Source organism: Diadema antillarum, unplaced genomic scaffold (assembly GCF_040938485.1).
Source record: "Diadema antillarum isolate AM-2024a unplaced genomic scaffold, OU_Dant_1.0 scf00000003, whole genome shotgun sequence".
Classification (NCBI taxonomy): Eukaryota; Metazoa; Echinodermata; class Echinoidea; order Diadematoida; family Diadematidae; genus Diadema; species Diadema antillarum.
Genome location: NW_027270892.1, coordinates 3,721,588 through 3,835,546, shown reverse-complemented (window position 1 = coordinate 3,835,546; position 113,959 = coordinate 3,721,588). Strand labels below are relative to the sequence as shown.

Here is a 113,959-nt window from a genome sequence, read left to right as displayed (position 1 = left end):
GAGTAGTGGCAGTCAGGTATTAGTTTGATACCCTGAATTGTCATACTAAAAAGATCATGACATTTCTAGGTTTTAATACTGTATCTCATTAGCATAACAGAGGAAATGCAAAGATATTTATTTTCAAGGCTTTCCATACTTGATCCCTACTCGGACGTTTGAAGTAAGTCATCATTTAATATAGATCACAAGCCATTTGCATTTAACAACAGTGTTTAGTGCACTAGATTTCACCGTGTTCCTGGTGAAAATTCTCACATTCCTAGAAAGTAATCAAACAATTAAGGCCAGCTGAAAAGACAGACATCTCAATGTTTCCATTGTTATGCAAATGATGTTAAACCGAAATTTACTTTAATTGGTAGATGACAACTAAACACATAAAATTCACAATGAGGTATCATCATTTCATCGTTTACTTGCTAGGAAAAACGCTAGAAATGGTCAAGGGTATGAATAGTCATGCTGTCAACTGTAAATATATAGATAGTCCATTTGAATGATTGGCAGATGATGACTGACGGAATTGAAGCATAAGAATTTATATAATATTATTAACCATATCAGACATCTAGAGCAGTGTAATTTTTACATTCTATTGCCCACTCACTGTGATAGGCAAACAAAGTTCTGGGCGGAAAGTCATTAATGCCCTCTCTCGAAAATCAACAAATTTTGCTCATAAAGTAGCAGGCGATAGAATGAAGTATTTCGTCTTGTCTGTTCAGTGAATGCTTGCAATTACATTACCCTGTAGTGGATTTGTTTTTCCCCTTTGGAATGCACTTTAAGATGTGATTACATTGATTGTTAATATTTTCAACTTTGCTCTAGATATCTGATTTTGTTAGTAATCATGGTATGGACTTCTACTTCGAGGAGATATGACATTAATCGTTCTCATGAGATATATATATTGTTCAGGCAGTACAATTCTACTTCAGACAGTAATTGGTGTATCCTCCTTAAGGCCAGCCTATATTATGTTATAATTTGTGGCACCAAAGCATATAAGTTATAGTAGAAACAAATCAAAGTCATTGCATTTATGTTTCATATTGAACTGACTGTTTCTACTTGTGATTACACTACTTCTTCTTTGTGTGTTTGTGTGAAATCAGGATGAAGACAGAACTGTGTATAAACAGGGTCCAAAATTTAAATTCATTATATCAGGTCTCAATATGAAAGATCTCACCAAAATCGCAGTATTATAAGGAAACCTGCATGGCAATGCAGTTGTTATGTCACATCCTAGCTGTAGCACAGTTAATCTTGGATATAAACAGTGTATATCATAGAAGAAGACTGCGGGTAATGAATTCTCCTTTGTATTATAGATGATGTGCTCCTTCACGTATGTCATATGTCTTTTTCACATGAAACTGTTGAACTGCCCCTAACAGCACTGTGTGGAAGATACAGTATGCACAAATATGCACAGATGGGACTGAGCGAGTGTACATTGTACAAAGCTGACATAACCTACCTCCTTTGGCAAAACAGTCACATAATCTTCCATCTCTTTTCTTTCTGTAGCTCTGTATTCTGCAAATCATGTTTTAACCCGTTGAAGACAAGTCCAGGGCCCTGTTGCATAAAGCCCTTACCGCTGGACTTACTGGTCCTTTCTAGCGGTAAGTCTTCAAATTAGCGGTAAATTTTATAATCCTTGGTGCTGATTGGCTGTGATGCCTAATTTTGACGGTAGTTACCTTTGAAATTCAATGGTAAGTTTTATGCAACGGGCCTCTGAGTATATTCGGACAGGTGTCTATGGGAAAGGCATGTTGTAGCAAAATCAGCTCGTCCTCAACGGGTTTTAACAGAAAGTGCTTGGAATAATGGTGTTTTATTCTGATGCATCCATTGAGCAAGCAATGCATATTTTCTGTAGTATAATAAACACTGGTGATAACATTGATCTACATTGTAGTGTCAATATTTGTTCTGGGCAGATAAATGGCCTCAGTTATGTTATTTTGTTTGTTTTTGTTTTTGTTTTTTGTTCTTAATACTCTGTTGCCTTACATTGATGTACTGACATGGCATGTATTTTACTTGTAAAATTGGCATGTATTCATATCACACGCCATGTAGACTGAAATGTTGAGTATTTCCAACTGTACAAAAGGGTAAAAATATGTACAGCCACCACACTTGTGAATAATGCCCTGTCCGTCAATAAGTGTTCTGCCAGAAATTTGTTTTTACATTATTACATGTATCTTTATGAGTTCTCTCCCTCCAGCAATTTGCACATTACACAAAGTTTCAAGTTTTATATATGTATTTGGTGTAAAATGTGTATGGTTCGACCGCCATCCTGTCTTATCCAAGCGGTCAATTAAAAGAAATAATAAATTAATTTTAAAAAGAAATCAATTTTTGGAAATCATGCAGTAGTCTTGTTCCATGAAGGTGTTTCCACTTACCAGAGTCTTAAACAGTAGTGGCTATACATGTATTCCCTGATTAGTGATTGGTTTTTGTACGAAGATTAGAAGAACAAAACCAATGAACTGTGTGTAATTGTCGTTCAATTGTAAATGGTATATGTAATATTAAAAGGAAAGAGTGATATGCAATCTATAATTAATGTCACCTCAATTTTGTGCTTCTTACAATTGTTTGAATACTGTATTAATTGTCCCTCTTGGATTTTTTTTTTTTTTTTCATGAAGAGTGATTGGCCTTTGGTCCTTTGAAAGAATGTACAACATAAACGCGGTCAAGCTTGCCTGAGTTGAAACTACATTATATCCAAAGTCAAAGCCTTTTGGTACCATTTACATGTATGGGTCTGTCCTTGTGGGTGGAAGAAGTTTGGAATATGGATAGATTGACACAGGGTTGAGGTCAATGTACTTTGTTCAGTCTTCATGGGATGTTGATGTTAAAGGCTGACTGCATACTTTCCATTGGTTTAATGTATGGATGTGTGTGTGCATGTGTTTGTATATGTTCATGCTGGTAAGTTTTGGTACCACAATACACTGCATAAACTTGTAAAGTTTGACAGAACATCATGAACATGAATCTGATTTACAGATGTTGGAGCAGTGTGTTGTTATTCTGAGGCCATGCCTGATATGTGTACCTGTGCGCAAGTTTTTTCTTAAACCTATACATTTTAATAGTCACACAAACAGTGCACCTACCTGTATCATACACCCCCCCCCCCCCAACACACACACACACACACACACACAGACACAAGAAGTCAACATCTGAAAATAAATTTTCCTGGGTCAACCAACAGACGAGAATGTCAAGGCATATTCAAGCATTTATTGAACCATCATCACACTATATTGACCATGCTCCGTCGAGTCGGCAGGGCAATATTTCTCCTCCCCCACATACAACATCATGACAAAAGAAAGAAGCAAGCGAAGTACAAAGACAGAGAAGAAGAATTTCGAGTATCAAAAAGTGATAAATGTCAACTCACATTGGCCCGCAAATGTCTAAAATTATTTTGTAGATCACTAATAATGATATCTGTTTAAATATACATGCCTATGAATCTCATCCAGCTGACGTAAGAATCAGTACAGACGCATTTGCACATAATTTCTTGCTCTACTTTACAAATTAAAAACTCTATGATTAAAAGATATACAAGATATCACCATATACTAAGCTGCCGTTTCCTGCAAAACTTTAAATGCAGGATGTTTCAGAAAGATCTAAATACACTGTACGTTGCAAAGCGGAAATCTAAAGTTCTCTCTCCTTTTAATTACTGAAAAAAAAAAATCCAATGTACAGGATTTGTTATCCACAAAATGACATTCCCTTCCAATCACAAGTTCCAGAAGATGAGCAAAATTCAACAATCACTCATATCTCTTACAAATGATGAGATACAGCTACACTGAAACCATTCAGGTTTAACCCTCTGCTACTCAGTATGTCAGCATGTCACTGACATAGTATACAGGCAAGTCACCAATGGTAGTGACCAAAATAACGCATGCTGCCGTTATATACGTCTGCTATCCAAATGGACCAGAAATCAGCTGCTTGCAAGAGGTTTCCTCTTGTTTAACCTTGCATCTTTTCCACGCCCTGCATGAATGGTGTTAACCATAGCATGGAGTGCAAAGTCAATGTAAACTTCCTATCAAAGTCATGCAATTTTACTGTTGAACACCAATTTTATCAAACTGTATGAACTAATCCACTTTATATTGTTACTTGTAAGCCCCTTTCCAATTCAGGCAGCTCTCAAAAGAGGTCCACACACACACACACACACACACACACATGCATGCACCCACACTGAATGGTTAAATATATCAGTACTAATTATTTTGAAGATGTCATGTTGTGCTGAAGGACACATGTAAGTGTCTCAAGCTTTGAAAACCATTGGGCAGATCAAGCATTAAATTGCCTGAATTGGTCATAACATTTTCCATTGCACTTTAAAATTGAAACAATGTACTCAACATGAAGTATGACATGCTTACCATTAACAAAGACTATTTGATGGTGTGGAAATTGTCTACTAGTGCAAAAATAAAAAATAATGAAATCTCTAGCTGCATACAATTTGCCTATGCGAATTAGCACTACAATCCTACTTATATGCGTTTAAAGTCAGCAAAATTACAAAGACAGGAAATATGTGTCACTTGTCCGAGGGCAAAATCTTCCATCAAGCAAAACTTCCCACCTTCACAGTAATGCATGCACACGGTTATGTACCGTACATGCACAAGGAATGACTCCACTGACGTGAATATATTGTACTTGTGTGACAATCAATTTACGTGTTCTACATTCTCTACATAGTCTCCAAAAATTTTTGAGAAAAATACTAGCTTTCACAGCTTCATTTGTACACATACACAGCATGTACATGTAGGAAAACCGCAATATAGCAGGATACTTGATGCCACTGAAATTTCCTCGTTATATCATGTATCTGGGACAAACACAAAAGAATACCAACGGAATGGGACCTGCAAAATTATCTCGTTATATCAGGTACACCAGTGTATCTTGTTTTAACAAGGTTCCACCGTACAACTAATGACCTTGTAGTAATGCACATCCGACTCTTTTGAAAGGAGATGCTGGGATGTACATGTACATTAACCTTTTGTAGACTACAGGCTCGATATGGCACGGACATTGTGTATAATAGGTTGTCAATGGTGACATGAGAGTTAATCTCCCTTGGTGCATACACCTTTGGACAAGATAATTTACCCCCCAAAAAAATATTCCTCTTGACACACAAATTCAAACAAGGTACTGAACCTAGCAATGCCGAGTAATAGTAGCAGCAGTGGCTGTTGACAACGTCGTCAGGAAGAGCAGTCCATGTTAACCCTACAGATGCTACAATACATCGACTCACTAGTCCATGTCATTCACTACACTGTATGTGTACATAAAGTTTGCCCACATAGTTTACTAGTATCTCACAATCTAAAGCAACATATGTATATATACATTCATATCATATGGCCACCAAATAAATACAACTGAGGTTGGATGAAATTGTGATACTATTTTACTGAATTACATGACGCGCATGAGGTTTCCATGAATTTGCCACACTTTGACAGTGGGTACCAATGGTAATGATAAACATTGCACAAGAGGAAAAAAAAGATGTATGAATATCCTATGGTCCTTTCTTTGTTTGTTGCAAACCTGAAGTGACGACACTGCATCAGTCCACTCACTTATGGGTGTGGGAAGAACTGATGATATAGAGGAGTGTTTGTAAGAAAAGTACCACAAATATGATCACATTAATTGATTTTGACATGATAGCCACATCACATTTAGCTTTGACGCACTTGCTTTTTTGTGTTACGGGTACAGAAACCATTTAGAAAAAAAAAAATTGTAACCTTACACTTCGTAAGTTACCCTCATGGATACAGACACATGGTGCAATCCACTGTGGAGATGATTACATGTACTTTTTAACATAATTGTTAATCTCAAGTTACCAAACAAACAGATTTTGTTGTTCCATGATATCATTTTTTAAATGAAAACCTTCTCAAATACACTGTATGTCATGTAAAGTTTCCTTTGGAACCTCAGGTACATTTTGTGGAAACCATAAAAAAGGTCAAATCTGCCATTATTCCACACTTCTTATGACACTGCATATCAAATATACGCGGATCAAACCAGAAAATGGTCTTGAATTTTGATAAATAAATACACAATTTTTCATTATACATGACTGAATCTTTGTTTTTCACATCTATCCATTATGAAATTGCATTTGTCTAAAGTATCACAATTTGTCAGAGTATCACTGAAACACAGTTTTTTATTCTTCTATTTCAATCATATATGTGCCAGAATGCCAATATCTTTTTTTTTTCTTTGTAAATATACATTTCCAAAAGGGCTGAATTCTTATGATGTAGAAATATGTAATTTTGTGATTTCAGTAACAAAAAATATAATTTTTTTTTTCTTGATACCATTCTACCACTGTGACATAACTAGTTATTTGATTAATTTTCTTTTAATGAGGACCTTTGATTAATTCTCTTTTAATGAGGACCGCACATTCCTCGTTTTTCATTTGCATTCACTAAATCCCCACACATGTATGAATTCAGGGAAATTTTTTTCACCTTGAAGCTATTGACGTCAGGGTCACATATGTCCAATAACCAAATATCTTGTGATACACATGACAGAGAAACATAGCAGAAAGGACTGCTATTTTTGTGGCATGAATTCATTGCACTCTTTCGAACGAAATAAGATTGAAAGTTCACTGACTACTGGCAGCGTTCAGAGGCTAAAGACAAGCACAGCTGCTGCTACAATGATACTTAAATTGATGTTATCAAGTTCGGTGGTTTTTCTTCTTTTCATTTGGCACTATGTGTGCCTGGCTGATACAGTTGCTGACCATTGCTGGGGGTATTTCATAAAGCTGTTCTTAAAGTTACGAACAACTTAAGAACGACTGGTGATCAGTTCTGATGTGCTATACTTATCACAATTTCAATAATTCAGCACAAGAACTGATCACCAGTAGTTCTTAAGTCGTTCATAACTTCAAGAACAGCTTTATGAAACATCCCCCTGGTCACCTGGGGTGGAAGCCACAAGGGGTCAGCATCTACCCACTTTCCCTGTGTGTGTGTTTGGGGACGGACAACGGTGATGAATGGACGATTCTGGTTTGTACGTGATCATCATGCCGGGTAGCATAGTGCACTTCGTATACAGTAAATGATTTCTGTCAATGATTAATGCCTCGTATAATTATTACAAGTTCACAATCAATACTACAGAATTATGATATATCATCAAAATGGAGAGAGAGATAGAGAGAAAGAGAAAAAAACAACAACAAATGAGAGCATGAGAGGAGATACAATATTAAGATATAATTCTAAGCTCCAAGATTACAACTGTAATTTACACCTACCGATAGTACTGCTAAGGGCATATTTGGATGACATCACACTGGATATTTCACACTTCTGACCTACACTGTACATCTTCATACACTTATCACCACGGTACCCCCAAAGTGTTAGTAGCACATATGAAAATGCATGCATGGTTACAAATACTTGTATCATATATTTCTGGTGTAACTGAGATGCACACACACACACACAAACAAAACTTCTTTCGAGCTAACATGACACCGTTGTTGCTACAACACAAACATGTCCTGATGATATAACAACTGGTGTTACAACACAAAATCTGCATACTATGAAACTAATTAGGATGACAAAAGAGACTTACACATGACATGTGCATCCTGGGAGAAAAAGAGATTAAAAACAGCTAAATATCAGAAACATATCACTGAGAAAGCAGAAAAATCAGATGCATATGAAAGATATGGAGTTTGGCAATGTATGGGGGATCTCTACACACAGAACATGAAATATCAATGTGCTGATCTTTTTTCCCATTGCCTCTAAACAGAATGCAAGCACATTACTTTGCACAAAGCTGATAGCAGATTAGAACAGTATCAGGTGCACAGACGGAACCACACAGAACAATTGAAGTGACGATATCTACTTCTTTTCTGGCCTTCCTGCATTTCACACATTTCATTGTACCTCTGACACAATGTTGTCTCTCACTACTACTGAACATCACTAATAGTATCACGTGAAAGTTTTCAAAGCCAGGGCGACAATATGCAAAGGCAGCTCAAATTCATACAATAGCTCATAAATAAATACAATTTTGAAGCCAGCATTGGCGTAACGTCCAGCTTTGCGCATCTTACCATCTGATCAAATGGACATCCACATAGTTATGATGACAATTTTACTGACCAGTGCACTCGAGCACGCCGTGACATGGAACTTTGTATTACTTTGACCATGTGTAACACCATCCTGTTTTTAAAACCTGCCATTCTCTTGGGACATCAACCGCCAATAATCTAATTGCAAAATCAGAACACACTTTTAATACCACAATTCATCGATCGGCCGCCAATTGGGAATGCGGCTTTTGTGACCTTAACCTTTGACATTTCACCGTCTATCCACAGCAAATGCAGGCTTGAGACTTACTCTGAAAATCTGACTTCCCTCTCGCATTTCTTCTCATCTCTGCAGCTAAAAATGACTTTAACATTCTCCTACTCCCTTCTTAAATAACATGCTGTACAGGTAAGGATAATCACGATGAAGGGAACAGCTACCAGTTAGTATGACTTTCATGATGGGCGATAGTCCAGGAGGTAAAAACAAATAGGTTCACATACGTTCGTATTGTACTTTGGACCAAATGGCCGCAGTACACATGGTAAGACTCTTAGAAAGAAAGTTCACTGGTTTTAAATACCGTACATACAACTTTGTAATCTTTGATGCAGCACTTCAACCAGTACTGTACCATGAATAAGAAGTCTCCTTTGGTCTACACCATTCTACCATTGCTCCTCTATACACCCTCTCTGATACTGAGATGTACACATTGCTGGTATGATACAAGTTGAGACAATCTGAGGTATTTTCCTGTCCGTTTGACTGTCCAAATGCTATGTGCAATGTGGAATGCTTAAACATTTGCGTAATGCCCAAAGGACACCACCCCACCCTCCCCTGCCTACCCCCCCCCCCTCAAAAAAAAGAAAAAAAAAAAGAGAGAGATATACTAGGTGATCCCATCTTTTCTCCCGTTCAAGGACAACACTATCTGCAAATCATTCACATCCCTTGAAGTGGCAAATATTGATAAAATATGAGATTAAAATCTTACATTCTTTCAAGGAGTAAGCATCGCAGTCACGACTGGAATGGAAAGCTGTGAAAGAGGTTTGAGCGATGGAACCATTCTTTGGTCAGTTTTTTTTTTCTCCCTTATAAATTGATGTGGCAGGATTCACTTCAAGGATTACTCTCTAGTGCGCAATATTCAATAAATACAAGGATATACTTGAGGTTAAACAGCTTCTACGTTTATTCCATAATGACACAGACTATCTCTGAGTACGTTGTACCTCATAGCGGACGTTTCCTTCAGTTTTACTTGGCAGTCGCTTAAGTAGTATCCTTTCTTGGTAAAGTCCATTTTGAAACTCGTTTCATTCGCTTCTCATTCAGTTCGGAGAAATACACTTGAAAACAATAGCTGTCCACAGTCATAAAGTTTTCTCTCACGAGATTTCAGCACTGGGATATATCAATCTCCTCCATTTGGAGACCGCCCTCGCCACCGAACGAGTTGGCGGACGCGAAAGGCGCAGATGTCCCCACGCTGCTTTCGTACAGCGGATTGTTGTAGCCCGCGTACTGTGTCATGATCGTGTTTGTATTCTGGGGACGGGCCACCGCTACGGGCGACGACGTCGCAAGAGGTGGGGCGGCTGGTGCGGGCTGCTGCCCTGCCCCCGGGGGAGGGGTCGTGAAAAGAGAGTTGACGGTGACTTTATCCAGCTGGCCACTGCGTTGCCGCTGGTGACGGATGTTGGTATTCTTTGGCTGGAGGGGTACATCATTGCTATTTATGCTTGTCAGCTCGTGTGGTGTTGGGATGTACCTTGCTGATGCTCCATCTAGACATTTCAGGTTCAAAACAGAAAAAGACAAAGGCACATGTGAAATTTTCCTCACATTTTCATTTCAATGTTTCACCACTTTGATATCGTCAACAATGTAATCTTCTTTTCCAGCAATGATGACACAAAAACTTGAAAAATTCACACCTTCTTAATGGATTGTCCAACTTCCTAAAACTTCACTGATGTATTCTATCAATATTGCCACATTCACTGAACTCATTTATATATTTGGGGCAAAATTTGCCTTTAAGTAGAAGCTGAACCAAGGATACTGCTGCAAACTTTCCACTGCAACGATGAAAGTGTACATTTTGCCCTGATGATTAACTCACCTGGTGAGAGTGCTATCCTGTTGTTAGCTTGTATATTGTTGGGTTCAGGCGGGTATAGGGTGAGCTCCACCATGGTCTCATCTCCTGTCCTCTGCTGGTTGGCAAAGTTGATGAATACCTGGAGGAAAAGGAGGATGGAGCAAATAGAAGTCAATAAAAGGATGCGGTTGCCATGGTGATTATGTTTGGTTGAAAGCTGTGCACTGATATACTGACGGGAACACAGACATTCCCATGACAAAACCAGAATGTATGTGCCATGGGGAAAGAAGAGTTAAATAAAGATATCATGGGCCATATAATGAATTGTTACTAGACATATCAAAAGGTTACTGTACAAGAAAAACAAACACAAGACTCTGAAGCTATCCACAATGATCCATGAACTGGATCTAAACATATCAAAGTAGTGTGTTTCTATAGCAAAGCCAATCCTAGGTGGGTACTTCTGGATTATATATAATTATACTCCTAGCTTAATTCTCTCGTATTTCACAGGTATTGTAAAGACTTTGCATTGATCAGGGGATGATTCCCATTATTGCAGTGTGAATTTTTTTTTTCATCCAAGTGAAATACTCTGTGTAACACTGTCCTAAATGTGTGGACTGATTACCCTGCACTTTGAGCAGATTCCAAAACGAGCTTCAATTATGATCAATTCGATCATGCTTTAACCATTTGTGTGCTATGAATGCTGAATGGCAGAGGTAACCACATAGGACTGTACACACTGTCCAGAGTCCCTGGCAAAAAAAGGGTTAAAGGGGCGTAGTCCCGGTGGTGTAGAGGGCGCTGTTGATGATACCGCCGATCACCGTGAGCATTGATACGAAGATTACCGAAGTTGAGCTGTCATCAAGAGTAAAGTGCGTAGTTGTTGCTAAGTAACGTTGCCTGCGTCGTCTTCTCTGCACATCGCGCAGTCTGTAGTAATGCCATGGTGCGTGCATATGCGCTTGTTATTATGACATCACAAGAGAACTTTGCTAAAGCTGTCTTCCCCCCACCCGAATCATGAGCGGAACTGTGATCCGACCACTGACTACAGTAAATCAGACTTCTTCGGACTCGGGGAAGTGGGCCAAAGCGTAAGTGCTAGAGAGGAGTCGATAGCGTAGGTCTCTATATGAAACTTGCGCCGTGCGCCCGCATACGCATTTGACTAAAACACCGGGACCATGCACCTTTAATGAAAGGGTTTATTGCCACTTGATCTACCATTGGATGGTCTACTTCCCAGTTCGTCTAACACCACTACGGCTAAACTCACTTGGTCTACTATCAATTTCCTCTAATGCCTGTTTGGTCTACTTCTCACTTGGTCTAATGCCCAGTTTGGCTACTTATCGTTTCGTCTAGTGACCAGATGGTCTCATTGCAGTTTTGTCTCCTTGGACTTTCTCCCATTTTGTTGAAGAAACTGTGGGTATTATGCACTTGTCAATGTAATGACTCACCCCACTACCCCCGGACATGGGTGCGTCATTTCCTCGTTTGGTCCGTCAAATTTGTGACCCAGGTGTTCGTCATTTTACCAGCTTTGTCCGTCAAATTTTTGACCGAGGGGTGCGTCAAAATCCCATCATTGTCGGTCAAAATTTTGACCGAGGGGTGCATCATGGTACGTCACTTGGCTATGGAAAATAACACGCATTTTTGCACGCTACCGGTCCCGGATACACGTACCGCGAGTGAAATTACAGTGAGCGCTTTCCCGCGGCAAGTGAAAATCAAAGTCGGGAAGCGTTTTGGAATAAGAGGAAAAAATGCTTGCCAGAATCTGGCAAGCAAAGAATTTAAAAGCCACCCTTTCTCCTTACATTTTCCCTCCAACAAACCCATGAAATCATGCATACTCAATCTCAAACCAGGGACTGTTCAGCCATGTAACAACTTAGTTCAATCTTTCCTGTCGAAACGGCAGCAGCTTGCCGCATGCCATTTTCTGCTCGCGGGATAGCCCGACCAGCTGGCCAGACGCGCGCGCGACGCTGTTAGCTGTGCGAATCTCTACGTACCGCGATCTCTACGTACCGCGACTTGGCTGTAGTTACGCAGTACTCGAGCGGGAATATGAATGCCGTAGCGTGGTGTGTACCTACCATACCTGCGCTGCAGCAGTATGCATCCACGGCACTAGCAATGGCCGCGCACACACAGCGCATTCTGCACACATGTGATTGTCATGTATGGATTGCATGCACAGAATACATACTACTGTACGGAATATCGTAGCTAGCAGCAGCGTGATGTACGGTGAATGACAATACGGTGCTTACATGGTAAGGGAAACTTGCCGAAACTTTTACAAATTATGTGTACGAACCAAAAGAAAATGAAATTGCTTGAATAAAACGTATGCAAAAATCGTTTCAGTATTTACGGGGGTGCGTCAAATGTACCGAGGATGTCCGTCAAAAAAGTGACCGAGGTGTGCGTCACTTTCATCGTGTTGTCCGTCAAAAAAGTGACTGTGGTGTTCGTCACTTGCAGCGTTATGTCCGTCAAAAAAGTGACTGTGGTGTCCGTCAAAAACCCCGTGTGGTCAGTCAAAAAATGACCATGACGCACCCATGTCCGGGGGTAGTGGGGTGCGTCATTACATTGACAAGTGCATTAGACGAAGTGGGCATAACCCATCTGGAAGTAGACCAAGTGGTAATGAGGCTAAGTGGCAATTGGACTAAATGGTCATTAGACGAACTGGTTGCTGCAGATGAAACAGGACTAGACCTGTGGGTTGAGACTAAATGGCTATTAGAAAAAGTGGGAGTAGACCATGTGATAGATCACCAGTGAAAGGCCCTACCTGGTCCAGCGTGGTCTGGCTGACGGAGTAGTCCTCGATGAGGAAGCGGGAGCGGTTCTCCTCCAGCTGGTGGAAGAGCTTGGAGAGGACCGCGTCCGCTGAGCTCAGCTGGAACTCCAGCATGTTGAAGTGCTGCTCCCTCAGCATGGCGTAGGGGAACTCCAGGGACATGAAGTCGATGAGGGCCGCCGTGCAGGGGATTTCCCCGCCAAGCCTTATGGTCAGCGTGTACCCGTCGCCAAATCTGTTGACGAGCCGGAAGAAGGGGGGGGGAATATAAGGGGGCGGAGGGAGGGAAGGAGGGACAGAGAGAGGTACATGTACACTTGTAAAGATATCATGCAATCCAAAAATTACAGAGAGAATAATTCCTCCAAAACATTGAAAATAAAGATGCAGGTGCATTCCAGTCACCAAGTTAAAGTACAAATAGCTGCATTTGAATGATCTAGGAACTGAAGTACAGTTAAGTAGTGCGTATGTCTGTGTGTGTGTGTGTGTTCACAACAGGCCAGACTTCAAAGGAAACTGCAATTGTCACTGATAGGCATGGCAACTACAGGCGACTCCCATGATAAGAAAGTCCTTGTGACTGGGAGTTTTCATTTATCAATATTTCATTATAACCAAAGAAATAAAATATATGTGTACAAGTAATAAGATTGGGGCCTGAATTTTTGCTTCGTTATATTAAAGACTTCGTTTTAAGCATGTTCATTGTAACAGGCACACCCTGCATCAACAGTGATACATAAATTCTTTAACATGAACCCTGAACTTTGTCACACATTCATGGACTGAGTCAGACGCAGGTACAATGAATGGCATGGAAATTAACTCGCTGCCTTCACGGCAATAGTAATTCACCATAGAGTTTCTACACAACACATTCTGTTCCAGTGTGCAATGGGTTAAGAAAGGTCTCCTGTGAAATCACACATAAAGAGAAGGAGGGGGGCGTGTCACTCACTTATTCTTGAGGTGCTGTGTACTGCCAAGGCACTTGAACTTTCCGTTGACCATGATGGCAAGGCGTGTGCACAGAGCTTCACATTCCTCCATGCTAAAGGATGTAATCAGAAGGACATTATAAAAAGTTAAGTTGTGACTACTGTACAAGCTGAAATGTAGTGTACAGGTGTTTTTTTAAAACAAATTGCTACTTGTCGGACATTTTTATGTGTTGCAAGGATCTAGTAATTGTTAGTTCATCTTCACCCTAAACATAATACATGTACATGTATGAGTCCATGCGGTCAGAACTAATTTTGATCCAGTCAGGTCTTATACTGTAAAAGTGTATATTTTTGTGCAACTAATTTTTCGCACTCGGTTGGGTAAGAAGAGTTTTGCATGTTTTTAATTCCGCGCAATCCAGACATCAAATACTGGAAAATGTGGCAAGCAAAATATTCGCGTGCTTTTATTTTTGCGCTGGTTTCGGATTGCGCGAAATGCGCGAAAATTTCAACACCGCGAAAATTTCCATTTTTACAGTAAGTACCATGATCACTCGATATACATGTAACTAATGTCACCCATTAACCCTTAGTGTGTTTTGAGTGCTGATTGGCTAGAAAAACCCAAAACCCTTGTACACACTTCATCTTAAGTCCCTGGCACAGAAAGGGTTAATAAGCCACTGACCTGTGAGATGTGAGAACCACCGACCTCCCCTCCTTTACTATGCTGGTGATACAGTTCCACAGGAAGCGCCGCGATTTCGGGTCCATGCCCGTCGTTGGCTCGTCCTGAAAATTTAACCAAAGAGAAATGATGACAACAAAAAATTTGTTTTTTTCATTTTACCAGTGCAGCATGATGTTGAGGTTAAATAATGTTGAGCAGAGAAATCACATTGGGGGACACCGTACTATCAGAACTTCAGCTCAGAAGTTCAAGCAAGTTAAGGGAGATGGAGATTCAGTTTCTATTTCTATATTCCTTTTCCTCAACCCTGAGAGAGGTGCTTACCAAATTAGAAAAACACATGGTACCTTTTTCTTGTTGTTGTTCATCATCAATATTAGCAAAAACTTTGACTCTATGACTGATTTCATTTTTTTTTTCTCTACAGCTATATAATCGAAGGATGCACTCAATGGAAGGATAAACTTAAGCCCGCTGCATACACTATACGACTCACGACCTTACGACTGACAGACTTTGGATCTGAAATATATCACGATAGCCTCAGAATAAACACACTTGTTTATTTCAGATCCAAAGTCTGTCAGTCGTATAGTCGTGAGTCATATAGTGTGTGGCGGGCTTTACACTTACAAGCATTGCTTTTAGTTAGTTCCATCATATTTCATACTCCTATTTGTCACATATAAGTCTTTAGTTTCATCATTTATATTAACATAACCATGCCCAATTTATTTGCTCATACAATTGTACATCATTGCATTCAATTCTGCAATTAATTTTTGTGTTTCGCATTGCATTTTGATGATTCTGATATTGTTTTTTCAAGTGATATCCAAAAAAAAAATTATAAAATGCAATTCAAATGTTTACCCCGAAGGTAATCAGTGCATCCCAACTCACCAGGAAGATGACAGCTGGGTTGCCGATGAGCGCTATTGCTGTTGACAGCTTCCTCTTATTGCCTCCACTGTACGTCCCCGCTGACCGGTCCCGGTACTCTGTCAGACCCAGCTTGCGGATCCCCCAATTTGCCACCTGCACCGGCAGACAGTTCAAATGGTGATTGAGATAGGTTGTTAATACAAGATGACGTACAGATATCAAACAAAAGGTGAAACTTTCCCTTGGCTCATGTATCTATGAGTGTAATACGAAAGATGTGAAAGGTCAACAGACCACAAGACAGATTGCAACAAATGCCACATTTCCTAGACTAATTTATCAGTTGGAAAAAAAGAAGAAGTCAACAGCACTTTCATTCTCATTGAAAATGAAAACTTTAATGACAAAGTTAAACAAGTTAGTATACTTTTTATAGGTAGTGTGTGTCCCCTGGGTATGGACTTCATGGATACCCAGGGTTTGAGTCCAAGGGAGGAGTACTGAATTCACATTTTGTGAGCAAGTATGCCATATGTACACATATATTCTGTGAAAGCAACAAAAAAGATACAGCATATATCTGCCAGGAGATGACATAGAATTTCCAGTAAGAGAAAGTCAGAACCTATGAAGATCACACTTCATGCACAGGGCTGCAGCATAATGGTCTTAAAAAAGAACAAACCAAGCAAAAACTTTTAAAAAAAATGCATGCTCAGTCTGGTAACAGACAAATTCATCGGCTGAGAATGAGAAGGGAGTTAAGTTGCCTCGAACACTATGGGTTTAGTGGCAACTAAACGCCCTTATCATTCCCTCCCGACAAATAGAGGCACTCGATAAACAGTGTTGACAGTGTCCACTCTGCCAAACGTAAGGAACAGTCACAAGCAGGATGGAGTTACTATGATAAACCTAGCAACTGGAGTCAGGGAGGGATAGCAAGAGTACAGAATCCATCTTACCTTAGTGACCTCCTCTTCGACCACGCCCCGGAGACGGGCGTAGAACTCCAGGTGCTCCTGCCCTGTCAGGAGGTCGTCCAGGGCGTCGAACTGGGGGCAGTAGCCCATGCTGCGGTTCACGTCCTGCATGCCCTCCAGGATGCTGAAGGAGTTGACGTAGGCCGTCCCGCTTGTCACGTTCGTGTCACCCGTCAGCATCTTGAAGGTCGTCGTCTTGCCCGCCCCGTTCACACCGAGCAGACCAAAGCACTGTAGATCGGCACCAGACAGAGACAGAGGGTTCAGCGGCTTATCTTTGTCATGTGAAGGATGATTTTTGTCCCACAAGTATAACAGACAAATGCTAAATTGACACTGCCTAATCATTGGACACTCTTGCAAAACTGAACTACAAGGCTTTACATTTTGAAGCAGAGAACAAATATAGGAAGTATGACACATAACACGCACACCCTCCTAAATGTGACAGAGTTTAGTACATGCAGAAGATGACAAATTTGCCAAATTTTACTCTTCATTACATCAGAAACATTTGAAGTACAGGCAAACAATCACACATGTATAACGTGTGTGAATTGGACACTAATGTCAAGAAACACATGACTGAATTATGAGTTATCAGATGGAAATGTCTGTAAGAGAGAAAAAAATCTATGACATCAGCACACAGACAGGCAGGCAATACCATGAAAGGGACAAGAAAGGGGGGGGGGGGGAAGGGAAATGAATTTTGGCTCCAATAGGCCTTAGATTATGTATCTCAACTCACCTCCCCGTTGGAGATTCCAACACACATTCGGTCCACAGCCGTCATGGGTCCCCTGCTGGTGCTATACACCTGTTGAGGATAAATTTGACTTTAATACTGGGCATAAATGAGACAATTCTAATGGTTTCATGACACATGTATTCGTTAATGCTGCAATGTATTTGCTATAGAAACATGTGAACAAAGAAAGTTTACACACTGTTCGATGATTTTGCTTTTAGTAGAGATATTCCTCTCTCTCTATCTTTCTATCAATCTAAGTATCATTAATTTATCTATATCTATCAATCTACATGTTTCTATCTATTTATCTATGCATTTATCTATCTATCCTATCTATGTATCTATCTCTCATCTATCCATCCATCCATCCATTCATCCATCCATCCATCCATCCATCCATCCATCCATCCATCCATCCATCCATCCATCTATCTATCTATCTATCTATATATTGCTAGACCACTGTCACAATGGCAGGAATTTTATGCATACATTGTATACTTCAATAATGCAGGACTCCCAAGTGCGCATCTCACGGCCCGTCAAACATACGCCGGAGCTTGCCTCATACAGCAACAACCAAACTATGCACACACAAGCTAGAGAAAAGGAAGGAGCAAGGAGAAAAGTCATTTTACCTTGGTGAGGTTTTCGATGCAAATGACATCGTTCCTCGCCCTGCCCGACAACACTCGGTGCTTCTCCCTCACCACGTCGTCGTCCTCTTGCTCGGCGGACGTCGGCGGTGGATTGATGTGCCTACAGAGGGCGACAGAGCAAAATGTTGCGCACTCATGTGAATATCAGCATTTTTTTGCCTCTATCTTCTTTTTTTACAAACTTCTCAAATTCCTTCAACTAAATCGGCAGGAGAAACTTTATGGTGCCAACAAAAGGATCTGGCAAATATCAGGATCCAAAGCCTGCAAGCCTGGGAACATTAAAGAATGAAAAGTAATCAAACTTTAAGGCCTCTTTACAGTTAGGAACTAGTTTCTGTTTTTCCAACAAAGATTATGAGATTCTCCATTATTTCAGAGAATATGTCTAAGCTTTAAAGCAGGGCCATAAAGAAAAAGCTTTTTGTTGAGGAAAAATCTAAATCACTGCAATATCAACAACAACAATGACAAAAGATTACTATATGGTTTTTACTGCAGAGATTTTTCTGATATTAGATACTGAAGGAGCAATAGATGGTGACAAGAATTAATCGCTTGAGGCTGGCCTTTAATAGACTGCATGAGGCTGCCAAAAGTACATCACAGAAACCAATGCCTTACCTGGGCTTGATGAAGAACCTGTACTCTATGAGGAGAGTGATGAAGAAGAAGGCAAAGCCCTCGATGAACATGGCAAAGAGACTTTTGCCCACCTGGTCCCAGTGGAGTGGGTCTGGGGTCTCGTAGCCTGGATGAGGTGGGGGTGAAGATAAGAGGAAGAAGGTACAAATAAGCACAAGAAGAGTGAACAATTATTGTTAATAGTACACACTTTCATAAACACATACTGTATACATACATTGTATGTACATACAAGCATGCAACATGCATACACTTATACTCTTTGTTTTTGTCAATCTTTCATTTTTCTTTCTTTTATTTTTCTAACACATAAACATACACATAAATACTAACATACATATACACATACATACAGTCTGTATACATATTGTACAGACAAACAATTGAACACGCACACAAACATACATACAAACAGATTGACATACAACCAGCATACACACATACAGAGAGACAGATATAAATGTACAACAACATACAGTATACATGCACACATTACAAACACACATACAATTTGTAGATACAAATACAGTAGCTGGGATTAATTCAGACTACAATTGTACATATAATACAAACTAAACTAATGACTCAAATGAAAGAAAATATCAACTCACACGGTACTAACAACTTAAGTTTTTAGCCCCGACATACCATAAACACTCAAGTACAAGATCATCTGCTGTTTTACCCAATCAAAACACTGTATCTGCATGTAATTGTGCGGTAGGTTTCTTACATGAGGACCCAAAACATGGTAAACTGTACGTACCTATAACACTGAGGACATCTGCCATGAGTTGATTGGTTGCCATGTCCATCAGGCCTCGTCCCAGGCAGTACGGCGGGAAGAGAAGAAAGGCCTTCTTTAGGATCACATTCACGTCTTGGAGATGCTGTGGAATGAACGAAATGGAAGAGGTACTCATTCCATCCCTCTAACAAATAAACTAAACTATGCACGAAACATACGTTAGTTCCGCTCTTTCCCCTTAATTACAACCAACCTTGAACTTTCGTGTCTGGTTTTGTTTGAAATCTTTTCATGCAATACTCTCTACATTTTTAGGCAACATGCATAGTGATGAAAAATAATATTGATAAGATCTTCGTTATCCAGAGTAGTAGCTGAGTATTTTCACTGCTCTACTGGAATGCCCTGTCATTATCATTACCCTTCTGTTGCCAGGTGCCGATTTATACACCAGGGCAGACAAAAAGATAGATAGATAGATAGATAGATAGATAGATAGATAGATAGATAGATAGATAGATAGATAGATAGATAGATAGATAGACAGATAGATAGACAGATAGATAAACAGAGAAAAACAGGTATAGACAAATATATAAATAGATAGATAGAGAGAGAAATAGAAATAGACAAATAGACATATAGAAAATAGATAGATAGAGAAAAAAGATAGACAAAAAGATGACTAGATAGGTAAACACAGAAACAGAGATACAAGTGTAGACAAATTGATAAATAGAGAGAAATAGACAAATAGATAAGTAGAGAGAGGTAGAGAGAGAGAGAGAGAGAGAGAGAGAAACAGAAATAGACAAATAGACCAATAGATAGATAGAGATGCAGTAGATGGATAGTGAGAGAGAGAGATGAAGAGATAAACATACCGGATTATCGTTGCCAAGGTAATCAAGGATGTAGGTGGAGAGTACTGTGGTGATCCCAACAAGCATGTTGCCACATGCCATGGACAGATAGGCAGTGCTTGGTACCTTGAAGATGAAAGCTGCTGGGTACGTCATTGGGATGATGGCCCACCTGAATGTCGACATCAGAGACGGAAGAAAATCATAGACCCTGTTTAGCCCACTCTTGGATAGGGAATTTACCTCAAGCATATGAGGACTTAGAGAGTGCAGAATTATGACTTAAAAACACATTTGGGAAGTTTAAGAGAAATCTGACAATGCATTAAAAAGTTACGAATCATGAAATATTATTGGTGAAATCCATTTAATGGAAGTATATTTGGAGTCAATTCTCCTTTAACTTTCCTCAGTGTACAGGATATCTTCGTAACTTAAATTATTAGTCTTTCACGCATTTCCCAAAGGGACGTTCTGATACCAAAACACAAGTATAACAGATAAGTGTTTAGATGCATTATGAAGATGCTGAGTTGTTACTTGTGCCATTTTCAGCCACTGCCTTTTGCATAATAAAAAATTCCTCATCACGCCTCTGTTAAAAACTATTTTTTACAAAATCATGTCATGACCTTTGACCTACCCATAGAGCACGAGAAGGAGGACCACACAGGGCAAACTGTCTCCAGACGTGAAGGCGGTCATCTTGAATGCCAGGAAGATAATGATGGTCAGCATGGCAGGCAGAAGATAGTTGACCTGAGGGAAATCAAAGACATAAAATGACCTTTGACCCTTTTTTGAGCCAGGGACTTTGGACAGTGTGTACAACACTATGGGGTTTTGTCTGCCAGTCGGCCCTTAAAGCACACAAGGGATTAAGACTATATTGATTTTGTTTTTCATTTTGTAGGTTTAGCTGTGGCAGTTCATTGCAATCTTGAGAAGATCTGTGATTAAAGAACAATAATAATTAAAGGAAGATGCAAAGACAGTGATATTTCAAGCTCAAAATAAAACATGAAGAATTCAACAGTTCCAACACACTACTCACACATTTGATTTGTATTGCAATGTAATGAAATATATTGTAGTTGATAACATCATGAAACCCTCACAAATTGGCAAAAACTTTTTAAAACAATGTTTAGATTAAATTACATATTTAATCAGTTGCCCTCTATTATACAAGCCAATCTGACAGCCTACACACATTTGGACATGTTTACTACATCCTTGAACATAGATACACTCTACATTTAAATGCACATGACATTTTACTCAGACACAATGACTACACTTCAACAGGATCACACACACCACACTAATCATATATTGTTACACATCACTTACCATATCCCAGCAGAAGTTACTGATCCAGTACACCGTGGGGTTTACACCGCTGACGATCTGCAGGTGTTTTGCCTTTGACGTCCGCTCGCTGATGATGAAGACGACGAAGCTCGCCGGCACAAAAGCCAGAGCGAAGAGGACAAACATGGCCACGGCTAGATTTACAGACGACTGAGACCTTGTGAGACAAAATGAGCAATGCAAACAACATCAGAGAAGGAAAATATGACGCCAACATTGTTGGCAACTTTATTTCCTCAATGTCATAAATTACATTTAGTTTACAGGTCTTTTTTTTTCCAATTTCAAGAATTGGTAATAGATGCATGCAACCTCTTCAAAACACAATCCCTATCACGCTTTGGAGAGAATTGCTTGCTATCTATTTAAATCTAATGCTGAGCACTGTACACAATGACTACAACCAACAGGATTAGAATTTACACCTTCCCTTTTGTCTTTCACTCATGGACCAGAAAACCTCTATGGTGGCAATTGCAACTGCATTAACTGCCTTTAAGAATTGAACACACAGCAAAGTTATTGATTGACGCTTATAAGGACATTTATGTCATTATGTAGGAGCGGGCCCGAACATAAAATCCCACATATCTAGAAATGAAAAATGTGATTTGACGTTTAGTCTTACTGGATCTTTTCGTCCAGCTGGGTGTCAGTGAAGTTGATGGGGTGGGACGTGATGGAGATGCCGTGGTAACGGCTGCTGTTGGCCGAGTCGATGTGTGCCCTCAGCAGCAGGTTGTTCATCACGTTCATGAAGATGGGAAGGGCGTGCCAGCCGTTGTTATCCCACCACACCTGAAAAAAAAAAAGATTACCATGGAGAAACTAAGTCAACATTGGAAGATGTTTGTCAGTTATCATCCATTTCATCCGACTCTTTATGATAAATTTATCACTTCTTGGAATAGTACAATGACATTTGCTACATTTCAGAACTTAAATCACACTCAAAGAAACCACTAATCTGTTTATTTGACATTTATCGTCAGATGACTGATTTCTTTCATACCAGAAAACTGAATGAAATTGGAATACTATACAAGAGACATTGCATAACAAAATATCAAGAGTTGTTTAAAAGCTTACAATGCAATATGACTTATCATTTTGTCATCTTTGAAGCTAATTCAGATTTCCGACATGCAAAAACATACCAACAGTTAAATCAATTGTTTTGACAACTTGCATAACTGCTTGATTGATAGCACTGTAATGAATGTTCAAACGCTACTAGCTGAGGAAACACACCATCATCACATCATTTTTGCTGTGGCTGAAGAGATAGTTAAACAAAGAAGACAGAAGGTACACAACATTTTCTTTTTAAGGATCATCACAGTCTGCACAGAAGGACATGTACACTGTAGGCCTATAGGATACACACCTTCACATTTGAGGGTGTTGTCAATGAGGCCAGAACTTCGTACAGCTCTTGAATAGTGTTTTTTGAGGGCAGGAATTCCTGAAATACAAAAAAAGAAAGATGAAAGAATTGGGAAAAAAAAGAGGGATATTCTACAATAGTGACACTTAATCCATTACCATTAACAGTCTCCAATGCAAATGATGCTTTTCAAATCTTAATCTCTCATCCTAAAACATTAGAACATGGTTATTTTCTCTTTTTATAGGTTGTTGTCATTGCTTTGACACAGTTGCTTAATGCTTAAGCATTGCACAAAAAATAATATATACATCCATTAGATATTAACAATTTCTGAAACACTGCCCCAAAACACATTTTCATGCCAGCTGAGTGCGCAATGAGAATTACATAGAAACGATAGATGAGGAATATGTATGGAAAAATCAAATGACAACATTGTCCCCTTCACCTTTTTCCTTGTTTCAACCTTCACATCTGTTTGAAAATCAACAAAAACATATTGAACATCAATGATGCTCCCACAAGTAAAAGTATCACAGAAAATAAGACTTAGAGGGTACAAATACAGAGCCATGGTACTCTGCCACAAAGTCCCAGGGACAGAAGAAGAAGGGACTAGGACTTACCGAGTTGCCTCCAGAGTTCTGGGACTGGTTGATCCTGATCCACTCTCGGATGAGAGCACGACTCTCGTTGAAACTGATCAGAGCATCTTCATTGTCCTCGATGAAACTCAGTCCACCATACCTGCACGCAATCACCATAGCAACGACAACATCAAGACCACAGCATAATGGTGCTCTCTACTCTCTGTATTCAGTGCTAACTTCTATCTGCGGTGATCACATGCAGGAAAACACACATATAAGTAAGAGCGACTCTGGCTAATTCTATACCTCTTGCTGACTAATTTCATACGACTACGCCCACATTTCATTTTCCTTTTGTATGCAACTACATATTCCATTCAATTCCAATGATTTTATTTCCATACAAAGTAATACAAAGCAATATACATAATGCTTACATGAGAACATAATATTTTACGGAACTTTGAATCACGTAAGTTTCAACAAAACATGGATACAATATAATAATAGTATCAATTTTGGTTTTTAGATAAATAAACAAGTAAGCAATGCAATCTTGTTTTGTAACTCTATATGGAAAAGAGGAAATTCACAAGAAAAGCATAGCGTGTAAAATCTGTGAATTACTCTTGGAGATGAGGGCATTTCAAGATCTGTCAAGGACTCCATGTATGAAAATTTTGATATCCTGATGTCCTGGGTCCCGTTGAATAAAACCTTTTTAGCAACCCTAAAAAATTCAGGTTGGGATTTGCCCAACCTGAATTTTTTAAGGTTGCTAACCTAAGGATGTAAAATCCGTTGCATAAAAACTCTGGTTGGGAGCTTCCAACCGGAATTTTGTGATTTCAACCGGAAAAAAATCCGGTTGGAGTTTTATGCAATGGGCCCGATATCCTGATATTGATCAACAATAGCAAATATAAACATTATTCACTCTTGCCAGACTGTGCCATGTTCGACCATTTACGTCACCAGTAGAATGTAACAGCAAGTGCATGGAAAACTTGCCAATAATGTTCAATTCTTGTTAAGACTTGATTCAACCACAAATAATGACTTAAAACTTTCCTCATGTTTCCACTTTCAACTCCAGATGGTTCATTCTCTCATAGTCGAAGAACTGAATGCAGTCAAGGAATGGTGAGCAATCTTCATACCAATCTATCCGCACGTAAACCAAAAGAATTATGAATAAACAAGACGACTATTGACAGTGGTCAAAGTCGGTTGACCAATGATTTCTATGCTTCATACAAATTTGAATGTCCTGCACACAAAGACATGGAATCCTAACGAGCACTGAAAGAGCTGTGGGAGGCAAGACATTACAATAACTTTCTCCATCTTTCAGTGAATGGAAATTGACTGGGCAGGAGCCCAATACTTGTCACTGTAAAAGTGCTCATATGATTTTTCAACTGCCCACCAAGAGTTTTTAATAGCAATAGGCAAGTGGCCAAGGGGGTTGGTTGTTGCAAGAGGGGGGGGGGGGGGGGGGGGGGGAATAGAGGAGGGGGATTCACTCATCTTGTTAGGATAAGCACCATCCCAGAGGATGTCTGTACCTGTTGAGGATGAAATCTTCCATAGTTTTGACTATGTAGGAGCTGATGTTGGTGCTGCTCATGTTCTGCAGGTAGTCGGTGGTGGGCTCCACCCTGGTAGGTGGGGGCAACCCCTCCGCCCCTACGTCACAGCTCTGGAAGCCCAGTTCACAGGTGCAGCTGAGGTTCCGCTGGTTGAAGTCTTCGTACAGGTAGTCAGGGAAGTACGGCTTGGGTGGCTTGGACCAGTTGGTGGCGATGTCCGGCTCACAAGGATATCTGTACGAAGCATCACATGAGACCCTCATTAAGTATTGTATTAATTACACATCAGTCCCTGAGTTTGGGAGGAGTAGGTCTACATTGTATCACTGGTATTTTGAAGTTAAGCCCTTGAAGCACTGTAGGATCGTAGCAGCAGTGAAATTAACTCTTACAGGATTTTTTACTCACTCATATAAAGACAGCACAGACACATCACAGCACTCTTGTGCATATGATTACAATAATGAGAAATAGATATCCTATAAGTAAAGTGGCCAGAGACAAGCCACCATTGAAATTATTCTCAGTGAATGCTATGTCATTCCCTAGTTTGCCAGTACAATAAAATAGGAAATAATGTGACATTTGCTGGACTTTTGTAGCAACACTACGCAATTACCAAGTATCGGATGTACATCATGTTACGATAATACCACAAGAAATCGTCAGACTAAAATTGTAAAGCAATATTTAAGGCCTCACACATATCAGTACTAACACAGATGCAGAGTTGATTTCAAGGATCTGCAATCAAACAAGATACTCCAAAAAATGGCAGACATAACAACTGAAGAAAGGTAATGAATATGATACCAGCATGCCACTGCAAGGCAGCATATAAGAAAGAAACTCACGGGCTGTCGGAGTTCGGCATGCACCTGACGCCGAGGCCTGGTCCGTTGAGGAGCGCATCCTCCATGGCAACAGAGACAGGGTTGCTAGGGCTGTCCTGGCTGTAGAAGACGTAGTTGTCTGGTCCGTAGAGACCCGGCACCAGCTTGAGGGCGGAAGGTTGTTGGATCGGCGGGATGAGGGTGGCAAACAGCATGGAGAAGCATACGAAGATCACTGGCAGAATCACCTGGAGTGGGACCAAAGAGATCAAGAAATGATTAAACCCTCAAATTAATCAAGGACACTGCAACAAAATTCCACCAACATCATGATTTGACTCTGCATCAACACAACCAACTCAAAGTTTTCATCGGGTTGATTTTCAGGTAGGTCCAATGAAAATATTTGTTTGGGATCGATTCAGCAGGTGTAGGATCTTGGGTATTTTCTGACAGCATTACCCCCCTTTCCTATTAGAATCTGAAGTTTGTAAATCATGCAATGTGAAGAATAAATACTGTTTTCAGAATTTTCACCTCAAATATTTTACCTAGCAACTTTTGTTGCTTTTTTACTGCAAGATCACATACAACATGTATGCAGTAAAGGTGACAACAGATTCAAACAAAGCAAATACATGTACATCTTCTTCAGAGGCATAAAAAATAATTGCCCCTCACTTTTAGAGAAATTAAGAGGGCACGAGGGCAGACTGACCCATTTGCCACAGAAGCAGATGACTTGCTATACATGTATCTTGCTACTTTGTGCTGTCCAACGACACACATTCCGGGCTGTCGGTCGAGAGAAATGATTCCAGAAGGATGCAAATGTGTAATGAGTCACTCAATAGTGTTTCAACACGTCATGATCTCGATGCTTTTTCCTTAACAGTACTTGCGTTACAGGAGGCAATATATCAGATAATGAGTGATATTTGTGTAGAAACAGAAATGCTGCGAAATAGAACATTTATACAGGATGCTGCTCTGCAATGACACGAGTAATACTGTATACACCATATATTTTGCAAGTCTAATTTTTTCGCAAATCGGGACTTCCCGACAATTCCGCCAGTGGTTAAATTCGCGATCGTGGAGTACAGTACTGAATGGAAAAATGTATGCGTGCACGCCGTCACATACATGATGAGATTAGAGTCAATATTTCCATGTGTCTTTACATTTGCAAATAGCACTCGATTTGGGAAGTACGTGAAAATAAAAAACCTCACAAAATATTTGGCATATAGAGTCTGCAACTTGTCTAATGCGTGTACGAACCTGGGCAAGGAAGCCCTTCTTGCTCCGGCGGGCGTGGTGGAATCGTTTGAAGAAGAGGGCGGCAAACTGGCGCCTGATCAGCTTCAGTCCCGTCACTCGCTTGTTGCTCAAGTCCAGCACTTCTTGTGCGTGGGCTGGGGGAGTCAGCACGGTTACTATGGTAACGTACGAAAACAGTGTGAGGTTTGGTCAGGTTGGCATAAGGAGGAGAAAAAAATAATGATAAAAAAAAATACAAACAAGTTAAAAAAATCTCTGGGGCAACTTCTCAAACCCTTTCTGTTCAAAAATGACACTCAACGCACAACAATAACAAAAGGAATTAACTACAGAATTGATATTTAGAATGGAGCAGTGTTTGCTGATCAATGGATACTCATGATAGCTTCTTCTAACGTTCTACAATTCTGCACAGTGTTTTGTAGTATAAAAAGTATAAAAAAATTCAAATTCATCAAGACTAACCCTAACTCTACTACCAAAGCCACTTGCAGACACAGGTACAATGTGGGCACATATTTGAGGCCCTTGATTGGGTTGAATAAGATACACTTTGATAATTAATTTTATCATCAAAGTTGCCTTCATCTGTTTGTCATTCTAATTAAATAATTTCCTTTCTAGATCAAAGGAATTGATTCAAATCTTCTTCAAATGATAATATATCATTTTTTAAAGCACAGCAGTAACAAAGAATGGTGCAAATTCAACACATCACAATTGTTGACAAACAAGTATGGCCCAGTAAACTCAGTTTGACTGCAAAGAATTCACTTTGATAATGATGGATTAGATATCTTTTTAGCTTGTTAGTGATGATCTTTACATACATGACACACTTTATCTCCTGTCACACTCATGCACTGTATCTACAAATGAAAGTGTTTAAATGCAAAAACTGATGTATACATTTTTATCAATCTACAGAAAACAAATAAAATAATGAAAATATATGTGACATTTTTAAGAATATCTTTAAAAACAATTTTCATGTAAAAGACGCAATATCACTGAAAAAAAATAGTGACAATCTTAATAATATATTTAAACATATTTTTTAGGTAAAAGATGCAGTATCACAGAAAAAATACTCTATTTGATCATAACATTACTTTAAAAAACCTTAAATCTTCCTTTGCATTAAAATTCTTGAATAAAGACAACTCCTAAACAAAAACTCCAAAAATCTCTGAACAAACAAGACATGATCTGTCAATTAAATCTAACATTCTCCAAATTCATCACATACTTTATGACTCTTCTTATAAACTAAACAAAGATAGCCCAAAATCTCTACTGCACACAAGGTGTGCCAAGTGTATGGGCACACCTACAAATGTATGTACTCATGTACACGTATATGCCTGGTCATTCATTCCTCATTCACATTTTCTACTCAATTATCATAAAAGATGGATCCATCATGTAGATGGTAGAGAACTAAAGAAAAACGGTCACCAGTATTCAGAAGGGATTTTTTTTTTCATTTTGTTTTTTGCTCTTTTTTTTCTTTATATGCAAACATATAGTTTTATTGTTGTTGTTATTTTGACCCACATATACACAGGATGATTACCACACTTCAAGAACATAAGTGCGGTATGGATTGGTTAGTGGATTATTTTCAAGACATCGTAGGGTAAAGAAAATGTTGCTGAATGCTATGATTCAGCTGATGTGTGTGACACAAGACAAGTACAAGTTCAAGGCTAGGTGAATTAATCTGGCTAGACAGACAAAGAGGAAAACATGCAGGTTGTCTCTACGATACGTCAACACAGCATGCAGTGATTACGGGACGCCACCAAGGCAGAACAGATCACGAAATGCTCCCAAAGGAAAAGCATAACGGGTTGAGAAAGACCAGTGGAACGAGGAAGAAGAGAAAGCTAACCTCCCGATCACAATAACAACGTCCACTACTTCAAATCACATCTCAAGATTCCACGTAAGTACTACGCTTCATCATTTAGCACCAGGCGCAATTGCATGGTGGCGCAAGTACATGTAAATGACTACGTACAAGCTGCTGCAGTAAGATGTGCTGGATTTGGCGGCCGAATGATTGCTTCAGCTTGTCACACATTGCATTTTTTTTGGTCAAAATAAAGCCCTTGAATATTTACACTACGAGGGAAAGCACCATCAAATGCGAAGCATCGAGAAATGCTTTTATCTTTATATCTTTAATAGCCAATGCGCAAAATTTATGGTGCTGATTTGTGCAGAATACATGTAATTTATAATAAGTAAACACAAACATTGCTGACTATTCCACAATAGCAGCTTCTATGGTCAAAATTGAACTCTGTTTATCTCTGCTGATTGGAATCAAATACAAATTTTCCTAAATCAATGAGTGATTATTTTTACATTCATTGTTGAATAATGAAGTATTTATGTGTAGCACCTATTTCAAGAGATATGTAAAGAGCTAAAGAATGATTGTATATATGTCACTCCATCACAACACACAAAAGCTGGCAGCATTTGAATTTTGTCGCCCTCTATATCACTTTCCAGAAGATGAAAATATACTATTAGGAAGAACAAGAGATGAAACGACAGTGGGTCAGAGATTATGCGCACTCATACATAGATCGATGGCTCTGTTTAGACTTGACAAAACATACCATGAACATCACGACAGACGTGCTTATTCCAACAAACAACAAATAAACCTTTACATCGTGCCGCAGTGTTATAGTTATATCACAACAAAATTAAACTTCCACCAACTTGAATATGAAACTTTCTGTATCTGCAGAGTTTAGTTTGTTTGTTAGAATCAACTTGTCTACTGTTAGAAATTTCTCATTCATGCGGTGAGTTTCACAAGAATTCACATTTCGTTTTCTTTTCGGTTGAGTTAGTTTGTCACTCGGCAACCTACCCTCCTGCTGGCTAAAGCTGACCTGACGCGCATGACCTTTGACCCTTTTATGACCTTTCATTGCCGGCCTGAAACCACCAGATGCACCTTGAGCTTCCGTGCTCCCTACCCCCATTTCGGCTGCACTCAGGAAAAAGTTCAGTATGCAATAAATTAAAAAATATACATATGAATATGGAACAAACTTCTTTTCTATATTTGAACTTATACATGTATCTCCTGATCTCAACGATGGTCTTTCTTTTCGATCAAAAAAAAAAAAAAATTCACGTCAAGTAAAAGAGAACATTGGTCGCAGTGGTAGAGGAAGCAAGAAACGAAACTGTAAAAAGGTAGATGACATTGCCCCACATTGAAAAGAGCCACCAAGCAGACAGCCTTTGCTGAAATACCATTTTGAATACACCACTCACTCAATGATGACAGAATTTTTTAGAGTAAACAGTATTCATTTATGTACTCACAAATGTATTTTCTAATGTGCCCCCTCCAAAAAGAAAACGTGTTTACTGGTTGCACTATAACATGCAAATCTTCTTCCACACAACTTTGCTTGTTTTCATCCAGAAAATTAATCTGTTTTTCTTGACATCACTTGTCCTCCTTTTTCAAAATAGGGCAAAGTCATCTCTGTTTATTACTTGCAACATACAAATAGAACCAAAAAAAAAAAATCATCTTGGTCTTTAATGAATGGAAAAAAAAAACCCACAAAAAACCAAACACCAAATTATTAGTTGCCCTTTCCCCAATATCAACATGTTAGAATGTTTTGCAATTTTTCCAAAAGAAAAACAAAAATCTTTCACCCACTCTGACATACAACTGTAGCAATATCTGCACATGCAAATTGCAAATTAACTTTCAGTGAGCTAAAACTTAATTTTGGTTGGCATATTTGGAGGGTTCACTCAGGTAAACTATAATTTGTCTCTACTTCATTTCACCACTATCATTTCACATTCAAAGATATAAATTGTTCACATTTGTACTCACCATATGAATAGATGGGCGGCATTAAAGCAAGAAGTCAATAAATTAATCAATCCCAAATGACGATATTGTGTTATTGCCGATGAACAGGTGATCACTATTAATAAACTTTTCGGCATTCCTCCAAAATTTACAGCCAGAGGAGCATACCAAACGTTTCTACTAGGCACTCTATTGTACAAATTTACACTAATTAATTGAACTTGAATACCTATGGATTTCTTGTAAGATATTATGAGAATATTTGCATGATTGTTTTTCTGCCCTAAAAAATAGAAAGCTACATGAGATATCCCAACAAGGAACATCTAAAATATACGTTCTGTTCCATGACACTTGTATTTCAATGACACATTTGATACATTCAAGATGTTTATTCTAGCTGTCAGCGGATCAAACATCTTCAATTCTGATACAGCTATACTAAGTGCATCTTCAAGTAGAGCTACAAGTGGTAGTGATAAATCTAAAAGTGCTTCCACAAAATAAGAGTAACAAATCAACAATTTACAGAAAGAAAGCCCTATTTTGGGTCACTCAATAAGACCAGACATGTGGGTCCTGTGGTGCAGAAAAGAAACCATGCAATCTATGCTAGACATGAATTTTAAAGTGACAATTTTCTACTGACAGGGTGACTGTTCCAACATAACACAACTAGGAATAATTTGCTTGTTCGGCTGAAACATCCATATTTTCCACATGCACCCTATGAAAGACAATCTCAATAGCAATTTTGTGGTGTCTTTTAAAAGTCATATAATCATACCAAACCAAACCGGGTCTCATCTTGAAGATCGATTTTGTAAAGACGAAATGAAATCAGATGGAATCGAAGCAAAAAGATTCAATGCAAAGACTTCCAACCCACTTTCGAAGTGGAGATGATGAAGCAGGAAGAAACCTTACCATCTTGTCTCTGTAAGGGTTCTCTCTGTAGGGCAGCCATGGGTGTGGCATCTCCCGCGCTATCTACATTGTTGTCACCTTCCCCGTCACCAGTCGGAGGGGGTGGAGGAGGTCGAGAAGCAACCTGCTGGTGTACGGCATCCACGACTAGAGGGAGGAGAAAAGTTGTGATAATGAAAACCCTTACAAATCAAATGTGTCATCAGATAGGTGGTAAACTTATCTATTACTGAGTCCATCGTAGTATCCTTATCACATTCTCTGTTACCTTCTTCCATCAACATCACATACATTCATGACTGTTTTCTACTTATCAATTGCTCCCTTACACAATAAAAACCATCAAAGCTAGTTAACATACACTGTACCCGCTTTACCATAACAACAGAGAAGATCACATCCTCCTCCTCTTCTCTTTATTGCATGCTAAGATTCGATACCACTACTATCAGTCCCTCCATTCTGCCTGTTAATCATTTTCATTGTTAACCACTCTTCTTTACATGACTGACTTATACCAATACCCTACCTCCCATTTTCTCTACACCTGTAGTACATTTGTACATCTCATTGTTCTTCTTCTTCTTCATCATCATCATCGTCATCATCGTCATCATCGTTGTCACCATCATGATCATGATCATCGTCATCGTCGTCATCATCATCACCACACCATCACCACCATCACCACCATCATCACCACCATCATCACCATCATCATCACCATCATCACCACCATCATCACCACCATCACCACCATCATCACTGAGATGATTCTTCACATCTTCTAAACCAGAAGACCGCACCCATTGCCAACGTTAAACTCACCGTCATTGGACAGCAGACCCTCGGTCTCCTCATTGATGCTGAGGTTGATGGAGGAGGCGGAGGGCATCCGGTAGTGCCTGCGCCTCATGCTGCCCCGCCCCATGAAGGGCCTGGGCAGGCGGCCGCCGTCTGTGGCGATGTCTGTGGTTCCCGGCTGCATGTCCACCATCTCGTTCTCCTCGGTCACCGCCAGGAAGACCTATCGACACAAAATGTTGAAGAGAAGCACCGTCCAGTTGAACAGAGATTGACAACAGGCTACATCAAATCGGCACTTACACCGTGTATGAACTTCATTCTACTTATTACACTTTGGAGAGAGATTATATGGAATTTTCAGAAATATTTATCATGATTGAAATCTACACAAATTTGCCACTTTGTGAGGAAAAGAGAAATTTCCATCATCCCAAGTGAGTTGCCAACTTAAGAACCAGTATCAAATTTAGCAATAAGGAGCTTAAAGGAATTCTCCCATCAAAACAAGCAATCATATATGAATGACAATGGGCTCAAATTAAAAAGTGTTTTTTTTTACTCTGCTTCATATTGAAACACAATAATGAATAATAAACAATTTTCACAAAAAATATGCCACTGAGAAACAGAAATAAGCCTTATTGGGACTTGATGGCTTAAAGTTGTACCTCTTCCAAAGAAGTGTCCGAGAGGCCGTAGCTGCTGACGTACAGCTTGCTCATGTTCATCTCCAGCTCGCAGAAGAGCTTCGACAGGTCCCGGTTGCGGCCGGGGCTCAGGGGCAGCTGGTAGGAGAGCTCCGTGCCAATGTTCTCTGCCACCACCGCCTTGGGAACAAACTTTTTGATGAAGGCTGTGATGACAGCCTCGCTGCAGTATCCAAGGTCTGTTATGTGGTGGAGGAGGGGGGAGGGGGTGGACAGGAGGGGCAGTGACAAATATATGTATGTGATTGATATTTTTATACTTATATACACTATTGAAATTGAAAATTCAATTTGCCAGCCCTCAGGGTGAGGATAATGCACGTACGTACAACAAAAGATAAACTCTGTATCACTCGGTTGCTATTAAGAGCAATGTCATCCCAGAGAATACTAGCATGACTGCACTGTGTCTCTAATCCTTCAAAACTATACTTGCACCATTCTGGATGATTCTGCCATTAAGCCAGTATACTGCTACATGAGAACACGTTACTCCTCTTCAAGATCAACGCTGACACTGATTTCAAGATGCTGGGAAATAGGTATGGTAACTTGCTATCTCTGCTTTGATTCAACTACAAATTTTGTGCCAGCCTGTTATCTCACTTTATACTCTGAATTTCAGTATAGACCAAGCTAACCATGCTATGGTACTATTGAACTTCTACATAATATAAGTCAGGCATCTATCATAATTACCTCCGCCAAGGGAGGAGGTTATGTTTTCGTTACCGTTGGTTTGTTTGTTTGTGTGCAAAATAACTCAAAAAGTAGTTAACGGATTTGGATTGAACTTGCAGGAAAGGTTTAGAATGATATACAAGTAACAGATGATTAAATTTTGGTAGTGATCCTATAATTTGGGGGGAATTTATGAAGGATTTTTGATATTTTGGCAGGTAGGGTCAATGAACTTGGGAGTTCGGGCTGCACGTATTTGAGGTTTGCATGCACGCACTAAAGTGCGTGCTCTAGTTTCTGCTATCTGCTAGGGCGAGGCGCGCCGTGCAGCTGAGGGTTTGTGACGTAACAAAGGCTTCTACATTGGGAAATTGGGCGACTTTCAGCACACAATGCTATAAGTACGTATGGGTGGAAATCACTGATATCTCCATGGAAGAACAAGATCAGTGGTGGAAATGAGCTGCATGCTTGGGGGAGGTCTGCGCTCTCAAAGTGCTCCTCTAGTTCATAATGTTTCTTATTAGTAACATGATACTATCCATACCCCACAGCATAGAACCCTAACTAGAAGCATGCAACTGTATGATATATCACATGTTTTGTATCATATTGTACTGGTCAGTACAAACCTGGGATGTCTCCAGCTTCACTCGCTTTCTCTGAACTGACCACTCCACCGTCTGTCTGGTCATCTGGATTGAGGTCCAGCTGCAAAGACAACAAATAGCCCATGGGCAAGATATAATCAAAAATGCATAAACCTTACAGGCAATTTTCGGAGATACATATAAATTCTATCAAATCCCCATGAGCTGAGCAAACAAAGAATAATGATCAACTTATGACCACAAGTCATCACTTGTGGTTCCTACATTTTCAACACGCAAAAATGAGGGTCATTTAAGTAGAGGGGATTGCAATTATTCAGCATTTGTAATCATTGCAGTTACAATAAGAATGCAAAAAGCAGATCTAGCAGATGCTTTCTAGTTGTTACCATAGCACCAGACTTGTTGAATGGGTTATTTTCTTTCGGAAATGCTGTGTAAAGCAGGGACTAGAATATGATGTGAGGGCATCATGAAACAAGACTAACAAAGAGAGAGAGACGAAATTAAAAATCAAAATCAAAATTCCTAACTAGATTTTACATAATCACTTTCAAAATCATGGAGTAATGCTTGAAGAACAGTTGCTGCATGGTACCATTTTGGGTCAGTGAACCACTACTTTTCTACTGATCTACACCACAGCCCATGTTTTCCATTTCCCGTCAACTGCAGTGTATTCACACAACATATACATGTAGATATAATTTCTATCAAATATTTCTCTTTCATTACAAACATCTCCTGACAAGACCTCCACATACAATCTGTAGGAGCAAAACCGAACTCACAGGTGCGACATCGTCGTCGTCGTCGTCCCTGTGACTGCCGTAGATGTTGCCGCTGCTGAGGCTCGGCGTCCTCTTGGTCAGCACGAGGTAGTAGCCGGAGCCGAAGCGGCTCTTGAGGAAGAGGGATGTGCCACAGCAGCGCAGACGTCCGTGGCCGATGATGGCGATGCGGTCGCCGAGGATGTCCGCCTCATCCATGTGGTGGGTGGACATGATTACGGTGCGACCTATACGCAGAGCAAAGGAGACGGAAAGGTTGGCTTGGTTTGTATTTCATCTTAGGTTATTTTCCTTTTTTCCATTTACAATAATCACTAGACATACATGTATCATGTAAAAGCAGGAATGTTTGTGCATGCCATTTTCACGTTTTGCCAGGTAAGACAAATTTTGCATATTTTTTATTTCATGGACAGTCATGACAATTCAGCAATCACTTCAAACAGCTCAAATGGGCGGTTAAAAGGGCCTTTACAGCACACACTTTGGTAAAAGGTAACTGGTCCACATTATGACGGCAAATTCACTTGCACTACAGGACCAGCAAACATGAAGAAAACTACAAATAACATGCCAGTTACATATCTACAATACACACATCTTGAGATCAAAGATATAAAATAATATAACAAGCAAACAAATTGTGCGCTTTTACTTCTGTGCTCGCTTCATTGTGAGTAAAAATTCCACACTGTGAATATGTACACTCTTACAGTAGTCTGCAAACTAATTTCAAAGTTCATGATATGAATAACACTTTTACCTGTCTTGTATTTGCTCAAGAGGTCCCAGATTTCTCTGCGGGCGTAAGGGTCCACCCCAGCAGTGGGCTCATCCAGAATCACCGTCTTGGAGCCTGCCATGAAGGCAATGGCAATGGAGAGCTTTCGCTTCATGCCACCTGAGGTATAACAAAGAATCAGATATATTGAGGTACATATTGATATATGAGAGAACAACGCAGGGTATAGTCACAGTCAAATCAATGCTTTAATGCCAGTCCACTTACTAAAACAAATGCCAAATCAGCCTACCTTGCACTGTGACAACCGTACGCATGTGCATGCATCATTGGGCATCTGTTGGCTGTGCAACATGTCACATGCATTTATGCAGCCAAATTTTACCCAGTAATCCATAGAATGGCAGTAATGACACATACAAGTGTCTGGTTGGCAAGTTAACACTGAAATAATGTCTGGTGATTACACTGTACATAAATTCAATGGTATGTAAGGATGAGGGTCCAGGAGGGTTATGGATAATTTTTGCATGGATTTTAATCAATTTTAGAGGAGTGTGCTTGTATGCCTGATGCAGTAATCACAGTGAAGTAGATAGGAAGAGGGAGTACCCGGTATTTAATTAAAGTGTGCACTCTAATTGTACAACTATGGGTTTACAGAATGCAAAAATCCTACGCAGACTGCAATGACATCAGGGCCACATTTTATAAAAAAGTTGCAGTGATCATACATTTGTAACTCTTCCACCAATGACAATTGTCATTGTAATGACAAGAATCCTGCTTCCTAATTGGCTGTTGCTAAGTTGCTATTCTAGCAAGAGACGCTATCCTATCATCTTTTATGAAATGGGACCCAGGTCTTGCAACACAAGAGGAGGCACCTAAAAGTCCACTTAAATCTTACCAGAGAGATTCATCGAGTATTCGTCCCTCTTGTGTGGGAGGGCCAAGTCCTTCAGCATCTGTTCCATCTCTATGGCAACGTCCGTGGAGGTGCCGCCCTTCAGACGGGCATAGAACCACAGGTGCTCGGCCACCGTAAGCCTGGTGAAGAGGCAATCGGTAACACAATTTCAATACCCCATCATCATGATCCTACTTTTTGTTAACCCATTGAGGATAGGATTAAATTGCTACAACACGCATTTCCCATAGACACCTGCCTGAGTATACTCTGGCCTCGTCTTCAACGGGTTAATCTTAGGCACAATAACTGACGGATTTGTATGTGTTCATATATGGGGGTAAGTCTCATGCAAATTCAAATAAACAGAAATAATAGCACAAACAAAAGAATATGTCTCTCATTATCAAATAGATCTTCACTAAATCTATTTGAAAATACTCAACCACAGGACCTTATAGTGAATGTGGTTTGAGCCATTAGCATACTTGGTAATCACCTCAAACTTTTTCACATTTTTTTTTTCTGTCACTGCATAGTGTATGTCATTGTTAATCATCATCTTACATAGATATAGGTGGTTTATTATTGTTTTTTTTTTTTTGAATACCATGAAAAATGGGCTGAAATTGAAATTGCGTAATTTCAAGCAAAGGGACTAACTTGTCAAAGAGGACGTTGTGCTGGGGACACATTCCAAGACTCTTTCGGATCTCATCGATGCTGGTCCGGATATCTCGGCCGTAGATGTATGCAGTGCCCTCGGTTGGTGGGAAAAGACCAGTCAGTATTGACCTAGATGAGAGAGCATCATCATAATATATTTCAACAGCATGAATAACACAGGCATTCATCATATCACATACATAATGTGTCCAAATATTGCACTCATTAGGACAAAAGATTCTTGGTTGAAACGCTTGCCAACATCTCATCAATTTCAACCAAAAAGCTCTCGGAAAACTTGACAGAAACTCATCACACACAAAATACTGAAAATGCAATTGTCACATTGACTTTTATGTCTGCTTAAATTCAACAATATGCTCAGTGTATTGAAGAATTCCATCTTCAGGGAAGGAGCCTGTGATATATCCCTACTCATTTAAACAAGAGTCCAACAACAATGTCGATAAAAGAGAACTTGCGACATCTCAAATATTACATAAGATGTCCGAAGCCATTCTGCTCTAAGAGTATTCTCTACACCTGACAATGCAGTTTGGGCCAAACAAAGCCTTAAAATGAGAGGTGTAACATTGACCTCATCTCAAACTGGAAATTTAGGCTCACACAGTCTTACTGTGAGCAAAATGTCACTGAAAACAATGTTTTCACTGAATAAATGGTGAAGCCGGAGAGGAGGGCACATTTCTACCCCTTCTCTCCTCCTCTCTATAACTCTAGTATGAGATTGGACTCACATGGTTGTGGTTTTGCCGGCGCCGTTGTGACCCAGGAAGGATGTGATCTGCCCCTCGTAGAAGTTGACGCTGAGGTTGTCTACGGCCAGCTTGCGTCCGTTGGAGTACACCTTGACCAGGTGGCGAATGGACACGCCCAGCGGTAGGTGGGTTGGGTCAGACTCGTAGTCGGACTGCGGACCTACAGTTTGGGATAAGGGATGGTTACTTTGATATTCCTCTCCTTATGGATGCCACATTGATATCATACAAAGGGCATCATCTTGTTTTTCTGAAAAATGCATTAAACAATCAAAACTTCATTTGTTCTAATTATCACAGAGCCAGCAGAGTTTGTTTTCTTCCAATTCATATGTAACTATTTTCTACTCTCTCTTCTCTTTAGGTCTCAGTTCAGTTGCAGTATTCTTTGATGTGCTCTCAATTCATATCTAACAACAAAGTATAAAAAAGTGACTCACCCACACAAAAATTGCCTCTGAATAAACTACATACTCCTATATGTCCATAAATTATCCACCCATGCTGCAGCTGCAATTTGTAATTCGATGGTGTTCACTAACATGCCTAAAAGCTTGAGACTTTTCTATAAAAGTTTCCTGAGTTTCAAAAAAAAAAATTTGTATGTAGCTCTGGAGATAGCCATTATACAACACACAGAAAACAAATTCAATGATAAAGTGAGCTTGATCGTTAATTTCGTCAAGGAGGGCTGTTTGCTGAGGAAGGAATTCATGTCATGTCTTATGTAAATGAAGGCGCTGCATAAGGACAGAAAGTTGTACGGATAAGCGTAATAACTTGACCCAAGAAGTCTCGGGTGAAATGTGAACAAACTTGCAACTCTTATGCACGTACGTAAATGAGAAATGATGGATTAAAAAAAAAAATGTCGCCGTACCTCCTTGGAATCTGACACCGCTCACGTCGATGTTGCTGTCGGGGTCGGATGTCCGTGGCCGGCTGTGCCCAAACCAGTAGCTCTTGGTGAAGGGAAAGTGCAGGGGACGTGGCATGCCATAGGTACCTAGAAAAGGTTGTCACAGGATGTCAAGTGAGAACCTTGGGATGTACCATCATGTGATAGCAGCCATTTTGGATTCCTACAAAATGACTCCAGAAAGAAGCAACTACACGTACTAATCATTTTCTGGATTCACTTGTGGTTGCCAAAATTCTATTAGTCTTGCTCCATGTCACACTTCCATACACTACACATGACTTACAATGTATTCCATCATATCACTGAACTTGTTATCAAGCATACCCCTTGGGACCAGAGTTACAATGTTGTTTTGTTATTACAATTTAGTCACATCAGGGTTTGAAATACAATAACATAAGATAGAAAAGTTTTGGGAAAGAAAGATTACTATGTTATAACTAGATTTTGTTGCATCAAAGATCTCTCTAACAAGACTCCACTGTACCTAGGCATCACAAATGTCACTGGTTGGCCAGTCAATGGAGTACTGTAAATGTCAATATTTTCATGTGATTAGTTTTCCGTGCTGAGCCATTCAAAAACATATTCACTGGTTCTTGAATTCGCGGTGCACAATTGTCGACCCATTCAGAATGTGCAGAGAAGATTGTGAAGATATTTTGCGGGATTTAAAATGCGCACTAGCCAGATGTGGCGCGATGAACACAAGAATTAATGTACCACGAAATTTCTGCATTTACAGTATTTAATCGGACTCTGTTTATGGCTTACATTTCTCTAAAGTCTCCAACAAACCTTACACCACAGGATTTGGCACTGACTTTTACAACTCCAGTGAGCACATTAAAAAAGTGATTTCTGATGATTTCAGTGATGAGCTCACCTGGGTGGATGGCCTCGATGTACCAGGTGAGGACGGCGTAGAGGAATGCGTCCATCCACATGGTGGCCAGAGCCTGGAGGAAGGTGAAGCCAGTGTCACCCTTCAAGGGGCTGGTGTTGATGTTGCTCCACTGTACCCCGGTGCCCTGCACCTCGTACAGGGCCAGGTACATGGCACCGTAGCCAAAGGCTATGGTGTTCAGCACCGACTGAAGATGGAAAGATGGAGTGTGAGATAGGAATGAGGAGAAAGATGAATATTAACCCGTTCCATACTAAATTCTGAAATCTCCATAGACTTTATACACAGGCCACCAGGTTCCCATGTGGAACAGATTAAAAAGAAAGATAAATCACTTCAGAGAGACAATTTTCTCAATACCATCAACTAAGTAAAATGACATCCCTATCTCGTCTTTTCAAACAGAGCGATTAATACTCTCAATTTCTTATTGGGTAAGGGGCAAAAATAGGGAATTCATCTGCTACCACTGACATAAAACAGAATGTCTAAAATACACACATACATACAGAGTGACTGAAATTACCACAGTGTATATATGACTCATATTCAACCACTGGGACAACCTAAATTACTTTTTCAAAAAGTTCTTACAAGTTGAATAATGACAATCACTTATTCCAACTGATGTGGCTGAATAAATGCTGACTGCATTATCTATGTAAGTGTAGAATTTAGATGCCATGTATTGCTGCTGAAAAACTATCAACAAGAATTAATTATATAATTAGTGGTAAAACATTCAGTGACGACAGACAAATTACAGGCTCTCAAAAACAATTGGCACAGAAACTCCCATAGCACTGTACACACTGTCCAAAGTCCCTGGTACAGTAAGGGTTAATCACACAGATCAACTCTCAGATCCCCTCTTCTCGTGGCTACACGAGAGAGGGTGCGCGCACGGAGAAAAATTCCATGCCGATTGGGGTCACGGCGACGACGACACTCACCACGCCGAGCTTGGCGCCGCGGGTCATGTAGCTGTCCCAGGCCACCACCAGCGTGAAGGGGACGTAGGTGAGGAAGAAGATGACCGCCCCGCACGCCGCCGAGAGGTTGGCCTTGGAGAAGAAGACGCTGATGAGGAAGCAGAGCATGATGGTGGAGACGCAGAAGGAGACGAGGTAGAGGAGGAGGATGCTGGAGTTGGTGAAGGTGATCAGGTTCCCGTACTGGAGAGAGAAGGAAGAGGAAATGGAGTGAAGGAGGAACAGATTGACAGAAGGTTTAGATGCACTCATCATACATACAATCTCATTTGGAATTATGGGCAGATTCCTGCTTAGATCATCAACTCATGGGTGAGGTATACGTGCCATTACATCCGATGCTGCTCTGCATTTACCTGTATTTCAAGCACCATTATTGATATGAGCTAATAGATTTGTGGTGACCAGTTCCAGCATTTCTGAGGAATCTAATATCATCTTCTGCTAATGTGAGACATGTAGACAACAATTAAATCCAAATCAAACACACATTCCAATCAATATTTCCCTGACTACTATCACCATCATCATCATCATCAACATCGTCATCACCATCATCATCACAAGCAGCACCATCACAAGCAGCATCATCTCCACATATACCAGCTCCTTCTGCAGCATTCTTTTACCTTCTTCATGCAAGTACTCCTCATCATTGTCACCATATCATCTTCCCCATTGCAAGAAACTTGCCATAACCCCCACTGTCATCATCATCATCATCATCATCATCACCAACACCAGTATCATTATCATCACCATTATCATCATCAACATCATCATCAGCATCATCCCTGCCATCATATCTTGCATTTTGAGGATGAGCATGAGGACAAAGCTGTTGATCTTTACTAGGAAACTGTCCACAAAACCCGGCCAGCCAGTGCAAGAAACCATAACCTTCACCATCACTGACACCAGTACCCGCATCAGCATCATCATCATCATCATCATCATCATCATCACCATCATCACCATCATTTAATCATCATCACTGTCATTACTCCTCCCACCTTGAGGACAAGCACTAGGAGGACGCAGCTTGTGAACATTACCAGGAAGCTGTCAATGAACCAGGCCAGCCAGTGCTAGAAACTTGCTTTAACCCTACAATCACAACCATCACCATCATCCTCATCATTATCATCATCGTCATCATCATCATCCTAATCATCCCTATCATCATCCCTCGCACCTTGAGGACAAGCACGAGAAGAACACAGCTTGTGAACATGACCAGGAAGCTGTCGATGAACCAGGCCAGCCAGTGGACGCCGTTGCTCAGCCCCATCACCTTCATCACCTCCTTCAGCCGGCGCTCCTTCTCGTAGACGATGCCCTTGATGATCATCGCGACGGAGAAGATCCAGGATATGATCATGAAGAGGGGCAGGACGCCTGACAGCGACTGTACAAACCTGTAGTAAAGAGATGCACATATATGTAAATACACACACATACACGCACAAACAAGTCCAAAATGGATGAATACAACTTTCCTCTTTCAATCTATTTCAAGAAGTATTGACTCATTTCTTACTTTTTAAATTAAATGTTATGTCATGAGCAAGTGTATGCATACTTTTCTCAGCTGCCTGAATATTCTGGAGTCCTTGATGAGTAAAACAAATTTCAGCAGAGAATTCAGATCATTTCACGTACACTGTAATTTGAAGCATAATGATTTGCAAAAAGTATCATGTATGTACATGTACATGTATATATGCAAGCTTACCTCCTTTTTTAATGCAGAGTTTTCCCCCACTCTCGAAATGTTAGCCTGACCACACATAAGTAGAGTTTAGGAATTGGCACAAAAACAGTCCTAACAGTACTTAATAGCGGATCACGAATCCAATCTTTATACAATATTGACGCTATTGGAAGAAGGCAAAGGATGATATAAAAAAAACAACAACACTAGACTCACAGGTCATTGATGTAGCAGGGGTAAGGGAACTGCTTGATGTACATCCCTGCCCCAAGGTCATCTTTTCCCGTCAGCACCTTGATGATGGCCTGCTCCATGATGTCCTGGATGAAGATGAAGCCGCTCTCAAAGTACTTCCGGTCCCGGATGTTCCCCCTAGGCCCTGGAAACCAGTACCTGAGTGGATGAGTGAGAGAAGCAGATGGAAGGGGGTGGGGTGATGTTCCTTGGTGAGATATTCTTCGGATCTTGAGGATGTCTGGCTCATTGCTAAGCAGTTCACAAATGTTCTCCATGAAAATGTCTACAGATGACACAGTTCATCTATATTATTTGACATCCTTATCCCCTAAATTTGAGATACCCCCACAAAAAAAAATTCCTAGGTACACATGTACACAAATATGATTTTCTGAATAGTTTGTAGGTTCTTAGCTGTTATAATTAAGATACAGACACAGAAATTTAATGGAGGATTATGGAATCTTAGCATAATGTCATGTTAACATGAGATGGACAGTGTGGCCTTGTTACATAGACCAAAATGCTTGCTTCTTTTCAATAAGACATGTGACTGTTTGTGTACAGATCAAAATAAGTATCTGTGTTATTCTGAGGGTTTCAAGCAAGGTGAGTTGACAAAGCATAGCATGGTACAGTGTACACAACCTTTGAATTACGACTTTGTCATCCCGTTAATACAGGACATTTAGAGTGCTCCATGAGCACCCCTGTAGCACTCCAAACTCTATATGAGCAGACAATCAGGCCCTGAATGTATGTATGCCCCTCTCAAGGCTAGGTTTAGAAGGGCTCTTGAAGCTCTCTAAACTCTGTAAAATGGTCATGAATGTTTAGAGTACTCTGAAAGCGGAGACCCCATTGGGTTGAAGATATGAGTAGTAGTATTGGACTGCCTTGATCACAAGCATGACATTATTGGTCAAGAAAACACCCTACAGTATAGACACAAAATATGCACAGCAAGCTGCAGCTTGTACTTTGCGTATTTGTATGTTCAAAGTTATCATTTGCGCAAAGGTTACATCACAGTCATGACTCTCTACTCTGCCACTTTGTGCGCTGTCTTGGCAGGTGGTGACTCTGTATATGGACAGACTCAAAGGGGCATATGTTGAAGTGCTCCAGGAGTGATGGTGTGCCCGACTTTGTGTAGAAATGGGGTATGTATCAAACTTCGTTACTACTATTGCTTGATAATGAAAATGCTCACTGGTCTATAATTTTGGTGGTGCTCTCACTGACGGACGAGTCCATTCTGATCTTGTAGTCCACGAGTGGGGGGATGTAAGTGCTGTTTGGATCCGAGTCCATGTTGGTGAAGACAAGGCCTACACAAAGTATAAAATCCAGAGCACACATGATAAATACACAACCTCCCTAGATACCCTGCACTTTAAGACATACACGAATGCAAAGTAAATCTTGCCACAGTGCCAGCATAACAGCTTCATGTCTTGAAAAGGGGGATAATTGTATAGACTTTCATCGACAAGGCATCTTACCTCGTTACGACATGGAGATGAAAAAAAAGTATTTCCGTTCTTGGATGTGAAAAGATACACATTTACTTGGTTGAATGAATTAGTGATTGGGAAGGACAGGGTAAGGTCCACATCACATAAACTTGACTTTTGTTGATTAAAGTGCTGAAATTTAAAAACTGTTGGGATCGAGATTTTCCTCTCCGCCAAATTTGATCCGTGTCGGATGAGACAAGAAATTCTTGCCATTCCTCCCTAGTAATAAACACTACACACTTACCAGCCCAGAAGGTGTAATTGTCAATGTGCAGCCTGGCATCAGCAACCAGCTGTTCTTCAGTGCTGTAACCATGGAACCTGTTCAGTTCGAAGCACTGGAGAAAAAAAAATAGAGAACCCATGATGAGTGATAAATGCATTTAACCCATTGTGTGCTTTGAGTAGAAAGGCACAAAAAGCCTGATAGCATACTGTAAACTGTCCATAGACCCTGGCATAGCAAGAGTTAAAGCACTATCAGCTACAACTGCAGGACTCAATTTGTGTGGTAGTGCTTTGTGAGTTTGAAACTTTAAGGTGAAAGGTCAACTCATGTTACATTTATGACCCGCAGCACAGTATTAAACCTGTAATGACAGTAACATCTAATCAACATTCAAAGCTTGCTCATACAAACTGTGATAGCTAGATTTGAGGTACAATGTAAATAGTACATGTAACATTATCACATTGTGTGCATAAGTGAAGCAGTGAGAATTTGACTGAAAACTGCATGTAGTTTTATCCGCAGTTCTTCTGAAAAAAGAAAACCCAAATCAGTTGGCAACATTATGATCAGTACTTGCACAATGCTTAATTATCTTTTATCATCACATCTAAAGAGCAAAATCACTCACTTCCAGAGCTATGAGGGTGGTGTTGGCCAACGCATCGATGGTATCCAGAAGCTGGAGGATGTTCTCCGTGTTGTTGCCAAAGAGGTTGGGGTAGGTGAAGTTCCCCAGGCCGGTCTGGTTCCTCAACCAGGGGGGCAGGGTGGGCACGCCCGGAAAGTCCGGGGGCAGGGTGAATCCTTCCGGAAGGGGCACCCGGGTCGGGACCAGGTCTTGCGGGTCGTCGGGGAATGGGGGAAGCCCCTGCCTGGTGCGGTTCAGGCAGGACGCCATGGCTCGCGGGTCGTCCTCCTCCACAAACACCTGCACAGAGATTGAAGTTTTCAGAATCTGAACCATGAGCACATACCCTCCCCATCATCATTGATAGTCACTTGGCGATGGTCATCAAAGCATGAACACACACACACACACACACACATGCATACACACATACACACGTGCAAGAATGCATTCCACCACATCATCTTCAGTAAACTAGTACACAACAATACATTCAGAGAAACTTACAGGTTAGATAAATGGATGGTTAAATGCATATGTACAGGTCCCTTAACACAACAGGGAATATGCCCTAATTCTTTAGGCAAAAAAGAAAAAAAAAAAAGAAAAGAAAAAAGTGAATACCCTGCTTAGATGCATTGACATCCATACAGTCTCTTTCACTTCTATTTTAGTAACCTGCACAAGTATGTGACAGACAGGACAGAGCTTGCTAAGTTTCAACTGTAGAACATTGAACCGTATGGTTAAGATCCAAGAATTTCATTGTTTCAAATTACCAGACAAAAAGAACAAGAAAACAAAACAACATAGTAACTTTTCCCACAATATAATGTCACAACGCAATAATAAAACATTGCTATATATGACATATCAGGACAGTATGACGTGTGAAACAAGATATTTGAGGATTTCAGAGAAAGCTGCTACATCTCTGAAAATGTGGCAGAACGACTAATCATTCGTTTTTCTTTTTTCTTTTTCTTTTTTGAGAAGGGTGGGGGAGGAGGCAGTTTATCTTTTTATACCCGGCTTTCAAGTATCACTGCATTCATCTGAATATCTGAAAATCTTACCCTAACACAGGGAGAAACCACGAGCCATTTCTCTGCAAGATCCTTCATGTCACGAAGACTGTTGAACACAGCATCAGCCTGTTGAGAGAGCAGGGGGAAAGAGATAGAACAAGGAAAGATACATTTTTTAAAGACAGAAGCTCTCATATTTCTATCCCACATTAAAGAAAAATTACTAAAAAAATCCCCCAAAACACCATACCTTTCAAGGTGCATGCAATAACTACAACAGCATAGTGGTAAGGGATTGATGGAATTTTGTGGTGCATGTTTTAAACAGCTTATTGCATAGTAATTACTCAAGGTACAAACCACATGTCAAATACAGTAGTCATTCAACTATGACACATTGGTCTACAATTATACCGTCAAGATGAACATCCTTGAAACTTGATTGAAACTGTCTTATATACTTCATTTGATGAATCCTTCATTCCAATTTGTTGAAATTGGAGGCAAAAATTCAACAGTTGCCTTCAGCCCAACGGTACCAAAAGTGCCCCACAGTATTATACCGCCCTGATGTGGTTCTCAGCAGTTATTGCATATAAGTGCTGTAAATGCTTGGCTTCCATAGCACGAGAGGCGACCTTTGCCAAATGCGATTTAAATGAAAACATTGATGGCAGCGTAGAAGGGTGAATTGGTTAGCGTGATCGAAAGCAACTACATGTAAGTACAATTGATTTGAATTTATTCCACATACATATGACAGATATGGACAGCATTTATTCGGGCCATTGTTAATATTATTGCCCCATGGGATCTCAACTAAATGCTGTAAATGCTATGTTCCATAGCATGGAGTTGAGATTACCAGAGGCAATATGTAAAAAAATGCCCCGAAAAGCAGTTCATATCTGTATAATATTGACAGAAATGGCAGCAGCAACATACAATATGTATGTTAAATTTCCTGATGCTAAAAAGTAGGGTATATCCACCACAATCAGACTCAAGTGTCATGGAAAACACATCAGACACTTTTTTTGAAGGCTCCGGGTTCAGCACCCACCCCACGCTTTTCACATCTCACCCCCCTGGCTGGTGGGGTGCCCCAAACTGACCTCCTGTATGATCTGCCTTGTGGCGTTGGTGTCAGGGGTGTAGAAGATGTACCCCTGGAGGAGGGGCAGGAAGAGGGAGAGGATGTAGTCTGTCTGCTTCTCGTTCTTGGATCCCTTCAGAAGGAATTGGGTTAGCCAGGGGCAGCGGTCACTCGTGGGGAGGGTACCTGGGTGTCAAAATGACCAGTCGACAGAACAAGTGACAAATGTCCAGCAGAGTCATAGAAGCCCTGAAAATCAATGCCCACTCAATAAAATCCTCACTCTCGAACAACTACCTCATAATGAAATTAAGTCCAAATGGCAGCTAGCACAAAGTCTAAATGGCTGCTAGAACAAATGCCTGATGTGGGGAAACGGTCTCAATACCTAGAAACATCCAGTGTCTAGCACCAAATATCCATGAACATGTGCATGCATCTAACTGCATCACCATCTTTAAAACTGATTGGCAGAGAATCCTAGTTCAGAATCAATGTCATTCTAGTTTTCAGCTCTCTTTAAGTTCATATACTCATCTCTATTTAAATGAAATTGAGCTCTAGCTTTGACAATCTACTTGTGCTATATGAGGCAACATATGAGACACTGAAAGGTTCTCGCTTAATAATGGGCAATTACCCCCTGGACAATTACCTGGAGCCTTCCACTGACCCTAACCCTGACCCTAACCCTGACCCTTACCCTAATCCTGAAACTAATCCTAACCCTAATAAAACCCAAACTCTATCCCTAAAACTAACCCTAATCGTAATCATTACCTTACCTTACCTTATCACTACTAAACCAGTATTTAGCCAGGGGTAATTGCCCTGATATGCACTAAAATATGTTTCTGCACATGAAAAGGCACAATTTTGAAAGTCAATTAAAGGACAAGTTCACCTTCATAGACATAAGGATTGAGAGAATGCAGCAATATTAGTACAACACATCATTGAAAGTTTGAGGAAAATTGGACAATCGATGCAAAAGTTATGAATTTTTAAAATTTTTGTGTAAGAACTGCTGGATTAGGAGATTATTAAGCTTGTGATGTCATATGCGTACAACAGTATAAAGAAAATATAAAGAAAATTTAACATATTTTCACTTTTTTCGCATAATAAAAGAGGACTTGACTTGCCTCTTTCTAAAGGCAGGGGGAATAATATTACCCATAACATATGTCAGTAACGAGTCAAGGGAATGTGTACTTTTTTCAAAAGATGAAATTTTGTGGAATTCTCCTTATATTTTCCTTATATTGTTGTACGCATGTGACATCATACACTGCAGTAGTCTTCTCATCCAGCAGTGACTGCAAAAAAACTTCAAAAATTCATAACTTTTGAACGGATTGTCCGATTTTCCTCAAACTTTCAATGATGTGTTCTACTAATATCGCTACATTCTCTCAATCCTCATGTTTATGAAGGTGAACTTGTCCTTTAACTCCCATTTGATAGCAAAGGAGAAAACATGCATACTAATAGTGAATGAGGCCTCAGGGACAAGAAGTATGAAGAAATCTGTAGTCTCACCGTTATCTGAAGGCCCTTTCACTTTCTCGCTGGAGCTGACGGCCACGTCTTCCGTACCGATCTCTTCTTTCACCAGCTCCTCGCGTTCCATCTCCTCCTCCTCCTGCTCCTCCCCTTCATCCCCCGAGGGACCGAAGGGGAGGCCCCCGTCCAGGCTGATGTCCGTCAGGAACGGCAGGTCTCCGCAGATCATCTCCCCGGTGTTGTTGGTCTTCATGATCTCCTGGATCTCTTCCACTACGCTTTGAAAGCTCTCAAGTTCTCGAATCTACAACAAAGAAACATTTGTTTTTGTTTTTGTTTTGTTTGTTCAGTCATTACCAATATTTCTACACAAATAATTGACAATCTATTCCATCACATCCTAGAAGCTCTCAGGTTCTTGGATCTCACGTAGAGAAAACAATTGTTTTTCTTTCTAGTCATTACGAACATTTCCTCACAAATGTTTTTAGGATAATCTCTTTCACCATTCTTCAGATGCTCTTATCAGATCTGGGGGGCATTTCATGAAGCGTTTTGTCAGATATTTCGTCTGACAAAATGTTAAAAGCTACTGAAATCCTTGCATCTGATTGGCTGGGAGCAAATTTGTCCGACAAGTTGTCGGACAAAAATGCTTCATGAAATGCCCCCCTGAAGTCAATAATTTTTTTTCCCCCAGTGATTACCAGCAATCTTGTTTCCTATCTAAATCATTGCTCAAGACAGATTCTCTTGATTTTTTTTTCTGATTTTTTTCTTAAAATGCAACAGTTATTTCCACGCTTCCTATGATAACAGAATAAAACACTATTTTGACAAATGCATGACAGCTTCAAATCCTACAACAAAACAAGAAATATTCAGCTGTTTTTGTCTGTTTCTTTTCTGTTTAGACACAAGAGAAAATGATAAACACAGTGTGAAAAAAAAACCCTGCTGATTTATACTGTGACATTTTTATTTTGAAACATGAGCATGAATAAACTACAATATAACAGAAAGTGGAAACATTGTGAACTGAGACATCACAAAGTCCATCACAAATTAACACTGAGTGCCCACAAACATACACACATACTGACTATCACAAATTTTCATTTGAGTGCCCACACACGCTGACTCCCACCTCTTTCATGATGTCCTGTATCTCGTCATAGATATTTGGCGGGACATCTCCGGTGGTATTTCTGAGCTGGATAACAGAATGAGAAAATGAGAGAGAGAGAAAAAGGAAACATATTAAAGATCCCCCAAAAAGCTAAAGAATAAAGTATCACTCTAGTGAGAGAGAGAAAGAAAAAAAAAAGAAGGAAACTTATTTAAGACTCCAAACAAGTTGAGTCATGTACACTGTATCACTTTACACCTTCTCCCTCTTCCTGCATTACAAGTTTCCATAAATTTGACAAAAAATAGGACAGTACAGAGAAAGTATCACTTTCAGTGTGCTCATAACTCATGAGTAAGATTAGTATCTAATATTTCATTCAACACTTACGAAAGTAAAAGAGGTTGAGTGGACTAAAATGTTGCCACCATGAAGATCCAAAATTATCTTATGAAGTTTACTCCAGTTAATTCAAGTTTTCTACAGAGCCTAACTGCTATTTGCTTGTCCATAGTGACTAAATAGGTTCAAATATCCCACTACCAAGCTTTCAGTTTCAAGTTGAGTGTTAGATCTGTGTTGCTTGCTCAAATTGATTACTCCATGAGGGATTAATAAAGCACACACTGGCATCAAAGCTGTATGCCCGCACCATATTTAGGTGACCACATATAATTTGATTACCTCATCACAGCTCTCAGTAAACCTTCCGCAATCTGTGGTATATTTCCCTTGATCAAAAATGTCCAAGTGTGGATCTTACAATGTACTTGCCTACGTGGGTATAAGTTGTAGAAATCAACTGTAAAATTTGAAAAGCTTCATAAAATAGACTCATCTGCGAGTTGCCAATTTGGGGAAGACTTTGATTGAGCTTTGCAATGATTATGAAAGTACTATCACAAATACAGGATTTATCCTCACAAATGTTGTTGTTTCTCCTATATGATGCAGGGCAATGCATGATTACATTCAACTTTTTAAATTTTTTTTTTTTCAGACGTCAAAATACTTCTTTTGAGACCCAGCTGAGAGAAGAGAAGAAAGAATTACCCAGTCAATGAATTTTTGTTTATCCAGAGAGTTCCACAGGTCTCGGGAGAGCTCGTCCAGCTGTGCGTCGGTTAGGTTGCACAGCGTCCAGCTGATCTCCTGGAGATCGTCGGGGTCTGAGGGCTGGATGATCCTCCCGAGCGCCGTCTCGTTGCAGACGATGTCGTGCATCCCGCTCCCCTGGAGGAGCAGTTGTAGCTGAGGAGTCAAAAAGGAAACAAAACTCAAATTTTATTTCACATTCAAACAACACCATGAGCAGCATTTTGATTCTTGACTGCTGAAACAGAAAGTGCAATGATTACAGCTGTAATCTCTGCTGAATCACCAACAAAGGCCAGTCCTGTCACACTGGTTACACTTTAACCAAGTTCACTGATGCTTTTATATTTTTTCTTCATTCATCAGGTAATGGTTTCAAGACACTTACTCCACATTAGAAAAGAAGGATTAATGGAAAGAGATCCAATAGTGCTAGATGGTAACTATAAGTTACATCTTCAACTATATACACCAAATATTTAGCAAGTCTAATTAGTTGTGAATCGGGACTTCCGGACAAATTCGCGAGAGGTTGAATTTGCGATTGTGGTATACAGTAATCTGGGGTGGATCCAGGAATTCCGGAAAGGGGGCGCAAAATAAAAAAATAAAGGGCCGCCTTTTCATTCTTTTTTTTTTTGACAAAAAAATAAAGGGGGGTGCATGCCCGGTGCACCCCCCTGGATCCGCCACTGGTAATGAACAGAGAATTGTATGTGTGCATGTCACATTCATGTCGGGATCAGTGTTCATATGTGCACATGTTTTTAAATTCGCATATAGCAACCAACTCGCAAAATTCGTGAAAATAAAAACCTCAAAAAAATTCTCGCCGTATAGGCCCTACAATATTTTTGCTCCCACGTTCCATTCTGATACCTTCAGGACTGCGACATTCAAAATGACATTAACATCATACTCAGTCGGGATGCTGAAGGTAGCGACAGGGTTACAGTGGTTTATCAACTCACCTCCTGAGGGTTGATGGGTGTGTGGAGGAGATCCTCAGTGACATTAGGGTCGATGCCAAGGTCCGACTGTAGCAACTCCTCAAAGGCAGCGGGATCCTTGAGTATGTCCGCCAGTGTGAAGGTTCCTTGGGTCAAAGAAAAAAATAACACGAAGCATAAAAACCAGAACCCCCACTCCAAGTTACACCATAATTAATGCATGCCTTCCTTCAACTTCTTAGTCCACTGAACACAAGATTTTATTAGATTTTTACCTATTTTTTTCTATTTTAAGACAACACCAGAATTTGAAATATACAGCAAATTTACCAAAATTGTGAGTGTAAGTTTTTGAACTATTAAGGATCAAAAGAGGGAAATGTTTTTGTAACACCTAGTATATGCTACTAGCAAACTCACATTAATCATACTGCCGATAGAGAAATCTTAGATTAAACAAAAAACAAACAACTTGAGTGTTTTGGCATATTCTTCCACAAATGCTATACCCGGTACAGTCTCTTTTCAGAGTTTACAGTAGTATTCATTACCTGATGCCAGCGAACTGTCTGATGTAGATGCATCTGGATTCACCTGAAAAAAAAAAAATACAACCATACAGACATTTGTATTACAGAAAATTAAATGCAACATCAACTTAACATATTTCTTCTTTTTGTCCTACATTCATGATCAGGCTTGCTCTACAGCCGCAGTCACATTACGCAAAACCACAGGGAGTTTGCTTCCTGATAACTTCTGAAAGTTTGAAATGAAAATAAAAATTCACAAATTTGCCGATTTGAGGGAAAAACATTAACATTATTCTTTCTTTAATAAATGTGTTGCCATTCTATGGATCAGTTTACATTTGCCTTAAACATTTCACATTCCATATATCGTCGCTGGGGTGACAAGACCTTGTATCTGACATTTTGGTGAAAATCACTTTTTTTGGATTAATGGTCAAATAAGGGGTTAAGTGATGTCCTGGCCAAATCCCGACTGTCTTACTCCAAAAATGAAGCCACCAGAGCATGTCAAAGGAAAGGCTATCTCATTCGCTATTAGTGCATTGGCTGCCATGTTTTTTGGCTCTCCTGAAAATTTGACATTTTGTAGATACAAGCGACAATATAGTCCTGTCTTTTTGCTATTGTAGTTTTTGTTTTGGTCAATATGGCAAAGCATACCTGAGCTATAGGCCTACAGAATTGCAAGATGTGAAATACGAAGGAATCACAAAAGCAAAGCTTGTAACTGCAAGTTCCAGGAAAAGAATGGCTGCTAGCTGTTTGAGATGCATACTGTACCCCGTAGAGGATGGTTTGATTTTGCTACAACACGCATTTCCCATAGACACTTGCCCGAGTATACTCGGGACTTGTCCTCAATGGGTTAATAGGCAGCGGACAAAATATCTATTGGCATTTGCTCTCAAATATGAGCAATATAATAGAGCTCAAGAACACTTTTATGATTTTGTGAAACAAAAAGCGAGAGAGAGAGAGAGAGAGAAAAAAAAAAGACAACTCGCTGTGAATGGATTTAAAGAGCAACTACCAGGAAACATATCACGCAACTGCACATAAACATAGTCACTCTAGAGGTACACTGTATTGTAGCTTCCCAAGTGTATTCTGAAAACATCTCTAGTTTCATTTTGATTGCAAACTTTTTGGCAAGCCATCATGAAATTTCATCTCATCTCCTAGCTTCTCTGCTTTATTCCTTCAAGGAGAGCATTGTTGTTTTTACTCGACTTTTTCCCCCTTTTGGGCAAGTACCATATCAACTGTGCGTAACCTGACCAAGCTGTTGATTTATGACTTATGCACTTCTGAACTGCTGCATTATATACCGGGATCTACTTTGATTTCAATTCATTTTAAGGTCATGTTACAATTGGCAACATAGGGAAATTTATTTTCAAAGATCGAAACATGCTGATTTTTGTTTGTACAATGTAATAGAAAATGCATGTAATTTTGAAAATTTCAACTTGTAAGGTGTAGATAAACCGCACCTACAAAAGCATGTTATCGGAAGAGACCACTAAAATGTCACCTAACAAATGTACATGGGTGTAGGTATGTGGGACTGGTGCATATATGGTACCTTTCATGAACAGTAGAGATTACCTCTTACTTTTAAAGGCATAATTTACCATTTGCAGATGAAACAAAAATCCAGCATTAGTGCTTTAAAATAAGTCTAAATGTGAGTCAGGGATAGAAACAACCGCTGTAAAAATTTGAATCCGTATAATCGATGTTAAGTGTTGTTATAAATACACAAAATGTCAACAATAGCTATAATAAGAATGTTTCCAGACTAAACCGTCTACAGTTACGGTTTATTGCGAAAAACACTGATATCTCCTTATATTTTAGGCTTTATTGCAAACATTTTATATGGTAGGATGTTTTGTGACACAACAGACCTAAACATATGCATCAAATGTGATATCTCGAACATTTTTGAAAGCACTGTTCCCAAAGGTACACTGTAAATCACAGTCACTTTTCTGTCTATTCATTAATTTCATGCATGTCATGCATGCTGCCTGTGGCATGAATAAACAAGAAAAGACAGATTTGCAGGTGACTTTCTTCAATCACATTTGAATTTTGAGTCTATATATGCCTTGGCAATATTTTTGTTTGGTTGAGATTCACAGTGCTATACAATTGTGTAAATCTTCATTGGGACTTAACATTTCCATAAGATGTCTTTTTGTACGTGGTGTCAAGTATGCGGTGACATTCATAAACAGGAGTTGCACCACCACCTATAAAAAATTATATTGTTCATTGCAATCTTATCAGAGAGAACACTGTGTTAACATTTAACAGTTACTAATCTCTGATCGGGCAATATAAGCTGAGGCATAATCTTGACCTTGAGACAAACTTCATACACTCCACCAAGACAAATTTTTGAGATAACAGGTTTCATGCTTAGTCTCTGTACCAGGCATTTAATGTGATTGTCTTAAATTACCAACCAACGGAGGATTACATTATAGGTAGAGTGTTTTTGCCCCTATTTACTGGACAGACATGTTGCAAAAATACAACATGTATGTTCATATGTTATATCCTAACTTTGACATCCTATAGAAAGAAATTATGATTTCTCATAGAATCTACTGAATTTATGAGAAATTTGTTACACTACGGGTGCCTTGTACTCATATGGGAGCATGAACAACAAGAAAATGTCTACTTTGAAATATCTTTAAGCCACACTAAGATGTATAGATTTAAGTACTTTAGCATTACAGAATTGAGTATTTTTTTAATTTCTCCAACAAGCAAGTCTCTGCAAACCAAAATGGGTGCATGGTCAGATTTTTAACAAAACTTTTCAGATCTGAAATAAAGCTTTCTTTTTAATGGGAGCTCCAGTGTAGAGCTCACATATGGAAGATGAATGTACTCTTTCATCAAGAGTTAGGTGACAGAGCTCTAACCAATCTACCACATACAATAGTTGTACGGCTTTTCTGGTTGGAAGATGATTCTGCAAAACAGGCAATAATAATATACAAGCAGAAATTCAAGACATAGTTTCACTGCTCAATGCCAAACGTGAATGTGCACAGCTTGATCTGACATGTATGACCCATGCCGTCTGTGTAACATGATGCCACACTGAAAAAAAAAATGGCTGTCGTCAGCATAAGAGCCTGCAAATGTGGGAATCACAGAGACTTACTGTAAATGCTGACATTTTTGTATGATTAATTTTTCGCCCTGAGCAGCTCAAAAACATACTTGCCGGTTCTTAAATTCGCACTGCACAAATTCAGTACTTTTTATGTTTTCATCCAATTCACAAAACAAAAAGAATTTGATTTGGCATTTTTTTTCTTTTTCTTTTTTGCATGATAATTGATGTGCAGACCAATCATTTGAGTTTGCGGCCTATACAGAAATTAGTATCATACATACACATACTCTCAAATGAATACTACCAATAGTACTTTAGGGCACATGTACACACACTTCATCACACACTTGCATCAGGCAGGCAGGCATCATTGGCAAAGTGCAATATTCAACCTGTTCAAACTGAGCAGACAAAAATCATGAAAATATTTTTGCTAGGTTATAGAATTCACACTAGGTAAAAGTACCACAAAATACATGAAAATTTAAGGTACCATAAATTGATATTTCCTCTCTAAGACTCTCAACTCCAAAATGGGAGAATCTGAGTTAGATTTTCCTGCCTTATCCTTGGATACTAAGAGAATTTTTTATCCAAAATGTCCGTCGCTGACTACAGCATGGAAATGGTTACCTGGATGTTCGATGCTCGGGTAATGAAGATAACCAAAACAGGGTGCTATTGGAAGGGAAGAGCAGTGCCGACACTGACAGGGATCTCCGCGGTAAATAAGACTGAAAGTGTTTTCATGAGAGGGCTGCTACCACCATATCCCTACGTGATGCTATCTGTCTATGAAATGTTACAGAAGCTGAGAGAGCTTGGAAACACACATTGGCCATTACTTATATAGAATCATATCTTTCGAGGCGGAGGAGGAGGAAGAGGAGGGGGAGAAGATTGAAGGAGGAGGAGGACAGGAAAGGAAGAGGAAGAAAGGTGGAGGTGAAAGAGAAGAGGAGGAAGAGGATAAAGGAAGAAAGAGGCAGAGGAAGATGAAGGGAAGAAACTACTAATGGAAGAGAAGTGAGAGGAAGAAGAGTTGGAAGAACAGGAGAAGGAAAGAAAATAGAGGAAGAGGGGATGAGAAGGAGTAGGTGAAGAGAGAAGATAGAGGGGGAGGGGAGGAAGAACAGGGGGAACGGAAGATAGGAAAGAAGATAGATAAAGAAATGAAGAAAGCAAGGAGAAATGAAAAGAGGACAAGAGAGAAAGAGAAGGAAGAGGAAGAAGAGGAGGAGGAGAAAGAAGAAGAGGAGGAGGAAGAGGATGAGAAAGAAGAGGAGGAAGAGGAGGAGAAGGGAGAGAAGGAAGAAGATGAAGAGGAGGAGGAGGAGGAAGAGGAGGAGGAGGAGGAGGAAGAGGAGGAGGAGGAGGAAGAGAAGGAAGAGGAGGAGGAGGAGGAGGAAGAGGAGGAGGAGGGGGAGAAGGAAGAGGAGGAGGGGGAAGAGGAGGAGGAAGAGGAAGAGGAGGAGGAAGAGGAGGAGGAAGAGGAGGAGGAAGAATAGAATGAGGTGAAGGAGAGAGAAAGAAAATGGAGCAGAAGAGCAGAAGAACTCACCAGAGCAGCAACAGCACTTGGGTTGACGTGAGTGAGGAGCTCCGTGGCGATCTCCCCATACTGCTTTTCGGTCAGCGAGCACAGCTCCCGGTTGGTTTCCCATAGCAACAGGGGGTCCTCTATGCCAAAGATGAGGCCCAGGGTGCCCGTCGCACAGGCCGCTTGGAGGTAGGTTGGGTCCGTTAGCACCACAAACTATATGAGACACAAGGGAAAATGGTGCAAGAGACTTACATTACACATTCTCGGCACAAGGATTGTAAAAATAATAATAACAAGGATTGTAAAAATAAAAATCTGTGTCAAGTTATTGCAGGACAACTGATCAGGACCAGAATGAGAAGCAGATCATATCATAGAAGTCTGCATGATTTTCTGCAATGACCCGCTTGAAGCAGAAGTATTTTGAATTCACCTCTCTGATCCGACCAATTCGTTCATTCATCTTTCAGTTTCCTCTGTCACCTTGGATAGAGTCATGGGCAAGGTAATTAATGTGTTTGGTGTTGTGAATATTCGTTGTCACAAAGAAAAGGTAGCAAAGAAAAGCAATTTGGTTTCTTGAGAGATTAAACACAAATAATACCTACCTTGCTATTGATTTGATTTATTACAGAGCACTGTTTTTGAAACAAAACCTCGCTCTGTAATTGCTTGTAATACAATGCTTACGTACAGGTTCAATTTACACAGTATATCTATGCTGAAATATATCCCCTTTGATTTGCACCTCCAAATTGTGTAAAACCAAATTAGCTGTCTCTTAATTTGGGAAACCATATTGAAATTTGAAGAAAAAAAAAAGAAATCCCTTGTCCCCTGACTATTCTCTACTTTTTTTTTTCACAAAAATATTTTCATACACACAGTAATTGAGAAAGAGAGATTATAGGACAAAGGTTAATTTTTGCAATAACTGTTCACTGTTATCTGATCGTTCAGGCCAATTGTTGGTTGGCCTTTCATATTTCCATGCACCTTATCTAGTGTCACAGGCTCTGATAAGCTGGCATTAATTTTCCCCCTCCATCAAAATCTGGAGGGTCAACCACCAGCAACTAAATACAAGGTAGACAAACTCTTTGTCTTCATTTTAAAGGTAACCTTCAAACAAGCATATAAATTGAAAATTAAATCTCTCTATAGTGGTCACCTGCTTTCAAAGGTCACTGTTCTTTTTTCTTTTCTTAACCACAGTTTCTTCATTTCACTATGGCCATTTCTGAGGGTAACTACATTCATTACAAAAACAGAAAAGGAATTGAAACAAAAAATGCAGCCTTTTTGCACTCTATCAATTCTCACATTTGGAAATTACTTTCATCTTGCAACCTTTGACACCAGTATAGCAGAAATGCCCGATGTGACATTTTACTGAGTATAAAACATTGGCCACCAACCTGTTTTCAGTGGTCACTTGTCAATACAGGCCACCTTTTGAGTTAAGTGCTCGCTTTATACAGGTGGACTGTATATCACAGTGAGACAGACTACTGGGCAAACATACAATACAGATTTACATGACATTAACAAATCACAATATATCCTGCCCCAGAATGTAGACTTCGGCCTCATTAAACCAACTTGGACTGGTGCACGAAGGTACACAGAGGCCATGTACAAACACACAGTGGATTCATCATTCCAAGCATGCCATTTTGCCATACATGTAGCTGGTGCTGGTTATTTTTTATCTTTGTTTTTTATCCATTTTTTTTTTTTTTTTTTTTTTTGGGGGGGGATGGTTGGTAAATGAATAATGCATACATGTACTTCAAATCTAAATCTTCCAACCCATGCTCTATAGGCTATGGCATTTATGATGCAGACATACAATTAAAGCACATCACAAATCATTCCCATTAATCTGACTGGTTTCCAGCTAGAACTGAATGAGGCCAGCACAAGTTTGCCATCTTTAATCTTTGCTACCGTCTGTCCAGTCTCTCGAGGCTATTTCCGCCGTAAATCACGCCGCAGCTAAAGACAATAAATATGACAGCTAGCATGCGCGGTACACAGAAGTCTTTCTCCCTATATCTCTTTATGCTGTCTGCAGGCTTGTCCCCAATGCAGAACTTTTCCTTGACATCTGAACATGCAGACATTCAACGTACAGTTTACCATTGGGAGCAGAGATTTAAAGGGTGTGTACAGTTCTGGTCGAGGTGAAGATTTAGCTTTTAACGTTTTGTGAGATATTCAGAAACCACTCTATGAGATGTGAAAGAGCATGCAGTTCTAAGGGGTATCAAAAGTTTATTCGATGAAAATCGGTTTTGACATGGCTGAGATATCCAAAAACAAGGTGAAACAAAGAGATACTAATAAAGTTGGGGCATGTCGCCTTTTATTATTAGCACTTTTTTGGATATCTCAGCCATTTGAAAACCAATTTTCATCAAATAAACGTTGAATCCTTCTTAAAATTACATGCTCTTTCATATTTCATAAGAAGATTTTCATTACCTCACTTAGAAATGTTCAAAACATGAATCCTTACCTCAACCAGTACTGTACAGTCCCTTTAAAAAATGTTTGAGATACACATTTGATGCATATATGTGTAGGTCAGTTGTATCACAAAACATCCCATCATATAAAAATTTCGCAATTTATGAAGAGATATCAGTATTTTTCTCAATAAACCATAACGGTAAACGGTTCACTCTGAAACATTTTTATTATAATTATTCTTCACATTTTGTATATTTAACAATACTTAACATTAATTATATACTGATTCAAATTTTTACATTGCTTGTTTCTATCCCTAACTCACATTTAACTATTTTTTTGTTTCATCTGCAAATGGTAAATTGTGCCTTTAATGCATACAGCAGCACTTGACATTGCATGCTCTTTATGCTGTATAACAATGTATTCCACATGGATTCCAAGTCCCCCATATCAATCAACAGGCTGCTGGAACGAATGGTCATGATGAGCATTCGTTGTGACTACCACATCCTTGCCTGAATATCTCTCTTTCTCCTCTCATCTTGGTTTCCATCATTCCTCTCAGAAAATCAAGAGACCATTAAACAGGATGGACTCCTTCCTCCAAAATTGTCTAGCGATCCAATCTACAGAATTGCCAATTCACCACTTCTCCGAAAAGTGCAGCTAGACTATCTCTCCAAAAGACAAAGCACATGACAGGAAAGAAAAAGAAAAATATTTCCGTACACCTTTCTGCTTTTTTCTTCCGCTTTTATTTGTATGTGAATTGTCAGGAAGCTTGCTGATGTGCAAACATCCTGTAAAACTCATTTTCTTATTTTATTGTTACAGTGTTTGAGGTGACCTTGACTACAAGCATTTGAAGGAACGCCTCTTGCTCCATGGTAAAAAACCGAAGAGCTATTTTTCAGCTAGAAATTTAAGCTATGGTGCACTTGGCAGCCATCTGATATTTATATTGATAACATGAATACACTATGATCATGAGGGAAAGTCAAAGAGATCTAGATAATTGCAGGTTACGTCATCAAGTTTACTAGACTTGCATTGCTTTGTTTCAATTTAGTAACAAGCATACTGTAAAATCAGAAATATTTGCGTGCATTGAACTTTTGCAAATTTTGCGAGGAGCCACAAATCATGAAAGTTTTTGCCCACACAATGCACCGAATGCCAGTGGCAATTTGCGAAGGTTTCATGCTGCAAAAAAGGCTGTTGGCTCCAATTCGTGAAAGTTTAATGCTGCAAATATTTCTGGTTTTACAGTAATTATGGTAACTCTACAAACACAAAATTTTTAGGTGTACATTTTGTCAAAGTACAGAGACTGCTGAGGGCAGTGTAACAACACTGATGTCAAATTTACTGTCTTGCATCATCTCTGCAGTGGTCATTTTCATTCAATTTTTTTTTTTAAATTAATGAATCTTAAACTTCTACATGAGACAAAGGGACACTTATCTATTTATTTTTTTTGATAACCTTTTCCCCGTTCAGATTTGTGAATTTTGCGAGTGAAATGTTCCCCGTATATTAAACACAGATGCTTTGCTGGAATAATATACCCATTCAAACATACATGTGAGCATGAAGTAGTTGTACATTATGATTGCTTCCAAGACAGAAATTATGAATTTATGAGTTTATTGCTTCTAAGTAAAAATTAAAAAAAAACAAAAAAAAAAACACATATACTGACTACGAATTCTCCGTCTTCCTATCATCAACCTTCTTCTCCTTCTCCTATATCAGATAAACCTCTTTTCTTCCAATCCTGAAGATTGTACATACTGCGTTCTTGCCGGAATAGAGTGAACAAGGTTCAAATGCATGCCTCACTGAACATAAAAAGAGCATTCCTGCATCGTGACTGATTTTGAACTTTGGTTCCACAAATCAACCTCCCTCTCTGTTGACAGAGCTAGCATGTACCTCCTGCCATCTACACATGAAGCCTGGTCAAGTACATAGTGTACATTCTAAAAATTTAATGCATCGGAGGTGCTGCTAGGGATGTACAATTTGTACAGTCTGTAATCTCACACATAAATTCCTTTTATTACACTTCCTGTCTAAACCCAAGTCATACTAAGCGTTTATTACAACCTGTCATAACATATAAATACCAAATATTGATTCTATGTCGTCACTGCATGTTTCTTTAAAGGGATTGTACAGTTATGGTTGAGACCTAATTTCAGGTTTCTAACATTTTCTGGTGAGATAATGAGAAATCTCTTATAAAATGTGAAAGAGCATGTAATTCTATGAGGAATTCAATGTTTATTTGATGAAAATTGGTTTTGAAATGGCTGAGATATCAAAAAAGAGCGATTCTAATAAAGTGTGGGACCCACACTTTGTTACGATCGCTTTGTTTTACTTTGTTTTTTTGATGTTTCAGTCATTCCAAACCCGATCTTTGTCAAATAAACTTTGAATTCCTCTTAAAATGGTATGTTCTGTACTATATCATAAGTGTTTTCTTGGTATCTCGCAAAAAGTTAAAAACCCAATTCTCATCTCCACCAAAACTGTACTCTCCCTTTAAAAAGAAAATTTATCTCAAATATACATGGATTCAGTTAACACAGCTAGTATTAGTGGCACACATAGGTGATATTTCAGATTTAACTCAGAAAGTCCATTCAAAAGTTGCACATCTTCAAGTTTTGGTCAAATCCATGGGCACTCATCACTGGATGAGAAGACTGCAGCAATATGCCAATGAAGGAAAATGAAAGAACAAAGGAAACACCAAAGACAATGAAGATGAAAGCACGACTTCAGGACAAGTTCATCTTCATATACATGTGGAATGAGTGAATGCAGCAATATCATTAGAACACATCAGTGAAAGTTTGGGGAAAATAGGACAATGCATTCAAAAGTTACGAATTTTTTAAGTGTTTGCGCAGTCACTGCTGGATGAGAAGACTACTACAGTGTATGATGTCACATGCGTACAACGATATAAGGAAAACAAAGAGAATTTCACAAATTGTTATTTTTTGAAAAAAGTGCACATTTCCTCGACTTGTCGCTGACGTATGTTCAGGGTAATAATTCCCCCTGCCTTCTGAAAGAGGCAAGTCAGGCGTTCTTTTATTATGCAAGAAAAGTGAAAATATGTTGAATTTTTTTGTTTTCTTTATATTGTTGCACACATGTGACATCACAAGCTGTAGTAGTCTTCTCATCCAGCAGTGACTGAGCAAAAACTTCAAAAATTCGCAACTTTTGAACGGGTTGTCCAATTTTCCTCAAACCCTCACTGATGTGTTCTACTATGGTAAATATTGATGCATTCACTCAATCCACATGTCTATAAAGGTAGACTTGTCCTTTAACTTTCGATGAAGATGAAAGCATGAAAATGTACTGGAAGTGGAACGGAAAAGGAAGGTGAGAAACAAGGAGAAAAAGGAAAGAAGGAAAGGGGAGAACATGAAGGTAAAGGAAAAGAAAGGAAAGAATGACAAATACATAGAACATAAGGACAGAAAAACTGCCATCAACCAAGATAACTGATGTACATTCCTTTTGGCACTGAGTGAAGTCATGCAGGTAACATCTGATCACAATAATCATCATAACAGCCTAACCCGACAGCGGTGTCAGGGTCCCACCATTGCTTTCGCAGGTCACAAGTACAACCATCACCCTCATCCTGACACCAGCTGGGTGACAAAAACAGCCCTGCCCCAGCAGAATGCAGACACTTTTCAAGGAACAGTCACAACAAACATGAACACGAAGAAATGAAGGTGTGTGCTACTGCTATCATGACACAGACTAACATCCACTGAAAGTCAGAAAAACTCTTCTTGATACAGTCTCAACAAGTTGACATACTTTTGGCAGAGCTACAGTGATCATGTCATCACCGAGAAAGCTGCAGGGTGTGAAATCACTGTTATTTTGTGCGTCATAACATTACTGCCCACCTGTTTAATAATGAATCTAAGGCATCAAAGTTGCCAGAAGTGTATCAACAAACTCAAAACATTCTTCTAAGCCTCAACCCTAAAATGTAGACCTCATTTCTGCCACAGAGTTGTGCACTTTCTCTTCATTTTAAAAAAAAAATGCTGTACAACAACAAATTTTGACCAGGATTTGCCTGATAATAACATATTTGCACATTCATATTCATCCTATCAGGGCAATTACCCCCTCCCTGGTACTGGTTAGTGATAAGGTTAGAGCAAAGATTAGGGTTAGGGTTAGAGTTAGGATTTGGTTCAAGATTAGGATAAGGGTTAGGGTCAGGAGAAGGGTCTGGGGTACAAATGTAACTGCCTAGGGGGTAATTGCCTTTGACTCCATATTCATATACATGTATATTGAAAACAAGAAAAGATTTGGCATGTTTTCATTTTTTTAATGTGCTTGATCTGAAGCTGCCCATATACGTATGCCTGCACAACAGGTGTTCTGCACACGTCAGAGAGACCAGGCTAGTGTAGAGACGAGAGTAGGTAAATTGTGACAGATCAATACTTTCCATTGTGTGGAAGTCCATGGCCGCAACAAGGGCACGGTCAACCTGTGTCAGTCCAGTTTTACAGACCTCTTTTCTTATTCCATTTTTTTCCCTTCTCTCGCAATCAATAGCTCTGTTTATAGCAGCATTCCTCTGCGCCCGCCAATGAAAGAGAGCAGTTTTTTTATGGCCAGCCCTGGAGTGTTGCATCATTCAGATGTCTTGTGTGTGATGCAAGTGTCAAGCGGGAAAAAAAGGTACATATAAGCCCTGGGGTCATCACAAAAGCTGCTCTAGAAACATGCCTTACGATATCTATACCTAATGATATCTATACCTAATGATATCTATACCTAAAAAGAAAACAAAACCCCACATATGTCAATATTACAAGTACTACAGTAAATAATAAGAAGAAAAGTACTCCCAGAAGTAGTAGTAGTAGTAGTAGTAGTAGTAGTAGTAGTAGTAGTAGTAGTAGTGATGATAATGTAATAATAACATACTATTATCAAAAATAAGAAAGAAAAAAGAGAGTGTGAGAGAACAAAATATGTCTGAATACAACAATGACTTTATTCCAGTTCATCTTCCAGTATTACCGTACTGTAAAAGTGGATATTTTCACGTGACTAATTTTTCACGCTAGGCCGGGTATGAAAGAAGAGTTTCACGTGTTTTTAATTCCACGGGATCAAGACATCAACTAGTGGAACATATAGCAAGCAAAAAATATTCGCGCGCTTTTATTTTCATGCTAGTTTCTGGTTTCTGTGCGAAAATTTCCACTTTTACAGTAGATTCTGCTTCATTCACATAACTGGGAATTGTCTCCCAAAAAAATTTTAAGATCCCTGTTGCACCAGGTAAACCGGTTACCAAATTATGCTTTCAAATATTTAATTCCATTTTATGAATATATCAAAAAAGCATTGTCAGTTAAAAGATTTTATTTCTGACTTGAAAATTCCTTACCACCAATATTTAGTGGCAATAAAAGTCATATCATCAGATCAAACAAGAATCTCTTTACTGCGAACATATCGTCGGTTGAGAATGATAAGGGCGTTAAGTTGCCACAAAACCCATAGTGTTCAAGACCACTTAACGCCCTTCTCATTCTCAACAGACCATATTTTGTGAGATAACTTTATATCTCACGAGTGTTTATAGCACCAACTGCGTTTGTGGCACGTTGGCATGCCACATCCACGTACCACGCATAAACAGCGATACATAGAACGAGCAATAACAAAGCCAGATTTTAGATAGCTCCCTCTATTATTTAATGAGCATTGACCTTTACGCTCACAAACATAACAATGTACATAAACTTTCCATGGTTGCCACTCTGGTTCAAAGACTAAAAAAAGGTTTGCAAGTACGGCAGTTTGTTTTAGGGTTTTGTGTCACATCCACACAAGTGAAGAAATCGATTTAAAAAAATGTATTTTAATTACCAGTATCTTTGTTTTGAACACCAATACTGACAATAAATATACATGAATACAAAATACACAGTTGTGTGTTGTGTGTATTTTGATAACACACATGCACACAGAAAGATACATCTATCACAGATATAAATATACCTTGGTTGGACATGTTTATTCAATAATCTGAAAAATATTCTCCTCAACTATGTAACACTCTCTAGCTCTACTGCATCTTCAAAATGTCAGACAGCATAAATCTTATCTCAAACTATGTGCACACAGCTCAGCTATTCATATGAAAGCTGTATCATACTGATTGAATAATCCACTACGCACACACGCTTTTTTGTTAACATTTACATCATGGCTATAAATAGATGTAAGGTAATCCAATCATAACATGTGCAACTCTCCCTTGTGAAATTGCCATGTGTACTGTAGAGTATACTGGTACTAGGGAAGGTGTGTATGAGAGTATGGAGGTGAGATAATGGGATAGGATACACGCAAGTGTGCATTTGATTACCATGATATGCATGACTACTTCTTTAAAGAATTGGTTTCATAAGGCCATGATCTTGTTCCAATTGCTAAGAAATGCATAAACTCCATATTGCCCTTTCTATGTTTATTCACGGATATCCCAAAAACGACATTTAAAGGAATCATATAGTTTTGGTTGAGACCTAATTTCAGGTTTCTAATTTTTTTTCGGGGAGATAATGAGAAACCTCTTCTGAAATATGAAAGAGCATGTAATTCTATGAGGAATTCAACATTTGATGAAAATTGGTTTTGAAATGGCTGAGATATCCAAATAAGAGGGATTCTAATAAAGTATGGGACCCACACTTTATGACGATCGCTTTGTTTTACTTTGTTTTTGGATGTTTTAGTAATTCCAAACCTGATTATCATCAAATAAACTTTGAATTCCTTTTAAAATGATGCTCTGTACCATATCATAAGTGTTTTCTTGGTATCTTGCAAAAAGTCAAAAGCCCAATTCTCATCTCCACCAATACTCCATCCATTTAAACGAAATGATTACATTTGAGTTGTCTGAAGTATATTGATAAAAATGCCATAGGGGAAGTTAACTTGTGAAACATGACATTCATTTGCAGACTTCAAATAAAACTGTAGGCTATTAATCAGATATCTATGCCTACGTAGTAATCTTGTGACTTACTGAACAAGGCTGGAGTGAAAGTTGCGTCATTGGAATATGACATCTGCATTTTGAGTTACCGGTAATCTATGACGTATCGGAAGTGTACATTTCCTTTGAGCCTTTCACTGCTGGTGAAAAATTATCAAAGGAATTCAAAGCTGCTCCATTTTTTTTTTCCTGTTTAAGGTATACTCACTCTTGGTTGCACAATGATACGAAATATATTGATGTATGGGCAGAATATCAACCTTGCTCTACAAATGAATAATTCTCACATTAAGCTTCCTATAAATATGAAAAAGAATAAGAACAAAAAATTAAAAAAATAATATATATTCAGCTGGAAAATAAAAATGCATGCCATCAAAGCACACTGTGTACACAAAATATTTTTTTTTTTTGCTTTTGCAAATTTTGTGAGCTGACTCAACTTTGTAAAAATATTGCCACCTGTAACACTTTACATATGTTGCATACACTGTATCATATTGAAGCTTGGAACGGTTATATCTATAATTTTCTAAATAGTATATGAAGAATAGATGTATTTCTCATTCAGTCAGTGGTTTTCTATCCAGAATTCACCCACTCGCAAAATCTTCTGACAAGTCCAAATATTTTATGCAGACAATACATGGCTCATTGATACCGTACCTCAATACTGTAGTACACTGCACATTGGTCTGCTCAAGAAATATCATGGCTTTTATCCTCTCACTTTAATTTCCATTCCATGAGCAACATCTCAAAAAAATTAACCAAACTAGAAAAGCACTCTATGAGCGCAGATCTCCACCAAGCAGCTACTTTCCACCGATTATCTTGCTCTTTTTAAAGAGATTTTTCTCCTCTCCACCACTGGGGAAAAGCTCTTTGGGCTCTTCCAAAGAGATCAGAGACTTTCACCCATAGGTATACATGCCGAAAAATCGCCCGATTTCCCAATATACAAGCCTTTGTTACGTCATAGACCCTCAGCTGTGCGGCGAGCGTCACCCTAGCAGAAAGTGGAGCACGCACTTAAATGCACGTATGAAAACCTCAAAAATGCGCAGCTTGAACTCCAAAGTTCATTGACCCTACCTGCCAAAATATCAAAAATCCTTCATAAATTCCCCCAAGATTATCGGATCACTACCAAAATTTATTCATCTGTTACTTGTGTCATTCTCAACCTTTCCTGTAAGTTTCATCCAAATCCGTTCACTACTTTTTGAGTTATTTTGCACACGGACAAACAAACAAACAAACCAACGGTAACGAAAACGTAACCTCCTCGGGACCTTTAGCGGAGGTAAAAAGAGACGCTCCTTTCCAACATTCAATTCATTCAATTCAAATCAATGTTTGAGGATAATGGATCATGAGAATTACAGCACTGCACACTGTCTTGGTTTCTGCCGCAATTTTTTTTTTTCCAGCTTTGAGTAAGTGCATACTTTAAGGCATAATTTACCATTTGCAGACAAAACAAAAACTCAGCTTTAGTGCTTCAAAATAATTCTAAAATGTGAGGGATAGAAGCAACCAGTGTAAAAAAGTTAATCAGTACAATCAATGTTAAGTATTGTTTAATGTAAACAAAAAAAGTGAACAATAGTTATGTATAATAAAATTGTGTCTAAACCATCTATGAGACAGTTATGGTTTAGTGAGAAAAATAGTGATATCTCCTCATATTTTAGGCTTTATTGCAATATTTTTATATGGTAGGATGTTTTGTGATAAAACTGACCTACACATATGCATCAAATGTGACAACTCAAACATTTTGAAATCACTGTTTCCGATGGTAAACAGTACCTTTAACTAGGTTTAACTCTACAGCCTGAATTCCCAAAGGTTGTTTAAATCAAATTTATGGTTTAAATTTAGTCCATGGATTGGAGTACTTTGCGCAAGTACGTGATCATGCATGTTCATTATTGCATGCTTGCTGGCGTCCGCAATATATTGCGGCTTCACATGATCAAAATTTGCATAATCAATGGCCTAAAATCTACTTTTGTGAAACCATGCCATAGAGAATGTTTTAACCCCATGGGAGCTTCATCTAAAAAATAATTGAAATTTAGTATAACAGCACAGGTCTGAAAACTTTATTTCTCATAGGGGAAATCAAATTTATGTCAGAGCTATTAAAACATAGAAAAGACTAAATGGACAGAATTAGTTATGGTCGAAGCATTCTATTACATTAATTACTCAAACAATTACTGAAACTTCGTATAACGCTTGGGGGCCTACAGGTCTGAAAATTTTAAATCAAATTTACATCAGAGCTATTATCACATAGAAAAGACCACAATGGACAGAATTAGTTACAGTCGAAGCATTTTTACACTGGAAATATTCCTAGATGTTGCCAGGACAATATTTCACACAAAAACAGAAAATGGGGGGGGGGGGGGGGGGGGTAGGAAGATCTATCAATGTCAGGAAAACATGTCTGCTCACATTTAACATTTAGTTGCATGTCTTCCAATAAAGCATCTATCTCAAATTTGAAACTAGGTGAAGAGACAGAGATGTCAAGAAACTTTTTAATCTTTCCCTCACCAGCTGTTGGTTTTCTCAGGTTCTGCAGATTTGCCATAACCATGTGACACAAACACAATAGACCTTACGGTATGGTTGAACAAACAGTTAGACACGCACTCACATAGACTACTGCGGCTCAGATCTCCTTTAAAAAAAAAGAAAATCCCACTCCAATGAAACACTCAAAAGGGAGACCTACCTAATTTTCCAAGCTGACTTTGATGATACTAATTCTGACAAGCGTTTCCTTTAAAACTCGTTTTAATAGAAACCAGACAATAGAACGGAAAAAGGTACAGTAAATTGCTGTACGTTTCTGCAAAAGTGATACCACCAATGCTTTTATTCCATCATCTCAAATGTCACCAAGTTTCATGAAATTTAAACAAATATTTTTAGTGTATTGTATGGCCATTTTTCACTAAAAACCTATTGACAATAAACAGTGACATTAGTCAAAACTAATATGCCCTCACAGGTCTCTGGAAAAGTGCTTGCACACAGACCTTTATTGTTGTTTTTTCTTTTTTGGTGTTGAATAAAAAAGACATATACCTGTGCACCAAATAACCAGAGTTGTAATTGAGATTTTTTTTCCCCTAAAAAGCAGTGGATAGAGTTAGGTTAAAATGACAAAACTGGCATTCATAAATTCTTTTTTTTTTATGCACAAAAAGATGGGGGAAATTGAGAGTGGATTCATTATTACTTATCTAGTAATTTTCCATCTAATAGAAAGTATGACATATATCACTGGTGTGAAAAAGATTAGAACCTTTTAATTCTTCTACTTTTTCAGTTTTTTGTTCAACTGTCACTGATCTGTTTATTCTTGATATTCCTTTTATTGTGGTTGACTAAGACATTAAATGTGGAGCTTTCCTTTATTGAGGCAGCTGAAATCCTTTACTAGTCAGTCATATTGCACATAATATTCCCAGTAAAGACACTTTTATCATATCTATCAACACGACACGTGTCAAAATTTAACAGCCAATACCCCCTGCACATTTTGCAAACAGAAGTAGAATTGGATATATATGTTTTAAACATATCCTACCACATGCTCTGACTGTCTGAAAACATTTTCTCACCGTTAGAAGACAGAAGAGTCAAGTTATAAAACAAGGTGACATCAGCATACAGGTTCAAACCCATCGCAGTATACAATTTTGTAGTTCCTCTGCACGGGATCTAGAACCTTAAGGCTACTCTTTAAACATGGATACATGATGCAAGTAAGTAGAGCAATATCACTTTTCACAAAAAGAACCTTACTTCCTCTTTTTTTCCACAATTTAGTCTTAGCTGCTGATTTGATGCAATAAAAAGACATTAGATTATAGTAACTTCAGAAAATTATATATTATGACTCTATTGCATCTCTACAGATGTATAAGCTCTTAACGTAGGCATGGGAAACTACTTGATATAACATTATGAGACCTCATGTATCTTGCAAGATTTTAATATTTATGACATATATTGCACACAGCATGAGGGAGTACAGCCTGGATACGTCTAGTATCTGTTTTGTAGTGTTCTATGCAAATACTCAGCATCTATCAATGTTGGTACTTTTACGGCAAATGGTCAGTCACCAGTCATTTCTTTTTATACACTATATAACCTTGATTCTGCCAGGTAACCTGTTTAAGAGCATGTGGCAATGATCAATTTAGCAATATGTTACAAGTCTATGTTGAAAACTAACACAGTGTGTGTGTGTGTGTGTTTCTATAAGCTGTAGAAGCATTTGACCCTGTTACCTAAGGTAACTTTCTCTTGATCCTTCCTTCCACGGTTCAGCACACGCTAAAGGTTTATTGATCACCATGCCACAAGAGACCCACAGTCATGCCAATCTCTCGGTCGCGAGATGATGTAACACGGAAGCCATCCCCCGATGTGCGATGAACACGTGCACACACACACACACACACATAAAAAAAAACCACACACACATCCACACATACAAAAAACACATTCTCACACAAACACACACACACATGCAACACAATACAATACATTCTATCGTGAATGCCTTGTACACTTGCACAAGGAGTATCTGCATCACATCCTTCTATAAGCATATTATAGAAGAAAGTGCAAGCTGCTCTGAATATCATTGCAGTGTCAAAACAGCCAATATTGAGAAACAAAATGCACACCCATTAGTGATCATTTCTTCATAAAGGCAATGAAAGATCAGAGCATACAATTACGAAACAATAATTGGTATGTGCAGTACTCTTCAAGAAAGATTAAAATTCAACAATAATCTAGAATTGTAAGGTACAAAGTGTATATCATCTCCAACTTTTTTTTCCTGCTTGGCTTGTAAAAGGCAGATTGCAGTTTCTTTGCTACATGCTCTGTCTTAATCATTTGCCAATTGCTAAGTTGTTACTGAAGGTTTTCTTTTTTGTTTTTGTTTTGTTTTTATTGAAGCAAGTCGCTGTTATTTTTTTTCATCTCTTTTTATTGTTACATTTCATTTTATTAATTTTAACTCAATTTCATTTTATTCTATTTCTTGAACTAACTTAATTCCTGCATTTGTCAAACATACAGTATCATCAATCTAATGAAAGCATACATGATATGATCTTGAGTGGATGTATAATAACAGAAGCACTATAATCCCTAAATTTTTGGAACTTCTAGAATTGTGTCTCAATCTTGAATTTGAGGAATAATCACTCCAGTCTCAGCTCTGTGAGAGGAGATGGCCCTGGCTTGTATTCTAAACACATTACCACGAAGTAAATTCACTCGATGTGAATCATATTTATGCATACTGCCAGACTATGAGTATGATATGACCTTGGTAACAATGTTGCAGTCATGCATTCTTGGAATATGCCATGTATTTTTGGGGGTTTTATTTTTGTGAATTTCACAAGTCAGTTGCTATTCTCAGACTTTAAAACATGCCAAAGTATTCACTTTGATCCTGATATGAATGTGACCTGCATATGAACATTTCTCTGCCCACTGCTGCACTCCACTATTGTTAATTTAATGACTCATGAAATTGTTAGCATGTCCCTATTTCCAAAAGAAAAAAAAAACAAAAACCAGACTGACTATAATATGGCACATACAGGATACTGTTATACAATGCTTTATTGTTGTCATTTCATCTGCTTCGCCACGTTTTACCTTGTTTTCTTTAATATAATACAATAATTTGTCAGTTTTACAATGCTCTCACTCTTTCATCCCAAAGGTTTCAATACCATCAAAATGTTCCTAATTTCACTTTGTGCAAACGTCGAGTATGATGAGGTCACCATCTAGCTTTGAATATGTTCGTTCACCCTACCCATGAATAAGCACATATGTGACCGTGCACCTCAAAACGAACATAAAGTCGCACACACTGATTTTGCGTGAGGACTGAAAATAAGTGAAATGGGTCAACCTAGCCGAACTTGACTTTTTCATATTTTCTGAAAGAACGGGTCTTCATTTACATTATGCTCAAATTTGGTATCATAAAACAGGCAGGAAAGTGTGTTTTTTAGCAGTTTATCTCGAACATTTTTGGTAGAATAGTGTGATTAGGTGTGTCTTTAGAATCCCTTTTTCATTTCTGAAAAACCTTGTCCACACTCTTCACTTTCAACTCTAATAACTTTTGAAAAGATAGTGCTACTGCTTTGAAAGTTGGCATTAATTATGGACAGAATGTGTTAATGAGGCATGCTTAATTTCAGTTTAATCTGATAATCCCTTCATTGTTGTTACTCTGGTGTTTTACTTCCTGTCTTTTGTCCCATTCATCGCACAGCCAGCACGGTTTGGTAAAGATTAAGCGCTTAAATAGACACTGTACTTCAGAGCCTCTTTTCTCAGTTCCCACTTTTCCTGAGTTTGTGCTTTCTTTCCAATATTTAGATAGGTTAGGAGAGTCCATTTGATTTGAGTTATACATCACTTTAAAGCTTAAAGTCTGCTCTTTCAGAATATGGTCTTAACTAGAATTTCATGTCTGGCGACTTTTTGTTTGTTTTGAGATGCAGGGTCACATATGGGACATTGCCACCCTTTAAAGGGATTTCAGTCACCCTACTGCCCACACAAAGCGATGGCTGGCTGCACAAGGAATCAGATTAAAGGGGAAATCCGGCAATGCAATCAGTACATGTCAGTACCAGCACCCATAGACCGGAATGACAAAAACAGGATGAATGCAACTTTCGCAGAAACATATCAGGCATGTCTGTCATTCGGACTGCTCTCCCAAAATTCCCGTGCCTGCAGTGTGACCTCATGGCTTTCCAATTTGCCTCTGATTTTTCTCTCTCTCCTCATGGTATTTCATCATTGTCATTTTTTCCTGTCTGTCTGTCTGTCTATCTGTTTCTCTCTTTTTCTATTCATGAGCATTCAGTGATTGTGCAAGGTCTATTCCATACACCTAATTGCAAAACCAAAGCATACATCATGTACACTGTAGTTGTGCAGCTGGTGCCCTCAAAATCAAGAGATTCTCTCCGCATGTCTTTAAAAAAAAAAAATGGATCTCATATAACACAAGACCATTCCCTGGAGGACCAAAATATCCTCCCACACAAATACAAAACAAAATATGTTCCTCAAACACCTAGACTCTAGTTAACACTGGTCTTTAAATAACTCACACTAAATAAATTTCTTCAGTGCCACTGATGTTGTCTTTTTTAAAAATAGGAATGCATCATCAGGAAGAAAAAATAAAAGGCAGAATGAAAAATGTACATACAATGTATGATTACTGTACGAGCTGAAATTTTCGCGTACAGATATTTTCACGAATTGCTACATGAAGGACATTTTCATATATGTTGTTAATTTCACGGTTGCAAGGGTCTAACTGAACTTAGCTATTTGCACATTGTTACTTTTGCGTGTTGTTATTGTCGCGGTTCAAAGGTAATTCGCGAAAATTCGTGAAAATAAAACCGCTAAAATTTCAGCTCACACAGTATATCTACAGAGAAGCCATACCAACATCAACCTAGGCTGAGCTGAAATTATGATACTGACATATTACTGGAAACTGATAGTCATTCTTCTAAAAAGTTCAGACTATTTGATGCCTGATGGAATTGCAATTACCAATTCAATTCATTGCTGGCTGGTAAAAGAAAAGAAAAAAAGTAAGAATGAACAAAAACAAGCAGTATCAACACAGTTGTCATTGTAAGTTGAGCAGTTTGGGCCATCATATTCATTTGTTCTTTTTTTGTTTGTTTCTGTTTAGACAGAGAGAGAGAGGGGGGGGGGGAGAAATTCATGAATGATTTATTGTGCAGATTCCCATAAATCATCGGCAGGCAAAAGCACATTAAATTCAGGAGTGGACAATAGGATGGTATAGACCTACTTGTCAAGATTTTTTTTCCTTGGAACATTACATCCAAATTCGTATAAATCATTCCACAAACTGTACTGCAGTAAGTCAAACTGGGTCTCTAACATGCTTCTCATACTATTCATTTCCTGTATTCACAATAGGAATACCATGAATTCTTTTTCTTTCATGCATACATGGTCTATGTGACATGATAGGGAACCTTTTCCATATTCTCTTCTTCACACACAGTTGGTTTTCAACAAAGAAAGTCATACACATAATACTTGGACTAAATTTGGACTTGGATTTGAAATGTGACACATCTTGGAAAATCCTCAGAGAGAAAAGTGCCATCCACAGCCGCTCTTGCCGTAGACAGATAAGGCTGGGTTAATTGGAGGAAGATTTGCTCCTAACTGAAATCATTGGCCGCGATTACCCTCTCTTCAGGTGAGCAGTGACTGGCCGAGATGACAAGTGGAATGGGCAGGTGTAGAAAAATACATCACTGTGAATCATGGGATGAGAGTCTAATACCCCTTTCATACTAAAAAGATATTCTACAGCTAAAGTTGCACAACCATTTGCACTACATTCTCTTTTTTCCTTTAGCCTAGAATCTCTTTCCGATGAACATTTCAGTAAACGGATATGATTTTTTTTTCTTCTTTTTTTTTTCTTTTTTTTTTGTAAAGTAACTTTCCCACCTACCCCCTGGGGTAATCCTGATAGTCACCAGAGTTATTTTTACCATGGAGAGTCCAGTGTGAAAAACTCTCATGTCAAAAAACATCAAGAAATTGTGAAGCGCTATCTGGCAACGAGTAAAATTACTACAGCATTACCCTTGCTGTGGAGTTAAATGATGCACACGCACCACATACTGACATCTATGGGGCGATTCACATGTTTGCAGCTTTTTACCACCTTCTAATCTGAAAGGTTCATGTACATTAATGTTGTACATCTGTATGTGGAGAAATTTCGACCTCAGATTAAACATAATTCCTCACACTGATTCATCTGGAGGTTTTAACAGTGAAGTCCGTCTGAAAGGGACCATCACACAGTGGCTTACAATGTGACTGACTCTCACTTAGTCACGATAGGAAGATGTTAAGATTCATCAAGGTGTCGAAGAGAGTCATTCTCTTCGAAATTTGATTTTGCCTCCATGACAAAGATTCTGCTGGGATCAAAAGCTCAGGCTCCTTCTGACTCCTCTTTATAAACTTATTCTTGAAATCTATTTAAGGTCAGTTCCACTCAGCAACTCATAAAACTACTTTGACTTCCAAAATTTCCCTTCACTATATTCTGTACACAAATAAAAATAAACAAAAACAAATGGATTTTTTCTTTCTTTCCCCTTCTCTTACAAAAGAGCAAAACAAGCTGGAGTAAATATTAAACGATGCAATAGTGTATACATACATGCATTCTCGGATAGGAGTGCATGTACTGTACATATAAACTTCATAATTATAGTGTGCTCACGATAAACAACATATGTTATGCAACATTGCTTGCCACTTCTTTCATCTTTAATACTAGCATGCATAGGTAATCACAACGTCCATAGCATATGAACATGTGCATGCACAGGCAAACACACATCCATCCATACATTGTACACCTTGAAGATGTAACTTGCATTATATCTCTGAGCACCATACTGCACTGTTTCTCTCCCGACAGTTTGAAATGAAATTGAAAATCAGCCCTGACGATCGGGTTTGGCACAATAGGTATCAGCTGCTTTCTGCTATACATATCTCACCTTATCATCATAATTTGGTCTGGAATTGAGGCTAGTTTTCCATACAACCACAATCCTGTGGTTCTATGGAAGGACATAGAAAACGGAAGCTCCATTATTGAAATTTAACCAGAGGATGGTTTTTAATCTTTCCTGCTTATTGAAAACTAGCAGCTAAAATCTCTACACACGATCTATTTTTTTTTCTGTCCTACTTTGCTTTGATCTACAAATATGTTGGGCTTCAAACAATTGAGGCAGCATATCAAAGCAATACGGATTACCAAGGGTACACTGGAAACGTAGATAGCATTGACTCTTGACCACAAACTTTTTTGTTTTCACTTTAATTGAAGCAGGAAAGAGGGTTTCAACAGAATGCGGTTCCAGATAATTTGGTCAAATCAATGCAATTGGTCAGCAAAGATTGAGCAAAATCTGACAAATATTGGAAAGAGAGCAGAATTTGAATGTCAAGTGGTCATCTTCAGTAATATTTTTGGATGACTTTAATGTTACCATCTATGTCATATGACCATGACATAATTTCCACATACATTGTAATGTTCTTAATACTTTTTACTTGATCAAGAGGATATAACTATGATTATCCCTTCAATCAATATGGAAAAAAAAAATCAACCTCCTTTGACTATAACTATGTATTACTCAGATGGTAAGGCACCTTACTTTGTTTACTTGGTAACCAGTTGTATGTGATTTATGTAGCAATCCATGGTAAAAGTAATGGTGGATGTTTTTATACAGAATACACCATGTTGTGTTTAATACTGCAAGAAACTGCATGCCTACCTGTTGAATCTTTACTTGCTTGGCATGATTCAACACAATCACCATGCATGTTTGTATTTCCCTATTTGTTTTTATCATGTTGAATAGAATGTCAATGATTTATAATGTTAAAATAAGATAGAAAAGTCATCTGGTGATGTTCATAGTCTAGGTTTTGAGGGGGAAATGTATCACTGCCATCTTGCATCTTGAAATAGATGAATAACAAGACACTCGGCATGGTGGCCAGGTATCTTTTCTTGGGTTCTCCACCAACACTGATGTCTGGCGTTTGTATGCTAAACTTTACAGTTAAATGCATGACACACATAAGCTAACAAGCAAATGACAAACAGATGAAAGGCCGGGATAGATGAAAAAATATGAGCAAAAGGATGAAAAGTTTCTCATTTTAGTAAGATTTAATCTGGTTTCCAGACCCTTTGCCAACTTTAGACCCTTTGCCAACTTCAGTCCCTTCTACAAATGCACCCTCCACGGCGATGAAGTCCCCGCCCGCGATGGAGTCACTGTCTTTGCCAAAGGTGGAGGACCATCCGGCTAAACCTGCTGCTTCATTCATTGTTAAAGGGTGATAAATATTCTTGGACGCAAGCTAGTACAGGCAGACAGTCTGGAAACCAGACTATTAAAGTAAGACTAGACTTGAGAGACAGAGCCTGCGGTCAACTCACCTCGGCAGGATTTGGCTCAGAGTTCAGAATCGCCTTGATGACCGGTTGCGAGAGGCCGATTTCTTCCCTGAGGTAGTCGCTGACCGCCTGGGGGTCGTCAACGATGTTGCTCAGAGAGGAGAGGTCTGGATTGAAAGACACAGAGATGGGAGTATTCAAAAAATAAATTGTATGACTAGCACTAAATTTTGAGCATTTGACCTTGAGCATGTGCACCCAAAATTTGATATGCACAACTTAGCCCACTCATACATATGTATACAGTTGTAGCCTACATGCCAAGTTTCAATAGGATACCACGTTTTTTAGCTACGCTGTCCACAAAATTGATTATGGAAGGAAGGACGGCCGGACGGACAGAAGAACAGGCGGAAGAACGGACGGAAGGACAGGAGGACGGATGGACAACCCAAACACATAATGCCTCTGGCGACACTTCGTGGTGGAGGCATAAAAGTGTAAGCAAATATAAAGTTGCAAGCAAAGAACTTTGTTAAGTCAGTCATTGATATATGATAAAAAAAAGAGAAAATCAAATCAGAATATCTAATGATCAAAATAAATGCAAAAACTTCCCTTATATGATATCTAAATGAATTGCGCTGTACAATAACTGGTGTGATTCTTATGGTTAATTTATCTAAACTGACACATAGTATTGTCAACATCATCATTGATCATCATTTGAAGAGTTTGTTTGCAAAAACCGATAAGTCCATATTTGCCAAATGGCGATATTTGCGATTAAAGGTCACGAAAAATAAAGAGAATAAGAAAATTTTTGCTTCTTTTGACCATAACTTCAAAAATGTATGTTTATATGTAGTGAACAATATATCGTTTAAAAGGTATTATTTTGTACTTTATGACAAAGACCGTACTTCAAGATCTTCAAAAATGGACTTATCGGTTTTTGCGAACAAACTCCTCATTTATTCTGACATGCATGCATACATACAATGTGAATGACAAAAATTCATGATCATTATCCTTGCCTATCAAATTGAATATGATATCAACAGCTAGCAGTGATGATGATGACAACGATGATGAAATGATAAAGGCAACAAAACAAAAACATGACAGCCATTATGATAATCAATATGCTGCATACAGTAATGCCCCGTCAATCATCATCTCAATGCGGTCATTGGAGCCAGACAATTATAATGGCTGAAGGCCGCTTGTAATATGCTTGGTAACACACGATACCGAATAGACGTCAATGGCCATGATTAGGAGGATGGTATTACTGTAAACTAGAAACTACACAAGGCCTCCACACACCACACAGAGTTCCGGAAGTATGGCAGACCAATGATATACTTTTATGAATATCAACTCATCTGTAGCGAACCACTTGGAAATAATCTATGAAAGGGATGTGTACAGTAGATGTATGTCCCATGGAGTACGATATGTCATATTGATGAGTCGTATCATGTGGTACCACCTGTTCATATCACAGTAGGATTACAGCAGTATGAAGCGTACATGAACACTTGCTCTTGTTCCTCATGTCATTATGTGCGCTGTCATTTTCGTCTCCGAAGTATCACTCGTAAAGGCCAACCACCATAACGATATGCAGCAATGATGATTAATTAAAATTAGCAATTATCGAGGCCTTACACTGACACTCAAGTACCCAGTTGCTCTAAAGATACAACCAACACAATATGTGTATTGGCACATCCTTATTGTGAGGAAAATCATACCAGATAATTATTTTTTTTTTCAAATATTGAATCTTTTTCATTCATACAACAATTAGAGTCAAAATGTCACCATCCTTGACAAAAACAAAAAGTTGCATAAAAAGTGTACGCAAAGTCTGCACACAGCTTTTGTATGCAATTTAACACTAAATTTCTGGTGGTCACAATTCACACATTTCTGTAGAACTGGTGGAAATAATTGGTATATCGGATAGCATACAAGTCACATGACAGAATCTTGACTTTCCATGGTGATCGTTTCGGCACAGATCAAACTGGTAAATTTCACGATGAAGGAAATAAAGTCTATTACTCTAATCTATTGTACGTAATTTTTATGGCAACATATTTTGCTGTAGTAAAATCATACAGTCATAGAGACACACAGCATGACAATCAACATGCATGATTCAATATCCTAATGCAGTGGATCAGTTAAATAATGCACTTGAAAAATCAACCAGAATTTAAAAGGGTCTATAAGATATATTGCACTTCTCTTTTTTTCCCAACCTGCTGCTTTTGTCTGCATTATAGAATAGAATTTGAGTATCATATTTCCCAGTGTAGGCCTGATCATCATACTGATATTGATATTTCCCTGGGCGCCAAGTCCTGGCAATTGTGGGTTCATTGGCAAGGTTCTGCCGCATTCTGGGAATAGTTTCTCCTTTTAAAACGTCCCGGGTCTCTTGTGTTCGGATATATCACATGAGTGCATTTTCAAAGCTGATGTGATATATCATTCAGCACACTCGTGAAGTGATGCGTAACAGCAGCGGCTGCATTTTGTGTGCATGAATACGATTTGCTAGAGATCACTGGTAAACAGCTAAGCTGCGATTGTTGACAAAGAAATGGCTGGTGGTTGTCCTGTGTATGGGGCATAGAAATTCTAATCCAAGGACCACAAGTTCTTACCCTGATAGTATGTTGGCTCCACAAAAGAAAAAGAAAAAAACCTTTAGAGGTGCTGTTGAATATAGTCCTTTTTTTGTGTTGTTATACATCAAAATTGTCATCTCACATCTTCCGCATCCCCTAATCCTTTTTTTCTTTCTGTTTTATAATTGGGACCATTTTTTAAAAGTCTCTATGCATTGCTGCTTGTCCAATTCCGTACATGACATGACCAACTCGCGACTCTGATAAGCCTGACAGTTCCCAGGTCTATGCTAGGAAATGGCAAACAAGAGGATCAAACATTGAGGTACATGTACCACAGCTGTTATCATAAGATACATACACACAGCCTGGCTGTAAATCTCTGCCCCTACCTATAAAGCTGTAATCACAGGGCACAACATGGTACCTGCATGCATGCAACTGTACATACAATAGAAATCATTCTTCCCACCACCCCACCCTCCTATCCACATCTGCTCTCCCAATCCACATCGTCCCCCCTCCCCCCCCCCCCCCCCACATATGCTACATGTACACTTCCAGCATCATAAAACAACATACCAGTAGCTCACATTGCAAAGCCATGTGAGTATATACATAGTAAATCAAGACTTTAAACATGGCACCAAGAGCTGGACTGGGTTGAAAGTCTAAGTAGCATTTTTACTGTATAGCAAAACTTTACTAACAGCATGCATTTCTAGTGAGTCACTGTTACGTGTATGATTATACTACATGCTGTATATGATAAGAATAATGCTCGCTCTTTCTTACCAGGAGTATATTATTCACGAATGCTGTAAACATTTTATCAAAATCAGCTTCACCAAACAGAGGTCTGTGAATAGTCGTTATTTTCTATATTCCCAGGTTCTTCTTTTACCCCAACTGTCAACAACATCTGTTGCTCGACAATACGAGAGAAAATGCTATTTCATGGTTGCCAGTGCTGTATTTTTTTTCTTTTTGCTTTGCCTGGTTGCATTCCAGATAACCCAGTGAGATCTGATCAGCCATTTGGAGTGTAATGCAAATAAAAGTCCCACAAACTAGACTGTACACACTTTGTATGCCACATGAAGTATAACACTGGTGACCACAATGCTCCTCTACAGGCCCCACTGAAAAGTTTCTGCATGTTAACGGCATTATTTGGCATTTGTAGATGTAACAAAAACCCATTTTAGTGCTTCAGAATAGTTCTAAAATGTGAATTAGGGATAGAAACAACCAATGTAAAAATGTTCATCAGTATAATCAATGTTAAGTATTGTTAAATACACAAAATGTGAACAATAGTTATAATAAACTGTTTCTAGAATAAACCATCTATAGTTAAGGTTTATTGAGAAAAATAGTGATATCTTCTTAATTTTAGGCTTTATTGGGAAAGGTTTATATGGTAGGATGTTCTGTGATACAACTGACCTACACATAAGCATCAAATGTGACAAAACAAACATTTTTTAAATCACTGCTCCCAATCGTAAACAGTTTGAGTCTTCCAGGTCGGTGTTGAATACAACTTGTTTTAGATGAGTTGTTTTAACTCCATTAACCCGTTGAGGACAAGTCCCGAGTATACTCGGGCAGGTGTCTATGGGAAATGTGTGTTGTAGCAAAATCAGTCCATCCTCAACAGGTTAAAGATAATAAAAAGTTTTGGTACCTCAAAAGTGTCCTTGAATTTCCTTGTCTTAGTTTGTGTTTCAGGTTAAAGTACCTTTCATATAACTAACACTGTGAGACTTACTCGCCCCAAAGTGCTCTCATGTCTTAGTAATCATGCAATTAACTGCGACCAGCAGCCCCATACGCATAGCGACCAGCAGTCCCATACGCATAGCGTAAATGGGCTTCGCATTGTAGCATTCAGGATCATGACAGATTTAGTATCGCAGGGTAAATGTCAACTTAAAATCCCATAAATTCTTCAATTTGAAGACTTACCAATTAAGTTGAAGTATTGAAAACAGGCTTCGGGCAATGTTTGGTTCTGCCTATAGTCCCTTTCTGTTCGAAGTGATGACTGAACGTGACTCGGTCGACAGGACCTTAGAGAGCTACATACAGTACACTGAATACTACAGCCAGTGCATGCGAACACATCACATGCAGCCCGCACACAAATTTCAAATTCATGAATGGATAAGATGTTTGTGTGCGCATGCGCTGGCCATGGTATCCAGTGTATGTAGCTCTCCCAAGGTCCTCTCGACCGAGTCACATTCAGTCATCAATTCGAACAGAAAGGGACTATTGACAGAACCAAACGTTGTTCGAAGCCTGTTTTCAATACTTCAACTTAGTTGGTAAGTCTTCAAATCGAAGAAATTTTTGGATTTTAAGTTGACATTTACCCGCGATACTAATTCTGTCATGATCCTGAATGCTACAATGCGAAGCCCCATTACGCTATGCGTATGGGGCTGCTGGTCGCAGTTAGCTATGCGTACAATGGGCTGCACGCTGCTGGTCGCAGTCAGTGGTTTCGTACAATACAAATGTATTTATCGACGCTGTACAGCGTTGGCTCTGGTACGAAACCATTATTGCATGATTACTAAGACATGAGAGCACTTTGGGGCGAGTAATTCTCACAGACAACGTACTTTAACCTGAAACACAAACCAAGACAAGGAAATTCAGGGAAGCTTTTGAGGTACCAAAACTTTTTATTATCTTTAACTGTTTCAAAGCATTAAAACTGTATTCTTCTCCTACAGCCTAGCAACAAACCATTTTTTCACCTACTACCTCCAATCGAGTTTCTTTGATAGGAATTCACTTAGCATTCATCTGTTGTCGCTAGGTGGGGCAAGCCTCCTGGCACGCTTTGGTGGTTGATATGGCAATCTTTTGTAAATGTAGCATGCATTCAATTTGAATACATTTAATGCAGAAATGTTCTACTGCAGATGAGAGCGCTATATCATCTGATTTCAGAAAAGTCTGTCACTGCTGAGAAGGTTTTTGATGACATATTTCATCCCTTGCATTTTGCCACCGTAGACACCACCTGGTCTCACGGTATCCAAGGAAACCGGCATGGCGAGGACATCTTGTCCTCTCTATTCATACGCACTCTGAATGTCTGGTTTGCAGTCATACACGACAACTGCACAAATGTCAATACAGGTTCAATATACATAAAAATGGCCATGATTCCTGGGACAAGAATATCATACATACTAAATGTATATTAAACATGTCAACAACAACAACAACAACAAAATCTCATCTTTCAAAACAATTACATGCAAGTCTTCGATGTTGGGTTCAAACAAGATTAATTCACATAAATGTTTCATTTTTAATCAAATTAGATTCGTACTGCAATTTGTAAATCTCTCTGTCTCTCTGTGTGTTGTTGTGATATAGACATTTGCAAAAGTTTCATACATACAAAAATTTCTTGCTTTACAGTATTTAAAGGACAGGTTCACCTTAATAGACATGTGGATTGAGTGAATGCAGCAATATTAATAGAACACATCAGCAAGAGTTTAAGGAAAATCAGACAATCCGTTTAAAAGTTATCAATTTTTGAAGTTTCTGCTTAGTCACTGCTGGATGAGAAGACTACTACAGCTTGTGATGTCACATGAGTACAACGATATAAAGAAAATATAAGGAGAAATCAAGATATTTTCACTGTTCTCGCATAATAAAAGAACACGTGACTTCTCTCTTTCAGAAGGCAAGGGGAATAATATTACCCTTAACATACGTCAATGACGAGTCGAGGAAATGTGCACTTTTTTCAAAAAGTAAAATTTTGAGAAATTCTCTTTATATTTTCCTTATATCGTTGTACGCATGTGACATCATACACTCTAGTAGTCTTCTCGTCCAGCAGTGACTATGCAGATACTGTAAAAATTCATAACTATTGAAGGCATTGTCCGATTTTCCCCAAACTTTCACTGATGTGTTCCAATAACATTGCTGCATTCACTCAATCCACATGTATATGATGGTGGACTTGTCCTTTAATAGCATGAGGCATGCTTTAATGAAGTCTTACAGCAACAATCCTAAACTCTATAACCATCGCAAATCTCACAGCAGTTTGCCAATGATGCCAAACACTGCATGGAAAGACAGTGTCTAGTATAAAAGGCATTATTTACCATAAATTACACATGAAACAAAACCTAAACTTAGTGCTTCAAGATAGTTCTAATATGTGAATTAAGGATAGAAACAACCACAGCAAAAATTTTAATCAGCATATAATCAATGTTAAGTATTGTTTTATACAAAATGTGAACAATAAAAAAATTGTAGCTATAATAAAATTGTTTCTAGAATAAACCCTCTACAGTTATGGTTTATTGAGAAAATCTCCATATATTTTAGGCTTTAATTTTTCTAAATCACTGCTCCAAATGGTAATCAATACCTTTAAAGGCTGTGGGGATTACTGAACTGTGTAAACCAAGCCATAAATTCCTTGAAGAGCATCTATATCAGTTTACTCACCTTTGCAAGCAGTGTACAAATACAATAAAACTCCAAAGGATAAGACTGTGGATTTCATGTCCAACCAAAATAAACAGAATAAACTACACATGCAAGTTCATGTTCTTTTGTAAAGATATCTGGAAAGATGCCATGGCAGGAGATTACTTGGTTTTCAGGGAAAACCGCTCTTCTGGCACCGTAATTGATATTTCAGATAAGTTTATATTCAATACTGCCAACCTCAGCACATTAAAGATGCACACTCTTGCAGAGCAGGGAAAAAAGAAACATCTTGAAAAAAAAAATTATAATTTCGCTCAAACATTGAAAAATTACAGAAACTTTTCATGTTAGATTGAATTTCATTTAAAACAAAAACTTCGTCATTCAAACATATTTTCTCTTTTTTTTTAAAAAGGGATGGTATATCAGAAGCGGATCTAGAGGGGGAGTTGCAACCCCCCCCCCCCAAAAAAAAAAAAAAAAAAAAAAAAAAAAAAATCCGGGGACCATTTTTTTCAAATCTTATCTTTTTTTTTTAACTTGTTATTTTATTTTTTTCTATTTATGTATTTTGACCTCTATACCAAAAATAGTGGTGTTTTAGATGCAAGAAAACGCCATTTTCACACACAGATTTTCAAAAATTCTCCCTACTGTGGGAGGGGGGACACCCCCCTCCCACACCCTCCCCCCCTTTATAAAAAGCTAGATCCGCCCCTGTATATTTTTGGTTGGATGGGGATTCAGATTTTAAATTTTTGTGAGGTAATCAGAATCAGAAACTACTTATAAAACTAGAAATATCACTTAAGGTGATTAATACCCCCACCCCGTGACGACAGTCTTACCCAAGGAATGATCTTTCCTTGATCTTCTGCCATTTAAATGCCGTTACCATGGCAACGCAGCTTCCGACACGTCCGAAAAATATGTCTTGCACATCTTCCCACCAAGACTATTGTGTGTGCCACATTTCATAAGCTTTTGTCAAAAACTGAGGAAGTAGTTCAATCCACAAGATCATTCCTTGATCTTCCACCATTAATATGCCGTTACCATGGCAACGCAGCTTCCGACATGTCCAAAAAATATGTCTTGCACATCTTCCCACCAAGACCAATGTGTGTGCCACATTTCATGAGCTTCAGTCGAATACAGAGGAAGTAGTTCAATCCGCAAGATCTTTCCTTGATCTTCTGCCATCTATATGCCGTTACCATGGCAATGCAGCTTCCGACACGTCCGAAAAATATGTCTTCCACATCTTCCCACCAAGATCAAGGTGTGTGCCACATTTCATAAGCTTTGGTCAAAAAACTGAGGAAGTAGTTAAATCCGCAAGATCTTTCCTTGATCTTCTGCCATTAATATGCCGTTACCATGGCAGCGTACTTTTGGGTACTGTCAAAAAATGCATCTTGCACATCTACAACCAAAGGCACACATCTGTACCAAGTTTCATGGAAATTGGGCAAAAACTGAGGAATTAGTTTGCAACACAAAATTTTCCATCATTTTGGCTCATAATATGTGAGCTGTTACCATGGCAACATACTTTTTGTCACTGTCAAGAAATGTATCATGCTGACCTATATCCTAAGACAAACATTCAATATGAATTCCATGAGAATTGGAAGAACACTGATGAAGCAGTTTTGCCATGAAGCATTTTGCCCTATATTTTACCAATAATATGCCATTACCATGGCAACGCACTTTTTGCCACTGCGGAAATATGTGTCTTGCACATTAACAAATTCAGATGAACATCTGTACCTAATTTCATAAAAATTAATCAAAAACTGTGGGAGGAGTTCGCGACGCAAGATTTGTACCCATTTTTGCCCATAATATGCCGTTACTATGGCAACGTACTTTTGGGTACTGTCAAAAAATACGTCTTGCACATCTACAACCCAAGGCACACATCTGTGCCAAGTTTTATGGGAATCGGTTGAAAACTGAGGAAGTAGTTCGCGACGCAAGATTTGCAACGGACCGACCGCCCGACCGCCCGACCGACCGCCCGACCGCCCGACCGCCCGACCGCCCGACCGCCCGACCGCCCGACCGTCCGCTGATTCCTATATACCCCCTTCAAACTTCGTTTGGCGGGGGTATAAAAAGAAAGAACTAAAGAGCATACAATTCTAAGTGGTATTTAAAGTTTATTTAATGAAAATTGGTTTTGAAATGACTGAGATATTAAAAAACAAAGTGAAACAAAGTGGTCCTCATAAAAGGTGGGTCCTACCTTTTAATCGGACCACTTTGTTTTTGGCTATCCCAGTCATTTCAAAACCAGTTTTCATCAAATAAACTTTGAATTCCTCATAGCATTGTGTTGTATGTTCTTTAATACTTGAAAGTTGGAAACCTGAAATTCCATCTAAATTAAAACTATATCATCTCTTTAACGATAAAAACATATATTAAAAATTTGTAAAATCATGCTAATGGGCATGTCTGGATAGAAAGATTATGTACATTACACCAATGCTTTATTGCTAACCACACAGAGCACATGGCGGCCATTATTACACTCAATCAATACAGTATACATACTACGAATTCATAAAGACAGCAAAAAAAAATGTGTGCACCCTTTTTCTCTACCCCTTTAAACTACCACCGTCTTTTCAGATACGGTGGCATCTGATTCTAGAGCTTAAACTCGCTTAAAATCCTTCTGTCTTCTTGGAGCTTTGCCAGTGTAAATCTGGTGGCATGAAACGCAGCAAAGTTTGGAATACTCAAATGACATCCTCTGGCTCGCATGGCTCTGTTTATAAGCACACTTTATTAGAAGTCGCCGATCAACGTCTTGCTCTCACGTTTCTATGCACTGTGAAAATATGCAGCAGGCAAGCTGGGAACATTCAAGCACAGTACATGCCCAAAATACTGTGAGATTTGGTTGGGGGAATCGCTGTACTTTTGCTGCCCTTTGATCAAGTGTGGATAGAGGAATCAAAATCAGGCAACCTGTCCTCATTTTTCTCTACGAAACTGGCCTTGCAAACACAATTCCGAGTGATGATTTCCGGAAAGTCAAATACAAGGAAATTCTGTTTTACTTTAACAAGGTCGCTGGGACTGCCAATTTTAACTTCATTAAAAGCGATACCTCGTAAGCAAGTTCCTCGTAAACGGGTTTCCCTGGAGCAATATTTCACTAGTTTGGAAGCAGATTTAAATGTCAGAACATCTCTAGGCTTACCTGGTACAGAAGGCCCACTGGCAACAGTCTGCTGTGTTAGTCTCTTCCACCAGCCTGTTTGTTGATTCCACCAGTCCCCTTGCTGCTCCAAGTCACCGAGTTGAGCAAGGAGTTTCTCCAGGTCATCGACAAAGGTCTTGTTGCCGAGGATCTTCTGGATGTCTTCTATCAGAATGGATAATCTATCACGGCAAAGATGAAAGGAGTAAAAAGAATAAACACGTTCAAATGGAGGTACCAGTAAATGGTATAAAGAAGAATGCACATGGACGTAAGAGTCTTTTGGCACTGCAGAGAGAAAAAAAAATGCCATTTTTTTTACTATCATGAACCAGACGAAGATGCTTCTATGGTAATCACGATGGATATTTTCAAATGGTGAAGGCAGAAAATATAAATGCAAATATACAAATACAGATATCACACATACCAATGCAATTGATCTATATTTGTGCAACACAATCTACAAAATAAAAATCTTTTAATTATGATCAATCATTAGTTAACAATAGGCATCACAGTGAATCATCAGAAAGTTTGCAGCAGGAAAACGATTTAGCAGTTTTTCTTAAAATTTCCCTGGAAGCATGCCAGTTGAGTTTGTATTTATAAAAGTTGGCAAAAGTGGATCATGGGATACTTTTGATTCACATCACGTGACTTCAGCATTTCACGCAAAAACAACTTTGCTGCAATTTACTGCCAAGACGTCACAAGTCTTCCTATGTTTCGGTCATGATGCCCACTTTCTTTCCTAACACTGACAACTTAGAAGAGCTGTTTAGCAACAGCCATGGGTTTTCGATCATTTACAAATAGTGGATTTTCTTTGCACAATCATGGGACTGCAGTTCTAGCTAAACTTTGCACTTTCACATTTCAGTGCATCTGCAATTCAGTTTAGTCTTGTTTTGTTTTATTGTTGGGCTAAATCATGGTTGTCATCTACTGTACGTACATTTCTGAATGTTCCGTGTTTCAAAGATGGTTTGAAACAACCATCCTCATAGCCGAAAAAATAGTTTACTCTTCTACGGGTTTTGTGGCTGAAACTGTCCAATACATTCCTGTAGTCATGCTATGAATTAGATTTTTTTCAAAAGAAATGAAAAAAGGTCTGTTACTTGAGACTAGTCCAGCAACATGTCAATTACCACATAAATCTAGAGTAGCAGCATCTTGGCTGTGCACAACGAACATTTGGTAATCACTTTCACCAAACTGCGACCCACGATACGGTACTGGGAACTCCATCCGTGCTGCACTTTGTACGATTCTAGGGCAGAGGCCATGATCGAATCTGCACAGGGAGAACCCTGCTTCCGGTTGCTATGCAGTTGCCATGGTGGGGGCGTGGCACTAATGGCCAATACATCGTGTATCGATCAAGCGCATTATCTTGTAAACGATAAATGTCACAACATAATTGCCTGCATCCTTCCATTTCTTCCATCTCCCACCCCTTTTTCTCTATCTCCTCCGCATTTAAAATCTTCATGCTCATGACTGCGGTGCATGTGCAGCTCTTCTATAATACACTGTACTTGTCCAACACAAATTCAGGCACATAAAATTCATAAATGTCACACACAGTACATATTCTAACAGTACGCCCCCTCCCTCACCACTCACACACACACAAAAAAAAAAACTGAATAAAATTGGAGCATTATAAAATACCAAGGCTCAAACATGTATGAACAACCAAGCATCTTTCACACTAGTAAAAGTCTCTGTATACAAGGAATATAAGTCCTACTAGTACTTTGATTTGACTTTATTGCTATCTACAAGAAAACACACACTCTCTCTTCCTCTCTCTCTCTCCTTCCCTCTTCCCTTTCCTTTCCCTCTGTCTTTCCTCTCATCTCTCTCTCCCTCTACATCTGTCTCTCTCTCTTTCTATTTCTCTCTGTCTATTTATCTCTCTCTCTATCTCTCTGTCTATCTATCTATCTATCTCTTTTTCTTTCTCTCTCTCTCTCTCTATCTATCTCTCTCTCTATCTGTCTATCTGTCTATCTCTTTTTCTTTCTATCTCTCTATCTCTCTCTCTCTCTATCTTTCTTTCTATCTATCTATCTATCTATCTATCTATGTGTTTGTTTCCATAGTATTAATTGTCTTTTGTATTCATGTTGAAAGGAAAATTAACTTGAACTGAATTGAACTTACTTGGCTTGAGAGAAGTCGTTGACCTTTCCCGCTGTATCGCTCTCCAGGTCGGTCTTGCTGCACTTGTTGAGGGAGTCGCAGACCAGCGACTGGAAGAAAGGAACCATTCCAGCTGACGGCATGGCCTTGGAAGAGAAATGACCTAGATGAGAAAGAAACCAGCAGATCGAACATAATGTTTCAAAAGGAAATTCAGTGACAAATTTAAATACACAGGTCAATGAGAGACTTGTATTAGTTGGAGACATAATCAATCGTCTGATTTCATTTGCAGAGATAGATAAATGTAAATATAATATCTACAGAAACTGGTTTACTATAAAGCAAGATATTTTCATGACACAAAATTTTTGCGCATTGGAGCAGATGGTTCTTTTTCACAACATGGAATTTTCGCAAATTGTCACAGGTATTCAATGTATACAGTGTAGACGAGAACTTTCACATGTATTTTAATTTTGCAAATCTTGGCTCTTGCAAAATTCGCGAAATTAAAATGCACGCGAACATTCCCCGTTTTAAAATATTCTGGTCAAACAAAGCAGCCTAGAGGCTGAATTGCATGCCATCTTATACATTGTAGATGATCCAGTAATTCTACACACTAAGAGAAGGAGACATCCAGGCCTTCATAGCTACAAATACCTATTTTGCAATTTTATTTTAAATCAAAGGCTAATTCACATAGGGAGTAACGAATTAAAATAAAAAAGAGTGAAATGGGTCAAGAAAGAAATGTATGTGAACCAGTGTTAAAATCATTGACGATGTAAACGGGTCTTGGTACATATTTTGTGATCTTGTAATGACAAACATCACCATACAGCTTTTAATAAACAAATTTCCATATAATCTGGATTATTTCCATCTGACATTTCATGAAACTTCTACTATTCCATTTGTGTCGGAAGTGTATCAGTGCTAAGCCATGTTTATGAGGCTAATACTGCCTTGAAGTGCCTCTTGCAGAAACCTGGCACAAATTGGCACTGCTCGGCGAAGCTCATTATTACGTGATGAGCCTTCTCACACAACCTATTAGTAAACCATTGTCTTGGATGTTATACAAGAGTACTGCATTCCTCCCCTCCCCCATCACCATTTTCTCTTTCTGACTTTACAAAACTGAAACTCAAGAGCTTATACAAGTCTAAATTATAAAAACTAGGAAGCCTTGTTGCCTTTACTGAAAAAAAAAGCAACATATTCCAGGAATTGATTGAAGTGGTTATATTTCATCCAGTGACCATGAGACAAGCATGATGAAGAATTTTCTCCAAGAGTCCTTCTAAACATCACCATGGAGACTCAGAGAGGTTATAGCAGGCTCAAAGTTTTAATTAATCTTCTGAAGGATTATTTCTTCTCAACAATTGATAGCAAAAGAAAAATTCATGCTGTTGTTTATTTCACCATGCTCTTCCCAGTAAATGTCCACTGCTCACAAATCTCTGGAAATTTTTTCCTAACCCATCATGATTTCTAGAAATGTGTTTCGGTCTTTAAAGGGATAGTACAGTTTTGGTTGAGATGAGAATTTGGGCTTTTAAAGTTTTGCAAGATACCAGAAAACACTTATGAAATAGCACAGAGCATACCATTTTAAGAGCATTTCAAAGTTTATTTGATGAAAATCGGGTTTGGAATAACTGAAACATCCAAAAACAAAATAAAACAAAGCGATCGTTCCAAAGTGTGGGTCCCACACTTTATTAGAATCGCTCTTTTTGGATATCTCAGCCATTTCAAAACCAATTTTTATCAAACAAACGTTGAATTTCTCATAGAATTGCATGCTCTTTCATATTTCGTATGAGATTTCTTATTGTCTCACCTAAAAATGTTACAAACCTGAAATTAGGTCTCAACCAGTACTGTACAGTCCCTTTAAATTAGTCAGTTTTCTTTTCATTTATACATACATTCCATTAGGTACAGACATTACACTGCCTTAAAAAGAGAAACACTATAGTCCATGTTTAACCCACTGAGGACGGTTTGATTTACAATGTACATGTAGCTACAACATGCATTTCCTATAGACACTAGCCCGAGTACACTTGAGACCTTGTCCTCAATGGGTACACAAGTATAATTGAACTGTTGGCAGTTATTCAAGTTTCATTAAAGTTCACATAAGAAGCCGATCGCCAAAAACTGGACTGTTTGTGTTTTTGAAAGGCTTATTAACCATACTTTCCTATCTCACATCTTTCAAACCCCTAAAAAGGTTGGTTTTTGAGGAATATGCGTTCAAATTTCGTCAAAATATCGAAGCCTTATTCCCCGTTGAGTCAAGACCCCTAGATTATGATGTCACGTAAGGGTATTCCCTCTTATGTCCACGCAAATGCAGTGCTGTCAAAGCTTTAAAATTGCGTCATATCGCTCTCTTATGATGGATTTTATGTTCTAATTTGTTTAAGAATTATTAGAAAAAAATGTTCTAGTGAACGATTTTTTGATACATCACATAATATTCAGAAAATTTAGAATTTTGAGAGGACTTTTTTAGTTTTATTTTGGTTGGAAAAATAACGTCCCGCGTAAAAGATTAATCCGCGAGTGATGCGACTCTGTACGTGCCAGCGCGCGGTACGGTGCGGACGCCAGATGCTGCCAGCAAAGAGCTACCTCTGTGTGTGTGTGTCACTACGTGTGTGTGTGTATGTGTTGTGTATGATGTGCATATCGAGGCAGGAAACTGGGCTGGTGTCGCTTGCGATAGCTCCTATAGGCCTACAACACGCATCACAGCATAGCACGCACCCTGTACTGTACATATCGGATACAGTCACGCTCACAAATCACGTACGTCTTGCAAAACAACCAGACTAAATTTCTGTCTACTATTATTAGTTTACTTGTGGATTGGTTATGATCTTATCGTTGTTCATTTATATGGCATTTATATTTCGAAAGTGCACTCGCGATGCTCGAGTCACTGGCACTATAAAGCCGAGAAGTCGGTTGTGAATACAATCATGTCCGCTTAGCCAAAGTGCGAACGTAACCATGCTCGCCATGCCGGCTGCCCTGGCTTGCAATCGCGATGCTCTCTCGTCCGCTCGGCTCCCCGAATTTTACCGGCGGGGCTGCCTAGCTGCTGCTAGCTAGCTGCGCCTGCATACATACGCGGGGTTCGTACGTGTTGTAGGGCGCTCAATACGGTACATGTGAATCGAATGTAAACTGAATACCGAGCACGTACGTACGCACGCAGCGCACACAGGGTATGACAACACATAGGGGGAGTGGCTTCTGCGCTTGTTACGCGTATTTTCTAACCGCTGTACGCTCATTATCTGATCGCTGGAGATCCACACGCGAATGCAGCTTTTCGGCGTTGTTTGCAAACATGATTTGGGTCACATTTTCATGCGTGCTCGTAAAAAAATGGGGTGATATTGCTGTGATTTCAAAGTTAAATTTCTCAAGATAGAAACATCATTTCGCCATGAAATTTGAAATATGTCTTAATGAATATGTCTAAAATCGAGACGAGGAGCATCCCCGTCGTTTGCCATTCCATCTCCATCGAAAGGCAGCGGCTCATAGGGTTGCGGCACCCGTGGCCCTGCCGCTGCTTCCCCGGCTGGATTGACGTCGACAGCACCTTGCTCTCCCACTTCTCCATCGTCCTCTCCCCAGCTTACATCTTCCCAACTTCCATCGTCCTCGTCTATATTCTCGTCCCCTTCTCTGCTTTTGTCGCTTCATTCCTCTTCACTAACGTACTCCTCAAAGTCCATAAAAAGATCACTCTGATAACTCACTGTTCTCGGCCATTTTCGGAAGGAGTGAAAGCTCAAAATTGATCGACGCGAAATTTCGAAACGAACCGCTATGAAAAAGTTACGATGATACAAATGTGAACCGCACGTACGTACGTACAATGCATACGATACGAGCTGCGAGGTGATACGTCATACCGACCGACGGCCGACCGGATCTACTTTCGCACCAAAACTATGAGGAGAAAATTGTGATAATTGTGTGAAATTTGGGCTTGTTGCAGATCATAGTAATACAAAATAATTGTTTGAGAAGAAGCAGTTCATGATAATACTATTAAGTGTAGACAAACAGTAAAGAGTTGGTGTCAAAAGTATAAATAGCAGAGATTTCAGACTTTGAAAAAAAATTGACAGAAATTCTTTCCCGATGCCAAATGCTTTTCTACAGAGCATCCGGGGCCCGTGGCTCTAACTACCCTGGCGTGACGTCACAACTTTTGGAGTCCCGTACTGTGGCTGGTTTTCGAGGGGGAGGGAGGGGGATGTTTGGGACTTGCAAATAGCGGATATCTAGATGCTTGCGGGGATTTGAGCCAAACTTTTTGCATAATTGGTCAATTACCAACATATATTTCATCTACAAACGAATTTTACGAACATTTATTCCCTTCATATAGGATCTTTAAAATTTTATATTAGCTACATGTAAAAAAGTTTTAGAATTGGTAAATTTTGCATGACTTGCATGAAAGAATGATACAAGTTGCAATCTTGACTGCAAATTTCATAAGGTAATGACATCATTAATGCAGCACAAACTGTAACTCCAAAGCAGTGAATGCCTCAGTCAAAATGCGTGTGTCCTTGTGTCTGAACTATAGTCTCATTCCAGACTCAAAAGCTTTTAGCCCTTTCATGACCTTGACCAAATGCGACTGTGAGGGCACTATCCCATACAGCCCAGAATTTTTGGCAGAGGCACACTGTACATCAAAGAATTTGAGCATCACAATTTGAAAAGGTTTCTATGAAAGAAAGTCTGAGCAAATGTCAGGTGGTTTGACATGACCAAACTTTAGACTGTCATCTCCGTCTGTATTGATCTGTTTATTGCACGAGATTGTGGGCAGGACGCACACTGTGTTGTCTGCTGTTGAATCGATGCCATCTGTAAAGTATGACTTGCACAACACACAGTCTCAATGCCACGGCAGCCCAGTGGCAAAGAAATGAACCTTTGTCTTTTCAACTGCAGAAAAACTCTAGGCACAGTACAGCAATCCTCCTAGCTCTGCTCTAGTACACGTATAACATGCGGAACAGTTTACAATAAATCAGCCATTCATATTCTTCTTTGCTCTACCAGTTGCTTGTTCGGGCAGATCTTGCCCAACTATTGCATGTTATTCTAAGCTGGCCTTTGTACCCTTTTTCTATCTGGAAATGATAATGGAAAGGTCTAGAACAGAGACTATACCCATATCACTGTAGAGCAGGAAATCACCAAACATACAAGTCGTTGATTGAAAAAAAAGAAAAAACATGTCAAAGACTGCCATCTTAAAATACCATCTGACATTTTACGCCACATACAGTAACTATCAGAAAATCTGAAAGAGTTCAGTATGGAACTTTTCTGTCTATACATTCCTGCTACTAGTATATTTACGTTTAGACATTATTACTTTTTCCCCTTCAAAATTCTGTATCTGAAAAGAATGTATAGAAGAAGAGATACTGGTAGATACATGTACATTGTAGATAATCAGTCTTTTCCCCTCAGAATATATGTGACCCGCTATAACAAAAGGATCCTACACTCGTTAACGGCTGAGCCGAGAAAATCGAGTTTGAAGTCACATCATCAAAATTGGTCTAAACAATTGGATTTCTGTTTTTTGCATAATTTTGTAACTAGCAGGGTGGTCCACGAGGGGTTTTAGCATGTCGCTGCAACATGCTAAAATTCTTGTGCAACATCCTAAAAAGCCAGCAACATGCTATGCAACATCCTTAAGAATTTGCAACAAGCTCAAAGTAAAAGTATTAAAAAATGTGCAAAACATGTGCATAACATAAGAAACATCAAACTACCAGGTACTTTAGATATTTGTGTGCAAAACATGAGAGAGAACATTGAATGTAAGCAGCACAAAGAGAGATAAGCAGCAAAATATTGCGTACTACGTACTCATCGTGTGCGCTCCGCGCATATTCAATTTCTGCAATATTCTCAGATTCTGAGCTTGCAACATGCTAAAATTTCAAGTTGTGGACCACCCTGAACTAGTCTAATGTTTTGTTCATCATCTGCCGAAATTTCGAAGCTAAATGATCAAAGGAAAGGCAAGAAATCAGCGTTTTTCTGGGTCATGATTTTCCGACTTTCAATGTAAAAGAAACGTGTCCGAAGATTTTGATTTAGCGCCGCAGCTAGACTCCACCCTAGCAACGAGGGAGTGATCTGATTGGTCAGTGCGTGGCATCCTGATTACCGATTAGTCATGGATGGACCGCTGGCGCTAAGCTTGAATGAACATGACGGAGGTCGCTTGGAGCAGGCCTTCTATTGTCAAGCGGTGAAAACTGTCTTGCCTGCCCTTGACCATGAGAGCGTCGGAAGGACTACTTTGAAGGTGTTTTTCTCGAAACTCTAATTTCCTCAACCACCAGACGTGGGCTGATAAAATCATCGATATCTCCACAACCAAGTACTTTTATGAGTTGTGCTATGTATGGAATTAAAGTAGAAGAGTATGGGAATAATATCATGCCATTTTCAGAAAATTTTCCTCCCCCGACTTTCGGATCCTTTTGTTGTAGCGGGTCACATATTGTTCCATGGCAGCCTAAAGATTATTCAAGAAAGCTGAGAAATTGTTCCCCAGACAGACAGAATGTTCCAGGGATGATGCAAATGAACCTAGTAGTTTTCATTGTCTGATCCAGAGTGACTGACAACATTACGCCTCAACAGCCATGTTTAATAAACCAATCCAGGGACTTTACTAATGCTGAGACAGGAATAAAACTGTCTAAACCCTTTAGAAAGGAAGAAAAAAGATATAAAAAAGGCGAGCGGTTATCATCCATGGAAATCATGCTTTCCAGTTGCTAAGGGCAACAGTCATAAAGAATCATGGTACAAAAGAGGGGTAACCATGGCAACAATGGAGTTGTGCACGTCTAGCTCATTTCATCGGGCAGTCAACGACCACTCTGCTTTAGCTCATGGTGAAGTTAATGACCAGTTTGTGATTCACATCAGGATGAGAAGTCAGTTGAATTCCCTTCTTGAGGTTCAGCTATTTGTACATTCAACTTGTTGCTTCCACTTGCTTTTCATTCAATCGTACAGATTAGATTCCCTTGCTCTATTCTTCAAATGGAAACAAACTAAGATTACTCTTTAATTCTTCCATCACCTCTCTCAGTCTCATGCATACAAATTATGTATTTTGAAATGTAAAAAAAAAAAATCCAGGAAAATATGAAGATCTTCCAGGAATGTCTAGAGGTGACTGACATATATCCATCAATACAAAGACATGGATGAACAGTAGAAATCAGAATGTACAGCACAGCACTCCTGTATTCCTATGGGTGCAATAATCACGCAATGCTTGCCAATCCGAGTTGCAGTGTCAAGATTCCTTTGTTCATTTGTTTTCAGGCTTTTATCTAAATCGGCAACTGGGCAATGAACAATGAAGGGTTTTTTTTCCAGACTGATAATACCAAACCTGTCCACTGTTTACACTGCCCTGATCAAAAGGGGAGGCCAGATCTTCAAGACAAAATAAACAGCTCAATCCCATTTCCAAAAAGACAACGCTATCACTACAGAGTACGGCTGTAGTTATCAGTACACTTCCACCAGGTACACAGTACAAGTGTCATTCTTTATGTCGGGTGTTTAATACGAGTTTCAAAACTGCAGTCAATGTTGCATTCACTACATAAGTACATTGTATGTAGTTTTGTATTCTCTACAGTTTTTCTTTTTCTACATACACCACATAATCAATCAACAAAACTTTGGAACAGAATGATACTCTGAGTCTTAAAGGACAAGTTCACCTTCATAAACATAAGGATTGAGAGAATGTAGCAATATTAGTAGAACACATCATTGAAAGTTTGAGGAAAATCAGACAATCCGTTCAAAAGTTATGAATTTTTGAAGTTTTTTTGCAGTACCCGCTGGATGAGAAGACTACTGCAGTGTATGGATAACTTAGATGTCACATGCGTACAACAATATAAGGAAAATATAAAGAGAATTTCACAAAATTCCATCTTTTGAAAAAAAGTACACATTCCCCTGACTCGTTACCGATAAATGTTATGGGTAATATTATTCCCCCTGCCTTTAGAAAGAGGCAAGTCAATTGCTCTTTTATTATGCGAAAAAAGTGAAAACATGTTGAATTTTCTTTTATATTTTCTTTATACTGTTGTACGCATATGACTCCCAAGCTGTAGTAGTCTCCTCATCCAGCGGTTCCAACACAAAAATTTAAAAAATTCATAACTTTTGCATCGATTGTCCAATTTTCCTCAAACTTTCACTGATGTGTTCTACTAATATTGTTGCATTTTCTCAATCCTTATGTTTATGAAGGTGAACTTGTCCTTTAACGATGTGCTAAAAGTTGTAGTTTGATGGGAAGACAGGATAATTTTGAGCATGAAACATGGGCAAATACACTGACAGGAGTTCTCAGCACAATAGAAATTAATGTAAAGTGGATAATTCAAACAGTCATCTGCCACCTTCACCAGTATATCATACTATGAAAAATATATATATATATTTAATGAGTTATGATGTACCTCAAAAGTTGATAATAGTTGACCATCACTGCAATTAGGGATACTGCACTTCAATACAAACAAAAGGAGCATAAATGGTTCATGAGCAGCTCTGTAAAAACATATGAAGCTTGATAATTCCATAACTTCATATTGCCATGCCACATCATTTTTTTTTTTTAGGACACTTTTACCAAGGAAGTGCCTCCCTGCTTTTACCATTCTGGTTGCATGATGTTAATTGTTACTGTATAGGCCTACCAGTACTGTAATCACAGTCCATTGGAACGTGCAGAGGAATTAATGGCCAAAGTCACAAACAGAGAAGCAATGGATTCTGCCTTACTTTTTCAAGCCAAACAGCTCAATAGCTGCAGATCTCATTCAATAATAATAGCAAAGCAGCTGCACAGTGGCAAACTGCAGTAGCAGAAAAAAAAAAATCATTCAATGTCACATCCTCTAAGATCTCAGATCACTAAATTAATAGAAAACACAGACCTACTCTTGTTAAAATCAAGGATCGTGACATCACAGAAAATAATCACCCACTTGCTTGATCGGGGCAAGCAGGTACCGTCTAATACATTTTAGTAGCAGACAGGGAATCCTACAATTTAAAGTATTCATACATTATACACTCTGTACATGTACCCCAGCAAGCGCATATCAGATGGGGGGGGGGGGGCACAAGTAAGCATGTAATTTTACCTAATTAGCAACATAGTCTGCAATCTCAAGAATAAATTCTGAGCCGTGACAATCCCCCCAGGCAACAAGGGCTGCTATTCTTCACTTGTCAACAGGATTAAATGTCACTTCACAGAATTAGATTTCTGTTCATTTTAATGTCAAGTGAAACCTCATCACTGCTTCGTCAGCTCAGGGGTGCAGTGCAAACGCAGGCGTAAAACATCAGTGATTACCCAGTGAACTGTAAAATACATGTATGACTTAATGAAATTTAATACAGGTATTAACAGAAAGGGACACAACTGTTGAAGCATGAGATATTCAGTCTATCAAGCTGAACAAACATTTGCACGACACATTGTCATCAACTTTGAACACTGGTATTCATGCTTTAATTACTGACTAGTTCTACACCTTGGTGTATATATTTGAAATCAAATCATATTTCATGTACATCTGAAGACTGCTAACAGTCTACACGTAGTTTTAGAAACTGCACATTGGTAGGTGCATGTCGACTGAAAAGAAGTTAATACATGGCTATGAGATAGGGTCCAACAAGGCTGTCTACTGACATGTACATTGTACCTATGTCAATAATCATATCCACTATACCACATTGTTAAATACACGCAAACAAAGACTAACAAAGTACAGGATATGATTACAACAGCTATTCAGTCACATATTATTTTGATGAAGGGTGTGTTCCGTCTTTGTCAAATGTGTCACCTTTTAATTGTATTAATTCAAGCGTGTTTATCAGATTTTTTTCCCCTTGGGAAGCAAAGATGGGCTTTTTCACAATAATTTCAATAGACTGTTCATTCCTGAGGATCCAATACGTGGTTTAAACAAGAATCCTGTATTTGAGAGTTTGAGGATGGATCTGCCATCATAATTCAAGGCACAGCTGAATTTCAATTCAATTGCATTTCTGCATTGCACCTGAATCACCTCTCTCCATTGATTTCCCCCCAGTAGAAACTTTAATTTTCAATGCAAGGCTGTTGTTGAAGTATCCATTAACAGACACATGTTATTACTGCCATACAGCAAGTCAGCATGATATTGAATGACAGGACTCCTAGACAAGGATTAACTGCGGACTCTCAAGACTGCTCATGCATAAAGTTTGCGGCTTGAGAAGAATGTTAATTGATATCATGATCACAATTATGTTCAGGACCCTGGTAATATTCGTGGCTCTCTTCCAAAGCAAGCATAACATATTTCCAACTGCTCAGAGATGAAGTGGAATATTGCTACCATCCTAAATGTAGTTCCTGGTTAAACTGTTTAAGCACTATGCATGTACCATTCAGTTACTTGAAATTTGAATTTTGAAGATCAGTGGAAATCTACACACTGAGAAATTTCTGAAATCAATGTATACCAGAGATAACAGAACAATTTGCCTGGATTTCCTCTTCATTCTTTATTTCCAAGAATGCTTATTTTGTCTGGGCAATGACAAAGTGGCAGGGGGGGGGGGGGGGGGAGAGCAAGAAAGAAATGAGCTGTGTCTGCAATTTTGAGAGCTGTCTCAAAAATGAAGTAGAGAAACAACGAAGATACTTTTAACTTGTCTCGTACAGCATTATTTTCAGCGTAGTTCAGGAAGCTATCAGGCGTCAAAGACCGCAGACATATTCTACCGCAAGTGGGGAACAGTATCTGACAGCTATAGATACCGAAGCCGTCATTAAGATTGGTTGCCATAGCAACAAGGAAAAGTAGAAATTACGCGGTGCGTAACATATGTCCCCGCCGGAAGTAGCATTTTGTAACAAAATGTGCAATATAGGTAAAAAATCAAGGTCAAAGGTCAAAGAAGTCAAAGGTCAAAATTCTGTGTAGAAGTTTTGAAGCCCTCACCTAGTGCCATCACATAAAGCAAATGGAATCGAAATTGGGTTAGAAATGGCGAAGGAGTAGCATTTTGTAGCCAATGTACAATATAGGTCAAAAATCAAGGTCAAAGGTCAAAGAAGACAAAGGTCAAAATTCTGTGTAGAAGTTTTGAAGCCCTCACCTAGTGCTATCACATAAAGCAAACGGAATCGAAATCGGGTTAGAAATGGCGAAGGAGTAGCATTCTGTAGCAAAATGCACAATATAGGTCAAAAATCAAGGTCAAAGGTCAAAGAAGTCAAAGGTCAAAATTCTGTGTAGAAGTTTTGAAGCCCTCAACTAGTGCCATCATATAAAGCAAACGGAATCGAAATCGGGTTAAAAATGGCGAAGGAGTAGCATTTCGTAGCAAAATGTACAATATAGGTCAAAAATCAAGGTCAAAGGTCAAAGAAGTCAAAGGTCAAAATTCTGTGTAGAAGTTTTGAAGCCCTCACCTAGTGCCATCACATAAAGCAAACGGAATCGAAATCGGGTTAGAAATGGCGAAGGAGTAGCATTTTGTAGCAAAATGTACAATATAGGTCAAAAAATCAAGGTCAAAGGTCAAAGAAGTCAAAGGTCAAAATTCTGTGTAGAAGTTTTGAAGCCCTCACCTAGTGCCATCACATAAAGCAAACGGAATCGAAATCGGGTTAGAAATGGCGAAGGAGTAGCATTTTGTAGCAAAATGTACAATAAAGGTCAAAGGTCAAGGTCAAAGGTCACGACTGAAATTCTGTGTAGAAGTTTCAAAGCTCCCATGTAGTGCTATCATATAAAGCAAACAGAATCAAAATTGGCTCATAAATGACAGAGAAGTAGCAAATTGAAGATTTTGATCACACACGGATGCACACACGGACACACGGACACACGGACGGACGGACAGACGGACGGACGGACACACACACGTACGGAGCCCGTTTCATAGTCCCCTGCTCGAACTCGTTCGGCGGGGACAACAACTTTTTTTCTTCCTTATCTAAAACTTAATGCACGCCCAGGGTAGTTATAGTGCTCAAATTTCTATCTTCCACTCTACAGACTCTTTTAAATCTATTTCTGTTTTTGTTTTGTTTTCTTTTCTTATTATTAAAGGCAGGCTTAAAATGTCAACAATTTAGTACTGTCAGATCTTGCACATTGATGAGCTCGCTTTTTTTTTTCCATTCTATCTCAAGAAGAAATATTAAGTCAACTTTTTCTCTTTTTTTAATATTTCATGCAGCATTTTGTATTTTTCCACTTCACTTCTGATATATCCAGGGATGCTTTGTGCGGTGGTTGCCTGAGCTCTTCTGAGAAGGCATTGACTGAGTCCTTCCATGAATCCAACATGACTTGCACATGTGACAGCATTTGATGTACCAGAACAGGCGCGTGGGTGGGGTGGGGAATGGAGCATGAGCCAAGCTGCCAACCTCCAGTTTACATTTTCCATCCTTTCTTATTTGCACAACAACAATTTGAATGACTACCGGTACTCCAGAGATGTTTAAGTTTACTTCATTAGTATGGTAAAGCAAAATCAAACAACCAAACTGAGAAAAGTCTCATTAGAATTTAGAACGGGACATACATGATAACCATAATAATATGTACATTGAAAGCTGTCCTGAACTTTAGAGAGGCATTTTGTTTAATTCTTCACTTTAATCGCAGGAAATTCACACAAAAATATGGGATACATGTATTTCATGAAATCTACAGAGGTTGATTAAATGTCTCTAAAAAAAGTTAACTCTAATTCCTGCCAAGTGGTATCTAAAACTTACATTCTTTCTTGAATTCCGGCGGCTCATTTTTCCGGACTGAAGCGAGGATGATGAATATGACCAGTGGCCATAGGAGCTCAATAATAATGCGGATCTGGGGAGAGAAAGAATCAAATTGATTTAAACTGTAACCAATAACTGGTGTTAAGATAAAATAAATAAACATGGTAGATTGGCAACCATGTATCATCTTTCATTATGAAGTCATACATACATAAACTGCACAATGATGTGATATCTTCCAATAATAATGATCCCATGCCTACTGATTGTTTAATTATGTGATGGGATCAACTAATATCCAAAAGAGCTAGATTTTAAATGATATATATATATATATATATGCAAAATTAAGGCCAGCATGTTAAGCACTGATTATAAAGGACATTTAAGAAAGACAGTGCCTTTACAGTTTACAGAAATCTTGAATTCTCATCAGAGCCCGAGATACATACTGTAAGATGAACCTACAATACATACACACCATACAGACGACTGAATTTATCAAAGACATTGTACTCTATAAATGGCAAGGCATATTACGTACTGGTATGTTGGCGTGTGAGAACATTTTTTTCTCCTTTACACATTATTCACACACACACACACACACACACACACACACATACTGTACAAACAATACACAGTGATCAAATTACACACTTTTCAAATGGCTGTTTCAGCCATACGGTTGAACAAATTAAACCACTGTGAAGCTCCTGGTAGGCACGACTTTTGTTCCACATTATAAAAAAAAAAAGAACACACAAACACACACAAGTAAAGTTTCTAGAAAAAGAATTGTCTGCAGTGCCTGATTTAAAAAAAAAACAAACAAAAAACCCAGCCCTCCCTTTTCATTGGAGGTTGAATCTAATCAAGTAATACATATACAAAACTTATTCTCTTTGTTTAATATTCTTCTTCTTCCTTTTTTTTTTAATTATTAGCGGTATTATTATTAATGGTATCTTTATTCAACAAATCATTGATCGCAGCCAGAGGCTGAATTCCTTATCAGAAAACAATGTTACACTTGCCTTATAGACAAAACAAGACATTGTAACTTCCATACAATTAGAAAGTAAATAAAAGAAGCATGCACTTCTTGATATTCAGACATCAGATTTTTTAAAGAAACACTTGCATCAATGTCCACAGCTGCACCAGTGACTCGTATTACAAATGCACCACAAATGCACCACAAATTTTATGCACTGGGCAACAATTAGGTGATGATATTATATAAAGAGTTTAAAAGTTATATAGCCTCATGTGAATGTCATAATTTAAAAACCTTCAATGACAACAGGAAGCCTGGATTGTTGATGCTGTTTACTCGTTTTCCATGTTTCATTTCTTTCCTTTTCCATATTACATTTGGTATGTCTTTTTGTATTAGGGTGGCAGGACCAGGGAAATTTGGACCAGGTAAAGTTGGAATGCAGAAAGTTGGACTGCGGAAAGTTGCCAGGAAATGAAATAGAAATTGTAATACCCAACGTTCTACTAAACACAATTTACACTGTACTTGCTCTTTTAAACGGATGTAATCCCTACTACTGTGAGTTGAAAAACAGCTGCTTCAATGAAGCACGTGCCGGACAGTAACTATTGCAACAGACAGTGAAAGCCATGCACACGTTGCTGCTGAGAGTTCAAGGAATAGAACAATTGATAATACTTCATTAACCCAGAATTTGTTTTTTTATGTTTTCCTCATTTTTTTCATCTTTGGGTGTGTATATCTTTCTTTTTTCTTTTTCTTTTCTGGGGGGAGGGGGGCAAAGGGGCATGAAGCCAATCATGTGTGCAATTCTGTGAGGCATCCATTTTGCTTTACCAAGTACATTGTACCAGCGGTACTAGTTATTGCTTAAGATGACAAAGAGTTAAATCTTTGGAAAAACACTACCAAAACAAAATTGTTCTGATGGAAGCCATTTTGGGAAAACTGTGTGTCAGATGTCAAAGGTCAGCAGATGCTTTGTTTTGGTAATATACGTTTTTAATCTTGCGCTTCCTTTTGCATTCAGAATCTAAGAAAGCCATATGAATGAACAAAAGAATTTACTAATAGGGCCAGCGTGTCAGATCATCAAGGCAGCTGGCAGATTTCACCTCCAGAGAACAAAAGACCAGGAAGCCGTGCACAGCCCATTAACAGACCCACCACCAGTACCCTCACAACAAATCACAGGACAACAATTTGTTATATAAAACGAGCGAGAAAAATTCAAATTGTAATCAGGTTTCGTTGGTTGGGGCAGAAGGGTGCTGTGGGGAGACATCACAGCCACCATTCCCCGGAGCCTGCTGTGCAGCTTGCGACCTTTGACTCACACTCACAGTGACAACTCCCCCATTCTCCAAGAAGCCCTGCTATTTGCAGTCTTTGCTTCTTCTCTTTTTTTTCTCTCTTTTTTTTTTAGCACCCTGCCGATTCATGAATCACCACTTCCACAAGAATCTGCTGTATTCCTTTCTCCTTAATCCCCTGGTCGTTCCCTCTCCGCACAAAGGCAAAATCACCCAATTAACGCACAAACAAGACGTACAAACTGTATGTAAAGCCCGATGAACTCGTGTCCTTTGTGCAACAACACACTTCTTGGAACTATTGTTGCGTCAATTTGGGTTCAATCTAACTTGTGCACTTTTCTCAGGCTAAAGCTTTCATTGAACAAGTAACCAATTTCACATTTTTGTAAAACTAAAAAATACAATAATTGTTATAATAATCTTTGTTTTTTTATGGGGGGAGGGGGGTCAGGGAAGATACAAGCACTTGATGAGGAACAACACACCAGCCACATAAAAAGAAATTAAGAGTCAAATCCAGCATTCTTTTTTGTTTTAATGACTGTATAGTTTCCAATTATAATATCTCCCTGATTTACTAAAGAATTCATATTACTTCCTTTTATTTGGTACATGTAGGTTAAACTTAACCAGAAATCATACCTACATTCCATTAGATTTCTATCTCAGAGAATAATTTTCGAACTCAAATTTGATTAGCAATTTCAGCTGATGAACAATATTTCACATGGTATCCTGTACACCTCTATGGAAGAAAACTGCTATACAAAAGTTAGTTTGTGTAGCAGTGGTGTAAAAATGCACAGCAAATTGCGATGCGATACCAGGAAAATTATTCCCTGTATCTTTTTAGAGATAAACTTAATCAAGAATTCTGGTTGGTAAAATCAAGTTTGAAAAGAGTCAATTGATAACCTATTAAATGTGATGTCATTTACTTGTAAACATGTATAGATGTACAAGTGTATTTCCCATCTGTAAAAAGCAAAATAACATCCACAATGTAAGAACACATGAACTCTTTCACAATCCACATATCAAATTTTTACATACAATGTACAACTCTGTCATATGATCAGTTCGTACCTTTTGTCGTTTTCTCGATGTGAAATTCTTCCACACGAGGAGCTGTAGCTGTCGCCAGAACCCCATACTCCCCGCGTGCACACTACACTCTCTTCGCAGAACGAATGGCGACTATAAACATTCACTGACAATGATTCCTTTTAAAAAAAAATGTCACTTGCAAGAAGAATAATTCTCCACCATAGGCATTTGTCCCAGTCAAGGATGAACGCTTGTTCTGTCACAAAATCCAGTAATAGGAAAGCTGGAAACGTAACACTGATGATCGCATCTGCAGCACACAGGAAAGAATAAACCAGAGGAAGAGTTTACAGTCAAGATTCTGTTTAAAAGCACATACTGCTATAACAGGAAGGCTTTAAAACCAGTATACATACCAATAAAATATGGGATTTTGTAACTTTCACATATGGCATCAGAACAAGTTGATCTACATGTTATCATACTAAAAAGCTTACATGGCACACATAATATGAGGATGGGCTACAGTACATGTGGCCTTTGCATATGCAGAACCCCATTGCTCAGACAATTGCCCCAACAAATTTACTTTTCAAATCATACTATTTTGAATCTTCATGGTACCGGTATACACAGATTCACACCCCATTTGTAAATATTTGTATTTCTCTTGCACTGTTTTTTTTTTCATGAGCTGTTTGGGAATGCAAATAATAAACTACCACATTTCAAGCACAATACTTGACTCGGCGCATTTGCACATAGATAAGGATATTAGATCTTCTTTTTGTCAGTACAACAGTAGTATGAGAAAAACACAATAACTGAATCTGGTCTGAATCTAATTCAAAAAACATTTAAAGTCACAATAAGATGTAACTTCAATCCCACAGATTAACTGGTGAATATTACTGAACTGTAAACAACAGACAGTATGGTCAATTATATGCACACCTAGATAATAAATTTATGTCATTTGAAGAATGTTCAACAGATTGTTACAAGTCAGAAAGCAATGAGAAACACAACAGTTCACTACAGTAACACTGACATTATTTGATGTTGCACACGAGAAGACCCATTTAAGTTCTCTTCAAACATTTCTTTCAAAATTTACTTTAAAATAGTAAATTTAGTCTACCAAACAGCTTTGAGAAGATAAAGGCCAATATTGAATATACTAGACCTATTAAAGCACTAGCCGATCCATGAATGTTTGAGCAGACTTAAAAGGTTGTGCGATGTTTAAACAGCACTCAACAACCAGATAAAATGAGACTGGGATTGCCCAAGATTAACTAGTCTATTTGAATAGTATATTCAAAATATGGGACAAATTGTTGACATTAAAAAACTGCATTTTTTGTTTTTGTTTTAAATGCTTGTTTGTTCGTTTTGTAATGGCCGGGCTGCGCATCCTGGGGTATACATCTATTATCTATCTAACATATTGGTTACTTCACACAGCATTGTTTCAAAGCCAATGCAAATGTTATTGCATGTGATTTGAATTTTAATAAGGATTTTTACTTAGTATTGTGACATTTAATACACATGCTAAACACTTAAGTTTCACTAAACGTAACTTGCACAATGAGTAAATCCGTTTGTTATGGACAATCACAATAGAGGTGGAATTTGATCTATCTCCCTGGCTGCGCAAAACCCACGTCTACCAGCAGTACTATACCCACGGCCACGAACTACCTGGTACAGCTGTTGACTGTCTGTAAGCCTATTGAATGGGAACAAAGCCAAGCCAGCGGGTCGGGTCCGGCGCTCATGCGTATCGTGACATCGCACATAATAAGGTCCCCAAAAGGGCAAATCATGTAACACAAAAACTACAAGTTAATCATATCAAACAAGCAGAGAGAGATATTGGCCTATCTCACCTGTTTCAAGCTGCTCTCTCCCCCGTGCGTGATGAAGGCAGCACTTATATTGGCATGTAAGCTTAACATTACAGAAGAGTCATTTTAACATGGAACACCGTCCCTGTCCCGCGGCCTCCCGCCGGCTGTTTGGTAATTCACTGTAGATTCGTCGTTCCGAAACCGACCAATGTACGTACCAGCGAAGCAGTGCAGCTCTAGCTAGCTCTTCGCTTCGGATGCGGAGCGGATGTAAGCTGGCTTCCACGAAACGCGATGTAATCTGGAACACCGGCTGATTGATGTAAACAATATAGTGAAGGTGACGATAGATGGCGCAATACCCAAACGTACTACGTACAAGCAAGTTACGGGGGGGGGGGGGGGGGGGGGGGAGGAACGTGGACGTGGCTCTGTAGCGTTGTCCTTGAATACACCCAACACGATCCGAGATATAAGTGAATGGTCTATTATTGCAACATTTAATCACAAAATAAAATTTCAAAGAAAAATATAGATGGACATTTCAGAGACATTCAAATAAAAAAAAAAACCCTCACTACATACAAAAACGACCCAAGTCCATAGGAGGTCATTTCGAGTAAACTTTAAAAAATTCATATCTTTTTTATTTGTAAAATGATATTCTATCTAATTGTGATTGGAAGACAACATTGTAAATACAAATCAATACATTTATTATTACCATAATTCATTTTTACATTAATTGTGGAGAGGTCATTTTGCATGATGGACTTGGGTCGTTGTTTTTTTTTAAATCATAATGGATTTGGGTCGCTCTTTGAATCATATACAGAATAGGCAGCTATATGAATGGCATGGTAAAAGCAATAGTTAAGAGAATTTTGATTTTAGTCCGTATGGCCTGCAAATTTGTAATTGTCTACCATAGCATAATGTCCCCTCAGCACTATACTAATTCATCATAAGTGTGTATCTGTGTGTGTGCATGTCTGTGTGTACTATTATGGAGCTTCAATATGCACGTGTATAATGTGTTAAATACGTGGAAATGTCTTCCATTTGTCTCTTATAAGCTATATGTGGACGATGTAACTAAGGAACCGCTAGAGGTACCCAATTGAAACTTTGTACATGCATTTATAAGTGGATAAAGCTGTTCCCATTAACTGTTGGTTGCACATACCTGTCAAGGGTCAAAGGTCATTGGTCAAGTTTAAGTTGTAAAATGTCACAATTTTTCCCGTGTCTCTGCAGTGCAGGAAAGTATCTTCATAAGAAGTTTTATTCTATACACGGTATTACCAGACACTATCAATTCTCTTAATCTGTTTTTCGGCCATTTTGTTCAAAGGTTAAGATACAATAGCTGTCATTTCACTAGTTTTGGCCATCTTCTAAAATGGTTTGATTGCTACATTTCTAGTTACTCCTAAATTCAGACCATAGGTCTATTATTATTATACATGCGCACTGAAAACATGAACTTCTCTACATGATTCCCCAATAATTTTGTTTACTTCAAATGGCAGAAACTTGGTTCTTTTGCAATGGATTGTTAACATTTAATCACAAAATAATACTTCAAAGAAAAAAAAAAATAGATATTTTACAGACGTTCAAATCTCTCCCCTCTCTATCCCAGTCTTTGCAATCGTGGTTTTATTATATTTTGCCGAAATACCACCACTGAATTATTATGTTTGTAAGCCTACCCATTCTAAAATTGATTAATACATGGCTTTTACTTACGATATTTCTCATTTCTCTCTACAAGTTGACTAATGTTTTGAAATATATCATCTCTTATAACAGTTCATGAGTCTCTAAAGTCGAATTCTTTCTGACATGCACAGTGTATTTGTGTGTGTGTGTGTGTGTGTGTGCGTGTGTGTGTGTGTGCAGAATTTCATGTCATTTCTCTTATAAAAACAGGGTATGATTTGGTAAAAAGAACCAAATATATCGTACTGTATGTTTGAAAAATGATTTAGCAGCACAAGAAAGAAGAATACAGCTGGTTTTTTTTTTGTTGGTGGACATATTAATTTTATTGTTAATATGGATTTGACATTGAATGAAACTCAAATAAAGAATATTATAAAACAAAAAAGCGTGCTTTTATTCGATATCCTATGAAAACAATGAGGCAAACGGGAGATGAATTTATTTAGCACTTAAAATAAAACGTCACAAAAGCATCATAATGGAGCATTTCAGTCTAATATGCAGAACACTGTGCATTATTCCAATTATATACGTTATGATATGTAACATCGAATAAAATTAATATGTTATTTAATTCCGTGCCTGATGCCTGTCAGTCTATCGCCACAAAATTTTTTTAATGTAGGCCCTAATTTCCATGTAGGCTTATCTCTTTGGCCTATAATATGTATGCTTTTGATTATGGTGAGTATGACGTGTACAGGTTTGTAGCTCTTATTTGTGATGAGTACGGTCTCCATTCAAAAAAAAAATTCTTTGGCTGATGGCTTTTTATCAATCCATGATGGAGACAAAGAAACAATAGTCCTGTATACCTCTTTACTTGTTTGTTTTATATTTCACTCTTTCTCATTTCCTTCGTGCCACGCCTCAAAGCAGGATATTTAGAGGATGCATATCATTCAAATTTGCTAGGTTAGGTTTTAACGATGCACAAGAATTGCTTTTTTATAATTCCGAACACTGGATACAAAAATGGGATGAACAAAATGATTCAGTGACTTGACCAGATTTTGATTGCAGGGGCTTTTGAAGGGGGTCTTTTAAATGCGGCTAAACGGTCGAAGTGGAAGTTCCAATAATTTACTTTTCACAGGTCATAATAAACATCTTTTACGACTTGCCCAATTTTCACGAGAATTCCTTCTTAGAATGGCGGAGGGTACTAGTGTATCGCTTGCATGCCTTGCACAAAAAAAAAGAAAAAAGAAAAGAAAAGAAAAAAAATAGAGATTTATTTACGAGGAGAATGGATAAGCCTTTTCGAAATTCTCATGTTAATACTATTTTCTTTTCCAATACATACGCAAGATTCTCTATATGTCTTAATTCTTTCTATAATTTTTGCTTACAGGGATAGTACAGTTTTGGTGCGGAGATGAGAATTGGGTTTTTAACTTTTTGCGAGATACCAAGAAAACACTTATGATGTAGTACAGAACATACCATTTTAAGAAGAATTCAAAGTTTATTTGACGAAAATCGGGTTTGGAATGACTGAAACATAAAATAAACAAAGTAAAACAAAGCGATCGTAATAAAGTGTGGGTCCCACACTTTATTAGATTAGAATCGCTCTTTTTTGATATCTCAGCCATTTCAAAAACAATTTTCATCAAATAAACGTTGAATTCCTCATAGAATTACATGCTCTTTCACATTTTATAAGAGGTTTCTCATTATCTCACCAAAAAATGTTGGAAACCTGAAATTAGGTCTCAACCATAACTGTACAATCCCTTTAATGTCATGGCTGTCGTGATCCTTTAAATCTTGTAAATCGGATCTACAAGAACCATAGAAGCATACAAAGCTTACAGATAAAACATCAAGCCCTTCTAGTAGATGTTGATAATAAACATTATCTATAACATCAATTCTTTATTATCATTCTCACTATTTTTAGTGGTATAAATAAATTCACAAAAGCAGTTTGTACATCCACCAACGTCATAACGAACTCAACTTTCATCTTTTTTAATGACACAGCAAGTGATCAAATATTGTGAGACGACTTCAGTCAAAACAAAATAAAACACACATACATGTCTTTCCTTCCTGAAAATGGGTTTCAGTTTCAGTTTATTTCCAAAAACATATAGTTAGTGTGAATGACAAACATAATATTATATATCAATAGAATTTTATTGTATTTTTATTAGACTTCTTTATATTTCTTCAATAATCACTATCCTCTTGGATCTGAACCTCGTGGATAAACAAAGAAAAACCAGTCGATGACTTTCTTTCTCTTTCTCTCCCCTTATAGCTCTCTCTATCACTCTATTTTTTTATTTGCTTATATATCTATGACTCTATCTCTCTCTATACATCTCGATATCTCTCTCTATATCTCTCCCTCTCTATAAAGTTATAAAGAGATATAATCATCATATCTCTTAATAACTCTCTCCCTTTATATATATATGGTTATTCCCTCCTTTCTCTATATCTCTCGATATATGTGTCATTATTCCTCTTTTATCTCGCTATCCCTCTGTCTGTCTGTCTCTCTCTCTCTATCCCTCTTCCTATCTCCCTCTATTATATTCATATCTTTTATCCATCTCTGCATGTATTATCTCGCTACCCTCTATCTGTCTATCTATCTCTGTCCCTCTATATATATATATATGTAGGTCTGTATCTTTCTATCACTCTATGTTCTATCCATCCATCCATCCATCCATCCATCCATCCGTCCCTCTCCTTTTCCCTCCACCCCGTCTCTCCCCCTCTTCAGGAACTCCAGTCTCCATTCGTGACAAGCGTATAAGAGTTTGGACAAATA

At 38.7% G+C, this 113,959-nt stretch overlaps 1 protein-coding gene across 1 annotated transcript; it reads right to left on the bottom strand.

Annotated features, from left to right (window-relative positions):
• Positions 1–9,330: 9,330 nt before the first annotated feature.
• Positions 9,331–109,689, bottom strand: LOC139742500 (phospholipid-transporting ATPase ABCA1-like). The gene is made up of 52 exons (XM_071653070.1): positions 109,480–109,689; positions 107,624–107,894; positions 104,216–104,309; positions 91,300–91,441; positions 89,125–89,306; positions 78,811–78,935; positions 58,121–58,315; positions 53,436–53,478; positions 52,906–53,030; positions 51,893–52,090; positions 50,858–50,923; positions 49,747–50,014; positions 48,224–48,390; positions 47,157–47,234; positions 46,081–46,380; positions 45,465–45,558; positions 44,914–45,031; positions 43,680–43,856; positions 42,945–43,167; positions 41,711–41,932; positions 40,737–40,944; positions 39,809–39,934; positions 38,908–39,088; positions 38,147–38,278; positions 37,484–37,623; positions 36,595–36,732; positions 35,832–36,058; positions 35,062–35,140; positions 33,710–33,927; positions 33,063–33,261; positions 32,235–32,381; positions 30,333–30,452; positions 27,440–27,594; positions 26,177–26,403; positions 25,299–25,556; positions 23,767–23,887; positions 23,138–23,215; positions 22,379–22,548; positions 21,730–21,907; positions 21,020–21,135; positions 20,398–20,548; positions 19,532–19,655; positions 18,745–18,871; positions 18,100–18,220; positions 17,459–17,527; positions 16,690–16,938; positions 15,743–15,877; positions 14,837–14,940; positions 14,160–14,252; positions 13,190–13,433; positions 10,378–10,495; positions 9,331–10,039 (listed from the first exon to the last, which is right to left on the bottom strand). The coding sequence occupies exons 2-52, from the start codon at positions 107,687–107,689 to the stop codon at positions 9,651–9,653; spliced, it is 8,025 nt and encodes a 2,674-aa protein (XP_071509171.1). The 5' UTR covers positions 107,690–107,894; positions 109,480–109,689; the 3' UTR covers positions 9,331–9,650.
• Between the last annotated feature and the right edge of the window lie 4,270 nt (positions 109,690–113,959).

Coding starts and splice junctions, on each gene's coding strand:
- LOC139742500 (XM_071653070.1), bottom strand. CDS start 107,689: ATGGGGTTCTGGCGACAGCTACAGCTCCTCGTGTGGAAGAATTTCACA. Junction 23,888..25,298: donor GAAGATTTCATCCTCAACAG/GTACAGACATCC, acceptor GATTGCGTGCAG/GTATGGTGGACTGAGTTTCA. Junction 18,872..19,531: donor AGATGTCCTCAGTGTTATAG/GTACGTACAGTT, acceptor CACCTCATCCAG/GCTACGAGACCCCAGACCCA.